The 144,179-nt window shown below is 43.0% G+C and overlaps 1 protein-coding gene across 6 annotated transcripts; it reads left to right on the forward strand.

Moving 5' to 3' along the window:
* Nucleotides 1–7,144: 7,144 nt before the first annotated feature.
* Nucleotides 7,145–102,664, forward strand: LARP4B (La ribonucleoprotein 4B). 6 transcript variants are annotated; one of them, XM_066233234.1, is made up of 19 exons: nt 7,145–7,415; nt 42,216–42,375; nt 50,689–50,823; nt 51,536–51,595; nt 64,248–64,398; nt 64,639–64,779; nt 75,938–76,016; nt 77,232–77,368; nt 79,111–79,214; nt 80,644–80,754; nt 81,787–81,840; nt 81,928–82,137; nt 85,516–85,622; nt 86,139–86,390; nt 90,622–90,667; nt 93,273–93,434; nt 97,418–97,542; nt 97,625–97,721; nt 99,187–102,664. In XM_066233234.1, exons 3-19 carry the CDS (start codon nt 50,743–50,745, stop codon nt 99,457–99,459), a joined length of 2,190 nt encoding a protein of 729 aa, XP_066089331.1. In that variant the 5' UTR covers nt 7,145–7,415; nt 42,216–42,375; nt 50,689–50,742; the 3' UTR covers nt 99,460–102,664. The 6 variants fall into 6 exon arrangements, 5 of the variants coding, with proteins under 5 accessions (XP_066089331.1, XP_066089330.1, XP_066089332.1 ...); XM_066233233.1 differs by lacking the exon at nt 42,216–42,375 and having other exon boundaries at nt 7,146–7,415; XM_066233235.1 differs by lacking the exons at nt 42,216–42,375; nt 86,139–86,390 and having other exon boundaries at nt 7,146–7,415.
* Nucleotides 102,665–144,179: the final 41,515 nt, after the last annotated feature.

The raw sequence follows: 144,179 nt of genomic DNA on the forward strand, positions 1-144,179 counted from the left end.
ATGCTTCCAGCTCCTCCCCCTTCTCTCTCTCTGTCTCTCTCTCCTCTCTCTCCCTCTCTGTCTCTCCTCTCTAAAAAAATGAATAAATAAAATAAAAAAATTTAAAAAAAGCTATCTGTCTTCCACTTTGCTATGTTAAGCAAGGTATAGCCAAAAAAAAAAAAAAAAAAAAAAAAAATTTCCACCGAGTGAAATGTGAAGTTTCCACAAAGGGACTTCCATTCTGCTGACTGAACATAGAAAACATTATGGTATAGTGGGTAATGTACCCAATCTGGAGTTCTAGTCCAGCTTTCTACTTATTAGCACAGGAATCTCAGGCAGATTGTTTTATATTTCAGTGGTTCACTTTCCTCATCTATAAAATGAAAATAGTGATAACTTATACTCCAGTGTCATTTACCCTTTTATTTATATTTCTTAGTATGAACTCATGCACTATTTTTTCAATATGTTCTAATATATTACTGTCATTATCCATTTTGATATTTTCACTTAATTTGACAAAGCCAGTTCCTTATTGTATTTCTATTTGGGTGGCTTTTGGGGGCCAGAGATCCTCCAGAGCTTAAAACTTTTTATGAATCCTCTCGCCTCTTCATAAAATCTCGACTCACTTTCAAATTCAAACATTTAAAGTGGCTCACAAGGCCCTTGGGGTTCTTGCCTGGCTTAACCCTCTGGGCTCCTGTGTCCACCCCTTCCTCATCAGCGTGGCTTTATGCTTGGCCATGTTCAAACACTGAGCAGATTGGTCTATTCCTACCTACCGGGAGGTTTGTTGGCAGCTCCTTCACTCCTGTCTCTCTGGCCTTGGCTTAGTTATCCTTCCTCTGACTCCTTCTCAAGTTGGCATCAGCCTCTGCCATGTGCTTGCTAGCCGGGTATTCTGTGCATACTCCATAGTCATCCATCCTTATTTCTCTTTGTCCCTCACTGTTCACCTGCCTTCTGGTCTGTGCTGCTGTGTGTGTTCCCAGCACTTATCACAGCCCCCTGAGGCAGAGTAAAGACTTGCTGAGTGTTTAATTCATGGGTAAATGAATAATTCTAGAACAGTGGTTCTCAACCTGTGGGTCGCGACCCCGGCGGGGGTCGAACAACCAAAACACAGGGTCGCCTAAAGCCATCGGAAAATACATAAAATTTCAAGGAACGGGAAGACTTCCACGTTCATTTTATAAGGCAAGCATCATCCTAATTCCAAAACCAGGTAAAGAAACTAAAAAGAAAGAAAAATCCAATATCCTTGATGAACATAGATGCTAAAATTCTCAACAACATTTTAGCAAATCAGATATAGCAATACATTTAAAAGATCATACATAATGATCAAGTGGGATTTATTCTGGGGAGGCAAGGCTGGTACAATATTAAAAAATCAACACATGTGATTCATCATATAAGCAAAATGTAGGATAAAAATCTCATGATCATATCAATAGATGCAGAAAAAGCATTTGATAAAATCCAGCACCCATTTATGATCAAAACTCTCAGCAGTGGGAACATAGAGTACATACCTCAACATAAAGAAGTCATATATGATAAACTGACAGCCAACATCAGAGTCAATGGGCAAAAATTAAAAGCAATTCCTTCAAGATAAGCAAAACACTTATTTCACCACTCTTATTCAACATAGTACTGGCAGTCCTAGCCACAGCAATCAGACAAGAAGAAACAAAAGGCATCTAAACTAGAAAAGAAGAAGTAAAACTGTCATTATTTGATGATGAAATGATACCACACAGAGAAAACACTAAAGCCTGACCAGTGGTGGCACAGTGGATAGAATGTCTACCTGGTATGCTAAGGTCCCAGATTTGGAACCCTGAGGTCACCAGTTTGAGTGTGGGCTCATCTGGCTCAAGCACAGGCTCACCAGCTTGAAAATGGGGTCACTGGCTTAAGTATGGAATAATGGACATGCTCCCATGGTCACTGGTTTGAGTCCAAAAGGATACTGAATTGAAGCCCAATGTTGCTGGCTTAGGCAAGGGGTCACTGGCTTGGCTGGAACCCCCCGCCTCCATTAAATCACATATGTGAAGAAATCAATGAACAACTAAAGTGACACAATTATGAGCTGATGCTTCTCATCTCTCTCCCTTCCTGTCTGTATCTCTCCATCTCTCTCTATATAAAAAAATTAAAAAAGAAACCTAAAATCTCAGCCAAAAAACTACTGAATCTGATAAGTAAATTTGGCAAAGTGGTAGGATATAAAATTAATAATTAAAAATCAGTGGCATTTCGGCCCTGGCTGGTTGGCTCAGCAGTAGAGCGTCGGCCTGGCATGCGGGGGACCCGGGTTCAATTCCCGGCCAGGGCACATAGTAGAAGCGCCCATTTGCTTCTCCACGCCCACCCCCTCCTTCCTCTCTGTCTCTCTCTTCCCCTCCCGCAGCCAAGGCTCCATTGGAGCAAAGATGGCCCGGGCGCTGGGGATGGCTCCTTGGCCTCTGCCCCAGGCGCTAGAGTGGCTCTGGTCACGGCAGAGCGACGCTCCGGAGGGGCAGAGCATCGCCCCTGGTAGGCGTGCCGGGTGGATCCCGGTCGGGCGCATGCGGGAGTCTGTCTCTCCCCGTTTCCAGCTTCAGAAAAATACAAAAAAAAAAAAAAAGAAAAAAAAAATCAGTGGCATTTCAATACACCAATAATTAACTGTGAGAAAGAGAAATAAAGAAATAATTCCATTTACTACTGCAACAAAAAGAAAGAACCTAGGAATAAATTTAATCAAGGTGGTAAAAGACTTGTACTTGAAAAATTATAAGACATTGAAAAAAGAAATCAAGGAAGATACAAACAAGTGGAAGTACATACTGTATTCATGGACAGGAAGAATTAACATCATTAAAATGTCCATACTACCCAAAGCAATCTATAGATTCAATGCAGGTCCAATTAAAATACCAATGGCATACTTCACAGATCTAGAAAAAATATTTCAAAAATTTATATGGAACCAAAAAAGAACCCAAATAGCCTCAGCAATCTTGAAAATGAAGAACAAAGTGAGAAGTCTCACACTTCCTGATATCAAGTTATACTACAAGGCCATTGTAATCAAAACAGTTTGGTACTGGCATAAGAACAGGCATACAGATCAATGGAACAGAACAGAGAACTCAGAAATAAACTCATGCCTTTATGGTCAATTAACATTTGACAAAGAAAGCAAGAGTATACAATGAAGTAAAGAGAGTATCTTTAATAAATGGCATTTGGGAAATTGTACAGGTACATGCCAAAAAATGAAACTAAACTACCAATTTATACCGTTCACAAAAATAAACTCAAATTGGGTAAAAGATTAAATGTAAGTTATGAACCATAAATATCCTATTAGAAAACATAGGCAGCAGAGTCTTAGACATCTCTGGAAGCAATGTATTTGCTGATATATCTCCACAGGCAAGTGAAATAAAGGAAAAAATAAACAAATGGGAGTATATCAACCTAAAAAGCTTGTGCATAGTAAAAGATGCCAATCACAAAATAAAAAGACAACCCCCTCAATGGGAGAACATATTTGCCAATACATCTGATAAGGTGTTAATAACCAAAATTTGTAAAGAACTTCTAAAATTCAACACAGGAAGGTAAACAATCCAATTAAAAAATGGGCAAAGGAACTGAATAGATACTTCTCCAGAGAGGACGTATAGATGGCCAATAGGCATATGAAAAAATGTTCAACATCACTAGTCATCAGAGAAATGCAAATTAAAACCACAATGAAATACCACCTCACACCTGTAAAAATGGCACTAATTAACAAAACAACAAACAACAAGTGCTGGCGAGGATGGAGAAAAGGGAACCCTCCTGCACTGCTGGTGGGAATGCAGACTGGTGCAGCCACTGTGGAAAACAGTATGGAGATTCCTCAAGAAATTAAAAATGGAACTGCCTTATGACTCAATTATCCCACTTTTAGAAATATATCTTAAGAATCCAAAAACACTAATTCAAAAAAAGATATGCACCTTCATATTCATTGCATTGGTTACAATAGCCAAGAACTGGAAACAGCCCAAGCGTCCATAAGAGGACAAGTGGATACATTGCCCATGGTACATTTACCCAATGGAATATTATGTAGCCATGGAAAAGAAAGGGAATCTTACCTTTTGTGATGGCATGGATGGACCTGGAGGACTACTGTGCTAAGTAAAATAAGCTAAGCAGAGAAAGACAAATACCATTTGATCTCACTTACATGTGGAATCCAAGGAACACAATAAACAGGAAAAAATCAGAAACACAAGCAGGATCATAGGGAACAGACAGACAGCTGTCAGAAGGAAGGGGAAAGGGAACGGGATCAGAGAAGGTGAAGGGATTAGCCAAATTATATATACATAACACATAGATCTAGAAAACGGTAGCAATAGCCAGAAGGAAAGGGGGTGGAGGTAAGGGAAGGGGAGTAAAGGGGATGAAATGGGGGTGGAAAGAAACTTTACGAGAGGAATGAGGGGCACAATGTGGTATGTAGAGAGTGTTAAATTGAGTAGGACACTCAAAACCATATCAAAACAGTAAATCAAGAATAAAAAATTTAAACTAAAAAAGAGGGAGAAGCAGAAGCAGAGGAAGGAACTTCTGGCAGAGGGAAAAGCACAGATGGACACTGAAGTACCAAAGTACTCAGGAATGAAAAGATGTCCCACACTCAGCTTCAGGAGCAACAGAATCTTAGAACCCAGGATCCTATTTTGTTCTGGTCTTTAACAGGACTCATCATACACTGTGATGACTGTCAGTTGATTTCCCTTCAGTAACTGGTAAGGTCCTATTGTGTAAATCCTGTGTGTTATTACCCTTCAGGGCACATACCCAGCGACTACTGCAGTGACTTTGAAATGCTTGTTAGTTGATTGTGATGAAAAGGTTAGGGGGGTCTGACCTTAGGGGCTGGAAAGGAGATGGATTAGACAGGCTGATGCAAGTAAGGCCTCCTAATTTATGGAAGACATGTGGACTTCACCCTATGGGGCAAACAACAGGATCTTGAGTCACTGGTGGATGGTGAGGAAGCTTTTTAAGGACATGTCTGTTGGCATGATGAGTAAGTAATGGGGTGAGAAGTCCGAGAAACAGAAACAAAGACTGGCCTCCATGCTATAAAAGCAATTTGAACCGCCCCCCCCAAAAAACCCCCCCCCAAAAAACAATTAGGACAGGAGCTAAACCATCCTAACAGGAAGAAGCGAAGGATTTTGAGGTAGCATAGGTAGCACTTGTAACTGCTTGACGTCGTTTGAGAAATTAATGTTAAAATAATTTTTAAAAGTTGAACTTAGGTCTGGGCCAGATAGCTTAGCTCGTTAGGACATTGTCACGCTAGGCAAAGGCGGCTGGTTTGATCCCCGTTCAGGGCACATACAGGTACAGATCGATGTTTCTGTCTCTCCCTTCCTCTCTCTAAAAATCAACAAATAAATTTTTAAAAAGTTGAACTTAACTTTTAAAGTAGAAACACCATAAAAATGTGTTTTATGCTATAACCGTACATCCCAAGGTAAGAATGAATGTTTCATTGGAAACACAGATTAAAAAAAAGTTATTGAGTAAAAACCAAACCAAACCAGTGTCAATTGTTCAGGAAGGATCACACGACATAAACTGAAAGTAAAAGCTGTCATTTCACTATAATGTATTCTCCTCTCATTTAGATTTTCAGTCTTTTTTGTAATTGATGAACTTGTCTGTATAGCAAAGTTTAAGTGAGCAACTTTAAAGAATTTCTGATCTTTCACAGGTAGAACACATCACTGGGCTGAAGGATGCTCTCACCAGCCAAGAGTAGAGGTTTTGGTCGGAGGTTTACAAGTGGATATAAGTGCCCTGGCCAGGTGGCTTAGTTGGTTAGAGCATCATCTTGATATATCCAAGTTGTGGATTCATTCCTGTCAGGGAACATACAAGAACCAACCAATGATTGCATAAATAAGGGGAATAATAAATCGTGGTTTCTCTTTCTTTCTCTCTCTCTCTAAAAATCAATCAATAAAAACAAACAAACAAACAAAAAAACACAAAAAAACAAGTTGACATAGGCATAAAGGAGGTATCCAAGAAGGATTTTGCAGCATATCCAACAGGAGGTTCTCTTGGAAAATGAGCTTTCAATGCTGTTTTTTTCCTAAAATATGTACACGATTGCAGTGTTAGAAAAAAATCTGTCTTACGTGATTATTATTCTTAAAGACAATGTTATAAGTATCATTATTTAACTTAAAAGTATCTTAGTGCTAGGATGTGACAACACATCACAAAGGAGGAAGCACCCCACACTGATGGTAATACTGTGACATTCCCAATAGATACATTTAAGTCCAGAATGCAGAATACATCAGGAGAAACAAAAAGCACGGGTGCACCATAAGCCTGGGCAGTGTGACTCAGAAGGCCTTTATAACAGGGGCTAAATCCTATAATTTGGTTTAATTCATATATTTATATATAGATATCTATACGGTCAATCAATCAGAGCAGGTATACAGGAAATCAGGCAGCAAGCTTAAGGGACTTTTACATGCTTTGCTTTTGTTCCTTCACATAAAATGGGTCAAAGGCGGGTGACATATTGTCGTTTTTAGGAAGATACCCGAATCTCAGTACTTTCCCTGAAATCTTTGAGAGACTAGCTGACCCGCCGAGAAGTGAGGAGAGACTGAAGGAAAGTGCGACCCGACAGGCTTCTCCTCGGCGTTTTCTAAAGGGACTCCCGGACTTCCAAGAAAGGTACCGACCGCCGCGGCAGGGGCAGAGGAGGATAGGTCTGCAGGACACAGTCCCGGAGTGTGGGGCACGCAGGTTGTGGTCTCGAGGAAAGCACCGCCCCTTCAGATCGCAGTGGGACCGCGAGGCAAAACCAGGAAGCGTGCACAGGGCGGAGCGACGTGCATGGGCGGGGCCTGGCTACGTGCGCGCCCGCGCCAAACACGGGAGCCGGGTGGGGGGGGAGAGCCTCGCGCGCGCGGAGAGGCCGGGTGATGGGGGCGGGCCGGACGCCTTGTGCGACCAATTGAGAGGCCGTATCTTCATGACGTAGAGCTCTCCGGATGCGATTGCCAGTCGGCGGGTCCGACGGGTGTGTGCGCGGGCGCGCGCGGGGGGCGGGATTTCCTCCTAGTCCCGGAAGCGGGAGCTGTGTGTTCTCATGCGAACGGGAAGGAGCGTTGGGGCGCCGGCGTCGCGAGGTTGAGATATTTTCGGGCCCGAAACGGGAAGAAGCTGCTGCCGCCCGCCGCCAGCCCGTGCCGTGCCGCCCTCCGCCGCTCGTCCGGGCCGGCCGCGCCCCTGCTCCCGCCCCTCCCTCACGGCCCGTCCGCGTGTGGCGCGGTCGACGGGCGCCGGGGCTGCGGCGGTCGGCGGCCGGGCGGCGGCGGCGCTGACAGGTGAGCGAGGCGGGCGGGCAGGTCCTAGGCCCCCTCCTCCTCCCTCCGCTCTTGGCTCCCCGCGCCCGGCCGGGACCTCGGACCCGCGCTGCGCCCGCTTGTTACGGGCCGCCATCTTCCTGGAGGACGCGGCCGGCAGGGCTGCGGGCAGGACCGGGCCGGACAGAGCTGGGCGGCGGCGGCGGCTTGCAGGGCCAGAGTACAGGCTGGGCCAGGGTCCGGGTAGAGTCCGGGCAGTACGGGGGTTTGGGTAAGGCAGGTTTCGGGTAGGACAAGGCCGCGGTCCGCTTAGGACAGGGCCGGGGTCCGGGTAGGGGTTGGGCCTGGGTCGCAACTCTAGGTCTAGGCAGGACCAGGGTCGTAGCTCGAGGTCCGGGCAAGGCCGGGGTCGTAGTCCGGGGGCCTGTTGGGGTCCTGACAGGATCAGGGTTTAGAGTCTGGGCAGGACAGAGCAGAATCAGGGCCCCGCTGCGGGTCCGGCCCGCACTGCGACGGCCTCGCCCTGCCCTCCGCCCCGGAGCCCGAGGCCGCCGGCCGGCCGGCTGGGCAGGGGAAAGGGTCATTCGGACCAGGAAGTGGGGATCCTGTTGCTCGGTGCGTGTTGGGGAAGCTCCCATTCTCTCGATACTCTTGAGCAAATGCAGATTCCAAAGGACTAGGAAAAAAAGTCAAATCTGAATATGTTCCGTGTTCGAATTAGGATCATGAGACAGTCGAGAAAGGGACAGGTCAGGAATCCCTTACCCACCTGGTTTTCGATCGTGTCCAATCAGAACGTAAACTTAATTAAGAGTTAAGACTTCAGTGTAACTTTGTATTTGGTTCTTTGTGCGCTTAATATTACTTTCCCCCTAATTTTCTGTTTTTGTGAAATGGCCTTTAATTTTGACTGACATAAAACTTGAGGAAATTATCTGTAACGTAGCTCTTATGCTTTTGAGAGCCCCTCCTTGGCTGCGTTGTACTCCATTTAATCTTAAGTCGAAGTTTGAAGTTTTGGATAACTGAGGGAACGGAAATACTTTTCTGGACTGTGCAGGAAAATTAGTTTTTAAGTGAGAGTTTTTAAAAAAAGATAATGCCAAATTGAAGACGAATACAGTATTGTTAAGTAAGCCTACTAAAGTTTTTTGTTATTTAGCTGGTCTCATAAGTGGTGTTAATTATGTAAAACGCATTTGAAATAACGTGCTAAGTTGTAGTTTGCAAAAACCAAGAGGAGGGGTGGGAGAAGAGTGATTTTCACTTCTCTGTGGTAGTCAGATACATAGTATGTGCAATGTGCAATTTCCATGCTTCCCCACCTGCCTGGCTCCCTCTAATTTACAGCCTGGGTAATTTACAGAAGTTGGGATGGTTGTGGCATTTTGCCTTTTGCCTATGTTCAATGTACTGAAAGGCAGTTTTATAATCAAGCTATAAGGAATCACTTTACCAAAGTTTGAAGTAAAATAGTTTCTGACAGGCATCAGATTAGTAAGTTTGTTATTCAACCATAAATTTGATTTGTGTGCTTCCCTTTGAAACTGGTTTTTCGTTAGAAATAAATACACTGTATTTTGAAAAGTTAGTGTGAGATGACTTATTTACATGAAATGTTGTTGTGGCTTTTTATTGATTATAAATTACCCTCTTTATACTTCATTTTCTTTATCTCTAAAAGCAGGATGGATAAAAATGTATATATGACTGTTGAAACAGGTTGATGTTGGGATTTTACTATTTAAGTTACTGAGATTCTTAAGAATTTTGAAAATGGTGCTCACCTTATTACTATTTCCAGTATTATTTCTGTGATTGTAAATTTTAATTTATTAGAGAAAATTACTATTTGCTTGTTCACATGTATCTGAAATCAGGTTCTGAAGACAGACTGTATATTTGGGGAAAGGACTCTAGCACTTATTTTAATGTGTTTTGTAGAAGAGGAGCTGAAATTAAATGACACCACATTCAGGGAAAAATTTGATTTTATTTAATATTCCTAGGAATTGAGGTTTGTTTGTGTGTTTATTTTTGAGATTTGGAGATTTTATTGAATATGACATACAAAATGATATGCAAAAATAAGGATAAATTTTGACATACATAGTTAAACTCTGGAAACAAATATTTTTCTTAGTCACTTGTTTTTATGAAGAAATATTCACATTATAAAATGCATTTCTAAAATATTTAAGTGTAAGTTGGGATCATCAAGTTGTTAACAGTAATAACAATAAACAAAACCTTCAAGTAACCCTACTATACATAGATTTGCAACAATATTTACAAGTTTTTGTAGTGATAGCCCTGTGGTTGATGTTACTAACCAAGAAGTGGCTGAGAAACTCCTTTCACTCTTATTTCAGTGCCATGCTGGTGATGTTCATACTTTTCGAATGATGACTAGGACTATGTAACCTAGGTCCAATTTTACAATTTTAGTAACATGTTACCTTTATGATGCTCCCTTGAGATTGCAAAAAAAAAACAACCTGGATATGTGAATCTATTTGCTGTTCTGATGTTAAAGGCACAAGTTTTTTTTGTTTGTTTTTTAGGTAGAGAGAGACATACAGACATAGACAGGAAGGGAGAGAGATGAGAAGCATCAACTTGTAGTTGAGTCACTTTTAGTTGACATTGATTGCTTCTCAAATTACCGGGATGGGGTGGGGGAGATAGGGGGACCTTGGAGCTCAAGCCAAGTTAAAGGCACAAGTTTGTTGTTGTTGGGTTTTTTTTGTTTTTTTTTTTCTGAAGCTGGAAACGGGGAGAGACAGTCAGACAGACTCCCGCATGCACCCGACCGGGATCCACCCGATCCCGGCACGCCCACCAGGGGCGAAGCTCTGCCCACCAGAGGGCGATGCTCTGCCGCGACCAGAGCCACTCTAGCGCCTGGGGCAGAGGCCAAGGAGCCATCCCCAGCGCCCGGGCCATCTTTGCTCCAATGGAGCCTCGGCTGCGGGAGGGGAAGAGAGAGACAGAGAGGAAGGACGGGGGAGGATGGAGAAGCAAATGGGCGCCTCTCCTATGTGCCCTGGCCGGGAATCGAACCCGGGCCCCCCGCACGCCAGGCCGACGCTCTACCGCTGAGCCAACCGGCCAGGGCCTGTTGTTGTTTTTTACAGGAACAGAGAGAGAGAGAGTGTCAGAGGTCAGAGACAGGGATAGACAGATGGAAACAGAGAGAGATGAGAAGCATCAATCATCAGTTTTTTTTTCGTTGCAAGACTTCAGTTGTTCATTGATTACTTTCTCATATGTGCCTTGACCGCGGGCCTTCAGCATACCGAGTAATCCCTTGCTGGAGCCAGCGACCTTAAGGTTCAAGCTGGTGAGCTTTGCTCAAACCAGATGAGCCCGCGCTCAAGCTGGTGACCTCGGGGTCTTGAACCTGGGTCCTCAGCATCCCAGTCCAAGGCTCTATCCACCACCTAGAGGCACAAGTTTTAAATATGCCTTCATTAACACATGCTTATACTCTTGTAGAGCTCTCATGTTTAAAACCATTCTTTTCAGATTGGTAAATGCAAGAAAATTTGAGAGTATATTCTAGTTATTCTTCCTGTAAGACTTTTGCTTAATGGAGAGAAAAAAAACAGCAGTGTTGTATTTATGGAATATACATTGTTTAAAAACCAGACACTGATGCAGGGGTTTTGTTTATGATCTTTTGTAAAACTTCATTCTTGTAAAGAGTTCTCCTTTTTCTATAAAAGCTTATTTTAGAGTCTACAGTGAATGAGGCACTGTCTTCTAAGAGGGTTAAACTCAGTAGACCTGATGTTAAGTTTATTTCAGTTTAAACTTTTTGCTCCTTATTGTTGCTCTGGCTGATGTCTTTGGAGTTACTCTACTTCTGGATTTATTGTGATTAGAAAATGAATTTTTTTATTGGCATGTGGAATCGTAAGGTAGAAAACCATTAGGTTCTCTTATTAAAAGAAAGATGATAATTCCAATATGGACATTTTTTCCCCGTAATATTCTAATGATTTATTTTTCCTTAATATAAATGTCTTTCTTAGGAACAGGGAAAAATGACTTAATTTATTTTTTCCCCTCACCCCCGCAAGTTTCTTATACCTTTAACCTTTTAATGTCTTTATAAACAGTTTTTTTTACAGAATTTATGGTGGCACTGTTGTGGCTCCTGTTTAATCTTGAAGGGTTACAGGAGAGTGATGTCACTAGCATCACTTGTGCCTCTGTCAGGGTCTGGTTCCTTCTTTGTATCAGCCCTACTTCCCTGCTAGTGAAATGTGGGCTACAGCATGCATTTGTGTAACATGGGGGAAGACGTTTGATATTTACTCGAATTTAAAAGCATATTACTTAATTTTTAGGGGAATTTGATAATTGTCAAGACATACAGTCTTCAGTAAAAATATTCTTTATGAAATCTGATATGGAAATGTTTTGGCTTAAAAACTGATAAATTTTGACTTTGCATGGTAAAGTGCTCTCTTTTATTTGCAAACAGCATGCTTTAGAACAGTGGTCCCCAACCCCCCGGGCCGTGAACCGGTACTGGCTCAGTGGGTCATTTGGTACCGGTCCGCAGAGAAAGAATAAATAACTTATATTATTTGTTTTATTTATATTTAAGTCTGAACGATGTTTTATTTTAAAAAAATGACCAGATTCCCTCTGTTAAATCCGTCTAAGACTTACTCTTGACGCTTGTCTTGGTCACGTGATACATTTATCCATCTCACCCTAAAGGCTGGTCTGTGAAAATATTTTCTGACATTAAACCAGTCCGTGGCCCAAAAAAGGTTGGGGACCACTGCTTTAGAAAGTATATCCTGATTGTTAGGACCATTTAAAAACTCTGCAGTGACTGTCCCCTGCCTAATTAAGAAGTGCCCAGACCTTTGAGCATAGCTGGACTCCCATGGGGCCTTTCATTGCTGCCTTCTCCTTGCTGGTAGGGCCACCTTTTTTTTTTTTTTTGTATTTTTCTGAAGCTGGAAAAGGAGAGAGGCAGTCAAACAGACTCCCACATGCGCCGACCAGGATCCACCTGGCACGCCCACCAGGGACGCTCTGCCCACCAGGGGGCGACGCTCTGCCCCTCCAGGGCGTCGCTCTGCTGCGACCAGAGCCACTCTAGCGCCTGGGGCAGAGGTCAAGGAGCCATCCCCAGCGCCGGGCCATCCTTGCTCCAATGGAGCCTCGGCTGCAGGAGGGGAAGAGAGAGACAGAGAGGAAGGAGGGGGGGGGGGTGGAGAAGCAAATGGGCGCTTCTCCCATGTACCCTGGCCGGGAATCGAACCCGGGTCCCCCGCATGCCAGGCCAACGCTCCACCGCTGAGCCAACCAGCCAGGGCCTGGTAGGGCCACCTTTGGCTGGCCTACACTGACCAGTGCTTCCTGCTCTCCTCCCCAAATCCTTAAAATCATGGTCTTGCCTTTGCTCTCTAGTTTCTTTGCCTGGAATTGAAAGTCGTTCTTTAACTCAACCTTGTAAAGGTATTTCAAGAGTCCCTCAGGAATTCTCACCTTCATTTCTAAGGTGGTGCTGAGTGCTTCCCTGTTTCCATAGTACCCTAGGAATGGCACCTAATTAATGAATGTAAGTTCCTTGTGGTTAAGACCTTCTATGTTTGTAATTAATCTCTGCTCAGCCCAAGGCCAGCTACATTATAGATGTTTAGTAAACTTTGTTCAACTAGAGGGATAAAGGCATATTTAAAGACACCTCCTACCTCATATTTAGAGAAATTATTTGCAGATCATACATTTGCATACTTTCATGAACACAAAGGTCTTCACAAGAAAAGGGTGCAATAGAAAGTACATAAAATTATATTTATAAAATGTTAACTGACTTGATAGCTGCATCTAGTGCAAACAGTACTGGTTCAGGTGGAGTCATTTTTGTGACTTAGATTAAACTTTTTAGTCTTTAATAATAATAAACATTTCTTACCTTTATTTTGCTTTAAGATTAAAACAAATTTTATTTACCAAAATCAAAGCAATTGATATATAGTGAAAATGTATTTTTAAGCTTCAGTAGAGTCTCTCCTTGAGAATCCCTTCTTTAGAGTCATTGCTGCAGGGCCTGATAGGAGGAGAGCCACTGAGAGAAAAGTAGTCATTCCTTACTTACTTGAGCAGATGTTTTTGATCAGTCAGACACTAGCAATACAAAGATGAATGGTACCAGAAATTTTTTCTAAGGCTGTGGTCTAGAAGAAATTTGGAAAGTTATAGTAACTGTTCTGTTTAGAGGAAGATAGACTGACATTTGGACTCTCAGAGCTTCTGTATGTAAAACTTTTTGATCCTTCTCAACTCCACATTTCCTTGAGCTGCTTGTTATGACAGGCAAATTTATTATAGCATATCTTATATCAGGCACCCCTCATCTCCCTTCCCTATTTTATTTTTCTTTGTAGCATTTATTACATTATGACATGACATGTAATTTCTGTATTATGTATTATCTGTCTTCTCATACTTGACTGTAAACTTATGGGTTGAAGGTTCTATTTTGTTTATTGATATGAATCCAGATCTTAGAACGGTACACAGTATGAACTAATTTATGAATAAACCCCAGGGTTTAATAATAAACAGAAGGGATATATTGACCACTTTTTGGGAGCTTTCCACTAAGGCAGGCGGATACAGGGGGTCCTTGGGTTATAGCACAGTTCAGTTCCTGTGACAGTGATGTTTCGTAAATTTTGGTATAAGTCGAAACACGCCTTAGCCTAAGTCACTTACCTATCGTAACACAGTTGTAAAATCATAATCTAGAGCAGGGGTAGTCAACTTTTTTATACCTACCGCTCACTTTTGTATCTTTGTTAGTAGTAAAATTTTCTAACTGCCCACCAGTTGCACAGCAATGGTGATTTGTAAAGTAAGAAAGTAACTTTATAAAATTTATAAAGTGGAGTTACAGCAAGTTAAAGCATATAATAATAATTACTTACCAAGTACTTTATGTCGGATTTTCGCTAAGTTTGGCAGAATAAATCTTTATAAAACAACTTACTATAGTTAAATCTATCTTATGTATACTTTGGTTGCTCCGCTACTGCCCACCATGAAAGCTGGAATGCCCACTAGTGGGCAGTAGGGACCAGGTTGACTACCACTGATCTAGGGCATAAAAACACAAACATGCTGTGTTACTGCGTATTCTTCCACCTTGTGCAGCCAAAGTAGGTGGCTCTCATAGTCTGTAAACGGCACTAATTGTGTAAGCTGAAACACATCTCAGTTTTTTAAAGTTTTTGTGGGAGTGCGTGTTGTAAACTTGAAAGTCCTATGTTGAGACTGTTGTAACTGAAGACCCCCTGTAGTCAATAGATGAGTAGGCTGTCCAGGGAGATCATCCAGTAGGCCTTAAGGGATTCAGAGGCTTCCTTCCCTAAGGAAGGGTGGGATGGGAAAGAGAGCATTCTAGGCATAGAGGATAAGTGTGCAAACACTCTGAGCTGAGGAGGGGAGGGGAAGAGCAATTGGAAGGAACTAATTTTCATGAGACCGAGTCAGGGAAAGGGCTGGATGAGGTAGCAACTATATCCTACTGGGTCTGGGAGGTCCTTACATAGATGAAAATTTTGCTCTATATTCCAAGGACAATTGGAGGGTTTTAAATCAGAATTGCCTTTTTAAAGTGGTCATTCTGCTTTATGAAGAGTGGCATGGAGGGGAAGGAATGGGCACACACAGATGGGTGTTACTTGGCCCCAAGGTAGAGAGCCCTCTTGTTTCCAGTGTCTATCACAGTGGAGAAGGCCAAGCCCTGCTCTAATTGAGGAATAGCTTGCTCCGAACCTCTTTCGTTTGTGTTACACATAATGTATGTTTAAAAAATATGCCTTAAATATGCTAGCGTTTGTCAGTTTTTTAAAGTATACTTGTTGTTTCAGCTTTTATTAAGGCAAACTAATTATTTACATTTCTTTCTTTTTTTATTTTTTTATTTTTATTTTTTTTTATTTTATAATTTTATTTTTTAAATGGGGTGACATCAATAAATCAGGATACATATATTCAAAGATAACCAGTCCAGGTTATCTTGTCTTTCAATTATGTTGCATACCCACCACCCAAAGTCAGATTGTCCTCTGTCACCTTCTATCTTGTTTTCTTTGTGCCCCTCCCGCCCCCTATCCCTGTCCCATTCCCCCCTCCCCCCCGTAACCACCACACTCTTATCAATGTCTCTTAGTTTCACTATTATGTCCCACCTACGTATGGAATAATACAGTTCCTGTTTTTTTCTGATTTACTTATTTCGCTTCGTATCATGTTATCAAGATCCCACCATTTTGCTGTAAATGTTCCGATGTCATCATTTCTTATGGCTGAGTAGTATTCCATAGTGTATATGTTAAGGCAAACTAATTAAAAGATTCCTTTTTTGGAAACGTCTTTGAAAAATGAGAACGTTCTGTTTTCAGGATTCAAAAAGCTTTATTGTCAGAGCTCAAGATACAGGGATAAAAACACAGTTACTAGTTTGATATAGATTTATAAGTTATGTCTTTCTCTCTGAACATGTTAAACATTCCCTTTTCAAATATTTTTTCTGAAAATATCAATTTCTTTAAAATCTGTTCTTTGAAAAGAACACTATTTTTCTTTCTTTTGTTGATTACATTATAGTATCTCTGTGTTTCATTGTTGAGATTTTACCATCTGTATAATTTTTGCCCCACCATATACACATAGTGTCCACACAAACTGTATATAGTACGGTAATCCATTGCTGCCTGGTTTATCACAACTTTGCGTAGTCAGAGATTACCAGGAACCTTAAAAGTAGACTAAAGTTACCTTTTAAAAATCTAGACATTTGGAAGTCAAAGCATTTTCTCTCTACTTGTGTTTTTAACAGATAAATAGAAAACATTTAAACAATGTACATGCTTATTGTGATTTAGTGTGGAAGCTTAATTTGAAAATCTTTTTGGATAAAACTTTTCTTGGCATTGTAAGGTTCATGTTCCTTTTTGATTAATATCTGACTCTTTAATGATACTTGCTATCAGATTAGAATCTATTTCTGGTTTCCCTTCAGTGGGTCACTTGGAGTACAGGCCATTGTACAAATGAGTAACTGATGAATCAGCAAGATATGCTTCTTCACACCTTAGAAATCTAGGGAGGGAAAGGGTAATCAGTGTGACCCAAGGACACAGTGAATGAGGCAGTTGACAGTAGTTGGTCTCTGAACCTGCAACTCCCCCCCTTTTTTGTGACAGAGGCAGAGAAAGGGACAGATAGGGGCAGACAGACCCGAAGGGAGAGAGATGAGAAGCATCAATTCATTGTGGCACCTTAGTTGTTCATTGATTGCTTTCTCATATGTGCCTTGACCAGGGGCTACAGCAGAGCTAGCGACCCCTTGCTCAAGCCAGCGACCTTGGGCTTCAAACCAGTGACCTTTGGGCTCAAGCCAGCGACCATAGGGTCATATCTACGATCACACACTCAAACTAGCGACCCTGCGCTCAAGGCGGATGAGCGCATGCTCAAGCCTGTGACCTCGGGTTTTGAACCTCAGTCCTCTGCATCCCAGTCAGCTGCTCTGTCCACTGCACCACCGCCTGCCTGTTCAGGCTCCCATTTCTTTTATACATTGGAAGGAGAAAATAGAGTTGCCAAGCAAAACTGTAGAGCATTCAGGCACATAGCATTTAAGACTGACTGGCAGAACTCCAGTCGTGTGAGATGCTTTCTGGCAGAGAGTGCTTTGAAATTCTAAATGACCATGAGTTCTAGTATTGAAGTCAAGCCCACAACACTCAAGTTCAAAATATTGAGAGTGTGTTTGATTGTCATTGTGCAGTTTTTTAAAATCTGTACTTCAGTAAAGTTTTTGTGACATCATATTACAGCTCAAGATAAAAAACAAAGGTCAGATGTTTTCCCAAAGTCATTATTTGTCCCAAATTGTTTGTATTATTAGATATTTTTATGAGCGAGCAAATAACAGCTAGATTATTAATTTCCATTTTATGATCTGCTGTTTGGAGGTGAGATTAGGGAAGTTTATTGATAATTTTTAAGAATATGTTTACCAAATGTTTGATAATAATGAACAATACATTCAATAAGCCTTAATGCAGTAGCATGGAATACTTTGTTTTTATTAGTGCCATTGTCATCTCTGGCATTATGGGACTGAGAGGGAAAGCTTTCATTCTTTTTGACTATCCATGTGGGTGTGAATGAAACACCACTTTGAAGTAACAGTCATTTTCTGAGACTGAGTTTTGGTTTATGTTATTTTATAACAGTTGATAATTAGTTTCTGAAAATAATGGTCAGAAAATAGTGTAATATTGCAGTTGCAGTCTTACAATTTTAGAGCTTTAAAAACTCAAACTGAAGCCTACAGAAGTAAAATTAATTAGAAATACAGCTAGTTAGTTGGTGGCAGAGTAAAGACTTTAAGTTCAGTTTTCTTTTGTGATTATGGAACTCACCTAAGGTTCTTATCCAGACCTACTGTTGACAGTGATATTCAAAAGAAAAATTGAAATTGGTGAAAATGTTAACTTGCTAAATGCTACAGATTTTAGGTCGGCATTTTAAGAAATTTTTTATTTACTGATTTTACCTAGAAGAGGGAGGGAGAAAGAGGGACAGGAACATCAGCCTTTTCCTGTATGTGCTGTGACTGGGGACCAAACCAGCAACCTCTGTGCTTTGGGATGATGCTCTAGCCAACCAAGCTATCTGACCAGGGCTGGGTCAGCATTTTTTTTTTTTAAGCAAATTCTTCTTTTTCTTTTTTTAATAACGAGAGACAGACAGATAGGCAGGAAGGAAGGGAAAGAGATAAGAATCATTAACTCACAGTTGCTTTAGTTCATTGATTGCTTCTCATATGTGTCTTGACTGGGGGTGGAGGGAGCTCCAGCAGAGCCAGCGACCTCTTGCTCAAGCCAATGACCTTTGGCTTCTTTCTCTGTTATTTATTCTTCATAGTACCTGTTTTGCTATTTGGGAAATGAGGGTCTGGAGATAACATAGTTTGCAAAATGAGAGGAGCAGAAAATGGGATCTGTCTAGCTTCTTGCTTCCAAGTCTACCACAGATTGTATCATTGGAAAAGTATAAGTGTCCTGTGTAGCACCTTAGGTCCAAGTAACTTGAGGTGAGGGCTAGCTAGCTATACAGCATAGCTAAGCATCAGATAAGCTGACTTTGACCAGAATTTTTTTGTTTGTTTTGTGTTTGGGGAATCGACAAAGAGAAAGATGAGGGAAGAGAAGCATCAACTTGTTCTACTTAGTTGTGCCAGTGATTGCTTCTTATATGTGCCCTGACAAGGGCTCAAACCAGTAACCTCGGTTGGAGCCAGTGCCCTCCCCTAACTGGTGACCTGGAGAGCTTGAACTGGTGATCTGGTGCCTTCAGGCTCAAGCCTCAACCCTTGTGCTCTGGGAGGATGCTCTATACACTGTGCCACCGGCCAGGGCTTGACTAGAAAGTTTTAATAGTAGTTTTTATAGTGATTATTAAGGTCAGAAGTATACCACACTATAGGGCTAAACAGTAATTCAACATTGTTGGAGCTGATTTTGATAGTTTACTTCGACCTGTTATGGTGATGGTATTAGGTCCATTGTCTGTTGAACTATAATCCTAATTGGCGTAGTAATTATGATCCAGTGACTTTTAAAGTAGGGATGTATTACGCTTTTATTTATTTTTTATTTTTTTGTATTTTTTTGTATTTTTTCGAAGCTGGAAACGGGGAGGCAGTCATACAGACTCCCGCATGCGCCCAACTGGGATCCACCCGGCATGCCCACCAAGGGGCGATGCTCTGCCCATCTTGGGGCATCGCTCTGCTGCAACCAGAGCCATTCTAGCGCCTGAGGCAGAGGCCACAGAGCCATCCTCAGCACCCGGGCAAACCTTGCTCCAGTGGAGCCTCGGCTGCGGTAGGGGAAGAGAGAGACAGAAAGGAAGGAGAGGGGGAGGGGTGGAGAAGCAGATGGACGCCTTTCCTGTGTGCCCTGGCCGGGAATCGAACCTGGGACTCCTGCACGCCAGGCTGACGCTCGACCACTGAGCCAACCGGCCAGGGCTGTATTACACTTTTAGGATATCAAACTGTTTTTCCAAAGTTATATATATATATTTTAATTCATTACTCTAGAACTTTTTATTATTATTATTATTACTTTTGTATTTTTCTGAAGTGAGAAGTGAGGGTGGGGGGGGGATGACAGACAGACTCCCGCATGCGCCTGACCGGGATCCACCAGGGGGCGATGCTCAGCCTCTCTGGGGCGTTGCTCCCTGTAGTCAGAGCCATTCTAGTGCCTGAGGTGGAGGCCATGGAGCCATCCTCAGCGCCCGGGCCAACTTTGCTCCAATGGAGCCTTGGCTGTGGGAGGGGAAGAGAGAGACAGAGAGGAAGGAGAGGGGGAGGGGTGGAGAAGCAGGTGGGCGTTTCTCCTGTGTGCCCTGACCAGGAATCGAACCTGGGACTTCCACACGCTGGGCTGATGCTCTACTGCTGAGCAAACCAGCCAGGGCTCACTCTAGAACTTTTTAAAGTAGTATCACTATTGTAAGGAGCACTTCATGTTAGGGTGTATTCATTATATTTTTTTTTTAGATGAGAGGAGGGGAGATAGTGAGGAAGACTCCTGCATGTGCCCCCCACTGGCATCCACCTGGCAACCCCCATCTTGGGCCAATGCTGGGATACTGAGCTATTTTTAGCACCTGGGGCTAATTTGCTCTGACCAGCCAAGCTATCTTCAGTGCCTGCGGCCATGCTTGAACCAGTCAAGCCACTGGCTGCGGGAGGGGAAGAGGGTGGAAAGGAGTGAGGGGTGGAAGCAGATGGTTGCTTCTCCTGTGCCCTGACTGGGAATTGAACCTGGGATGTCCATATGCAGGGCTGACATTTTATTCACTGAGCCACCGGCCAGGGCATTTTAATATTAATTCTTTTGTGCTGTCATCTTATAAAAGTGAAAACACTTCGTTCAGTCATCACCTCTATTATTTGAGAATGGAGTTGGATGCAGTGGCTTCCTGAGTGCAGTGTGGTATTTTATTGCTGCCCTGGTCTGGCCTTTGGCTCTCTAATAACAGTAATGACTGCATTTTTTTTTTCTTTTAAAGCATGTGCTCTGTGCTGTATGTGTCTTAAAAAGGCTCACAGCTGGTAAAATCGGAGGGCCCAGTGTTGCCACTTGGAGAATGGGGAGTTTGGGTTAACTTCCGCCTCTTGATTCTCAGCCTGTTGTTCATAGATGGAGGGAGGGAGTGTCCTTGGACTTCTGAATCTATGTTTAACATTTCTAGCATGTGTCTAGTGAAAAGACTCAAAGCTTTCAGCATATTGCAAAAGGATCTTTGACCTTTTTTATATAAATAACAGTTTTAGTGTGTTTGCCACTTAGGAACTTCTTCAGTGTAAGGATTACAGTAAAAAATTATATTTATCAAAATAACTTTGTATTTAACTCTTCTATGTGTTTCGATCTCAGGTGCATACTTAAGTATGTGTACACATGTATACACATATAAAATCTAGGGAATATCTAAAATAAGATGAAAATGAACTCAATGTAATTTTACCCTAACCTAAAAATACTACCTTTTCCCTCATTTTCATGTCTTTTGGGATATGTAGCAACAGAACCTTTCACTTGGATTCATCTTATATTTTGGAGCAGCAGAACTCATTTGACATGGCTGTGTTACTGGGTTTTATAGGATTTTCCACTCGGATCTGTGGAGAGGACAGGGAATAACATCTCAGCTGGCCTTGCTGTCAGTGTAAACTGAAAGGTAGAAGAGGAGTTTCCTGTATCAGGAAGGTTCTGTGGAAGAATTGGAGTTAGAGAAGACTTCAGGAGTTGGATTAATAATTCAGAGATAGATAATGGTTATTTGAACAGTTTAGACAGTACAGATGGGAGATATAAGCTTATTTGAGAAGAGGTTAGAACGGTATTTTCAGATTTCTGGTTTGGGCAGTTGGGTAGACAATATGCTGCCTTGAGGCTGAAAAGCAGTCATTAGTTTTTGCTGTGTGTGTGTGTGTGTGTGTGTGTGTGTGTTAGAGAGAGGGAGAGAGAGAGGAAGGGACATGGGGTGGGGAGGAGAGATGACAAGCATCAAGTCATAGTTGCTTCACTTTAGTTGTTTATTGATTGCTTTTCATATGTGCCCAGACTGGGGCAGGGGATGAGGGGACTCAAGCCAAGCCAGTGACCTTGGGCTTAAGCCAACTATCTTTGGACTCAAGCCAGCGACCTTGGGATCATGTCGTTGATCCCACGCTCAAGCCAAGGATCCTGTGCTGTAGCTGACAACCTTGGGGTTGCCAATGGGGGCCCTCAGCGCCCTGGGCCATCGCTTAATCTGCTGTGCCAGCACTGGTTCAGGCTGCTTGTTTTAAATGGGAAAAGGGGGATGAATTTGAGGAGTCTGTAGGTCAAAGAAATGTTCACCACAAATTTGCTTTGCACTGAAATTCAGCATTTGGTATTAACTGAAGCCATGAAAAGCCAAAAGTAGAAGAGCAGAATGGAGGCACAACAAAGAAGGTTGGAGCTTCAGGTGTGTGTGATGCTCTTCTAGAGAGACTGTTCATCTGTGGGCAGCAAAGTGCTGAGGCTGATAGGTTACTCTCTGTTTTGTCTCTTTATTTCCTTCTACCAGTTGAGTTGTACCTATGAAAGCCAGTTCCTCTTGTCCTGGAACTTGTTCAGGGTGGTTGTACTCATTAGTGCAGTTACACAATTAAATGAATATAAACTAATAAAAGTAGTGCAAAAGTAGTTATTCATAGGACAAGTAATTTGACAACTTTGCAGTGTCTTGATAACAAGATCACTTAAGAAAATTGCTATCAAATTCATTATATGTATAAGACAATTGAAAAATTAGGGAATGAGTACAGCCAGAGGCAACATGCAGAAGGAAAGATGGAAGACTACCAAGCTGCCCAAGAGATTGCTTTTGTTATTGATGAAGTGAGCAATATTATAAAAGAGGCCACAGAACGTGCATCCGGTAGCAATATTTGTCAGCACAGCAAAGTGAATCAGTGGTCACAAAAGGTGGTTATAAATGCAGTAGAACAAACTTTAGGCCAACTGGACAAGCTTGGGAAAACATTTAAATACACTGTGACCTGTATAATTGTGCAGGAGAGTGGAGCAGGATTACAACCTGCAAATTCTTGCTTCTGGGACAACTCTGCTAATGGGGAACAAGACCAGGTGCTGCATTAGCCGTGCCTGTGGACTGGCCATGTGACCTCATTCAGCCTGTCATCTTTCTTTTGTCTCAACATTTCTCTTTCACCTAGTTACCAGTTGTGAATTCAGTGAACACCTTTCTCATTTTCTTTCAATGTATTTTTTGTGGCACTCTCAAATGTAGAGGAAAAAAAACTAAATGACTGCACTGTTCTAGAACTAACTGTACCCCCTCAGAGGAATGTACCGGCACTTGTCTTACCCCTGAATAGTTCTTTTCAAAGATGCTAAAAACTCAAACATGTTAGCGTGAAACTTTATTCTCTGAAATGATTTAAATACACTAGTGTTCCATATTTTGTACTGTTGTTAGACTAAATAAATTATTCCAATTAGAAAAATTGGAGAGTAACCATTCTAGAAATATTGTGCCATTCAGATTATTCTTTAACTAAGTTGTATTTAAAGAACAAACAATGCCTGACTGGTGGTGGCACAGTGAATAGAGCGTCAACCTGGGATGTTGAGGTCCAGGTTCAAAATCCCAAGGTCGCCAGCTTGAGTGCAGGATCACCAGTTGAGTGTGAGGTTGCTGGCTCGACTGGAGCACCCTTCCCATCAGGACACATGAGAAGCAATCAATGAACAAAAGTGCTGCAACTTGAAGTTGATATACTTGTTTCTGTACTCTCCCATCTCTCTCTCTTCTGCTTTAAAAGAAAAAAAAAAGAACAAAGTGAAAATCTTATGTGAAAAAGAAATAACGTGAAATATTAGGCTGGCTCTATCTAAGAAAAAGGCACAAGTGAAGGAATGTATGCAGTTAAAGTGGGTAAGGATTCATGTGTCAGTTTATAGAATTGCCTATTGTAATTTATTTTACAGTTGCTTCCAATTATGTAGGGCAGAGGGGGAACATCAGGGTTGGGGGTGAGAGAGGAGGAGGAGAAAACTAGTCAGTTAGGAGTTAGCATCACTCAAGTTGCAGACCTGAGTTGAAGGAAGAAGATAGCACTTGCAGAGGCCTGTCTACCCCGTTGATCTAGCATCAAGGAGGCCATTGACCCACCTACAAAGGAACTATGTTGTCCTTGCAGAGACTGCAATCTGCCAGGAGGCCCCCCAGCCTCTTGGTTTTGTCCTTTCCTGTCCCTGCCTTCCTCACCTCCAGTCTCCTTCCCTGTTACTCTGTCTTTAGAGGTAGCAGAGGCTGGGCATAGTGACAGTGATGAAGAGTTAGATCAGGGGTCCCCAAACTACGGCCCTCGGGCCACATGCGGCCCCCTGAGGCCATTTATCCGGCCCCCGCCGCACTTCCCCGGAAGGGGCACCTCTTTCATTGGTGGTCAATGAGAGGAGCATAGTACTACTCAGTTTGTTGATTTAAATTTACTTGTTCTTTATTTTAAATATTGTATTTGTTCCCGTTTTGTTTTTTTACTTTAAAATAAGATATGTACAGTGTGCATAGAAATTTGTTCATAGTTTTTTTTTTTATAGTCCAGCCCTCCAGTGGTCTGAGGGACAGTGAACTGGCCCCCTGTGTAAAAAGTTTGGGGACCCCTGAGTTAGATGATACCCAACGAGAGAAGGAAATGGGATCCAGACTGTAGATGAAGGACCAGGGCTCCTTCAATTAACAACTGTTTTATTTTCCTCTCCAAACATTCTTTGATATGAAAAAAAAATCCATTTTTATGAAGTTTTTTCAGGTTGTCTTATGGATCCAGGCTGTATTTGGGTCTCTTGCCTTGACTTCTGGAGTCTGATTTTCAGAAGCTGTATGGGATTATAAATTGTTATGGAATGTTTCCCTTTCTCTAATGTGCTAAGAAATATGTGTTCTATTAGGAATACTAAATTTAAGAAAGGATTATGTACATTAATGTAGATCTTGAAACAGGCATATTTTATCATCACTCACAGAGCTGTTCAGTGGCTTTCAATTTTTAAGGAAGGTGGTTTGCGTGTTGATACAATATCTTAGGAGACCTGTAGGACTTTGGTCAGAACAGGAGGAAGACGGGTTGCGCGTTTCACAACTATCTGTTGCATCAGTCATTTACTCTGTTAGAACTCTTTAGACCCTTTGCAATTTTTTCATGACTTGCTAAATTTCAGTGTCCTTCATTTGGAGAAACATACATTTGAGATATTCTTCCTGTTTGAATGATATAGATCAGAAGTACCTTTTAAATTTAATATTCTTGAAAACTATTATATTTTAGTAGTCCTTTAAGAAATTGGTCTGTTACAGGATGAAGTGAAAATATCTATCAGTATCAGGTGTGCAGTTTTTTTGTTTTTCTTTTTATGCAGTCAGCTTACCGGTATATATAGCTCCTGGACTTCACAGTTTTGTGCCCTCTGCTTCTGGTTCTTGGGTACGTTCCTAGGTATAAGCATGTCCCACTCTCAGCAGCACAGGATTAAAGCAGCTCTAAGCTGATTTCCAGCTCTGACATTGTCATTCTTTAAAATGTTGAGGGTTTTATTTTGGTGGGTTTTTTTTTTTTTTTTGGTGTGTGTGTGTGTGTGTGTGTCAGAGACAGAGAGAGGGACAGACGGGAAGGGAGAGAGATGAGAAGTATCAATTCTTCATTGTGGCTCCTTAGTCTCCTTAGTTCATTGATTGCTTTCTCATATGTGCCTTGACCAGGGGGCTCCAGCCAAGCCAATGACCCCTTAGGTCAAGCCAGTGACCATGGGGTTTCAAACCTGGGGCCTCTGCATCCCAGTCCAATACTCTATCTACAGCGCCACTGCTTGGTCAGGCTAAAATGTTGAGTTCTAAGTTGGCTTACCACCACCCTCATCTTACTTTTTTTTTTTTTTTTTTGCATTTTCTTTTCTGAAGCTGGAAACAGGGAGAGACAGCCAGACAGACTCCCGCACGCGCCCGACCGGGATCCACCCGGCACCCCACCATGGGGTGACGCTCTGCCCACCAGGGGGCGATGCTCTGCCCATCCTGGGCGTCGCCATGTTGCGACCAGAGCCACTCCAGCGCCTGAGGCAGAGGCCACAGAGCCATCCCCAGCGCCCGGGCCATCCTTGCTCCAATGGAGCCTCAGCTGCGGGAGGGGAAGAGAGAGACAGAGACGAAGGCGCGGCGGAGGGGTGGAGAAGCAAATGAGCGCCTCTCCTATGTGCCCTGGCCGGGAATCGAACCCGGGTCCTCCGCACGCCAGGCCGACGCTCCACCGCTGAGCCAACCGGCCAGGGCCTCATCTTACTCTTTTACATATGGTGCTTTCAGTAGAAAAACTGTAGTAGGTGATAATGAATTGGAAAGGAGTAGAATATGATTGGCAGTCCTTGAAGAAAAGCAGGATTCTTAGAAAGGTGAGGTCAGTGAGACTTTCCTTTTTTTTTTTTTGGTATCCTTCTGAAGTTGGAAACGGGGAGGCAATCAGACAGACTCCCGCATACACCAGACCAGGATCCACCTGGCATGCCCACCAGGGGGCGATGCTCTGCCTATCTGGGGCGTCTCTCTGTTGCAACCAGAGCCATCCTAGCGCCCAGGCAAACTTTGCTCCAGTGGAGACTTGGCCGCCGGAGGGGAAGAGAGAGATAGAGAGGAAAGAGAGGGGGAGGGGTGGAGAAGCAGATGGGTGCTTCTGTGTGCCCTGGCTGGGAATTGAACCCAGGACTCCTGCACGCCAGGCCGACGCTCTACCACTGAACCAACCGCCCAGGGCCGAGACTTTCCATTGAAGAGTTGAACAGTGCTCCTTCCAGAGTTCATTTTTGAAGAGGACTTCTAGGTCTCTTAAGACTTTGGTGGTATTGATTCAGACTTTTCCTTGGTATGAGTATATATACATTTGGCTGTCATTGCATTTTTTAAGTTTTCAAATGTAAATGAGAGAAAGTGAAGGTACTGAACAAGGCAGTTCTGCTTTTTGTCCAGAAGGTGATATTACACTTGAAATATCAGCAGTAAGTTGTTTTTTTCTTCTCTGGACTCTATATACATTTTCTTTGCCATTGAGGTAGGTTAGTGGGTGTCTAAGAAAAGAGATGACATAAATAAGAGAGGCAGAGAGGTTCAGTGGAAAGTGCCTTTGCAGCAAATGAGAAGACTTAAGGGTGGGAGTGAGGGGACCAGAATAAGGCAAGAAAATGGGACTCTCAGGGCAGCATGCTTCTGGATCAGATGCCGTGAGTCTGGTATGGCAGGGTTGTCATTTTCAACATGGGAAATAATTCTTAATGAGCAGAAGGTTGCCAGACAAATTGAGGTCAGAATATATCTTACACAGGTTGGGCAGAGGACAGTTTTTCAACTGTGGAATTAAACATTTTTGTTTAAAATATTATGTTCTATTCATTTTAGGTTAAATTCAGTAGACATGCTGCATTGTATCCTGTGCAGTTTCCAGGTTTGGGCCTAGTACTTCCCAAGAGTGTTCAGGAAAGTTTGCAGTTTAGCTAAGCTTGCACCCTGTGTGCAAGCTTACATCTTTTGTGGAAAAGTATAGCTGCTTCAGGAGTTGCTTCTCTCTTGGAAAGTGGATGACTCCTATTAAGAGCAAGAAATTATACTTTGAGGGCAAAATGGCGGTCTGTAAGGATATGATTCCCTATATCAGCTTAGCTTGTAGTTTCACAACATAACCATTACAACCACAAGCAAAGTAAGATAAAATTTTTAATCTTCATATTGTTTTACATAACATTTTATGTATTTAGGCTTTTTTATAACCAAGTGGAGTGGTTGTTTGGATTTTGTCAGAGATTTAATGGATGAAATACTTTCCTTCTAGCAGAGGGTTAGTGAGATGATCTTAAACTCTTTGTTTTGTTTGTGATTTTAATAAGAATCTTAGCTAGAGTGATCTTTTCAAATAATTGTCCTCTAAGGTGAGATAATGTATCATAAACCAATTGTAAAGCTTGAAGCTGGAAGGGACATTTTTCATTTTTTGTGTGGAATTACTAGGTAAGTTCTGAATTAAAAGCAGTTAGGGGGAAAAATTTTAATTTTCGGTATACTTTACTTTTTTTTTTTGTATCTTTCTGAAGCCGGAAACGGGGAGAGACAGTCAGACTGACTCCCGCATGCGCCCGACCGGGATCCACCCGGCACGCCCACCAGGGGCGATGCTCCGCCCACCAGGGGGCGATGCTCTGCCCCTCCAGGGGGTCGCTCTGCCGGGAACAGAGCCACTCTAGCGCCTGGGGCAGAGGTCAAGGAGCCATCCCCAGCGCCCGGGCCATCCCTGCTCCAATGGAGTCTTGCTGCGGGAGGGGAAGAGAAAGACAGAGAGGAAGGAGAGGGGGAGGGGTGGAGAAGCAAATGGGCGCTTCTCCCATGTGCCCTGGCCGGGAATCCTACCCGGGTCCCCCGCACGCCAGGCCGACGCTCTACCGCTGAGCCAACCGGCCAGGGCCTGGTATATTTTTCTTGTAGATACTTTTCCAATCATATTTAGCTATTTGCATCTTGTATCTGATTTATGCCCTCCCTAGAAGTAGAACTAGATCAAGATATAAAAATAAATCTACTTTTTCCACTATCTTTTTCAATTAGAAGCACAGGTGAACATATATAAAAGACAATTTTAAAAATCTCGAAGTTTATTGGCAGCATCTGTTTAGGATTATTTCCATACCAGGTGCCAGTTAAACATGTAATTAAACAGCTACTCTACTGAGATTGGATTCCTTTCTTTAATTCATCAGGGTCTTGCCTGACCAGGTGGTAGCGCAGTGGATAGAGCGTCCGACTGGGATGCCGAGGACCCAGGTTTGAGACCCCGAGGTCGCCAGCTTGAGCGCAGGCTCATCTGGTTTGAGCAAGGATCACCAGCTTGGACTCAAGGTTGCTGGCTCGAGCAAGGGGTTACTTGGTCTGCTGTAGCCCCACGGTCAAGGCACATAGGAGAAAGTAATCAATGAACAACTAAGGTGTTGCAATGAAAAACTGATAATTGATGCTTCTCATCTCTCTCCGTTCCTGTCTGTCTGACACTATCTGTCCTTCTATCTGAGTCTCTCTGTCTCTGTAAAATAAATAAGTAAATAAAGGCAAAAAGTAAATTTAAAAAAATAATTCATCAGTGTCTTTGAGTAAAACACATTTACTGTGAGGAGACTCAGTGGAAAGAATGGACTGTCATAGAAAGATTGAATCTTAAAAGAGCGAGCTAGAATAACATCTCTTCTGGAAACAGACATTTTTGCTGTGTGAATACCCTTGCTATTCAAGCCTACAAATTCAGTTGAGTTTACAGGTGACTCCTGAACAACCCAGGTTTGAACTGCATGAGTCCTCAGAATTTTTCAGTAAGTACAGTTGGCCCTTTGTATCTGCAGGTTTAAACATCCTTGGATTGAAAATGGTGTTTTCATACTCCCAACTGCAGATGGAAAGTACTGATTTTGATTTGTGATTTAATTTGCAGATGTAGAGGGCTGACTGTAGAGTCAAGAGTTACACTCAGATTTAAGAGCAGGGGTCAGCGCCCCTAACCTTGTTGTTTCAGGGTCATCCTTATAATCTGTATAAGGTGCTATGGAAGATACAGCACCTAACATACAAACTATTCTGCTGTAAGACAGGAATATGCAATTTAAATGTCTACTGATGCCAACAGCCGTGAGATATACAGTATAATCCAGTCAGCAGCACAAGGCAAATGGACAAAGAACTGTTAAGTCCTGTTATGGTATTTTATTTTCTTATACCTCTCTCACAATGGGCATATTGAGTTTATTGAAGAAAGTTACTAACAGATGTCCATCCAGCTCCAAAATACTATGATTGTGCTTTAATGATTTTATATTACTTCTTTGATCCCCTCCTTTTTTCCTTTTGAGAGAGAGACAGGAAGGGAGAGAGATGAGAAGCATCAACTTGTGTTGCTTTTAGTTGTTCATTGATTGCTTCTTAAATGTGCCTTGATGGGGTGTGAGGGGTGGCTCAAGCCAAGCCAGAGACCCTTTGCTCAAGCCAGTGACCTTACGGCAGTGGTTCTCAAAGTGTTAGCCAGGGCGCACTGGTGTGCCCTAGAAGATTTCCAGGTGTGCCCTATGGTATTCCAGAGAAATATGTGCCTGTTGGGGACCAAAAAACCAACAGGGTTTTGGGAGTTTAGATTTTTGGGGGACAGGTGTGGGGAATTGGCTGTAAGCTGACAGTCTGCCCAACCCCCAACCTCTCTTGCCTGATTAGGTTGCAAAGGCTGTTAAGCTGTGGTGCTGGATTGCACTACTCTCCCCCCATGTTCCTGGGAAAGACTGGAGGCAAGTTTCTTCTATCCTTTGTTTGGTGTAAAGTTAAGATGATATGAATGGTAGGGGTTTTCTGCACTCAACACAATTAAGAGTAAAAAGAGAGGAATTCTTTAATGTATTGATGAGGAAATGAGAATTTGCCTTTTAAATAAATGCCTAAACATTGAAGAAATCGCTAGGACACATCAGGCTCACGTTTCTCATAAACACAAGAATGGAAAAACTTAACACACACACAAAAAAACCCAAAAAAACTTAACATATTCATGCCGGGACCTGCCAGATTTACTAAATCTTACTAAGAATGTATCTATATATATAAAAAGATAACTTTTTTGTCATTTTTTAATTTTTTAACCCCTCTTTTTTTTTTACATATTCTAAAAAGCATAACAAAAAATGTAACTTTTTAATGTCAGAATAAATTTAATTTTGTCATAGTTATTTCATTTAATTACCTTATAAGCACACTTGGACTTTATATTTTTTTCTTTAATATTTGACTTGATTATAACATTTCTCAGAAATTTGTATATAGTGCGCCTACAATTATTTGTAGGATTTTATTTATTTATTTATTTTATTCATTCATTTTTAGAGAGGAGAGAGAGGGGGAGAGAGAGAGACAGAGAGGAAGAGAGAGGAGAGAGAGACAGAGAGAGAAGGGGGGAGGAGCTGGAAGCATCACTTCCCATATGTGCCTTGACCAGGCAAGCCCAGGGTTTCGAACCGGTGACCTCAGCATTTCCAGGTCGACGCTTTATCCACTGTGCCACCACAGGTCAGGCTATTTGTAGGATTTTAAATGCGCCCCAACTTCAAAAAGTTTGAGAACCACTGCCTTAGAGTTTTAAACCTGGTACCCAGCATCCCAGGTTGACATTATCCACTGTGCCTCCACCGGTCAGGCAATATTTTGTTTTTTTTTCTAATGGGCTTATTTAGTTTCATAGGTCTGGAAGGTAAACTGCCTTTCCTACAAAGTTATATTCAGACATTGAAAGTAAAAGGTTTTGACTTTTCCAATGGACTCTCGGGGGGATCATACAGTACTTAGGGCAGTCTCTGAAGTTCCTAAGCCCATTTTCCATCTCTAGTCAAATTGTGTGTACTTAACTAGTTGACTAGATGCTTTTTTTGTATAATGATTCTAATAGTTATGCTGGGGTTCTTATTCTTAGCATACGTATCTGTGTAGTACGTTCTTATATTGTCTTCATTGCTCATTTTCTGTGCTGTAACTCAGAGGTCTATTTCTGATCTCTTCTGATCCAGAGACAAATAAATCATTTCCAAATTACCCTTTTGTATCAAGGAAAGGAATTTCATGCTTTTTAGGAGAATATTATCTTTTTGTTTTAGAAATGATAAAATTCTCAAACTATGATTCTGTCACTGATACTTGACAATCCACTGAAGTAGACCAGGCATATGCATGAAAGTAAGGCTCTAAATCTTTAATAATAATCTCTATTAGTATATAGTGTGACAGGGATATGTTCTGAGAAGTGGAGTGTTAGTGATTTTGTTGTATAAGCATAGAATAGGAGGTACAGCCTACTACAAACCTAGGTTAGATGGTATAGCTTATTACAGTGAATACTCTATATTGTCTATCAGTATACTGTATACTGGATTTGTGTATCTAAACATAGATAGACAAATGCAGTATATCTGTGTGACCCCGTGGAATTGCTGGGTCACATGGTAACTATATGCTAAACATTTTGAAACTTTGTACCATTGTTCATTTCCACCTGGAATGTAGGAAGGTTCAAGTTTCTCCATGTCCTTGCCAATACTTGTTAGTACTGTCTTTTGATTGTAGCTATCTCAGTGAGTGGGAAGTGGTATCTTGTGTCTTGTTTTGTGGGGTTTTTTAAATATTTTATTTATTGATTTTTAGAGAGAAGGGAGAGAGAGAGAGAGAGAAGGGGAGGAGCAGGAAGCATCAACTCCCATATGTGCCTTGACCAGGCAAGCCTAAGGTTTCGAACTGGCAACCTCAGTGTTCCAGGTTGATGCTTTATCCCACTGTACCACCACAGGTCAGGTGGTATCTTGTGTTTTGATTTACATTTCCCTAATGATGATGAGCATCTTTTCATGTGCTTATTAACCTTTTCCCTATCTTTTAGGAAATGTCAGTACAGATTCTGCCTTTTTGGGGGGGGGGCAGGGGACTGACAGGGACAGACAGTCGGGAGGGGAGAGAGATGAGAAGCATCAACTCATAGTTGCAGCACCTTAGTTGTTTATTCATTGCTTTCTCATATGTGCCTTGATGGAGGTGGGGTGGGGGGCTCCAGCCGAGCCAGTGACCCCTTGCTCAAGCCAGCGATCTTTGGGTTGAAGCCAGTGACCATGGGGTTATGTCTGTAAATCTCATGCTCAGGCCAACCACCCTGCGCTTGAGCCAGTGAACCTGCTGTCAAGCCAGCGACCTTGGAGTTTGAACCTGGGTTCTTAACATCCCAGGTCATCACTCTATCCACTGCACCAGCTCCTGGTCAGGCATAAGAATCTGCCTGTTTTTAACTTGTCTCTTATAGTGAGTTATAGGAATTCTATATTATAACTTTTTTTCTTTTTTTTTTTTTAGTGAGAGGCAGGAGACAGACTGTAGCATGTGCCCTGTTACCCACCCGGCAGCCCTTGTCTGGGGCTGATGTACAAATCAGCCGAGCTATCCTCAGTGCCCAGGGCTGATGCTCGAACCACTTGAGCTGCTGGCTGTGAGAGGGGGACAGAGAGAGAGTGGAGAGAGGAAGGGGAAGAGAAGCAGATAGTTGTTTCTCATGTGTGCCCTGACCTGGGATTGAACTCAGGACTTTACATGCTGGCCCGAAGCTCTATCCATGGAGCCAGCTGGCCAGGGCCTAAATAAATGTGTGTTTTTTTTTTTATCAGATACATAATTTGCAAGTATTTCCCCCCATTCTGTTGGTTATTTTGTCACTTTCTTGATGGTGTGCTTTGAAGCACAAAAGTAATAATTTTCACTTTTGCTGCTTGTGTTTTTGGTGTTCTAGAAGTCATTGTCTGATACAGGCTCACAAAGATTTACTCCAATGTTTTTTCCTGAGTTTTCTAGTTTCAGCTCTTACATTGAAGTGTTTGACTCACTTTTTTAAAAATTGTGCCTTTATTGCGCTTAACAGGTGTTGCCTTTTCTTACAAGTTGAAAGCAAGACCCTCAACCAGCAAAATGATTTTTTTTGGTTAAATTTAATGGGGCGACATTGATCAGTAAGAGTAGTACATAGGTTTCAGGTAAACATTTTTATAGCATTTGAACTGTTGATTGTGTTGTGTGCCCATCCCCCAGAGTCAAATCAGTTTTTGTCACCATATTGTCCCTCTTTACTCCCTTCCCCCACTCAGCCCCTCCCTGATAAACCCCACTCCCTGGTAACCACTTCACTTTTATGTATGCCCATGCGTCTCAGTTTTATATCCCACCTGTGTGTGAAATTATATAGTTCTTAGCTTTTTCTGATTTACTTATTTCACTTAGTATAATGTTCTCAAGGTCCATCCATGTTATAAATGGCACTGTCATCATTTCTTATGGCTGAATATTATTCCATTGTATATATGTACCACATCTTCTTTATCCAATCCCCTATCAAGGGACACGTTTCCATGTCTTGGCCACTGCAAATAATGCTGCTCTGAACATGGGGTACATATGTCTTTGCATACCAATGTTTTTGAATTTTGGAGGTAGATACCCAGTAGACGGATTGCTGGGTTATATGGTAGTTCTATTAAATTTTTTTTTTTTGAGGAACCACCATACTTTCTTCCATAATGGTTGTACCAGTTTACATTCCCATCAGCAGTGGATGAGGTTTTTTTTTTCCTCCACAGCCTCTCCAACACTTATTACCTGTCTTGTTGATAACAGCCAATTTAACAGGTGTCAGGAGGTAGTTTTGATTTGCATTTCTAGAATAGCTAGTGAAGATGAGGTTCTTTTCATATATCTGTTGGCTACTTGTATCTCTTCTTGGGAGAAGTGTCTGTTTAGGTCCTTTCCCCATTTTTTCCCCTTTTTCATTTTTTTATAACAGAGAGACAGGGACAGATAGGGACAGACAGGAAGAAGAGAGATGAGAAGCATTAATTCTTCACCGTGGCACCTTAGTTGTTCATTGATTGCTTTCTCATATGTGCCTTGACAGGGCGGGGGTGGGGGGTGGAGACGGCTACAGCAGAGCAAGTGACCCCTTGCTCAATCCAGTGACCATGGGGTCATATCTATGATCCCATCCTCAAGCCAGCGGCTTTGGGGTTTTGAACCTGGGTACTCTGTGTCCCAGTCCGACACTCTATCCACTGTGCCACCACCTGGTCAGGCTCCTCTCCCCATTTTTTAATTGGATTGTTTGCTTGTTTGTTGCTGAGTTTTGCAAGTTCTTTATGATTTTGGATGTTAACCCCTTATTGGAGGGGTTGTTTGTAAATATCATCTCCCTTTTGATTGGCTCTCCTTTGTTTTGTTGTTGGTTTCTTTTGCTGTACAGAAGCTTTTTAGTTTGGTATAGTCCCATTCACTTATTTTTGCCTTTACCTTCCTTGCCTTTGGTGTCAAATTTATAAAATATTCTCTGTGACCAAGGTCCATAAGTTTAGTATCTATGTTTCCTCTATGTACTTTATTGTTTCGTATCTTATATTTAGATCTTTGATTCATTTTGAATTAACTTTTATGTTCGGGGACAAACAGTCAAATTTCATTCTTCTACATGTGGCTTTCCAATTTTTCCAGTACCATTTATTGAAGAGGTTTTCTTTTCTCCATTGTGTGTTTTTGGCTCCTTTGTCGAAGATTATTTGTCGACAAATAAATGGTTTTATTTCTTTTTCTTTTAATCTACTTATTAAATTTTTTAGAGAGAAGGAAGAGATGGAGAGAAGTTGGGGGAGAGGAGAGGGAAGCAGTTGCTTCTCATATATGCCTTGACTGGGCAAGCCTGGGGTTTCAAACCGGCGACCTCAGTATTCCCAGTTGCTGCTTTATTCACTGCACCACCACAGGTCAGGCAGTAGTTTTATTTCTAGACTCCTCAATTCTGTTTCATTGGTCTGTATGTCTATTTTTCTGCCAATACCAGCTGTTTTGATTATTGTAGCTTTATAGTATATTTTGAAGTCAAGTAGCGTGATACCTCCGGCTTCGTTCCTTTTTCTCAGGATTGCTTTTGCCTTTGGGGTTTCTTAAGGTTCCATAAAAACCTGGTGATTTTTTGTTTTATTTCTTTAAAAAATTACATCAGGATTTTGATGGGGATTGCATTAAATTTGTATATTGCTTTGGGTAATATGGTCTTTAACTGTTGATTCTTCCAATTCATGAACATGTAATATTTTTTCATTTCATTGTGTCTTTCATTAGTGTTTTGTAGTTTTCAGTATATAGGTTCTTCACATCCTTTGTTTATTCCCAGGTATTTTATTTCTTTTGTTGCAATTGTAAAAGGAATTGTTATTTTTAAATTTTTCAAAGTTTAATCGTTGGCATAAAGGAAAGTAATAGACTTTTGTATATTGATTTTGTATCTTGTGACTTTATTGGTTTATTCTAATAGTTTTTTGGTGGAGTCTTTGGGGTTTTCTATATACAGGATCATGTCATCAGCAAAAAGTGTTACCTTTACTTCTTTCCCCATATGAATGCTTTTTATTTCTTTCTCTTGCCTGATTGCTCTGGTTAAAACTTACAGAACTATGTTGAATAAGAGTGGAGAGAGTGGGCAGCCTTGTCTTCTTCCTGATTTTAGAGGAAAAGACTTCAGTTTTTCACAATTTAGTAAATTATTGGCTTATGGTTTGTCATATGTGGCCTTTTTTATATTAAGGTACTTTTCTTCTATACCCATTTTATTAAGTGTTTTAAGTGTAAATGAATATTGTATCTTATTGAATGCCTTTTCTGCATCTGTTAATAGAATCATACGATTTTTGTCCTTTGATTTATTGATGTGTATTACGTTGGTCAATTTATTTATGTTGAACCACCCTTGTGCTCCTGGAATGAATCTCACTTGATTGTGATATATTTTTTTAATGTATCATTTTATTTGATTTGTTGGTATTTTGTTTAGGATTTTTGCATCTGTATTTATTAGATGTAGGTCTGTAGTTTGCTTTTTTGTGTGTGTCCTTTCCAAGTTTTGGTATCAGGGTTATGCTGGCATCATAAAATTTGTTAGGGAGTATTGCTCCTTCCTATGTTTTTTGGAAGACTTTGATAAGAATAGGCACCAAATCTTTAAATGTTTGTTAGAATTCACTAGTGTAGCCATCTGGTCCTGGACTTTTATTTATAGGGGAGTTTTTGATAGTCGTTTCTATTTCCGCCCTGCTTATGGGTCTATTTAGGTTTTTCCACTTCTTCGTGACTCAGTATAGGAAGATTGTATGATTCCAGGAACTTATCCATTTCTTCTAGATTGTTGAATTTGGTGGCATATAATCTTCCATAATATTGTAGTATGATCCTTTGTATATTACTGATGTCTGTGGTAATTTCTCCTCTTTCATTTTGGATTTTGTTTATATGTGTCATTTTCCTTTTTTCCTTAGTATAGCCTGAGGTCTGTCAATTTTATTGATCTTTTCAAAGAACCAGCTCTTTGTTATATTAATTTTTCTATAGTTTTTTATTCTCTATTTCATTTAGTTATGCTCTAATATTTATTATTTCCTTTCTTCTGCTGAGTTTGGGTTGCCTTTGTTCTTTTTCTAGTTCTTTCAGATGTAATTTAGGTTGTTTATCTGGAATCTCTTGTTTCTTGATATAAGCCTGTAATGATAGAAACTTCCCTTTTATTCTTGCTTTCAGTGCATCCCAGAAGTTTTGATATGTTGTGTTATTATTCTCGTTTGTGCACATCTTTTCATCTCTGCTTTTATTTCTTCTTTGACCTAGTCATTCATTAGAAATATGTTGTTTAATTTTCACACTTTTGTGGGTTTCTTGACTTGCTCTTTGCAATTGAATTCTAATTTCTAAGCCTTATGGTCAGAGAATATGCTTGGTATAATTTCAATCTTTTTTAATTTGTTGAGGTTAGTTTTGTGACCCAACGTACGGTCTGTGCTTGAGAATGTTCCATGCACACTGTGAAAAATGTATAATCTGATGTTCTGATATGAAATGTTTTGTAAATGTCTATCATGTCAACTTATTCTAGTGTGTCATTTAATGCTGTTATTTCTTGACTTCTTTAATTTTCTTTTTCTTGATTGATTTTCTGTTTGGATGATCTATTTAAAGCCATCAATGGTGTGTTGAATTCTCCACTATGATTGTATCTTTATCTGTTTCTATTTTTAGATCTGTTAGTAGATGTCATATATATATATTTTGGTGCTTCCTGATTTGGTGCATACATATTAAGAAATGTTGTGTCTTCTTGTTATAGTGACCTTTTTATCATTATGAAATATTCATCTTTGTCTCTTGTTACCTTTGTTTTCTTGAAGTTGACATTGGCAGATATTATTAGTATGGCTACACCTACTTTTCTTTGGGTATTATTTGCTTGGAGAATCATTTTCCAACCTTTCACTTTGAGTCTGCTTTTGTCCTGGCAGTTTGGACATGTCTCCTAAAGGCAGCATATGGTTGGAATTTTTATTATTATTATTATTATTATATTATTATTATTATTATTTAGTGAGAGGAGGAAGGCAGAGACAGACTCATGCATGCGCCCTGACCAGGATCTACCTGGCAAGCAAACTAGAGGGTGATGCTCTGCCCATCTGAGGCCCTTGTTCCATTGCAACTGGAGCCATTTTTTAGCACCTAAAGCGGAGGCCACAGAGCCATCTTCAGTGCCTGGGGGTCTTGCTCCAATCTAGCCATGGCTGCAGGAGGGGAGGAGAAAAGGGAGAGAAAGAGAGAAGTGAGAGGGGGTGGAGTAGCAGAGGGGGGTGAAGAACACACTTCTTCTGCGTGCCCTGACTGGGAATTGAATACAGGATATCCACACTCCAGGCTGATACTCTACTGCTGAGCTAACCGGCCAGGCCCTGCGTTTTGCTTTTTGGTCCAATCTGCTCTTTTTATTGGTGAGTTCAATCCATTTACTTTTAGGGTAATTATTGACGCAGGAGGATTTCTATAGCCATTTTGTATTTTGTTTTCTGGTAGTTTTGTGTCTCCTTTAGTTCTTTTCTTTTGTGTTTGTGTCAGTTTTTGTTTGTTGATATCCAATACTTTTTCCTCTTATTTTTTAAAGCTATGTGTTTCGATATTGGGTTTTTTTGTGGGTGGTTACCATTGGGTTATTAAAAGGAAATTTTTCATGTATACAGGAGTCCTTTGTCTAAAGAGTGCTTCTGCACTCCATCCTCCTTGTTTTTATTGTAACCATGTTGGAGCTTTTACTTGTAGTGTTATGTTGTTTTGTTTTTTGTATCCAGTCAAATAACCTCCTTGAGTATTTCCTGCGTTGGGGGTTTTCTGGTGATAAATTCCCTTAGCTTCTGTATGTCTAGAAAAGTTTTTATTTTGCCTTATTTATTTTTATTTTTTTACAGGTACAGAGAATCAGAGAAAGGGATAAACAGGGACAGACAGACAGGAACGGAGAGAGATGAGAAGCATCAATCATCAGTTTTTCGTTGCAAGACCTTAGTTCATTGATTGCTTTCTCATATGTGCCTTGACTGTGAGCCTTCAGCAGACCGAGTAACCCCTTGCTCAAGCCAGCGACCCTGGGTCCAAGCTGATGAGCTTTTTGCTTAAACCAGATGAGCCCGCGCTCAAGCTAGCAACCTCGGGGTCTCAAACCTGGGTCCTCTGCATCCCAGTCCAATGCTCCATCCACTGCGCCACCGCCTAGTCAGGCTTTTCTTAATATTTGAAGGATAACTGATAGATCTGGTATTCTTGACTGGTAATTCTTCTCTTTCAGTACTTTAAATGTTTGGCCCACTCTTTCTGGCTTATAGAGTTTCTGCTGAGAAGTCTTACGATAACCTAGTGGACCTTCTTTGATATGTTATGTTCTTTTTTCTCTGTCTTGATGTTACTCTCTTTTTGTCATTGATTTTTGACAGTCTTATTACAGTGTGCCTTGTAGAAGGTCTGTTAAGGTTGAGGTAATTCAGGGTTCTGTTTGCTTCTTGGATTCAAGGATCTAACTCTTTCATAGGATAGGGAAGTTCTCATCAATTATTTGTCTAAATAGGCTCTCGATTCCTTTTCCCCTCTCTTCTTCTGATATGCCTATTATTTTTATATTGCTTTTTCTGATGGAGTCAGACAATTCTTATAGAGCTCTCTCTTTCCTTAATTTGTGAATTTCACTATTCTTCCCTCTGTAGCATTTCTAGTTGCCTGTCTTCAATGTTACTAGTTCTTTCTCTCCTATCTGGCCTGTTGTTTTAGCTAAACTTGCTACTTCATTTTTCAGGTTATGTATTCAGTTCTTCATGACTGTTTGGTTCTTTTTTAATGTTTCATCGCCTTGGTGAAGTACTAGTTTTGTTCATTAATTTGTTTTTTGAGTTCATTAAATTGCCTATCAGTGTTTTCTTGCATCTCATTGAGTATTTTCAGAATTTCAATTTTGAATTCTATCGTTTAACTGCAAGGTTTCCATGTGATTGAGATTGCTTTCTGGAGATTTCTCATTTTCTTTCTGAACTATGTCTCTTTCCTGTGAAGCTATGGAATTCATTTTCCTCTGCCATTATTGTATTTGAGAGTGGTAATGTTAAGAAATCAAACAAAAAGCAACTAAAAATAGGACAAAATTTAAAATATTAAAAAGGAAAGATAAAAGCCACAAAAAGAACAAAGAATAATCAAAAACAAGCACCCACAAAAATTAAAAACTTTAAATATTAAAAGAAAACTTTCAGTTCTGAGGTTTTTCTGTTTTCTTCCAGTAGGTGGCATTGCACTACAAGTTTTAGCTCTGAAATTCCTGGGCTGACCATCACTGCGCTGTTACTGTCATGATGATGGAGGCGGGGCTGCAGTCAGGATGATGGGTGGGGTGTGTTCTGAGGGCTTTTATGGCTTTAGCAAAAGTAGGATTGGGCCTCCAGGTGCTCTTTCCCATGTCCCAACAGACCAGGGGACCAGACACAGCATCTCTATTCTTCAGGGGAAAGAGTGGTCTGTGGAACTAACTAGCTGTGGGGCATGTTTCTGCTACTCTATGCTTCATGATGGGAGGGAGGGATGTGGGAGGCAGTGGGTGAGAGGCACTTTGTGTTTTTTCTCTCTGTGGCAAGTGTCGGCTGCTGAAGACCATGAGAACACTGGCTGTAACCCTTTGTTCAGTCGTTGCTTTGGTTTAGTACCTTTCTAACTGCCCCTCAATCTCTCCACTCCTCCCTGCAGAAGAAGACCCTGTCACTCCAGGTTTCTCTTCTTTCCAGAGTCCTATCATGAGGGCATCTTCCTTTTTTTTTTCCCTCAACCCTTCCCACCTTTAATCAATTCCATGTGTGGATCGTTTTAGGCAAGCCTGTGAGCCCAGCTGGGTGGTTCTTTGGCTGCATTATGGCTGTTCAATTTGTTGAAATTTCAAGGAGATCAAAAGTGTCTCTCATGCCACCATTACTCTGACCATTTGACTCATTTTGAGTTAATTTTTATATAGAGAGTGAGAATAGGGGTATAGTTTCATTTCTTAGCATGAGGGTATCCAGTTGTCCTGGCATCATTTGTTCAAGAGAGCACTTTTTCCACATTGAATTGTCTCAGCACCCTTTTGAAAATAATTGACCATAATGGTAATGACCATTGAAATAATGACCATAATGATTCTCATTTCTGTTTGATCTGTATATCTATGCTATTATCACACTGTATTTGTTGTAGATTAGTGTTAAGTTCTGAAGTTAAGAAGTGTGATTTACAACTTTGTTCTTTTTAAGATTGTTTTGGCTATCCTTAGGTACCTTTCATTTCATGGGTTTTTGGGATCAGTCTCCATCAGTTTTGCGAAGAGGGCAGGTAGGATTTTGCTAGGAGTTGCATTGACTTCATAGATTGTTTTGGGGAGTGTTTTTATAGTAAGAGTAGCATGTTTTCCCATCAGTGAACTTGGATGTCTACCATTCATGAACAACAGATTTCTGTCCATCAGAACTACTGTCTTATGTCACTGATTCTCAGGCATTTGGATTTTAGGACCTCTCACACTTTTAAACATTGAAGATCCCTAGCTCTAAAAATTAAGGCTCAGAATATTTTTAAAAATATATTTTCCTTTAATAATAATAAACCCATTACATATAAATAACATTGCTTATGAAAAGATAACAATCATTTCTAAAACATAAAGTAATTTAATGGGGAGAGCAGCATTGTTTTATATTGTGGTAAATCTCCTTAACATCTGATTTATTAGAATCTCACCTGGATTCTCCTCTGCTTCTGCATCGGATCTTTTGTGATATATTATTTTGGTTGCAATATGAGAAAGAAATCTGGCTGCACACAAATGCGTAGTTGGGAAAGTGAGGAAAATTTTAAATGTCTTTTTGTATAACCTTGAATGTTGTTTGATATGGCACCAAAACTCCATGGCAGTTTTGTGAGGTGAGAATTAGTGAAATAAGCAAATGAAAATCTTTTTGACTTTGTGGGCCCATAGAAAAGACGTCTGAGACCCCTGACAGAGCCCAGGCCACATACTTTGAGACCCCCCCGTTTTAGAGAACAAGACTGAGCAGTGCAGTTTCAAAAGAAAATGGCATGATGACTTAATGACAGTTTTATTATCTGCGTTGAAAAACAACTGGGAAGGAACTTGGATGCTTTTCCTGCTAGGTCAGTGCTTGCTTTTCTCTAGGAAAGACACCCTTAGACCTAGAGTGTTAGGGTAGTGGTTTTCAACCGCTTGTCGATGACTTAGCGGTTGAAAACCACTGGGTGAGGGGGCTGCTTGATACATGGAATCAGCAAGCTGGATGGACTTTTATTAAGTATGTGTGATTATAAAAATAGTAGGTTACTGGGCTTGCTTGGTCAAGGCACATATGGGAGTTGATGCTTCCAGCTCCTCCCCCCTGTGTCTCTCTCTCTCTGTGTCTCTCTCTCCTCTCTAAAATGAATAAATAAAATAAAAATTAAAAAAAAAATTTACCTTATAAAAAAATAGTAGGTTATTTAAAAAATTGAGACTATAAGAATAAAACCAAGTAAAACTATTTTTGAGTTTTTACTTAGATATTGTTAATCATCTAATATATTTCCTTCTAGTTTCATTTGCTTTGTTTTTATTTACATTTATGTGAATTTTTAAAATATAATTGTGTTCATGTTGTCTGCCATTTTAATTTTTTTTTTTTAATTTTTATTTATTCATTTTAGAAAGGAGAGAGAGAGGGAGAGAAGAGAGAGACAGAGAGAGAGAAGGGAGAGGAGCAGGAAGCATCAACTCCCATATGTGCCTTGACCAGGCAAGCCCAGGGTTTCGAACCGGCGACCTCAGCATTTCCAGGTCGACGCTTTATCCACTGCGCCACCACAGGTCAGGCTTGTCTGCCATTTTATATCCTGCCTTCTTTTACTTCATGTAATTTTTGTGGATATTTAAATAATCTAATATATAATACATTAGTTTCCACTTTTTTGTAGTTTTTCTTTTTTATTATTATTATTATTTTATTTTTATAATTTTTTAAATTCATTTTTAGAGCATTTCCAGGTCGACTCTTTATCCACTGTGCCACTACAAGTCAGGCCTCTGTAATTTTTCTTTATTGTGTGCCAGAGCTGCCATGAACATTGTTCATAAAATGATTTATGTAGTTTTGTATTATTTCATTAGTACAGATTTTAAATAGAAGTAAATATATGAAGTTTTAGAAGTATATTTATACTGTGTCCTAGTTGGTGTTTTCTTTTTATTGTGGAAGATTTTAACAACAAAAGTAGAGAGCGTAGTACTGCAGTCCTCAGTGTACCCATCATATAGTTTCAGCTACTGTCAACATGCTGCATTCTTGTATTTGTGTTTTTTCTCTTTCCTAAAACTTACAATAAAATTGTTAATGTATTTTTAAAATTCCGGATATGTAATTTTATCCATAGTCTTTTAGTTTGTCTTTTATAGATAAGACTTTTTAAAACCAACAGCCACAACACCTTGATTGCACTCAACAAAATTAATAATCATTCCATAATATCCTTTATTACTAATCAACATGCAATTTTTCTAGTAAAAAAATGTCATCTTAACCTTAATTTATTTGATTTTGGATACAGACACAGTTCTCATATTGCATCTTCCATCTTTTCATGTCTTAACATTTGATACAGAAATGAGGTCATCAGTCTTGTAGCATGCCACATTTTGAATTTAGCTAATGTCTTTCTGTTGCTATTATTTAATATGTGTTGTCCCAAAATTTCCTTTAACTTGAGAGTCAGATCTTGAGGCTTGATTTTTTTTTTTTTGCAAGAATACTTCATAGATGGTGCTCTTTCACAGTACCAAGAATGTAGTACTTCATTCGACTTTTAGTGATAAGATTGAAAAGTAGCTTCAGTCAATGTCCATTTGATCCAACCATTGTAAAGTTCCCTGTCAGCTCCTCAGTTAATTTTAGCAACTTCAGTAATCACTGCTTTCATTACTTTTTTTAGTTGTTGCAACGTTATTTTTTTATTTATTTGTTTAGTCATTTATTTATTTTGAGAGAAAGAGAAACAGGAAGAGAAGGTAAGAAGCATCACCTTGTAATTACTTTCATTTTAATTGTACATTGATTGCTTCTCGTATGTGCCTTCACCAGGGCTGATCCCTAGTGTCCCCTTACTCAAGCCAGTGATGTTGGACTTTTCATGCCAGCAATCTTTGGGCTCAGGTTGGTCTGTGTGGATGAGCCCACACTCAGAGCCAGTGGCCTCCAGGTTTTAAACCAGTGACCTCAGTGTTCCAGATTGATGCTCTATCCACTGTGTCACCACTGGTCAGGGAGATGTTGCAATGTTTTGATTTTCTAATTCTGTCATTCACTCTTCAATTAATAATTGTGGTTCCTGTAGAGGGAACAACTTGCCTTGATCAGCTGTTTGGTTATGCTGAAATAGTAGTCCAGGAAAGGCAGGCTAATCGTTATTTCCATTTTAGTCATCTTCAGAAAAATGAGTTGGTGTCAAAACAGCCTCCAAAGGTGACCAGTATAATGGTGCTTTGAACTATCATGGAGGTTTATGTTTGTGTCTATTGATTCTTTCTGATCATCATACTGTCCACCTGTTACCATTGAGAACCCCTTTACTATATTGTTGCTCCTGTGATGTGACCACAGTATTCTTTGATAGCTTTCTTGCTTTTGTGGTAAGGTGACTCACATGTTCTATGTGTTCATCTCAAATTACACAACATTCTACAAAATTAACCAGAACTCTCGGGAAGCATAGTATAGATCAGGGGTCCCCAAACTTTTTACACAGGGGGCCAGTTCACTGTTCCTCAGACCGTTGGAGGGCCAGACTATAAAAAAAACTATGAACAAATCCCTATGCATACTGCACATATCTTATTTTAAAGTAAAAAAAAAAAAAAAAAGGAACAAATACGATATTTAAAATAAAGAACAAGTAAATTTAAATCAACAAACTGACCAGTATTTCAATGGGAACTATGGACCTGCTTTTGGCTAATGAGATGGTCAATGTGCTCCTCTCACTGACCACCAATGAAAGAGGTGCCCCTTCCGGAAGTGCGGTGGGGCCAGATAAACGGCCTCAGAGGGCCGCATGTGGTCCGCGGGCCGTAGTTTGGGGACCCCTGGTATAGATGAAAGATGAGGAAGACTGAAGAGCTGACACAATTTGGAGAAAACTAAACAACTGATAATGCAGAGTGGGAGCCTAAATTAGATCTTGGGAGTACAAAGAGGACCTTAGTAGAAAAACTAGCGAAAGTCAAAGAAGTGTATAGCTTAGTATAAAAAGTTACATATCCTGTTTTTAAAATAAACAGATTATATGTATTTTACTTAGTTTATTTGTTTTGTATCTTTTTCTTTTATGCTGAAAATACAGTGGTCCCTCATCTATTGCGGGGGTTAGGTTACAGAACCCCCTGTGATAGGCAAATATCTGTGAAGTAGCGACCTTGTATTTATTATATATATTTTAAGGCTTTATTTTGATTTATATTCTTTTAATGTTTTAATTAATATTTTAATAGATTTTATATATATTTTTTGGCTAGAAAATGCTTATTTTACTGCAAAAATAATTAAAATAATAAATATACACTGTATTTTTTGCTCCATAAGGCTCACCTGCCCAAAAAAAAGTGGAGGGGGAAATGCCTGTGCATCTTATGGAGTGAAAAATACGGTATTTTATGAAATATTTTAACACACCATCTGGTTCAGAATATTTTTTTTCTTATTTTGCTCCTTAAAACACTAGATGTGTCTTTAAGTCAGGTGCATCTTATGGAGCAAAAAATACGGTAAATACCTATATACTGCAAAATCCCGCTATATAGTGAAAAATCCATGATACAAAATTAGATATATACAATTTTAAAATCTGCAGTACAGTGAGACTGCAAAAAGTAAACCATGATATGGTGATGTGTATCTAAAATTAAAGTAATTTGACCCTGACTGGGTTGCTCAGTTGGTTAGAGTGTTGTCCCGTTGCTCCATGGTTCGGATTCAATCCCCCATCAGGGCACATAAAAAATCAACCAGTGAGCCTGACCTGTGGTGGCGCAGTGGGATAAAGCGTTGACCTGGAATGCTGAGTTCAGTTGTTCAAAACCCCAGGCTTGCCTGGTCAGGGCACATATGGAGTTGATGCTTCCTGCTCCTCCCCCCTTCTCTCTCTGTCTCTCTCTTTCTCTCTCTTTTTCTCTTTCTCTTTCTCCCCCTCTACCTCTCTCTCTCCTCTAAAAATGGAATAAAGTCTTTAAAAAAAAAGAATTAACCAATGAATGCATAAGTGGAACAGCAAATTGATCTCTCCCTCTTTCCCCTCTCCCATTCCTCTCTCTCTAAAAATAAATTTAAATTTTAAGTTAATGTCATTTGTGCTTTATGATAGTGTGTATAATATATATAAAATAGTTTAAAAATAAACCAACATTTACCCCAAAGAACAAGTCTGTTGAGTACTTTTTAAGATTTCTTGATAAATTTTCAGGCTCTCATATGTAAGTACCATCTTTTTTCTTTCAGCTATTTGTCTGATTTATGTTTTATTGAGATATAATTCACTTACCACTGAGTTCACCCTTTAAAATGTTCAATTCAATAGCTTTTAGTACATTCACAAAGTTTGCGCTGATCACCACTTATCTAATTCCAGTTTGATTTATTTTTTATTTTAAAAAATGAAAAAAAAACAAGTGTAATTTTTATTTAAAAAATATTAACTAATCCTTAAATATTTTGTTGCAGAAAGTTGAATCCATTATTTTAGAGCAGTCGTAGCAATTTATCAACAAGTAATCAGTTTTCACAAAGTTTCAATAATTGCAGCAATTTCTTCGAACTGCCTGTAGAAATCCTTAAACTCTGGAATTGTTACTCAAAAGACTTATTCTTTACTTGGCCTGAATGATCTGCCACTTCTAGCATCACTACAACATAGGGACACTTAAGTGATCACAGCCATATCCAGTGGCCTTTGCCTTAGCATCCCACAGCCACTCAGTAGACCCTTTATGGGCAAGTGTGCAGGGCTCACACACCGACTCATGTGGATGCTTCCTGGGCCACTCTGCAAAGTCTGTCTTAAAGTCATTTATAATAAATCTCTGAATAGTTACACCATCAACTTAGACAGTTAAATTTGAGATTGAGTTTTATTTTTAAGGATTGCTTTAAGTGTTTAAAAAGACCTTAATATTTAGTTATAAAACATATTACTGGTATATATGAAAAGAATTATTTATAAACAATTAAGAGAACTATACTCTCCCAAGTATTTAATAAGGGCTAAACCTTTTTCATTGTAGCTTTGACACAGATGAATCATGTACTACTAGGATGGAGCCCACCAAGCAGGAGGAGGGGAGGGCCCTTTACTTCATCTTTTCTTTTTCTTGTAAAGAGTGATGAAATCAAATCAGGGAAATGACCCTCTTGTTCATCTCATTAAGAGTGTATTGAAGCTGCCTCTGAACACTCAACTTTCCAAGCTCCTGGGTCTTAGCCCAGGTACTTTGTTTTTGTTGGAGGTTTTCCCTCTTGTATATTTCTCTTTACAATCTAGAGACCTGCTTCTTGGCCAAGCCAGGAAGCAATAGTTGATAGTATAAGTCTCAAAATAGTTTTGGTTTCTTGAACAACTAATGAAAAAGTCATTGTTACTTATTGGAAGGATTGTCAGTACTTGCATCATAATTGATGCAGTCCTTCGAATAGTAATAATCCTATTCTACATTCAGGCACTTGGTAATAGTTTAGTTTTAATTCTGTGTATGTATCTTTTTTGAGAGAATAGAGACACAGGAAGGGCAAGAAATGAGAAGCATCAACCCCTAGTTGTGTCACTTTAGTTGTTCACTGATTCCTTCTCATACGTTGCCTTGATTGTGGGATGGCTGGAGCTGAGCCAGTGACCCCTTGCTCAAGCCAGCGACCTTGTGCTCAAGCCAGTGACCTTGGACTTCAATCCAGCAACCTTCAAGCCAGTGCCCAAGCTGGTGACCCCATGCTCAAACTGTTGATCTCAGGATTTTGAAACTATTAATAGGACCTCAGTATCCCAGGTCAACTTTATCCATTGTGTCACCACCAGTCAGGCAGGAGTTGACTATTAATAACCCCCTCTGATGTAGGTGTTGGATTGTTTTAGAAACTTGTATGCATGTCAGGTCTAATTAAGAGCCATAGTGGTGTGATGTGATTACTTGTTTATGGACAGGATGTGCAGGTCAGATCAGAACCACTGTTTCTGTTGGACTGAGTTGCTGCCCTGGTTACCTTTATAACTTTGTATTAAAGAACATTCAGACATACCAAAATAGACTGACCTGTATCATGAATCCCATACCCTTCTCCAAAAGTAATGGTGAAACCCTGTGTCTCTGCCCCATGTACTACTTTGAGGAAAATTCTAGACATTGTATTTCCCCTGTAAATATTTTAACAGGCAACTCTAGAAGGCAGAGTCTCTTTTAATTAAACAATAATATCATTTATTAGAAAGTACAGTAATTCTTTAATACCATTAAATATTCCATCAGTTATTCCCTGATTTTTTTGTTCTGATCAAATAAAACCACATTTTGGCCAAATGTGTGTCTTGTCTCCTTTTGTGTGGAAGAAACCAGGTTGTGTATCCAGTAATTGCCCACTTTGTTTATGTTTGCTCTAAGTTTGTAACAAGTTCACATCCTGGTAGTGTTTGTTTTGCAAGACCACTTCCTGTGTGATACCTTGCTATTTCCATCAGGGAGTACATAATTTCTCACTGTGAAAATAGGTAGACAGTATATATAAATATAAAGGACTCTTGTTGATTTTTTTCCCTTTTGGTTATCATATCTTGGGTTCCACCAAACCTTTTTCTTTTTTTTGAGAATCTTAAAAAGCATAGAAGTTAATAGTGGTAAAAGCATCTACAGTACTATCTTTTTTCTTTTATAAGTGAGAGGAGGGGAAGCAGAGAGACAGACTCTCGCATGCTCCCCAACCAGAATCTACTGGACAACCTCCGGCTGGGGCTGATGCTGTGCCCATCTGGGGCTGCTGCTCCGTTGCTAGGCAACCAAGCTATTTTAGCGCCCATGGAGCCATCCTCAGTGCCTAGGGCCAACTTGCTCGCACCATTTGAGCCATGACTGCAGGTGAGAGAAAGAGACAGACAAAGGGGAGGGGTAGAGAAGCACTTCTACACTCTGGGCCAGTGCTCTACCACTGAGCCAACCAGCCAGGGCCCAGTACCATCTTCTGTGACTTGTCAGTCTAGATACCAATCTACATCTGTCTTTATACACCGGATTCGACAGTTTTGTGAAAATCGATGTCAGTTTATCTTTTCAAAGCTGTCGTACAGCATTTAAGGGATTTTTTTTTTTTTTTTTTTGCCTTTGCGGTTGATGATACATATGACAGTTGGATGAAACTACCTCTCATCATCATCAGATTATTTCACTAACAAGGGTTTTGGGCATTAATCATAAGCAGGTTATTGCAAATAAGGAGCATCACTATAGAAACAAAAAACTGTGGTTACCCAAGGAGACAAATATACATAGCTTTTAAATTTCTTTATCAAACATTCAGATACTGAGTGTTACAGAAGAGCCTAAAAAGACATATAGGTTAAATCAAAGTCTTTATCTTGTGAAGCATTGTAGCCTGAAGTCAGACCTAGATGTTCAGTAATACTTGTTCAGTAATACACTCATAATATGAAATTATGAAAACCGTCATCTCTTCTGAACCAGAGTTGCTCTGGAAGCCATGTGGGAAAATCAGAGGAGGTGGTTTGCATGAAATAGAGTGAGTGCTTTGTAGTAAAGGCCCCTTTGCAGTCCTGTGATTCAGATTTTTTTTTTTTTTTTTTTTTTTTGGTATTTTTCCGAAGCTGGAAACAGGGAGGCAGTCAGACAGACTCCCACATGCGCCCGACCGGGATCCACCTGGCATGCCCACTAGGGGGCGATGCTCTGCCCATCTGGGACGTTGCTCTGTTGCAACCAGAGCCATTCTAGTACCTGAGGCAGAGGCCACAGAGCCATCCTCAGGCCCGGGCAAACTCTGCTCCAGTGGAGCCTTGGCTGTGGGAGGGGGAGGGGTGGAGAAGCAGATGGGCGCTTCTCCTGTGTGCCCTGGCCGGAAATTGAACCCAGGACCCCTGCACGCCAGGCCAACGCTTTACCACTGAGCCAACTGGCCAGGATCTGAAGGGGTTACTTTTAACCAGTTGTTTAATTCTCCTGACAACTCGTCCTGGAACAAAAAAAAATTAATGGGACAGTTCAAAAACAGTACAAATATATTGAAGATTCATCAAATTCCAAGTTGGAGTTGTTTTTTTTGTTATTGTTTTTGTGTGACAGACAGAGAGAGGGATAGCCAGATAGGGACAGGCAGACAGGAAGGGAAAGAGATGAGAAGCATCAGTTCTTCATTGTGGCACCTTAGTTGTTCATTGATTAGTTTCTCATATGTGCCTTGACCAAGGGACTACAGCAGACTGAGTGAGCCTTGCTCAAAGCTGATGAGCCCCGTGCTCAAGCTGGCGACCTTGAGGTCTCAAACCTGGGTCCTCCACATCCCAGTCTGAGGCTCTATCCACTGCTCCACTGCCTGGTCAGGCTGTTTTTTCTTTGTTGACAGAGACAGATAGGGACAGACAGAAAGGGAGAGAGATGAGAAGCATCAATTCTTCATTGCGGCATCTTAGTTGTTCGTTGATTGCTTCTCATATGTCTCTTCACCAGGAGCAAGTGACCCCTTGCTCAAGCCAGCAACTTTGGGCTCAAGCCAGTGACCATGGGGTTGAGTTTTATTAATTTTGTAATTTTCTGTTTTAAAAATATTAATTCTGGGCCTGATTGGTTTTTTGTTTTTTTTTTGGGTTTTTTTTTTTATGTATTAGCACTTGGTTTCTAAATTTTAGAACATTATCATGGTCACCGAATTATTGTGAAGAAGAAACTTAATTAAAAAGCAAGGCATTTCTTGGGTAAATAAGGTATAAATTCTAGGTAGATTTCTCTAAACTACTTAAACTCCAGAAGGATAAACATATGACCTGGAGAACTTGAGGATCTTGGGACATTTTAGTAATTTTATTTTAAGAATAATGTATACCCTGATTTTCAAGTTACCAATTTATTGTCTTTGTCATTTTACAGCATCTTCCAGTTAACATTAAACTTCTCCAGGTGGAGCCACAAAGTAAACAGCTCATGACTTCTGATCAGGACACTAAGGTCGTGGCTGAACCGCAGGGCCAGCGAGTCCAAGAAGGGAAAAACAGTGATCATCTGGTGAGTGCATGCCCAAGGCCAGGACGGGCCTGTCATCTCCCTTTCTTCTGATAACAGTTTTTACAAGGACTTAATAAATAAACTATTAACACTAGTATATGTTATGACCTAAATATAGGTGTTTTATTCTGAATAAATTTATAGGTAGCTCTGTAGAATAAATTTAAGTAATAGAGAAAACAAATGGCAATTAATAGCTCTAGATACTTGAAGCTTTGGGTTTTAAATCACCAGGAAAACAGTGATTTTATAAATACTTTTTGTAACATCATAACATTGCAATGGTGTGTAGTTAAAGAATTAATTAATATAAATTTTTTATTTTGACTGCTTTTGTTTATTGTAATTTTATGTTGAGCAGTATTTAAAGTTTACAAACGGCTTTTGGAAAAGTAGGTTTTTTTCATTTTCCTCTTTGAAACTACAAGGACTTTTACTTATGGTGTTCAGTCAGAATTTCAGCATATTTTAAATATCAAGGCTTCTTCATTGCTCTGAATATATCACTGAATTCCTTTGTCATGTAAAAAAAAGTGCTTGTGTCAGTGGGTTTTATTTTACTCATTTATTGTGGTTTAAAATATACTGCTCACAAAAATTAGGGGATATTTCAAAATGAATATGAAGCAATAAAATACCCCTAATTTTTGTGAGCAGTGTATGTTTCTTTAACATTGTAGTGATGGTATGTCTGATGTTTTCAATTTTACAGATGAATGGTCCCATATCTCAAACCACTTCTCAGACAAACTCCATCCCAGCTTTGAGTCAGGTAATTTAGTCCTGAGATAAATCATAGTGGAGGCTCACAGATACTTCCTTACAACTATTATTTATTGTAAAATAATTTTTAAATGGTTATGTTTCCCAAAGGGGGTAGGGAGGACCCATCTGGGTATAGTAGATGTCAGTACTAAGTACTGTATGTTCTCTTCTGACTTCTGTGTGTGTTATATATATAGTGCTACAGTGCTTTGTGTATTAATTTGATGTCATATATCCATTACGATGTTTTGAATGGTTCACCAATCATCTATTCTATGTATGAGCTTAGCTTTACATATTGATGTCGTGTTTTTGTTTGTTTGTTTTTGGCAGAGACATAGAGGGACAGATAGGGACAGACAGACAGGAAGGGAGAGCTATGAGAAGCATCAATTCTTCATTGTGGCAATTTAGTTGTTCATTGGACTGTTTTCTCATGTGTGCTTTGATTGGGGGGGTTACAGCAGAGCAAGTGACCTCCTGTCTCAAGCCAGCGCCCATGGGGTCATGTCTATGAGCCCCGTGCTCACGCCAGTGACCTCGGGGTTTCGAACCTGGGTCCTCTGCGTCCCAGTCCAATGCTCTATCCACTGCACCACAGCCTGATCACGCCCCTATGATATTTTTTTAAAGCACGCCAAGTCATAGTAAGCATAGTAAGCTTTTACTATAAGAAAATTGGTTCTCATTTTAGCTGTAATTAATGATAGAGCATGGAAATGGAGAACTGTTGGTTTTTAAATTCTGCTTAGTACCATTTGTATCTATGTATGCCAGGTTCATTTGGAGCTATTCCAGATTTAGCTTGGTAGTTTGGTAAATGATCTTAAAAATCTTATATAAAATTAAAGAAGTGAATCTTTTTTCTTTTTTTTAAGTAAAAGTGAAATTTCAAAACTAGTCTCACAAAATTTTAGTAAACTGCTTCTCTTCCCCCAAATTATAAGCAGTTCTTGTAGAAATTAGAGGGGATTGGATTATTGATCTTCTTTTAATAAGGAAGATTTAAAAAATAGAAGACTTCTTTAAACTATTGTATTTCATAATGAATTATATTTTAAGTAATTTAAAATCCAAATATAAGACCTCTAGTAGTCTAAGGAAAATTACACAGAAATTATTGAGGTCTTTTTAAAATTTTTATTTTTTAAGCCCTGGCCGGTTGGCTCAGTGGTAGAGCGTCGGCCTAGCGTGCGGAGGACCCGGGTTCGATTCCCGGCCAGGGCACACAGGAGAAGCGCCCATTTGCTTCTCCACCCCTCCGCCGCGCCTTCCTCTCTGTCTCTCTCTTCCCCTCCCGCAGCCAAGGCTCCATTGGAGCAAAAATGGCCCGGGCGCTGGGGATGGCTCTGTGGCCTCTGCCTCAGGCGCTAGAGTGGCTCTGGTCACAACATGGCGACGCCCAGGATGGGCAGAGCATCGCCCCATGGTGGGCGTGCCGGGTGAATCCCAGTCGGGCGCATGCGGGAGTGTGTCTGACTGTCCCTGTTTCCAGCTTCAGAAAAATGCAAAAAAAAAACAAAATAAAATTTTTATTTATTTTTTAAAGAATAAATCGCCCTCCACCCTGTTGTTGATTTGCAGTCTAACATACTATTCAGATATCTTAAAAACCTTTTGTTGGACATAAAATTAGGTCTTAGATTCTGTTTTTTTGTTGATGAGAATTGTGATAAAACCTATCTAGAAAAGAATTTAGTATTTCATTTCTGTGGAGAAACAAATTGCAACTAATATTACCTACACATTCATTCTTTGTTATTTTTAAGAGTTAACCACCTGTAAGAGATTATCATGTGGCAAATTTTTGTCCAGCCCTGCTACTCAGTACCCCCTGGCATCTGTTGGGGGTTTTGTAAATTGGGGATCTACTGTTTACCAGTTTTTTGCAGGGTGGTGTACACTTTAGGTTTTCCACAGGATTATTAAATACTTGAGCTAGAAGGTACAGTGAGAGACCATCTTGGTTCACAACATGCATGTCCTTTAAAACTTTATTTATAACAAACTTAAACATCTTCACAGAGAATAAATCTTATTAAAGAGTATATCCATTTTTAAAGAGTTGTAATCAGTAGATACATATTTCATCTCATTTTTTCCCTTGCAATACGAGTTCATCTGTATATCCCCTTGAATTTGCCCTGTAGTGTTTTCTTTATGTTGATAAGCCATCATTTCTTAGCTCTTTGGTTTTGGGGAATATTTACATTGTTTACTTTTCCTGCTATTATCAATGGCATTGCTCTGACCATTTTTCTAACTGCTACTACTTACAACACACTAAGTGTATAGACATTTACTTGGTGTGTGGTTCTGTGTGTTGATTGATACTCAGTAGTCTGCGATTATGATTGGCAATGACTATGCTTAGCCATCTGATTTAAGAGCCAGTCTCTAAGGTTTATTTAATCTTTACCCCAAAGTTGGACACACTGTGAGTCATAGGAAAATCACCATAGTTATGGCCAAATAAATATCTGAGTAATATAGGAGATTTATATTTATCCAGTGGTACTATCAACCATATTTATCATACAGCTCTCTGCTCCTCCATCCTCTCAATTTTTTTTTCCCCCGAAGTTGGAAACAAGGAGGCAGTCAGACAGACTCCCGCATGCACCCGACCAGGATCCACCTGGCATGCCCACCAGAGGGCAATGCTCTGCCCATCTGGGCCGTCGCTCTGTTGCAACCAGAGCCATTCTAGTACCTGAGGCAGAGGCCACAGAGCCATCCTCAGCGCCCAGACCAACTTTGCTCCAATGGAGCCTTGGCTGCGGGAGGGGAAGAGAGAGACAGAGAGGAAGGGGAGGGGGAGGGGTAGAGAAGCAGATGGGTGTGTCTCCTGTGTGCCCTGGCCGGGAATCGAACCTGGGACTCCCGCACGCCAGGCCGGCGCTCTACCACTGAGCCAACTGGCCAGGGCCCTCCAAATTTTTTGAGTAGTAACTACAAACCTAGCTAATCAGTGAGCACCAATAAGTGATCCTAACTAGAGGAACTGAGAACTGGAGAGGCTTAAGTAATTTCCCCAAGATTACTCAATTAGAACATGGCAGAACCAGGGTTTGAACCCAGGCTTTCTGGCATCAGAGTCCAAATTCAAAATGATATACTTTCTTTGTCATCTGTTATTTCATTTAAAAGTAGAAACAAGTAGAAAATAATACCAAAAACAAAACCCAACTCTTGTTAGCCATTTGGCAACTATTTGCATCATTTATGAATGGTTGAAACTAATTTTGGAGAAAGGTGGATGATCTTAGATGGGGAATAGGAAGATCATTTTCATCTCATTATATTAAAGAGAATGGATAATAATGAGTCAAGATTGGAGCAAAGAAGCCAAATTAAAAAACTATTAAGTAGTGAAGGTGAGAAATGATGGTGGCTTAGACTAGGAATGGATTTTAAATTTATTTTGGAGGTTGATTCAACCACACTACTTTGTGGATTGGATGTTGTAGGTGTAAGGGTGAGGGAAGGATAAATCACTGCTGGTTGAGTAATTGGATGGATGGTGGTTTATTTTAAGATGAGAAAAACTGGAGAGTAAAGGTCTGTGGTGGAAACATTCACCTGGCAAAAATTCAAACAGTGAGGTGGGCAGGTGGGGCCTGTTGGACCTCGGTACAGAAATTAGAGCCTGAGATGTAAATTTGAAATAAACAACTAGATGTTTTAATATAGTTCTTATATAGAAAAAACAATTAAAACTGCTATTGTATATATATTTTGCTACTTTGTTTCATCCTTTCCTTCCCTTTACAAAGATACTTCAAAAAATGTTACCTATTTCTCTGACTAGATTATTTTACTTAGCATAAATGCTGTCCAGGTCCATCCATACTGTTGTGAAGGGTAAGATTTCCTCTTTTACTGACAAGTAGTATTCCATTGTGTAACAATAGCATGGCTTTTTTATCCACTCATGTACTAATGGGCACTTGGGCTGCTCCCAAATCTTGGCTATTGTAAACAATGCTACAGTAAACATAGGGGTGCGTGTATTCTTTTGAATTAGTGTTTTAGGTTTCTTGGGATAAATTCCTAGAAGTGAAATTGCTGGATAATAAGACAGTTGTATAAATGATGTGTTGTGGAATCATGCACCTGAAACCTGTATAATTTTGTTAATCAGTGTGACCCCAATTAATTCAATAAAAAGGGGAAAAAAAGTGTTATGTATTTGCATCTTTAAATAAAGCAAATCCAGACAATGTGCCACTCATTGTAAACATTTCAACCCATTTCTAATGGAAACTATTCCAATTTTGTGCCTTCCACTATTGTTCCTGAACACAGAGGTTACTTTTTGCAGAAAATTAGATATTAGTACCTATAAATTTTAAAGAGCAAATTTTTATTGTTTTCATTTGGGGACTATACACACTAACTTCTTTGGTTGCCATCATCCCACTATAGAAAAAGCAAAGGTCTGAAATTCCTCCTTCTGGCTGGGATAATAATCTCAGCTATTTCTTTTAATGAGTTTATGAGAGTAAGAGGAATAATATAAAAGTTTTGTTGCTGTTCTGAGTCTTAGGGTTCCATGTGTTGTTTGAGTTTTAGTGCGTGGAGTAGGAGGGTGTTATGCAGGGGCTGTGTAATTAGGATTTTGGATTTGAGTGGCGGGGACATGTGACTGCTGTGCAAGGTACTATTTTTGGTGTCTGGGAGTCAGCTTCTTGTCAGAAACCATAGAGTTAGTCTGAAGTGCACTTGTGTGGATTAGACAGCAACAGGCATTGTGATGTGAATGTTTGAACTTTTGAACATGGGTTGTTGCTTTAGCAAAGAATTATGTGGTGACAATGACGATGAAAAAACTGGCCTGTTACAAAAATCTGTGGAGGAGAAGAAACCAGAGAACAAGATAAGTAAAACTTTATCTGCATTATTTGATACGCTGGAAGGTGAGGAGCTGCACAATGTTGAGTGTGGAGCCAGCAGGGCAGCTGCTGCGACTGATATGTGGCCGAGGGTGTTTTTGAGGTCTGGGCACGAACGAGCTCGCAGACTGAGGCAGCCATTTAACTCCGTTTCCTCTTTAATATATAAACTCCTAGTTAGGTATGAAAATTTGGATGAGACTGACAAGAATTCAGGTACTACTGCTGTTGAGCAGGCCTGTAAGAATGTCTGTGAGACTGTGTTTGTGGATACTGACAGCACACAGGGTTTCTCTGCAGGACTTGGCTCTGAAGAAGACGAATGTTTTTCACATGTCCTAGGGCTTTCTGACCAGGACATGCAGGAAGGAACCCCTGTAAATAACTATCTGTGCCATCACTCTGTCACTTATAACTCTGCAATAGAGAAAGAAATTGCAGTAAATGTTCATATCAGTTGTGGTAATGAAAATAATGCTCTAGGTGTGTCTGGTAGGGAGATGGAGGGAGCAAACGCCATTTGTGTGGATCACAAACAATGCTGGGATTCAAGAGAGAGCAAGTTTTACAGTATCTGTGTTGTAGACCCTGGTGACCTGGATGGTAACAATGAGCCATGTGCGTGTGGATATGGAGCAGCTGCAGCAGACAAGAGCTGCTCAGCTGTCACTTCTGAGGGGGTTCACAGAGGGGCCTCGCCACCAGATAATGCTGCCCAAGGTCCAGGAGACTTAGAGGCATTGCAGAAAGAGCTGTCCCCACATGGCCTGCCAGGTCCAAGTGAAGTGCAGGAAGTTTTTAATGAGAAGACTAAGCCTAGTTCCAAACTTTTCGCTGACAGCGACCCATTTTGTAAAGTAAACACTGGTGACATGCAGGCTGAGTTGTTAAGGGCAGACACTTACATCGGGTTCCCTAAAGACTACACAGAAAGTGCATTATATAATGTTGGCACAATACATGAGTCAAATGCTAACATAGACACTGACTCACTAGAATGCATGTGTGCCATCCCTGAAGAAGAGAGCCATCACTCAGCACTAGTAAGTCTGATGAATGACTCATATGTTCATCTAATTAATGACACTTCCAGTGTTGACCAACATCATGAATCTGGGGTTGTAAAAGCTAGTGTAGATCAGAGTTTAAACTCTGAAAAGGAAGGAGAAAAGAACTTTCTAAAATCTCTAATAGTCAATGATAGTTCTAATTTAGATGTTAACAAATCAAACAGCTCAAAAAGATGTGTCATTTCAGTGAGCTTTGGAAATGAGTGTCTTCCTGTTAATGCTATATTCCAAGAAGCAGCCCCTAACAGACATGTTGATCCCAAACCTAAACACCTGGGGCCAGCAATGACAGAGGGGCAGTATCATGGTGATAGTAGCATGGGAATTGGAAGCACCCAGTTTGCGAGCAAAGAAGAATTGGCTTTGCAACCTGAAAATAGTTTCTTTTGTCAAGATAGGAATGAAATGAGCATTTTTGAAGATGAGGATCATGATAAGGTTTTTGAAAGAAGCTCTTTGAGTCAGGAAGATCTGTGTGCAAATACTGGGGCCAGCATAGCCCAGGCCCAGATCTGTGATTTAACCCATGCAATGCGGGCAACAACTATGGAGGGTTTATGTCAAAGAATAGACACCCTAAACCTTAATAGTTCACAGAAAGTGCCCCCAAATGGTGAGTCCCCTGATGGCCCCAGGTATGTTCACAGTAGCTTTACGTCCTCTGCATTTATTTTCACCTGCACTGAAGAAGAGGAAAGTGGAACAGGCCTGAATCATAAAACAGAAGATAAACTGTGTGTGAAGAGTTCAGGAAGTGGCCCTCACAGACCAGAAAATGTTGAAAAACAATCACTAAAGCCTAATCACAGAGAGACCAGTAAAATAGATGTAGAAAATGTCAAGTTAGACTCTAAAATAATCTCTCACTGGGAAAAAAGTAGACAAAAGTGCAAAGAAGTGCCTGCTCAGGATGTACTGCCATGTGTTAGTTCTAGTATTAAAAAAAACCCTGGTTTTGAAATAAATCAAATAGAAAAACATGATGAAACCTGCAGAGCGAATGACTGCAGACACAAAGATCTTCATCTTGTACCACCTGTGAGGTCAGGTGCACAGATGGCAGGAGCAGAGGAGACCAGCTCTTTTAACCATGGTAGAGATCCAGGACAGGGGCAGGTTTCTTGCACATCCAATGAAGTCTCTGATGCCTTAGGTACTGGTGCAATGGCAGGGCACAAACCAGAACTGATAGGGGAAGAGGTGGAAGAGAGACTTTACCAGGAGGAAGACAACAGTGACTCCAGCAGCAGCTGCTGCAGAGGTCCATGTGGGACAAGCAGATGTGTACACCACTTCGCACAGAGAAATGCCACAGACACAGTTAAAGGAACTATATTAAATGGTGAAGTGGGTTTTGTGGGAAGTTCAAGTGTGAATTTTGGAGAAATGGAGTTATGTGACACTCTTGGTGGCTATTGCTTAGTAAGTGTGGATCCTGCCCAAGTGGACAGACACATAGCTATTCCTCCTCATAATGTACCGCAGGCAGTTCCCATCATCCCAGATGACAGCAAAGAAATTATAGTACCAAGTAGTGAGGACCATGTTTTGTCACTCTCAGAAGATACTATAAATATATCTGAAAACCCCTCAAAAGGGAATTTGCAGAGCTTCTCAGAGGAATTGTACTCTCAGTCTTCTCATAAACTTTCCTATTACCCAGTGGGAGGGTTGGCAAGTCAGACGTTTTCTGAAAGCCTGGCAGATGGTTTTAGATATCCGGTGGGCTGTCTGTGGACTAACACTGTTGTGAAAGGTACACTAGAAAATGAACAGATACTTAGTAGGGACTTGCACAGTCAGCCACAGGACTTCGAGATCTCTCACTTTTGGATGGAAAAGCTCCCTTACCAGCTACCAGTAGCAGAAGACGGTGTTATTTGGGGATGGCAAAATAGAAGTGCACAGTTAGTAAGTATGTTTTATCAGTTTTTATTATTCTGTGATATACTACTAATCTTTCATTTTTATTGCTTTTTACTTAAAATTAACGAAGATTTATTCTAAACAATGGGCGGTTGTTTGAATCTTTATGTAAAGCTGTGAGTTAATGTAGCATCAGTTTAACCATTTCTAAATTGAAGATTATGAATTCAGTTCACTGTTTGGTGTGTGTTAGCTGGAGTTTGTGTCAACTCTTGTTAGCACTAAATTTAGCTGGTGATTGGGTGCAGTTTTGTGCAGACCATCTTCTGTTTGTGGACTTCACATGCATGTGCTTGTGAAGGCTGACCTTCTCAGTCCCATCCTTCATGATCACCAGCCCTTTGCTAGAACAGAATAAGCATGTGACCCACTAGATGTTTTAAGTTGTTTCTAAAAGTTTACACTTGCAGTGTGTACATGAATTAAATCTGTGCTTTCTGCTGCTTTGCATGGTAACTGTCTAAGGCAGGTAAAATTTGCTATTTTTAACTCACTCTGAAATCTTGTCTGTCTACTTTTTGTCAGAAGCATCTACAAAGCTTTTCAGACCACAGTGCTCAGGTCCTGCTCATTTTGTAGAACCTTTGCAGATGATTCTGTCGCAGGCAGCTAATTTGAACATCTTTCTTGAAATTCTGTAATAAATACAAACGTTCAATAAACAGGAAGTTAAGTCTTCGCTTAAAGCAGTCCTTTTGGACATATATTGTAATAGCAGAATCTCATTTATTTAAACAGTTTATTATTATTTATTTTTATTGCATTAAGCAAGAAAAATGACTGGTAATAGTAACAAGAAGCAGTCTAAAATGTTAATTCCTATTATATGGAAGTAAACAAGTAGAAATTAAATCCTCTAATTTAGGGAATTATCCATTAACCTCTTTTTCCTTTCCATGTCCACATTGGGAGTCTTACCAGAGTTACGTTCAAGTTAATACAGTCTGTTTCTTAAATAATTGTAGAGGCAAACACTGTAAAATTAGGTCTTTAAATCATTCACTTATAATCATTTCTATAAGTGCACAAGATTAAGAATTGGCAGCTAATTTCAGTGCTTGGTACATTAATGAAGAGTGCACACAAGTCCCATTGCTCCCCTGGTCTTCCACCTTTTAGGTGAGATACATGTGTACTCTTCTTAATTAGTTTTTCTGCTATGAGATGCACCAAGCAGTATTCTTACTTGACATACTACATTTAAGGATAGTGCTTTGCTTTTCAGAACTCCAGTTTTCACAGTGCTTGTATTGATATTTTAATAATAATCTTAAATATGGCAGCTGTTACTTCATTTTATAAATCAAGAACCAGAGGTATAGATATGACTCAACAGCCAGTGAATTGCTCTGAATTATTAAGTTTACTTAGTGGCAAATCTAGGAAGTTTGAGCTAACTTGAAATAAGAAATGTGCAAGTGTTTCTTTCCCCCTATTATCTTGCCTATTTAACAATCTCTACCTGCCTTCCCCTTCCTCTGATATTAGTTTCTGTGGTTTCTTCTCGGTATCTTGCCAGTGCAACATTCTGTCTCATGTTGAGAAAACATAAATTTATGAATTGCTAGGTTATTTTTTTTTTTGATAGAACATTGTGTTTGGGAGGTAGAAGAGTTTGTTTAGAGCATCCGAATTTGGGGTTGCTGTACTCTTCAAAGTGTAATATTAGCAATTTATATAAAATTGTTTTAAAATATTGTTTTTAAGGTCACCTCACTTCTGGTTCTAGTGATCTTTGCTTAGCCATGATTTTTAGTGGAAAAATAGGACTTAGGTGGTTGAGCAGGTGAAACATGATTTGTTGATAATCGTTTGGAATTCCATATTATTATAAGAGAATAAATAACATTTCAAAGAAATAAGTTTAGTAAGTTGTTTGCCATATGAATTACAAGAAGTTAATGAACTCTTGATAAATGTGGGGTTTTTTTTGCTAATATTAGAGCACTGTTTTCTGATTACCATCATTTTTGTGGGAGACAAGATATTTAACCTGTCTCTGCCTTGGTTTTCTTATTTGTGAAATGGAGGCAATGATTACTACACCCAATAAGGGTGTCATGATTAAATATAGGTAAGTATAGTACATACAATATCCTGGCACCTAGCAGACTCTCCAGTGTTGATTGTCATGTCATTAGGTCTTAACTATAAGTCTCCCCCATTTCATCCTTTGTCACATCTCAGAATATCTTTTTTTTTTTTTTTGTAACAGAGATAGAAGGATAGATAGGGACAGACAGGAAGGGAGAGAGATGAGAAGCATCAATTATTTGTTGCAGCACCTTAGTTGTTCATTGATTGCTTTCTCATATGTGCTTTGACCAGGGGGCTACAGCAGACCGAGTAACCCCTTTGCTCAAGCCAGCGACCTTAGGCTGAAGCTGGTGAGCTTTGCTCAAACCAGATGAGCCCGTGCTTAAGCTGGCAACCTCGGGGTTTCGAACCTGGGTCCTTCCGCGTCCCAGTCCTATGCTCTGTTCACTGCACCACCACCTGGTCAGGCCAGAATATCTTGAATACTGGTTAATTGCTTAAAATTTTGTAGTCCCTAAGAGTTGGTTTGGATTTGAGTATTTAGTTCTTACAAAGTAGTTAATTACATAAGGGTATGTGGTTCTATTTGGTTGTGACATAAAACCTTGCACAGGTTGTCAAATAGACAAGGTTTTTTAAGATTGTTAATTATAATTTTCTGTTATTATTTTATTAAACATTCATTCCTTTAGCAGATTCTTAAATACTTCTGTATTGAATTCAGAACTGCTAGGTATTAGCAATGCATTGGTGAACCAAGTAGATGTCCAACTGTTCGTGGACTTACGGGAAGGACTAGGCATGTTCTAGTAGTACGAACACCGGCTTGCTATAGGAAGACTGTCAGGGTGTTATTCACCTCTAGTACAAAGTATGATCTCTACTAGTGAACTTTAGAATATATAATTGTAATGTAGTACAGTCAACTGTAAAAGGTGCTAAAAAATGGAAAAGACTGATGTTGGTTGGTGTGAGGAGTTGGGAGTCAGTTCCCTGGGCAGGATAGCGCTAATGTGGGCAAGGCTGGTGTGTGTTGTTGCATGGTGGGAAAAGACCAGATATAATTAGAAATAGTGGTTTATGCAAGTGTTAGAAAAGGAATGAGAAGAGACATGAGGTTTTTTTGTTTTGTTTTTTTAAAGGTTGATATAAAGGTATGAATGCTGAGGAAGGTAGTAGTAGTGTCTTAGATACTGAGTACTTTTTGTGTTGCTTTTTGCTCCCAAGGGTGTGTGTGCTTTGTTCTGTCCTATAGCTTAGTGCTGTGCCTGGCACTTACTGAGCATTTGGGGAGTATTTATTGGGACACAGTATGAGAAAAAAGATACATTGTGCAGAAGCAGAGGCCAAAATAAACACTGGAAGTGTAGGTGCCATGTAAAAAGGGAGATTGTTGAAGACTCAGTGCTTCTTTAATATAGCATTCTTGAAAGAGAAGGGGAACCCTGTTCTTTTCCCTTTCACAAATACCTAAAAAATAAAAAGCACTCACTGAGGCATTGGGTTTTGTGGCCTTGATATTTATTGTCTTTGCCTCCTGTCTTGCCTCCTATGAATAGTAGGTACTGTAGTTTTAAAATTGCATCAGCCTCTACAGCCAATTTCAGAATTAGTTGTTTTTCACTGCAAGCTTTAATCACCCCAGCCAGAGTGAATGTATTTTGTCTTTTTAAGATTGTTAATTTACATGTGGATTCTTTGATGGCTTATTCTGACCCTCTGCACATTAGGAGACAGCATTGGTAATACGTGCACCTCTCTGGGGCTGTGCAGTAAGCTGCACCCATCTCAGAACTTCTTCCTGGCACTGCTCCAGGGCTCTTAGGACCAAGACCCTGGTCCCTTCCTTCAGAAGCTCTGATCCCTATACCGTGGGGCCAAGGCTCTGGTACCTGGGAAAAGGTGAATAATTTATCTGGGTTTGCCGACAGTTGTGGCAATAGTTTGTGGAGCAGCTGCCCTTGGGACATTAACTTTTCTTTAGACTTATGGAGCTGCTGAAGTTTAGTGAGCAGAAGAAAAAATTAGGTGGTTGTAGGTTTAATAAGGTACACTGGTAAAGGCCTCCCAGACCCCTAAAGAAAGTGAAAATGGGAGCCATGTCAGTCAGTACCTGAGAGAATGTTCTGGACAAATGGAGCAGAAGTGTCTGGTGTTTCTGGACAGCAGGAGGCGGGTGAGCCTGGAAATGAGCAAGGTCCCAGAGGTACCCCACCAAGCACCCCTCTGACAGACCTATCAGGGACCTTTGTTCTTGGAGAAACTTTTGTACATCCTTTGCTTCTGTGAGTATTTGAGCTTTACTTACAAATTTTATTCATCTGTGTTCTGTTCAGATTTGCAATTCTGCAAAGTGTGTTAGGTAGGGCAGTATTTCTAAACTTCTGGTCTGCAACCAGTGCTGGTCTGCCAGAAATTTCATGCCGTTCTGTGAAAGAGTTAACCACTCTGATGAACAACACTGGTCCAATGCAGAGAGGATAATTAGATCAGTAGTTACATGTCTAGAGAGCTTTGCACTCAGTAGGAACTTAGACTCTCATGACAAATTGAGTTCTGAATGCATAGACTTTTACTACTGTTTCCCCTGATTTTATACCCAAAGTATGTGGTGATAGACTCAGCCTTTTTAGCATAAATTCTCTTGCATAGATTTGTTCTAACTTTGAATAAGTACAATTACATTTGGTTGGAATTTGGATACAAATGTATTTATCAATGTTTTTCTTAGGTACCAACAGCCAAGGTTTCAGAGCTAAACCCCAATGCAAAAGTATGGGGGACGCCTGTGTTACCTTTGGAGGCAGGTAGTGCAGCAGACGGTGGTGTGAGCGCAGCCTGGGAGGACACGCCTGGCCAGCCCCCCAGCTACGGCCAGGAGGGTGAGTGGTGAGCCCAGTGCTATGAGGAGCAGCTTTGCTCCCAGGCTTGGTCTTTGTTTTCCTTTAAGACATTGTTAATTAAAAATTTGTGTCCTAATTTCTGACACTATTTAAGAACCATGAGATCTTTCACCATCAACTTATAAAAACTGAAGTAACTGCAAATACTACCTTTTGTTTTGTTTTAAGAGAAAGTTACTCTTCTAACCCTACCTTTTGTGGTAAAATTTCTAATTACAGAATTGGATACCAATGGTGATGGTGACAAAAATCATGAGAATGCAGCACTGTCAGAATTACAAGAGTCGGACCAAGCAGCCATGAACACTTTGGCTCTGGATCATTCAGAATATGAATCTCGGCCTGAAAACAGTGAAACAGGTAAAGGTGCTTTATGAGTTCATTTTCACATAGAGTAAGGGTTTTTTATATTGCTTTTTAAATACAGTTTCTTAAATTTTCCTTACACAATGTGCCTGTCGATACTTCCTTTGATTCTACTTTAAACTTCTATGTGGACAGAAATGAGGTGTTCTGGTTGGAGAGCACTTCCAGCAATGCGAGTTCCATTGAACTGAGAGAAGTAAAAGATATACCATGGGGCAAAGTGTGAGAGCACACACAGGAAACTTTAATGTGGAATTGAGAGTCAGGCCCAAAAGAAGTTGGTTCTTTTTAAAGGGGTATTTAAAGCTATTTTCAGAAAAAGAAAAGAACAAGGAGGAGAAAGGAATTCTCTTTTGGGGGCCTGGATGTGGGTGAATATAAAAACACCTATAGGTTATGGGACACTGAAGTTCATCTCCAAGTTTGTTTTCTGATGTAATCGAAAACCCCCACAGACCTAAGAGGTAGTCTGCACTCTCACTGAGTGCAGTGCTCAGTTGACTGGAGCACTTGAGTTGAAGGAATGACCCCTAAGTTGCTGAGCAAAGCTGATGCAAGTGAAGTGTGCTCAGTCTCAGGTGCGTCTTTCTAGAGATAAACTTGAGTTAGACAAAGTACATGAAGGAGAAAGCACACCCTTCTTTTCAGTGTTATGTTCTTACTGCCAATTTTATATTACATATGAGAAGTACACAATAAGCACCATGTAAAAAGGTTTAGCATCACTTACTTATTTTTCCCCTTAAAGCAGAGGTCGGGAACCTTTTTGGCTGAGAGAGCCATGAACGCTACATATTTTAAAATGTAATTCCGTGAGAGCCATACAACAACCCGTGGATGTTACGCATTATCCAATAAAAATTTGGTGTTGTCCTGGAGTACAGCTGTGATTGGCTCCAGCCACCCACAACCATGAACATGAGTGGTAGGAAATGAATGGATTGTAATATATGAGAATGTTTTATATTTTTAACGTTATTATTTTTTATTAAAGATTTGTCTGCGAGCCAGATGCAGCCATCAAAAGAGCCACATCTGGCTCGCGAGCCATAGGTTCCCGACCCCTGCCTTAAAGGGTAATATCCATGAAGACCTTGTCTGCACTGTTGCTAATTTGGCAAGCACTTGTTTAATGCTTTCATTGACCTCTGTAATCTCCCATGACCCTCCTTGTACCCTTATTACCCTCCTTATTCTTTCTTATCACCAAACGATCATTTCTTTTTGTATTTTTCCAAATTGAGAAGAGGGAGGCAGACAGACAGCCTCCCGCATGTGCCCAGCTGGGATCCACGCAGTGTGTCCACCAGGGGATGATGCTCAGCCCCTCTGGGGCATTGCTCCACTGCAATTAGAGCCATTCTAGTGCCTGAGGTGGAAGCCATGGAGCCATCCTCAGCGCCTGGGCCAATTTTGCTCCAGTGGAGCCCTGGCTGTGGGAGGGGAAGAAAGAGACAGAGAGAAAGGAGGGGGAAAGGGTAGAGAAGCAGATGGGTGCTTCTGTGTGCCCTGGTCGGTAATCGAACTCGGGACTTCCACACGCCGGGCCAACACTTTACCACTGAGCCAACCGGCCAGGGCCTAAACCCTGCATCCCCAAACTACAGCCCGGGGGCCGCATGCAGCCCCCAGAGGCCATTTATCTGGCCCCCTGCTGCACTTCCGGAAGGGGCATTTCTTTCATTGGTGGTCAGTGAGAGGAGCACTGCATGTGGCGACCCTCCAACGGTCTGAGGGACAGTGAACTGGCCCCCTGTGTAAAAAGTTTGGGGACCCCTGGTCTAAACGATCATTTCATTACTTATTTCATAGTTGCTTAGCAAATCCTTCAAACTTGTTTAAATAAGTATAATGTGCTTATTCATGAGCCAGGTGGGTAGGTGTAGCTGAACAAAATTACATAGCAATATGCAATGGTCTTGCTTTAAGTTTGTGATCACAAAATTCTAGTGTGCCCTTTGCATGGCCTACAATGACCTAGGGAAGTCACTCTCCTGGACAACTGTTTCATAATTTCTATTCTCTGCTGACTCAATGCTTTTTTTTTTTTTTTTTTCTTTTCATTTTTCTGAAGCTGGAAACAGGGAGAGACAGTCAGACAGACTCCTGCATGCGCCCAACCGGGATCCACCCGGCACGCCCACCAGGGGCAACGCTCTGCCCACCAGGGGGCGATGCTCTGCCCCTCTGGGGCGTCACAATGTTGTGACCAGAGCCACTCTAGCGCCTGGGGCAGAGGCCAAGGAGCCATCCCCAGCGCCCGGGCCATCTTTGCTCCAATGGAGCCTTGGCTGCGGGAGGGGAAGAGAGATACAGAGAGGAAAGCGCGGCAGAGGGGTGGAGAAGCAAATGAGCGCCTCTCCTGTGTGCCCTGGCCGGAAATCGAACCTGGGTCCTCCGCACGCTAGGCCGACGCTCTACTGCTGAGCCAACCGGCCAGGGCCTTTTTTTTTTTTTTTTAAAGCAAGGGAGATTGTGGAAAGAGACAGGCTGTCAGACAGGAAGGAAAGAGATGAGAAGCATCAACTCATAGTTGTATCACTTTAGTTGTTCATTGCTTCTCATACATGCCTTGACCCAAGGAGGCTCCAGTAGAGTCAGTGACTCCTTACTCAAGCCAGCAACCTTGGGCTTCAAACCAACAACCTTTTGGGCTCAAGCTGGTGAACATGGGATCATGGCATGATCCCATGCACAAGCTGGTAACCTTGGGGCTTCGAACCTGGGTCATCAGCATCCCAAGTTGACATTGTCTACCATACCACCACCGATCAGGCCCAGCAACTTTCTTATTCTTCGTTATTTTCATGTGTAAAACCTCTTGAAGCATAATTGATGTACAGTAAAGACCACATATTTAAAGTGTATCCCAGCTTTTTTTTTTTAAAGTGAGAGGAGGGGAGTTAGAGACTTCCACATGCACCCCAGCCAGGATCCACCTAGCAGCCCCCACCTGGGGCCCATGCTCAAATCAATCAAGCTATCCTCAGCAGCTGAGGCCGATGCTCAGACCAGTCAAGCCACTAGCTGTGAGAAAGGAAGAGGGAGGGGGAAATGGAGGGGAAGAGAAGGAGATGGTTGCTGCTCATGTGTGTCCTGACCAGGGAATGAACCCAGGACATCCGCATCGCTGGCTGATGCTCTGTCCATGGAGCTAATCGGCCAGGACCACTGCGTTTCTATTTCTAATTTGTATTTTCCTAATGACCAGTGGTGTCAAGTATTTTTTTATATGCATGTCTTTTTTTCTAAGATTTTATTTATTGATTTTACAGAGAGCAGAGGGTGTGGGGACAAGATGTAGTTACTTCGCTGTAGCTTTTTATTGGTTGCTTATCATATGTGCCTTGACCAGGCAAGCCCAGGGTTTTGAACAAGCAACCTCAGTGTTCCGGGTTGGCACTCGATGCCACTGAGCCACCACAGGCCAGGTTGCATATCTGTTGTTGAAGGGTGTGTTCAAGTCTTTTGCCCATTTTCTTTTTTATTTTTTTTTAAGATTTTATTTATTCATTTTTAGAGAGGGGGAAGAGAGATAGAGGGAGAAGGGGGAAAGAGAGCAGGAAGCATCAACTCCCATATGTGCCTTGACCAGGCAAGCCCTGGTGACCTCAGCATTCCAGGTCAATGCTTTATCCACTGCGCCACCACAGGTCAGGACTTTGGCCCATTTTCTTATTGGATTGCTTTATTACTGTTTTTTGAGAGTTCTTTGTATATTTTGGGCACAGGTCCTTATCAAATGTGTGATTTGCAAATACATTCTTTCAGTCTGGCTTGTCTGTTTTCCTAATCATTTCAGCTTTTGAAAAGCAGTTTACAATTTCTTAAGGTAGTTCAGTTTATCAGTTTTTTAATGTTATGGTCTTGTGCTTTTGGTCTTGTACTTATAGAAGATCTTTGCTTAATGCTAGTCACAAAGGTTTTTCTCCTAGAAGTTATATGGTTCTAAGTTTTACATTTTTTGGCCCGTGGACAATTTCAAGTTAATTTTTGTATATGTTGTGAAGTATAGAGCAAAGTTCTTTTTTCCCCCTTCACATGTGAAAATGCACCATTTTCTGGAAAGGCTGTCCTTCACTACTTCAATGCCTTTGTACCATTGTAGAACTGTCTGTCCATTGTGGGTTTATCTCTTGGCTGACTCTTCTGTTCCAGTGATCTGCTAGTCTGTTTTGACAGCAGTGCCATACTGTTTTGATTACTGTAAGTAATTCTTAAAAACAAGTAGTGTTATTAGTTTTCTCAATTTGTTCTTTTTCAGAGTTACAATTTTTTAGTATAGTCCAATTTTCTAGTTCCTTTCCATTTTTATACAAATTAGAATAACCTGGTTATTGTCTATAAAATGCTGAGATTTTTATTAGGATTGCACTGAATTTGTAGATCAGTTGGAGAAGATTGACATCTTAACACAGTACTCATGAGCAAGGTGTATGTTTGCACTTGTTTACATCTTTGATTTCTCTCAGCTGTGCTTTGATTTGTTTGTTTTGTTTCAGTTTTGGGTTTTGTTTGTCTATGATTTTAATTTGTGTTTACAAAGATTCAAGTATCCTACTGAATATATCTCCCCCCACCCCCTTATTCCCCTCAGCCCCTTCCCCATGTCCCCTACCCCCAATGTCCCCCCTTCCCTCCAGGATTTGCTGTCCTGTTCTCTATAATGCTGTGTTATGTGTATAATTTCATTAATCTCTTTCCCTTCTCTGATCCCATCTTCTCTCTACTTTCCCTGTGGTCCCTTTGATCCCGCCTCTGCCTCTGTTCTATTGCTCAGTTCACATTGGTCATTGGATTTCTCAAATGAGTGAGGTCATATGATATTTTTCTTTCTCTGCCTGGCTTATCTCACTTAACATAATAGTTTCCAGGTCCATCCATGTTGTTGCAAAAGGTAAGATTTCCTTCTTCCTCACAGCCATGTACTATTCCATTGTATATATGTACCACAGCTTTTTAATCCACTCGTCCACTGACGGACACTCTGTTTTGGTTTTTTTTTTTGGGGGGGGGGAGCATCAACTTCTTTCACTTAGTTGTGCAATTGATTGATTGTCATATGTGCCCTGACCAGGGATTGAGCCAGTGACCTTGGGATTGGTGACCCTAGGCCAGGAGTCCCCAAACTACGGTCCGCGGGCCACATGCGGCCGGCCCCCTGAGGCCATTTATCCGGCCCCGCCGCACTTCTGGAAGGGTACCTCTTTCATTGGTGGTCAGTGAGAGGAGCACAGTTCCCATTGAAATATTGGTCAGTTTGTTGATTTAAATTTACTTGTTCTTTATTTTAAATATTGTATTTGTTCCTGTTTTGTTTTTTTACTTTAAAATAAGATATGTGCAGTGTGCATAGGAATTTGTTCATAGTTTTTTTTATAGTCCGGCCCTCCAACGGTCTGAGGGACAGTGAACTGGCCCCCTGTGTAAAAAGTTTGGGGACTCCTGCCCTAGGCTCTAACCAGTGACCTCTATATTCACTGTGCCACCAGCCAGGACACTTGGCTGTGTGGTTTTTTGTTTTGTTTTCAGTGTACTGGTCTTTCACATCTGTTCAGTTTATCCTTATGTATTTCATATTTTTGGTACTATTATCAGTTATTTTTTAAAATTTAACTTGACCCTGGCTGGTTGGCTCAGTGGTAAAGTATCAGCCCAAAGTGTGGAAGTCCCGGGTTCAATTCCAGTTAGAGCACACAGTACAAGTGACCATCTGCTTCTCCCCTCCCCCCTTCTCTCTCTCTCTCTCTCTCTCTCTCTCTCTTTTCCTCCTGCAGCCATGGCTTGATTGGTTTGAGCTGTTGGCCCCAGGCTCTGAGGATCGCTCCATGGCTTCTGCCTCAGGCACTAAAATAGTTCAGTTGCCTAGCAATGGAGCAGCAGCCCTAGATGGGCAGAGCATTGCCTGGCTTGCTTGGTGGATCCCAGTCAGGGTGCATGCGGGTAGTCTGTCTCTCTGTCTCCCTGCCTCTCACTCAATTAAAAAAAATTAACTTAAAAATGTTTTCAGTAGCCTTACCTGTGGTGGCGCAGTGGATAAAGTGTCGACCTGGAAATACTGAGGTCGCCGGTTCGAAACCCTGGGCTTGCCTGGTCAAGGCACATATGGGAGTTGATGCTTCCAGCTCCTCCCCCCTCCCCCCCCCCCCGTCTCTCTCTCTCTCTCTCTCCTCTCTCTCTCCTCTCTAAAAATAAATAAATAAATAAATAATAAACAATCGTTTAGAAAAAAATGTTTTCAGTAGATAGAAATATAATTTAATTTTATAAATTGATATTATACCTTGTAAACCTGCTAAGCTCACTTCTTAGTTTTAGGAATTTTTTGTAGATTCCATTGGATTTTCTACATAGACATGAATTTTTCTGTGAATAAATTTAGTTTTATTACTTAGCCACTCCTAGTACCTTTTATTCCTGTATCTTGCCTAATTATACTAGATAGATCTTCCATTGCAAAGGTGAACAGATGTGGTGACTGCAAACATTGACTGATTTTAGGGGCAAAACAGTCTTTCTATTGAGTAGTATAATGCTAAGTTATGTTTACATGTATGTCCTTCCTCAGGTTGATGAGATACTTTCTGTTAGATTTGCTGGGAATTTTTATGAGGAATAATGCTTGTCTTGCTTTTTCTCCCATCTGTAGCAATGATTTTGTGTGTGTGTGTGTGTGTGTGTGTGTGTGTTTTATTTAGTGTGTTAAGGTGATATTTTATTGATTTCCAAACATTTAACTAAACTAACATTCCTAGGATAAGCCTCACTAGATCATGATGTAATATAATAAATATACTTGCTATATTGTTGGATTAGATTGGTCAAAATTTTGCTTAGAAATTTTACATCTGTGTTTATGAGTAATATTGGTCTATAGTTTTTGATATTTTTTTCTGTTCAATATTTGGCTGTTTATTATTTCTTTCCTAAATTAAGAAATGAAGTCGTGTGGGCCTAGAGTTTTGTTGGTGAGAAAGTTTTTAGTTACATTTTATAGATACATACACATATATAAACATACACTCATATATATGTGCGGTTTCTCAGATTATCTGTTTCTTGAGGGAGTTTTGGTTACTTATGTCTTCCAAAAATTTGGGCCAGTTCATTTAATTGTCAAAGTTACTATGTAGAGGCCCTGGCCAGTTGGCTCAGCGGTAGAGCGTCAGCCTGGCATGCAGGAGTCCCGGGTTCGATTCCCAGCCAGGGCACACAGGAGAAGCGCCCATCTGCTTCTCCACCCCTCCCCCTCTCCTTCCTCTCTCTCTCTCTCTCTTCCCCTCCCGCAGCTAAGGCTCCATTGGAGCAAAGATGGCCCGGGCGCTGGGGATGGCTCTGTGGCCTCTGCCTCAGGCGCTAGAATGGCTCTGGATGCAACAGAGCGATGCCCCAGAGGGGCAGAGCATCACCCCCTGGTGGGCATGCCGAGTGGATCCCGGTCGGGTGCATGCGGGAGTCTGTCTGACTGCCTCCCCGTTTCTAGCTTCGGAAAAATGGAAGAAAAAAAAAAAGTTACTATGTAGAGTTGCTCATATTATCTATCCTATTTATCCTTTTAATCTGTAGAATCTGTGACATCATTCATTTCTGTTATCAGTAATTTGTATTCTCCCCCCCTCCCCCAATCAGACTGGGTGGAAGCTTGTCAATTTTATTGATTTTCTCAAAAAAAAACAACAATATTTGGTTTCACTGATTTTCCTCAATTATTTTTTTCATTGTTTCATTGGGTTGTTTTTTTGTTTGTTTGTTTTCCATTTTTTTGAAGTTGGAAACAGGGAGAGACAGTCAGACAGACTCCCGCATACGCCCAACCGGGATCCACCCAGCACGCCCACCAGGGGCGACGCTCCGCTGACCAGAGGCCGATGCTCTGCCCATCCTGGGCGTCGCCATGTTGCGACCAGAGCCACTCTAGCACCTGAGGCAGAGGCCACAGAGCCATCCCCAGTGCCCGGGCCATCTTTGCTCCAATGGAGCCTTGGCTGCGGGAGGGGAAGAGAGAGACAGAGAGGAAAGCGCGGCGGAGGGGTGGAGAAGCAAATGGGCGCTTCTCCTGTGTGCCCTGGTTGGGAATCGAACCCGGGTCCTCCGCACGCTAGGCCGACGCTCTACCGCTGAGCCAACCGGTCAGGGCTCATTGGGTTTTTTCCCATAATCTTTAACAGACTTTCTTCTGGTTACTTTGTTTGTTGTTTGTTCTTTTTTCTAATGTCCTTTGAGATGATGGCTAAGCTCACTGATATGGGGCCATTTCTTCTTTTCTAATAGAGCTATTTAGTTCTATACATTTCCTCCTAAGGATTGCTTTAGCACTGTCTCACATATTGTGATATCTTTCTTTTAAAATTCAGTTCCAAATTTAATTTCCTTCCTAAATTATTATTACTATTTTGTTATTTAGAAGTATTTTATTTGGTTCCTAAATATTTTGGGATTTTCCAGGGAACTGTCTTTTACTGATTTCTAATTTAATCTCATTGTCAGAGGACATACTTGGTATGACTAGAATCTCTTTGAATTTTGGCCCAAAATATAGGCGGTCTTACTAAATGTTTATTTTGCACTAAAGACGAATGTGTATTTTGCTGTTATGGGGGTGTTTTGTAAATATTAGGTCTAGTTAGGCAATCATGTTGTACAAATCCATATTTCTGGTTTCTGCCTAGTTCTATCAATTATTTAGAGGTATTCTATCAGTTTTTGGATTTGTCTCTCCTTTTAGTTCTCTCATTTTTTGCTTCATGTATTTTAGAACTCTGTTTTAGGATTTCTATGACCTCTTGATTTGACTCCTCTGTCATTATGAAATGACCTTCTTTATCCCTGGTAATTTTCTTTTGTGTGTGTGTGTGTGTGAGAGAGAGAGAGAGAGAGAGAGAGAGAGAGAAAGAGAGAGGGACAGACAGGAAGGGTGAGAGATGAGAAGCATCAATTATTTGTCGCGGCACCTTAGTTGTTCATTGATTGCTTTCTCATATGTGCCTTGACCAGGGGGCTACAGCAGACTGAGTAACCCCTTGCTAAAACCAGATGAGCCCACACTCAAGACAGCAACCTGAGGTTTTGAACCCAGGTCCTTTGCATCCCAGTCCAACACTATCCACTGCACCATTGCCTGGTCAAGCATCCCTGGTAATTTTCTTTGCTCTGAATTTACTGTCTAATAATCCTTCAGCTTCATTTTGATAGTGTTAGCATGGTATTGGTTATTTATATTTAATAAAGTACATTTTTTATAGCCTGACCTGATGGTGGTGCAGTGGATAAAGCATTGGACTGGGATGCGAAGGACCTGGGTTCGAAACCCTGAGGTTGCCAGCTTGAGGGAGGGCTCATCCAGCTTGAGCACAGGGTTGCTGGCTTGAGCCCCAAGGTCGCTGGCTTGAGCAAGAGGTCACTTGCTCTGCTGTAGCGCCCCCCCCATCAAGGCACATATGAGAAAGCAATCAATGAACAACTAAGGAACTGCAACAAAGATCCTCAATGAAGAATTGATTATTTTCATCTCTCCCTTACTGTCTTGTCCCTATCTGTTCCTCTCTGTCACAAAAAAGTACATTTTTTATAGATAGCAATTGAGTCTTGCTTTTTATATCATTTATTTATTTACAAAAAGTCAAGTTTTCTGATTTCTGCCTTTTATTAAGTGTTTAGAACATTTAATATTTACTATGGTAATTGATATGGTTAAGTTTGAATCTCTTGTCTTACTATTTGTTTCAGAACAGTTTTAGACTTACAGAAAAATTAAGAAGGTTGAGTATAGAGAGTTCCCATAGACCCAGGCTTCCAGTTGTTGTTGTTGTTCTCCTTCTCCTTCTCTCTTCTTCTTTCTTCTTCTTGCAGGGAGGCAGACAGACAGACTCCCAATGTGTCCCAGAGATCCTACTGGGCAGTGCTCTGCCCATCTGGGGCTGCTGCTCCGTTGCTCAGCACCCGAGGTATTTTAGCTCCTGAGGCAAGGCCATGGAGCCATCCTCAAACCATTTGAGCCATGGCTACGCGAGGGGTAGAGAGAGAGAGAGAGAGAAGAGAGGGTGGGGGCATGGAGAAACAGATGGTCACTTCTCCTGTGTGCCCTGATCAGGAATCTAACCCAGGGCTTCCACATTCAGGGCTGATGCTCCATAGCTAAGCCAACTGGCCAGGACATCCTTTTATTCTTAGCATCTTACATTATTAGTATTAATACATTTGCCACAATTAGTGCATCAGTATTGGTACATTTTACCTATTCCAGAGTATCACGTTACATGTAGTTGTCATGTCTTCTTAGGCTTCTCTTGGCTATAACAGTTTCTTAGACTTGCCTGTTTTTTAAGACCTTAATAGCCTTGAGGAAGATTGGTCAGTTACTTTGTATGGTACTCTTCTAATATTTCTATTGGAATTTGTTTGATGGTTGTTGTGTTTGTTTGTTTTTTGTGATCATACCAGTGTTATGGGTTTGGGGGCTGGAAGGCCAAGGAGGCCAAGTGCCACTTTTATCCCATCATGTTAAGGGTACATTGTATCAGCATGATTTTCACTGTGGTTTTGACTATGACCACCTACCTGAAGTACGTTTATTAGGTTTCTCAGCTGTAAAGTTTCCTCTTAATGATCTGTTACTTAGTGTTCTCAGTAGCAACCCTGAGACTCCATAATTTCTTACTTGTGACTGATTCTCTGGAACTTTAAAGATTGTTTATAAGGCTATCATGTAGAAACTGTATAGTCCTTATGGCCTGGTGATTATTATCCCCGTCCTTGACATTTTTGGCCTGTATTTATCTTTTCCTTATTTTGATTCTTTCCTTTATATTTTATTATTGCTTTATTTAGTATCTGTGTTCTTGTAGGCTACCTAAAAGTACTTTTTAGAATTGAGACAAAGCATTAAACTTGTACGTATTATGTGATATAGAGCACCAGCTGAACTTTGCTAATAAATCTTACACTATTTTTCAAAACTGTTTTTGTTTAGGGGAGAGGGAATTTTTTTGTTTGCCTCTGGTTTCCTTTTTTAATAGGCAGAATAGTATTTTTTTATGTTTTCTATACAAGATAAATTAATATATATATTGAAAACATTAGTATTCTTGTACTGTATCTTCTGCTTGGTAAATTTTAAGCCATTTTTCCTGGTTTGATCATTACTTTTATGTAGGAGGAAATGAGTCTCAACCAGAAAGCCAGGAGGACCCCCGAGAAGTACTTAAAAAAACGTTGGAATTCTGCTTATCCAGGTAAGGACAGTAGTGGTTTTTCTAGTACCTAATACCTATGGTGTTGTACATTGGTTATTATATACAGATATGGCACTTCACATAGAGTATATTGCTGTTACTAAGTCTGTGTACGTCTATTAATAGGACATCGAGAAGAGTAAGTATAACGTTTGACAGTTTGGCAAACTGAATGTCCTCAGGCCAGAGTTCCCACAGTTGTCCACAAATTCATCTTGGCGACTGTTATCTGGGTTACTTTTTGAAATTTGGATTCCTGGGTTCCACCTTTTGCCCATGGAATCTAATCAGACTCTGAAGGTGGGGCCTTAGATGGTCTCACAGATGTATTTTTTAGCATACTAAAGTTGGAGAGCAAATTTCCTATACTCATTCTCAAAATATGCCAAACATTGTAATAGTTGGGTTTTTTTTATATAGCACTTAGTTTTAGGTGTTTTTTTCCTAATAATTTCCACTGAATAATACCTTTTCTGTTGAAAAGTAGAGTAGAATCTTTAAAGTTCAAATGGAAGAACTGAATAGACACGAAGATGGGATTGAGCTAATGTAAATTTTTTCAGTAAGAAGAGAACAGATTGGCATGTGTAAAATTTTCTATGAATATTGATGATTTTTTAGGTTTGTCTTTGGGCCTGCCTTAATAATTAAAAGTGTTTATCATAGGCCAGAATACCAGGAAGTAATTCATCTTCACACAGATTACTGGTTATCTGTGACTTAACCCGGTGACCCTGTAGGTCATGTTATCATCAGGTTTCCTTCTTTTTAATGCTGGTTGATAGAAAGTGCTGGGAAGCCGGGTGGATCTGCTGCTTCTCTGGCAAGTGTTCCAGACTGAATAGCAAGCATTTGGGCACCAACCTTTCCTGGTCTTTCCAAATTTTTATTTTCTTGTTCTTCAGCTGGATTTCCTTTAAAAAATTGCATTTGTGTTTTTAATAAGCTACTTAAACACTCTTTACAACAGATAAACTATATATACTTTGTAAAGATTTACTTGCTCATTAGTTTTGATTGTATAACGTGCAGTGTATTTTTCCTTTTGATCTCTCCCTCCCTACATGTCTTTGAAAAAAATGACCCAAGGCAAATAGTAGGTAGAGTTGGAACTCAGTTCCAACTAACTCTGGAGTGACATCATGCCACACTCGTACCCTTGCAAGGCTTATCTTAAAGAAGTGTTAATTAAGAGAGATTGTCTTTTTTCTGCAGGGAGAACCTTGCTAGTGACATGTACCTTATATCGCAGATGGACAGTGATCAGTACGTGCCAATCACCACGGTGGCTAATCTGGACCACATCAAGAAGCTCAGCACCGACCTGGATTTGATTGTTGAAGTGCTGAGATGTAAGTAAACGACAGTCTAGGCTGCACTGTACCTGGTCTTGACAGGATTGTTCTCACTAGTGTGACCGTTAGATCCATAGCCTTTCAGTGCTAAGGTCCTTCATGGCAAGTGGTGTCTTCCCTGCCATGTAGGCCTTTCTGACCAGCCCCGTGTCTTGTGAAGTGCCTGTGGCACTGGGGGTTGATGGGCTCCATAACAGATCATAGGTCCCGGAAGTGGAAAAGGCCAGTGGAGAGGTGAAAGAAGCTGTGATATGAGTGAAAAGTAAAATAAATACTGGTATTAAGGGTAAAGTAAATGTTTTAATTTGCATATTAAAGTAGTTTCTTTCAAATAGACCTTCCTGCTGAAGTTTTGGTGAAATTGTGTTTTTCCCTAAAAAGGTTTTGTGAATGAGGTTTCTTGGACATTTGGCAACATCAAAGAAAGGCTTAAATGGGTATATCAGAGACCCACAGTAATTCAGGAAATGTGGATAAAGAGTTACCTGCCATGTCACAAGTATAGTTTGCTGTTGCTGGTTTGCTTTGCAGATTGAGTCTTCTACAACCTAGCCATTTTAGTTATTTTTAAAAAACTACTTTACTGAGGTATAATTAACATGTAGTGAACTGTGTGTGTTTAAAGTGTACAACTGAATCAGTTTGGACATATGTATACATCAGTGAAACTTTATCGTGGTCAAGATTACAAACACATCCACTCCTGCCCAAAATGGTTTTGGTGGAAATTAGTTTCATATTAAATATGCAATATGTTTGATTTTTTAAAGACAGAATTATTTTTAAAATTCACTTTTTATAATATGGTTTACAGTTACCAGGTAAATAATTTCTATAATCTCCCTCCTTAGTACTGCTCTAATGAACAGCTCCAACTAGGAATTCTTCACAGAGAACAGTGTGATATATGTACCCGTACCCCACTCAAATATTCCTAAATGATGAGACATCACCACGCCCAACTTACCCCATTTTTCTTAAGTTACTGCCATAACTTTCCACCTGACTCTTATAAGAAGTATTTACATATTCCTATTCTCCCTGAGTTACTTGCACTGCAGTCAGTGAAGCTTTTTTCTTACTAGAAAAAGATGAACATCTTACTTACAAGTACAGTTGGATTTAACTGTTCACAAATGAATGTTTTCCTCTACTTTCTGCTCTTAGGCAAATATAAGATCATTAAATTATTGAAATGGATAATGAAGAAGATGCAAACAAAACCCATGAAGTTTGAATTCTGAAAACTATACCACTGTTTCTTGAGACAGTATTGTGCTATCCAGTGTTGCCTTTTTTTTTTTGAAAGTTCAGTTAGAACAGAAACCTATTTTATATATCAGTTGAGTTCCACCTGTCTCACTTATAAGGCCCAGCCACTTTCTTAATCTAAAAACACTTCTTATGAATTCAAAATGAAAAGTTGTAATAAGACAAAGTTATTTTATTTGGGGACTTATAGAAAGGAAAACTCATGAATGCTGAATTGTAATTGTTATTGAGCTGTTTGTTTGATAGTGTTACATTTATTATAGCTCTTATAGGACTTCAAATTCTCTTGTTTTATAGTTTTGAGAACTGGAACATGCAAGATTAGCTTAAAGCCTTTTGCTAGTTTACAGTTATACAGGTTTCTTTAATGTGTTTCATCTCTTTGGAGTATCTGTATTATATCATAATACAATGTAAATGATTGGTTTGTTTTAATGTTTTGTTTTACCATTTGTTTCTCTTTATAGCTTTACCTTTAGTCCAAGTGGATGAGAAGGGTGAAAAAGTGAGGCCAAATCAGAATCGTTGCATAGTAATTTTACGTGAAATCTCTGAATCCACCCCTGTAGAAGTAAGTCACTTCTGCTCAGAAGGCTACTTGGGGCAGGGGGTGTATGCATGTGTGCTGCCTTGTTTACTTCTGTTTTTTGGAGATTATATTTTTAAAAATTTTATATGTATAGTAATCCTTTCTTCCCAGGATTTACACACGGGTAGTTACAATGTGATTCATATGTGACAGTGGTTCTGAAACATTTTGGGCTCAGGACTCCACACTACACTTTAAAACATAGTTAATTTCAATATTTAGAAATGAAAAGAAATGGTTTAAATATTTATTCATTTTAAAATAATAAACCCACAAGTTAAGATAAAGAACGTAACTTTTCAAAACAAATATTTTCACAGTAGGGACACTGCAAAGAGTGTAGTGAACACCAGAGTAGCTTGTGCTTCATTCAAACTGACGGGCCTGCGGCAGTGTAGATGCTGCGATGGTAAAAAGGCAAAGAGATCTTTAAGTGGAGTTTAGAGATCATAATTTGAGAACTTCTAACTTAGGCAATAATTTTAGGGAACCACAATATTAGAGTCATGAAAAGTAACTTACTGTTAAATAATTGCTATAAAATCTGTGACTTGTCCAGATGTTTAAACTGAGTTGCATTGTGTAGTAAAACAGATGGTTTTGCCTTGAGAGAATGGAGAAGTCTTCACACAGTGCATGTAAAAAAAAAATATTTATTTTGTTGATTGGTTGATTTTTCTCATAGGTCACATTTTTCTATTCTTTTTGCATGAACTTTGAATAAATGCCAAGCATTGGGTGCTGAATGCTATTTATTCCTTCCTCTGAATATTATTGAGCTTTGTTCTGAGGTTCAGACTTGGTGACAGTTTGGTTTTTAGGGGTGTTTGTTAGGTGAGAGCAAAGCTGATTTCCCTGTGCTGACAGAAGGCCCCAAGGTTGAGCCGGCTGGCCTGGGTTGCGCTCTGCTTGCCCCCCTAGCACTGCAGCCTGGAAAGTCCACACATGAGCCGGGTTCTGAGCTCACCTGTGCTGCACAGCCTGAGGTCTACTATCTGAAAACTACATGTTATTTCATGTCTTTTGTCTTTTGTTTTTAACTGTTTCATGTGGGAGGATAAATCTGGCTAATCTTGGCCAGAAGCAAAAGTCCAGCTGGTTTTTAAATTTCTTAAATGACTCCCTACTTTCCCAGCCGCCTGGTAAAATGAAATATTTTCATGTTAATTTACCTTAATATCTTGGAAGTAGAAAAAACTGTCAGTAGTTGTAGACTTACTTTCCTGTGGCAGTGGGACCCTAATTCTAGAAACCACACTGAACTCCTGAGCCCTTCTGAAGGCGAGATTTATTGGATATCAGTATGTTAGGCTCTAAGGATCTGTCTTTAAGAGCATACATCATTTTTATTTGGTGAGAACAAAAGATGGCATGATTGAGAATTAACTTCTAACTTTTCTTTTTACTGTAGGAAGTAGAAGCACTATTTAAAGGAGATAATTTACCAAAATTTATAAACTGTGAATTTGCCTATAATGATAATTGGTTTATTACATTTGAAACAGAAGCTGATGCACAACAGGTAAGCTTCCCCAAGACGTACAGTGTTTTTACCAATGCTTAACAGTTAGTACATATGCATAGTGAGACTAAATTTGGGTGTTGGTTTGACTTTTACATCATGGGGTTAAATTTGAATACAAAGTGCAGAGGAAATCAAGTTGTGGAAACTTAAATAGGTGTTTGTGGACACAGTTTTTGTAGCAATATGAGAAGCATATCACATACAGTCTAAGGACATGTAAGACAAATGGCCAAGAACAATTAGTTCTGTTCTTGTATCCAGACAGAGAAAGGTTTTAATATTTGACAAGTATTTTGGGAAATTAAACCTGACCTTATCTTTTATTTTGCACCTGACCTTATCTTTTATTTTGCATCACATGTGTTACAAGAGACCTAAAAGGACACCAAGGCTGTGGAGGAGACACAGAAGTTAGGATTGTCTCCCTGCCCATAAAGGAAGAATTTCCTCAGGGGTTTCCAGTAGACTGTATTGTAAAGGAAGTCTGCAGAGTGTTCAGTGTTAAATGGTGTGAATACAGGGGGTTCAGAGAGAGAAATGAGTATTTGAAAGGTGGGCTTTAATTGGATAGGGATGGACACTCACTGGCACTAGGAGAAGCACTAGCAGGTGGGATAGCCTTCATTGTTAGTGGGATTTGGAAAAGAGTAAGAACTTTTGACTATTGCAATCCTAATCTTTTCCTTTCCCAAACTGTAATCCCAGTTGCAAGGAATTATTACTAGGAACTCGGCCCCTGCTTTCCCTATATCAGGATTCTTAGCCTCTGGTCTCTGGAAGACTTTCATTGTATCTATTAATACTTTAAAAATGTATATAGATGTTGTATATGAGAATTTCGGGTACAGATTTTATAGCTCTTATCAGGTTTTTTTTTTTTTTTTTAAGAAATCTGTGGCCCAACAAATTTTAAGAATCACAGTTCTGGTCTTGTCCACTATATTTTAACTGTATAATTCCTATTTGAGCTATCAGTTCATCTTATTTAAAAGATTGACGCAATGGTATTTTGGATGATTTTATCCTCAGGCTTACAAATATCTGCGAGAAGAAGTCAAAACTTTTCAAGGAAAACCAATTAAGGTAAACGAGACCACTGGTTATATTTTATTTGTAAATCAGTACTGTGTTCTGAAGTATTCTAATAGACACTCATTATATTTTACACAGGCACGGATAAAAGCAAAGGCAATAGCTATAAATACATTTTTGCCAAAGAATGGATTTAGGCCTCTGGACATGAGCCTTTACACACAGCACCGCTATACGGCATCGTTTTACTTACCTCCCATCTATAGCCCCCAGCAACAGTTCCCTCTGTACAGCCTGATTGCCCCGCAGACATGGTCAGCAACACACAGCTATCTCGATCCACCTTTGGTGAGTGAGTCCCGTCTTGTCGCTTATGTAACAGAAAATTTTGTTGTAGACACTGCACTGGATGCTTTGAAGCAGGGGTAGTCAACCTTTTTATATGTACTGCCCACTTTTGTACCTCTGTTAGTAGTAAAATTTTCTAACGCCCAGCAGTTCCACAGTAATGATGATTTATAAAGTAGGGAAGTAACTTTACTTTATAAAATTTATAGAGCAGAGTTACAGCAAGTTAAAGTATATAATAATTATTACTTATCAGGTACTTTATGTTGGATTTTTGCTAAGTTTGGCAGAATAAATATTTATAAAACAACTTACTATAGTTAAATCTATCTTTTTATTTATACTTTGGTTGCTCCGCTACCGCCCACCATGAAAGCTGGAACGCCCACTAGTGGGCGGTAGCGGACCAGGTTGACTACCACTGCTTTGAAGGATAAAAGTTTTTGATAAGCGAACCAGGTATGTCTGCAATTTGCTCTGGAAAAACATACCTTTTGGTTCTGTGGTAGTTTTTAATTTAATCAGGAGATAAATAGGAGCCACATACGTTAAAAAACCTTCAAACACTGTCATTTCAATCCTGTCCAGTTTACCTGCCCTCCTGTCTAGAATTTCCTTTCCTGAATGGTAAGGAACTGTACCCCTAGTAAAACAAAGTGCGATGCAAGCTCTGGACTGATGGCAGCCAGGAAGCTGTAAGCATGGGGTGGGGCTGGAGGTAGGGGATGTCTTTAAGAAGAATATCGTTCTCTAGTAAGCTTCTAATATTTGAGGGCAAGTAAAAGACATGCCATCTTATAAGTTTTATTTCACATACCAGCCCTATATTTGGTTGGCATGATTAATTTGACATATTTTGGCCTCCGTTAGAGCCTATGGTTGCAGTCCATAGATTTCTTCGCCTCTGCTGGTACATATATTAGAAAGGTTAGGTGGCAGGCCCTAGGCATGAGTTTGATGCAGTAGATGTGTCAGAGCTAATCCATGGCAGAAAAAGAAGTGGTCATTTGGCTCCTGCCTGGGAGGTAGGTTAAGTTGATTGGATAGGACAGTGGCCAGCAAACTCATTAGTCAACAGAGCCAAACATCAACAGTACAACGATTGAAATTTCTTTTGAGAGTCAAATTTTTTAAACTTACACTATATAAGTCGGTACATTCCTTCTCGAGGTAGCGTCCACACGTGGTATTTTGTGGAAGAGCCACACTCAAGGGGCCAAAGAGCCGCATGTGGCTTGTGAACCACATTTTGCCAACCAGGGGGATTGGAGGTTTGCATTGGGTTTCCAGCAGGTTTAGTGGGAACCATAGTGATGGAAGGGTAGAATGTGTGGAAGGTTGTGCTCAGAAAGCAGGAATCAAGTTCAGAATTTTGAGGCTATGGCTGTGGGCCACATGAGGGAAAGTTGGGGGGTCCATCAACTGTGTGGCTATGAGGGACATGAGCTGGGCCTCACCATGTGGGGGTGTCATCTGAGGCTTTTGTTACCACTGATGGGTATAAGAAGGGTGGTGATTGAAGAGGGTGAGCCTGAGACAAGGAGCGTTGACTCAGCTGGAGGGTGGGTGCCTGTTACCCACTAGAATGTAAAGATGTATGTCCATGAAAGAAGAGCAGGCTGGAAAAGGTAGATGAGTCAAACAGGTGATTATTGCAAAAATGGGACACAGAATTCTGTGAAACTTATAATTAGGGGTTTACCAAGTATTGTGTCATTAAGTGAAGCGTATCAGAAGGGCTGGAAGGGAAGGAGGCTGCATGAGTGGCATGTGCAGAGGCGCCTGGGGTGGTGGGGTGGTGAGTGTTTCTGAGCTAAGGCATGGCTGAGGTGGGGACTGGGTAGATGAGGTTGGTAAGCTCTATCTGTACAGGTTATTGAATGTATCTTAAGGTGTGTGGACTGCATCTGTGGCATGTGAGGACAGATGGGGAGAGAAACGAGTCGGGAGAAGTAAGTCCTCATTGGCAGAGCTCCTCAAGTCTAGAACCATTCAGTGAAAGACAGTAGCAGACAAGTGCTAACATGCAACATTGTGTCTGTCTCGAGTAAATCCTAATGGTATGAAAATGTACTACTTTTTTGAAGTAGTTACTGCATTTGTAGCCAAATTGTTAGTATCACTTGTTAGTAAAAGGAAAGAGAGTTCTTACTCTCTTGTGTTGAATAATTTCTCCAAAGGAGGCCACTGCCATGCTTGTGCTGTTTAGTTCTTGGTTAGGTTGCTTTTCCAATTTCTCTAATCACACATATCCCTGTCCAGGCCATTTGGGACTGTCCCCTGTCTGGAGTCTGAGGCTCTTTGCTTGCTCTAAAATGACTGCATTTTGAGCAGAAGTGAAGAGGGTCCTATTCATTCTCAGCAAGTTATGTTAAATAATTGTGTTAGCAACAAATTTATTTTTAAACTGTTGAGCAAAATTTCCTCAACTCTCCGAGTTCCTCATGTAAAAGTGCATACATGAAATGGTTCATTTTGATGGGTCTTCCCATGAACAACAGTCATCTAAGTCTAGTTCTGGAGTGATTGATATATTTCTAAGTAGTCTGACTCTTTTAGATTGTGGAATTTCTTATTAATACATTGGGGATTCTAACAAGGTTTCAGGTACATCTATCTCCCCCAGCATTTTGAGAAATTCCATTAAGTCATTGGGAATAAGGAGGAATTGCTGACTTGTTACCATTCTGGGATAGTGCTATACAGTCCAATAGGCTGAATGCTTGGATTCTTCAGACAAGCATGGTGGGGGTCTTGCAGGCACTTTCTTCTTGTCAGTTTCCCTGTGTGGGAATCAGCTTCTTCAAGGTCTTAGCCCCAGCCTGACTTTTCCCCTTTAGCAATAATCTTACACAGTGTTCTTCCTAAACCCACGAATATGTTAAATATAAAATGGAACATAGCCTCTTTGACAGACACATCAAGAAATGACTTGGTGCCCTGGCCAGTGGCTCAGCGGTAGAGCGTCAGCCCAATGTGTGGAAATCCCAGGTTCAATTCATGGCCAGTGCACACAGGAGAAGCGCCCATCTGCTTCTCCACCCTTCCCCTCTCCTTCCTCTCTGTCTCTCTCTTCCCCTCCCGCAACCAAGGCTCCATGGGAACAAAGTTGTCCGGGGCACTGATGATGGCTCCATGGCCTCTGCCTCAGGCACTAGAATGACTCCAGTGGCAATGGAGGAGCAATGCCCCAGATTAGCAGAGCATCGCCTCCTGGTGGGCATGCCTGGTGGATCCCGGTCAAGTGCATGCGGGAGTCTGTCTGCCTCCATGCTTCTAACTTCAGGAAAATACAAAAAAAAAGTGACTTGGGGTAGTGTTAACCAACTTGAAGTCAGGTTATGGCTTGTTGACTTGTTTGTTTTTAATGAATTCTAGGTAACTCCATTTCCAAATACTGGATTTATAAATGGTTTTACGTCTCCAACCTTCAAACCCACAGCATCTCCTCTGTCTTCACTGAGACAGTACCCTCCGAGAAGCAGGCAAGTTCCCTGAGTGACAAAATGCTGTTTTATCACGGTTTGTAGTAAGAGGTCACTGCCACATTGTATGCTTTAAAAGCAAAGCAAAACAAAATGTGTTAAATGTTGCTTGTTCTCATCATGTGCATGAGTCCCATTTACTAAGTAAAGAGCTTTTCCTGACCATCACTGATGATAGAGTTGACCACTAGTAATGTTCACCTGAGGTAAAACTACTTGAAGCATAGAATTGCCCAAAGTGCTACTGGGATGCCTACACACGGGGCTATTCTCAAAGTCTTCTGGGGCAGCTTGCAGCTGTGCGTGCCTGCTTTTCATTTGAACATTGATACTGCAGTTACAGATTCACACTGTCAGCACTATCAAACATATCATGCATTAACTGTTCTTACCATTTTTTAAAATTTTTTTCTAAATAGAGAGCACATTTTACCTTAGACATTCTTGTGTGAGCATGCTCATTTTGTCATGCTGTGATCATTCATAACTGAGCCTTTACAAACATTTCATTTGCAGGAATCCTAGTAAATCCCATCTGCGCCACGCCATTCCTAGTACAGAGAGAGGACCTGGGCTATTAGAAAGCCCATCGATATTTAACTTGACTGCGGATCGATTAATTAACGGTGTGCGGAGCCCACAAACAAGGCAGACAGGCCAACCTAGAACCCGCATACAGAACCCTCCAGCTTATGCCAAGAGAGATGCTGGGACCGGGCGGGTGGAGCAGAGCAGTCTTGAATCCTCTCCTGGCTTAGGTAGAGGCAGGTGAGTTACTCAGAACTGTTGTTGGTTGGGTACTATGTACTTATAAACTATTAATATTTTCAAATCCCATTAATTGAGATTTTTCAAAAAAAATCATTTTCATATACATCACAGAAAATCAATTGAAGGTTGTAACCATCAAGGACTTTATATATAGTTACTCAGAGGTGTTACTTTAGAGCAGAGACTTAACTGGTTTCATCTTTGTTTAATATAGACTATGGATGGAATGGAACCATGTTAGGTCACAGTCATTATATGTGGAGATACTTGAGCAGGATAGATACCAGACTCTAGCAGAGGTTCCCAAACTTTTTACACAGGGAGCCAGTTCACTGACCCTCAGACCATTAGAGGGCCGCCACATACAGTGCTCCTCTCACTGACCACCAATGAAAGAGGTGCCCCTTCTGGAAGTGCGGCGGGGGCCGGATAAATGACCTCAGGGGGCTGCATGTGGCCCGCGGGCCGTAGTTTGGGGATGCCTGCTCTACAGTCTGTGAGCCTCTGGTGTCCTCCCGTTTCTGCCTGTACAGAGGGCCTGCGTCTTCTGTTCCCAGCCTTCCTCCTATTCCAGCCAGCAGGGTCACAGAAGACAGATAATGAGTTGTGCAGCCAGGCAAACAGGAGTTTAAATTCCATTGGTACTAAATTTATTTATAACTGATCTTAGCCAAAAGGCCAGTGATACTAAACTTACTTACAAACAAAAGCTGTTAGCCTGTTGGTCACATTTAGGGTGAATTTTCATCCCTGGGTGTTCAGTCTAGTAACGTTGGTCCCGCAATGTCTGTGGTCATTACCTGGGTCGTCACCACATCTTAACAGGTTTCCAGGTCTCTTTTCACCCTTTCCTTTGATGTAGCTTGCTGCTGCTTGCTGTCTTGCCTTCTGCCACTTATACCCCACTAGAGAGGTGAGATTAAAAAGGTGGAAGTGAGTCCAGATGTGTGTTCAGTCCCTGCTCTCCTGCCTGTGGTTGACAGATTGAAGTTGGTTTTGTCCAGTTCGTTCATTCAACCTGGTTGTCAGGAAGGAGATCCCCTCTGACAGATAACTAACCTGCCTAAGCTTTTTTTTTTTTTTTTTTTAAACTAGGTGAACATATTTCTAAGTGTTTCATGCAGTGTGTACAGCATAGTGTGTGACATGCCGATACTCCAGTAATGTTGGGTTTTTGCCACCAGGAAGACAGGTGTCCAGGTCCTCCCCTCACTTCTCTGTCTCCCTCTAGCTCTTCCTGTTGGGAAAAGCTCCACAAGAAGTGTCCTGGCAATGGAAAGACAGGGCCTGAGGAACACCTGTCCAGTGTCTCATGGGTAACGGGTCTACATGAAGCTGAGAAGTATCACTGGTTGACCAGTGCTGCCCACCTCTGGCCAAATGAATACATATAAACTTCCCACAGCACTTGAACTTCCCAACTACAGTTTGCCCAACAAACGGAGACTCCCACATACAAATAGTCTGTACCCTGAGGCCTGAGACCACCATTCGCAAAACATCAGGAGAGAAGACTCGAGCTGACACGCAGCAGTGTCATGGTGCACAAGGAAAAGCCAGACGGGAAGTCCTTGTTGATACTGATAGATGGTACCTTTCCTCTTCCTCACATTTCCTTTATCTCCAAACAAGACATCAGGTGCTCAAGACTCTTCAGCTGGAGGCTGATCCTGTAGGACCTGAGCCACAGTGTCTGTGACCCCCACCAGCACTTACCTTTTTCTAGTTTATGTTTTCCATTAACTGTCCATTGGGCATAAGGAGCAGTATGAGGAATCCCATTGAACCACACATAGTTTTCCAACTTCCTCTGTAGCAGCAGCCTACAGAGCAGTCACCTAATCAGGAGGAACCCCAGGTTGAGCAAATGCCATCTCAGTTATGTCACCTGGTAAGAGCATTGCTCTGGGACCAAAACATCCAAACCCCCAGAATTCAAAGTGCTGGTAGAATATTGGGTATTCTCTGTGGTGCCTGGACCTATGTGATGTCATGGCCCGAGCTCTGGGTATGTGCAAAGCATATGCTGCATCTCCTGAGTTAGAATCATCCTTTGAGGGTGCTGCTGGCCCCTAGCCTTGAAGCTGTGTCTTCAGTTAGCTAGTCTGCTTCCCAGGGTGAGGCACACACCATTTTTGCTACTGTGGGATGGGCCTCTGCAGAAGTGCTGCCTCCAGGATAGGACAGGGCTGACACCACTAAGGTGGAGATAAACGGGCTAACCTTGGCACTGGGGGCCCAAGTGTGACTGCTGTTCACCTGAGGTGACCAGGAAGAGCCTGGCTGGTTGCTGCCTCTTTTTCTCCTGTCTGGGGTCTCTCGTAAAGTGGATGACTTCCAACACAGATGCCTTCCCACTGTTCCTTCCATAAGACTCCCATGGTCTTCTGTCAACATACTTCGAGTGCTGGTCTTTGTGGGTCTCTTATCCAGCCATATTCTTAGCTCCCCTGCTCAAGAACCAGTGCATATCTGTACTTTCAACCATTTCAGCATCCACAGTGGATAAAAAAATATGTTGCTTGGAGTTCACTCCTCTGGAATGATTGCCCTGTGCACCCTAGCTTTCAGAGGTGCTCCTGGTTAGGGTGAGTTCTGAGGCAGTCTGACACTTCACAGCCATCAGTAATCCAGGTCTGAGAGAGAGAGAGAGAGAGAGAGACACACACACACACACACACACACACACACCCTCTCCTTGTGCTGAAAGGGACTCTCCACAAGGCTGTCGGTGTAGATCAAGAGCAACAGGGTGGTGCACAGGACTGGAGCCCTAGCTCTGATGTGTTGCTTCTGCTGCTGGTGGGTGCTGATGTTTATACCCATCATGTGGCTTAGTGTCCTGTTCATGATTGATGGCTTAGGTCTGTGGTCACTGATGTCTGCAGACAGGCATTTAGGCTCTACTAGAAGCCAGTAACTACTGGAATTGATTCTGCAGCAGGGTGTGTGGCTTTGCTCCAAAGTCCTAGAGGTTTACCCTGTACTGCTGCTTCTGGAAGGGCAAATCAGAGGCTCCACGCATGTCCTAATGGACACAGTTGAGGGCTCTAAGCTCATTGTTCTAATTAGGCTGTTTGGGGCAAGGCTGCTTGTAGATATTCTGTAAAATAAAGGAGTTAGTCAAGACTATTTCTAAACTCCTTTGCAGCTTATATAATAAAAGGCCCCCAGGTAGTTTTTGCATTTATGTGAAATTACAAAGGTTTAAGTAAATAGAAATAAAATTATAAACTGTAACAATGTGAACTGTTAGGCCACGTAGTGCATCAAGGACAGTGAAAGTGTCTTAGTATCCTCAAGGCCTGCTGTGGTCACTGCTTAAACGCTGCAGTGCGTGACCCAGCTCTGCTGCCTGTGCAGTCTGGGTCTGAGTTGTAGGCTTCCGGAATGCTGTGTATGCAGCCAACAGCTGGGTAGAGACAGTGCTTGAGGTTTAGAAATGCTTGTGTGTTTAGTGGTGAAGGGTAGGCCACTGACTAGGCAGTCTGAGGACGGCAACAAGAGCAGACCAGGATGTTGGATTTTGACAATCCAAGACATTTCGTCAACATTCTTTAACAATTCACCTGTGTAATTCACTGTCAGATTTTACACATCCTGTCATTCCGACTTAGGGAGGTTCAAGTATTGATATCATAGTAGTAATCTAAATAGGCACTAGGGATATTCATTCTCTCAGTATTTTTATTTACTATGTCTAGACATCTGTTTTAGTCCTTTTGTTTATGCTTATACTTCTTTTGGGGGGGGAGGCGGAGGGGCAGGGAGAGAGAGAGACGGAAACATCGAGCTGCTCCTGTATGTGCCCTTACCTGGGGAATCAAACCAGCAACCTCTGCACAATGGAGTGATGTTACAACCAACCTAATTATGTGTCCAGGGCTTAATATTATTTTTTTAGAGACAGAGAGAGAAGGGAGTGAGAGGGGAGGGTTAAGGGAAGCATTCATTTGTTCCACTCAGCTATACATTCATTGGTTGCTTCCCATTTGTGCCCTGACTGGGGACTGATCCCACAACCTTGTTTTGGGATGATGCTTTTAACCAACTGAGCTAACTGGCCAGGCCAGTTTTATTTATACTTTTTGAGGTTGGATTTAAAATAAAAAGTCATTGTAAAAGATTGCAGAGTCATAAGGTTGAATATGTGTGCTCTTATAATGTGTCCAATGAAAAACGTTCCAAGTGAGGGGGAAAATTAACAAGTCTTTTGCTTTCCTTCTAGGAAAAATTCTTTTGGTTACCGGAAGAAAAGGGAGGAGAAGTTTACAGTGAGTACATCAAGCTTGTGTCATTTTTGCAAGACATTTAAATCTATATATTTTATATTAAGCAAACAGGTATAATTATAATTAAATGAATAAAGGTTAAGACATAATAAGGAGCATTTCAAAAGAGGGTTTCTTTTAGTGTAATATCCATTAAGTGATGGCTGATATTTTTGATGCTCTGATGGGGAGAAGGTGCTGGCTAGTTTTCTAGTTACTAGATGGTACACACGTGTGCATGTGTTGTGCAGTAGTTACAGCCAGGAATATACTATGCACTCAGTCAATCTACAGGCGTCCACATGAGTCCTTGCTGTGTGGGTAACCATGTAGTATAATTTAAAATAACTGGACTTACTGGGTTTGGCAAGCAGAATAAGCTTCTCTCATGTAGGAGATACTTCATCGGTCTTTTTCCTTCAAAACATTGTGCCCACTGTGCAGAAAGTATTGTTGCCTTTACGTGGGCACATGAGGTACGGTCCTGTCTTCTTGTATGATGACAGTTTAGCTTGTGCATAGTGGTATTCTGAGCTTTCATGAGCACTGACAGCAGTGTATTTCCACACAAAATGGTGAACATCCTGGCAGTACACGGGAAGATGGGAAGGGAGGGAGGATGTTTCCTGGACTTGAAAGTGTAGAATTAACTCTACATTTGGAAGACTAGCAAAGCTGAGAACATACCCTGAGCCATCAGAGTGTGTGCTTTCCCATTACAGAAGATCTATTTTCTTTGGACCTTGGAAAGTACAAATTAGTCATAACACCCATAATTCTACATTATTGGCTGGTGTAGTCTAGTTTTTGGTGAACTCTTTGGCAAGGCAATTTATATTGCCTGATTCCAGTTGGAATGAACAATTCTTACAACATTTGGACTAACAAGGCTACCATCTGAATCTCTTCAGAGCCCCATTATCTTACATTGAGTGCTCATTACATCACCCAAAAATGTGAATTTTTCTCTCATTGCCATCTGTTTCATTTTGTTTCATATTCCTGATTGATTTGTTAACACCTAGGAACCACTTAGAAGCCCAGGCACAGGCACGTGACACAGTTATACTTATTCAAGAGTGCACCTGGTGTTGGAGTGTGGGACATTCTGATGACTTCAGAAACCTAGAAACATAACAGTGTGCATTGGCCTAACCAAGCCTATAGGACTGGGGCAGCATTTGTACCTAATCTGAAGGTTCTGTCATTTTGTAACTCCTTTGTCTGGGCAGTTGCTTGCCTCTTTTTTCCTTAAAAATCAAGATTTAGTAAATTTTTTCAAAGTCTTTCTGCTTTGAAATGCTTATCTTCTAAAAATATGCAGATGTTTAAAACTTCTGAAAATTGCTTTGAGATCATGGTGTCTATGCATAACTTGCGGGGTTGCTGAGTTAAAGAAACTGCCACAGCTGCAGTAAGTGTGAGCTTTGCTGCAAGGACTCGTGACTAAGCAGAGTGAGTCTTGACTCCTGGTCTGCCCCGTAGTGGAGAGAAGGGCTATGGCAGGCTGCCTAGAGGAGGCGTGAGATTGCTGCCACCTCGGGTCCATGTCACCCTTAACCTACTCTCACTTGAGTTCTAACAGATTTTTCTCTAGATTCTACTTCTGGAAGGAATAATCTTCCTGTTGGTATAAGTTTCTGGGAAGTATCAGCCCTTCCAAGTTAAGTGAGCCCCATGAGAGCATTGCATCCATTCAAAGTGGCTAACATTCAACAAAAATATCACCTAAATAGAAACTCATTTCCCCTTTCTTCTGTTCCTTGGCTCTTTCAGCCAAGGACCTGGATACCTACAAAACTACTAGCTTATTAAAAGGACAAGTTGTTTATAGTTTTTCAGTAGAGTTATATCAGTCTTTCTCCTGAGATCTTGGGCTTAGGATTTACACTTGTATATTTCTCTACTGAGTTTACTTTCTTGAAGTCTGGGAATATGATAATCTCTTATCTAACACTGTGTTTTTACATAGTTATTTAAAAAGATAACGTGTTTCTGTAAGTTAATTTTCAGATAACTGAAGCCCCCTCCCATTTAGTTAAGCTGTTTTTGTTTGTCCAGTGGAAATATGAAAGATATAGAGAGTTGCAAGAATGGCCTTTTTTTGCTTTGTTTTCTTTTACTATCTCCCTTATGGCTCAGATAATGCACTATTCTGTAATAACACAAAACTTGTCTGGAGATGAGTAGGTTAATGTTTAGACTCAGGCTACTCTGATTTTTGACAGCGGGGTTCAGTTCTACAGAGTGTCTTCCTTGTGTGTAGCTATCACCTTGCTGCTTACCTTTGTCCTGCCTGGTCTGTGTTGGCCGACTGTACCAGGAACCAGAGAGTCTTTGTCAGAGAAGCAGCTCCGCACAGCATGTGCAGTCATGCTCAGCAGCGTTGAGGGCTCAGCTTTATAGCTCTGCTCTTGATCGTGGAAGTTACCTACTAAGTGATCTTTGATTAAGTGATGAACTGCTGTTGTGGTCAGATTATCTATTTGTGTTTTTCAGACATGTGGAAATTAGAAGATTAGAGACTGGATGATTGATGTACTCTTCTGCTGTGTTTCTTAGAACTGTACTGTATACGCTGTGCGACTTTGATATTGTTCTCTTTCAGAGGAGTCAGACCCAATCTCCAACGCCACCAAAACCTCCATCCCCAAGCTTTGAATTGGGACTGTCTAACTTTCCCCCGCTGCCTGGGGCAGCAGGCCACTTGAAGACTGAGGACTTGTTTGAAAACAGGCTATCTAGCTTGCTACTAGGATCAAAAGAAAGGGTAAGATATATATCATGAGCCTAATGGTTGCTAACGTTTACTGAGAACTGATTTCCTGCCAGGCACTGGGCTGAGCTCTGTACACACACAGTTTTTTCTCACAGGCAGAGGAGGTTCAGAGAGGGTAAATGATTTTGGACAGGCCACACAGATTTTGAGTGATAGGGTCAGAGTTGAACCCAGGACTAAAACCTCTTAGTTCTCAGTCTGCCAAGGTCAAAGGAAGTAACCTGTGCTGTGGTGTACAGTATAGATACTTTCTCTCACCCAGAAACTCAGATTACATTTTTGTTGTTGCTATTCAAGGCCTGACTTTATTTTATGAGTCAGCAGAATGAAACAGAAAAACCTGAATTATACCACAAGTAATGTAATTCTTAGTAAAACTACATGAATAACAAGAAGTCCAAAATAACTTTAACACTACTGGCTTTTGGTGAGCTTGGTAGGTTCCAGACTAGTTGATTATCACTCTTCTGTTTGATTACATCCCAGGAATCGGCTCACTCGCTGGGGTCGTCAAACTTTTTATAAAAACCGCCCATTTTTGCAGTGCTGGTCAACCTGGTCCCTACCGTGCAACCAAACAGCACCGCGATTGGCCCATCATGAAAGCTGGAACGCCCACTAGTGGGCGGTAGGGACCAGGTCTACCAGCACTGCAGAAGTGGGCGGTTTTTATAAAAAGTTTGACAACCCCTGTATGGGGTCTGCTGTAGTCGGCCAGGCACAGAGAGAATGGTGCTGCTGCCAGGAGTAATCCCGTATGTGTTTTTCCAATGAAAATCCACTCTTTATCACTCCTCGATGTCAGGAATCAGAACCCCCTGGCTTCTGGATTGGGGAAGGCTGCATCCAGACTGTCTACTCTCAGGGTCACGATGAAGCCCCTTAGTCACCAAGCCAGGGCTTACATGGCACTTATAGGCAGTTTTTAGTCCTTTTCATGCTGGTATGTGGTTACTGCTTCTGTTTTAGCTTTTGAGATTAAAATACTTTCATGTATTAAACTTGGCACATCTTATGCATTATTCTAAACTTTTATACTATTTTTTTATACTATTTTTTTTAATTTTTTTTATTTATTTATTTTTATTTATTCATTTTTTTTTAGAGAGGAGAGGGAGAGAGAGAGAGAGAGAGAGAGAGAGGAGAGACAGAGAGAGAGAAGGGGGGAGGAGCTGGCAGCATCAACTCCCATATGTGCCTTGACCAGGCAAGCCCAGGGTTTCGAACCGGCGACCTCAGCATTTCCAGGTCGACGCTTTATCCACTGCGCCACCACAGGTCAGGCCTATTCTAAACTTTTAAACAGCAATTTCTGAGGTCTGAGTGCCTCATAGAACAAAGTACATTTTAAAGATAAATTCTAGTTTTCAGACTGACTTTACCACCTCCCCCCCTCCAGGAGTGTGCAGAGCAAGCTGGCCCCCACCCATTTCAAAAATATCAACTACTATTTCTTACATTTTTCAAAATATATATTTTATTTATTGATTTTACAGAGAAAGAAGAGAGGATAGGGGGAGTGAGAAATGTCAACACATAGTTGCTTCACTTTAGTTGTTCATTGATTGCTTGTTGTATGTGCCTTGACTGGGCAAGCCCAGTGTTTCCGAGATCAGACAAGATCGGGCGCATTCAGGGTGGTATGGCCATAGACAAGCCCAGTGTAAAATTTCTTTGAAAGAAAGAATTGCTGCCTTTAAATTTTATTTTATTTTTTTACAGAGAGAGAGAGTCAGAGAGAGGGATAGATAGGGACAGACAGACAAGAACGGAGAGAGATGAGAAGCATCAATCATCAGTTTTTCGTTGTGGCACTTTAGTTGTTCATTGATTGCTTTCTCATCATATGTGCCTTGACGTGGGGCTACAGCAGACCAAGTAACCCCTTGCTCAAGCCAGCGACCTTGGGTCCAAGCTGGTGAGCTTTTTTTTTAACTCAAACCAGATGAGCCTGCGCTCAAGCTGGTGACCTGGAGTCTTGAACCTGGGTCCTCCGCATCCCAGTCCGACGCTGTATCCACTGGTCAGGCAGAATTGCTGCTTTTAAAAAGTCAGAGTCTGATTCCATGGCCAGGTGAGAGTCTGCCTCCCTGCTTCTTGGGAGAGCACTTGCAATAGCTTTTTCTGTCTCCGTGACACTTGAGTTTCAGAGCTGGCAGGAGGAGACCTCGCAGCTGTGCCAGGGCTCTGGAGAAGGCCTCAGAGATATGAGGTGCTGGTCACATCCTGTCTCCTCACATTCCAGTGTGTCAGGATCGAACAGATCCTAAGTGACTGTGCTTTTACAAAAGGGAAGCATTTTGCCTTACCATATTTTCACCAGCCTTGAGCAAGAGTCATAAGAGATGATGGTTCTTGGGGAGGATGCATGTCTCTGGTCACCCCTGCTGGGGGCAGGGGTATATAGATGGTGCTGTTTCATTTATCTCCCTCAGTACTTCTTCATTCAGTTTAATTCTGAACCTTTGTCTTCTTTGAAAAGTAAAATTTTAAGAGAATGTTATCTTTCTGTATTTAATCTCACCTCCAATTACACAGTGTGTCCATAAAGTCATGGTGCACTTTTGACCGGTCACAGGAAAGCAACAAAAGACGATAGAAATGTGAAATCTGCACCAAAAAAAGGACAACTCTCCCAGTTTCATACCTATTCAGTGCAGTTCCATGTGGGCTCACACAGATTTTTTAGGGCTCCTTAGGTAGCTATTCCATATAGCCTCTACAGACTCATCACTGACTGATGGCTACCAGCACGGGGTTTCTCCACCAAACTGCCAGTTTTCTTCAACTGCTCATTTCACTGAGTAATGTTATTTCTATGTGGTGGCACTTCGTTATAAACACGTCGATATTCATGTTGCACTTTAGTCACAGATTCGAATTTAGCGAGCCACAGAACACACTGAACTTTCCTCTGTACCGTCCACATCTCAACTGGCATGGCCATGGGCTGCTCCGCTGTATACACGGTGTTACGTCATCATCTGCACATGCGCACATGCTGCCACATCACCCTACAGAAACTGGGAGGGTTTTCCTTTAATTTGGTGCAGATTTCACATTTCTATCGTCCTTTGTTGCTTTCCTGTGACTGGTCAAAAGTGCACCATGACTTTATAGACACACTATATTTATTTGTTGTCCTGCCTTTCATGTTACTTGCACATCATGAAGAAGACTGTGTCTATGAGCTGTCATTCTGCATGGGGTGGGGGTGTCAGCAGCTGGAGTAAGAACATCTGGTGCCAGGTCTTTGCCTCCTGATTGTGGATGAGTAACTTAAAAGTTCTAAATTCAATTTCTTCCCCTTTTAAATTGGGGGAGTTGATACATCACTCTGGGGTTGTTTATGAATTCAGGTGAGACATCTGTCAGCACCTACCATTGACCTCAAGACACTGCAGATTACATTGGTATGGGGGTGTTGGTGCTTTTGTTTTTAGTTGGTTTCATTGAATTGTGCTAGAAATTCCACATTTAACAGATGTCCGTATTTGTTATGTACCAGGCTGTGCTAAGCATGGGGGTGTCGCAGATGAATAGTGTTTTTGATATTTGTTCATTTGGGAAACAAGTTTGCAGATAGTATGGTAGAAGCACAGAAGAGGGCCCAAGACTATGAATGAGTTGCTGGGAGGACAGACTTGAGCTCTTTTTCCCTACTCAATACAACAGCACCCACTCGGTGCCCCAGGAGGAGGTCAGGCAACCATTTGAGTTGGTTAACCCCTGTTGGTGTGTTGTAGAGCAGTGATTTTCAACCACTGGTCCACAGACCAATGCAGGTTCGCCAGAAATTTCCTGCCAGTCCACGAAACGGTTAACCACCCTGATGTTGTATGAAGATTATAGAGTCTGACTGGCATGAAGTTTCTGGTGGACCGGAAGTTGAAAACCACTGTTGTGAATTCTTATGAGAGATGTGACCCATGCTTCTCTGCCCAACTGTAAACTCTGACTCCAATGGTTTTCAGAGCCTCAGTGCAGATGCAGGCACAAGCACTCTTCCCACAGTGACCCCCAGAGAGCCACCAGGGCCGGCCCCCTGCACCCTGTCCATGGCCCACGAACGCGCTTCTTCCCCAGCTCACCTACTTGAGTAAGTACCATCCTGCTGCCTCCTCCTTCCCCATTGGTATTACTGTCTTGGGGGACTCATGTATTGAGTGGTCTTTTCACAGGGACCCCAAGATGGAGAAGCCAAGGGAAGCCTCAAGTGCAGAAAGACTGACTTCCACAACCGCCAGTAAATCCGTGCAGGTGAACGGCACCACCACGGTAGGTGCCAGGGGCACAGAGCGGGAAGAAGGCAGCTCTTCCTCCTCAGAAGGGCTTGTTGTCAGCAGTCTGGTTTGATGGGCTTTCACTGCTGTGTGCAGTGTGCTTTCTATGAGGACACCTTGGATACGTGCTCAGGATTTCAGCTCACTGCTTATTTCTTGTTACCACTGCCATGGGCTCTACTTCACTGTCAGCTGAGTAAGGTTGTCCTTTTGAGTAGTCACAAGACTCCAGCTCCTGCAGGATACATGCTCATCTTAGCCCAGCTGTTTATCACAGGCACTGAGAAAAAAGGGGGGGGGGCACCATGCCCTGCCCACCCCTTGTTCTCTTCCCTCAAGGCGAATCCTGCCTATTCTGATTGGTGTTGTCCTCAATTTGATCTTGGGTGAGCTTTTGTTTAGATTGAGAAGTTAAACCATTACTGTTTACTAGGTTGACTCTTTAAAGAAGAAAATTGTTAGGTTAAAATTTTTTTTCTTTTTTTTTTCCTTTTTTTTTTTTTTTGGTACTTTTCTGAAGCTGGAAACGGGGATGCAGTTAGACAGACTCCGGCATGCGCCCAACCGGGATCCACCTGGCACGCCCACCAGGGGGCGATGCTCTGCCCATTTGGGGTGTTGCTCTGTTGCAACCAGAGCCATTCTAGCTCCTGAGGCAGAGGCCATAGAGCCATCCCCAGCGCCTGGGCCATCTTTGCTCCAATGGAGCCTTGGCTGTGGGAGGGGAAGAGACAGACAGAGAGGAAGGAGAGGGGGAGGAGTGGAGAAGCAGATGGGCGCTTCTCCTGTGTGCCCTGGCCGGGAATTGAACCCAGGACTCCTGCACGCCAGGCCAACGCTCTACCACTGAGCCAACTGGCCAGGGCAATTTATAAAGGTCAAGTGATTTTAACTGTTCTCTTATCACTTAGCCTTAGTGCTTCCATTTACCTAAAAACCTTGCTAACGTTTTTTCAAATTTTTTAACTGTCTTCCTTTATTGAACCAACCCATAGCACCAGCCCAGCCCTCTGTAGTTAGAGTGTAAAAATTTTTGAAGATGATTTTGGAGTCAGTTGTAAGCTGGGCTGCACTGTGCAACACGGCAGTATGTCTAGAGGCCACGAGGGCAAAGGAAGCTGGTGCTGCTCCTGTCTTCTTGGGCACTTGGGATGTTTAGGCACCTCTTGGGCCTCATGGGGTTCGGGAATGCTCCAAGCTGGAAGTTCAGTCAGAACTTTGCATATCCAGTGCCTTTCCTAGTTTCACCCATTTTTACAAGGTATTTCTAGTTTTTAGGAGAAAAAGTTGTGCTGCAGGGGGAACTACATTGTTGAAATTATGGAGTCTTTAAAGTAAAAATACTTTTGAATTTGGAAATTTGATGATAGCTGTAAACATTTTTTACCTAAGAGAACAATATTTGCTCCCCTGGAGATGTCGTGTTGTGCATGTAACCCCAGAGCTGTGTTTTTCCCCAGGAACTACGAAAACCCAGCTATGCCGAGATCTGCCAGAGGACGAGTAGAGAGCCTTCGTCCTCCCCGTTGCCGCCCCCAAAAGAACAAAAGCCAAACACTGTTGGTTGTGGGAAGGAAGAAAAGAAGTTTGTGGAGAGAGAGCCCCCTGCCCTCAAATCCAACCCAGGACCACCCAGGGACCAGAGGAGGCCACCGGGCCGTCGGCCCTCACCACCGGCTGCAGGGAAGCGTCCACACAGAGAACAGAGCACCCCTCCCAGGTCCCCTCAGTGAGCGCCGAGGTCAGGGAGGGCTGTGAGGAGCTGAGGTCGCCACAACTAAGCACTGTCCCACTCGGTACCGAGAATGAGCTGCTGGTTAGGAGCTCGCAGTGTTGATGAGGCCTGTGAGATGCCTGCAAGTTACTTTTCTTCTATGAGTCGGATTTTCCCCCTCTTGGAAAAAATCTATTTTTCAGGATTTAATTAATATAAACCTTATTTTAGGTTGGTGCTTAACTGGAGGTGATGCATAAGTCTGATTTTTTTCAGGATAGAAAATGCATTTATCCTAACAAATTGATATTTTTTATTAAGCCTCCATGTGGCTATGAATGCAAGCTATAAATAGTGAGTTTTTCTAAATTAAGTGGAAATGTGCTACTTCATTTTTTAAAATAACTGGTTAGCAAGTGCATATCTCTAAGGATGTCAGACCGACAGGCAGAGCTGTGGAAAGTGGGTTGAGGGCACAAGGTGATGGTGTAGGTACAGCCTGGAGGAGCGATGGGTCAGATGGTACCACACGCTGGCCTGGGCCGTGTACTCATTCAGAATCCTTACAAGTGATCCTGGCTTTTTGTAAAAAGTACAGTCCGTTTTTGATCTGCTTGGGAAAAGGAACCTGCAGAAAGCCCCAAGAGCCTACAACTTTGAGTTTTGATGCACTGCAAGCGAGTAACCAGCTCCTCACTCCAGTCTCAGTGGCTGTTATGTAAGATAAATTCAAAGCACATTGTGAATAGAACTTAAATGAAAACATAAACTTTGTTGCCCACTGATGTTACCAAGACATTGTACCCTGGTGTTTTGCTCCCATGAGCTGGCGGGCCGATAGGCTCCGAGTCTCCCTCACGTTAGCTGGCTTCCGTGGGCGCCTTCCTGTACCTCTGCTTTGGCACATGGACTGAATGTTACTTAATCGTGGGAGAATGTGTTTGTGGTGCCCTGTGGTGGTTGAGAATAAGAATTCCCACTCTTTTTACCTCCAAGATGAGGGTCTCACTGATTCCCTTCTGGAAGTGCTGCACTCTGAACCCGCATGCACTAAAACTAGCAGTTTATAATAAAGTTAAATATAAATTATTTTCTTTTAAAATGCCTAAATTTTTTTCTTTAATTATTCTAAGCAGCAGACATTGAAATAAGTATTTCCTGCTAAATGTAACCATACGACTTTATTCCACAAAATGTTATTTAACAAGACTGAGGGTTTTTTTTTTAAAAAAAAAAAGTTATTTCCATCCAATATTTAAAGACTTGAATTTTATTTAAACTTGAAAATGACTTTGCCTTAACTTTTGTATAAGACAGCATAGAGTTCCTGGAGACTGGCCCCTGGGTGGCGTGAGTGTACTGCAGTTACTCAGTGATGGGGGTCTACTGGCGCTGGTTTTCCTGAGTAAATGTGCCGGAGCACGAGACTAGCCGTCGCGTTTGTAATATACCTTGAAGATCTTACACAGTTGATCTTTTTTCAGATTGTTGAAAAATCCTGTAAATGCAAATAGTCGATACTGTATTAAATATGTGCACTTGGGAGTGTGTGCTTTGCTTGTACAGTTGTAAATAATCAGAACATATTAAAAAGGTACCCTAAAGAGAAAAATCTGATAAAAATTATTGATATATTATAAATGTTGCTATTGAGCTGGATGTAGATAAACTAAATGTTGTGGTTTGCGTATTATTTTAATTTGTTGAGGTTTTCTTTTTCCCTCTTTAACTGGTGTGTTGAGCTGATCCTGCCTCTGCTACTGCAAGGGGAGAGTGGACAGTCTCGTGAAAGCCTCTGGATGTGTCCATGCTCTTCCTAAAAGTGTGTAAATATCTGCTGATCATAGCTGGTGTGAGGGTTTTTGAAGTGTAATGTAGAAAGCAGAAACTGGCAGTATCTTCAAGGAAAGTGAAAAATAATCTACTACTGAAAATCACACAGTGCCCAGCATGATTTACCTGCCGGAGGAAGGCACCCCTCAGAGCAGCCAGCATCATTTATACACCTGCAGGTGCACCCCAGTGCTAATATTTTGCAGATGCCTGTAAAAGGAACATGGGGAGTATTTCTTTGCAGTTGTCAGATAGCTGATGAAAAAATCAGAAATAAGTGACTTCTTACTCCCAAACGAATGAGTCCCATATAGAGAGTTGGAAAGGCAAGTTCCAAGCCTAGGATTTCCTTGTTTTGTGGCCTTTGCTAGAGGAGGGAGCCACAGTCACCCCCAAATCACGTAACGAATATGCCTTTCTCTGAGGCGGGGCCTGCTGGATCCTGCTAGAGCTGGTGAGAGTGCAGCGCTCGGCAGCTGCGTGCAGGATGGAAGTGGTCCCTGTGACCGAGGCAGGCCAGTCGCTGGGCGTGGCAAGGTGTGCGCTGCGGAGGCTGCTCCCACAGCCAGTCTGTGGCATCCAGAGTTGAGACATTGCTCTGATGGGTTTTTATAGCATCCTTTTTAATTAAGCAAAGGTGATAGCCAGATAGCTTTATAATGTCCAAAAAACAACCTTTCTGCTACTACTCTTGAGGATGTCCACTCCGAAAAGAATGGGACTTGGCACAACAGGAAGCTGTGATGCAGTTGGCAGCTGTCACACACAGCTAGTAGTATAGGGCTTTTGTACATTTTTAAAAATATAACTTTTTCCCCTGCAGTATTTTGAGGTGTAGAATCAGAAATAGAGCAATCACAAATGACATTTTAACTTGTACAATTGTGTGATGATCCTTTGGAAATAAAAGAATCTGGCCCCATTTATCCAGACGTGAATTTCCAGTATTGTAGTTGCTTCTTAAAGAGTTAGTGTCATGATGTTTCTAATCAGGCCCTCCTGTAGTCTTACCACCAGCTGTCACTAGCTGTAGTCAGGAGCACTGCAGGTAACGTTTCTCATGAGGTCAGCAGGTGAGGAGGGTGTGAGCTGTCGGTAGAGGTTACATAGAAAGCAGCAGACAATCGAAGACAGGAGAGCCAACAGCTGCCAGTTCACAAAACAGGTGTAATGTGAAAGCTTTCTTGAGGGTTTTTGTTTTTGTTCTCTTCTTTTAATTAAGACTGGAATCAAGCTTACGTGTAACTATTGGTAATTTAAGTTTCCTTTTGTGTCATTCAGTGTAAAACTGTCTAATTTGAAAAAAAATGTAGGTTATGAAAAATAAAGATTTAGGCACTGTTCAATTTTTCTTCTGATTTTTTAAAATTAAAATATTCTTTAAGAACGTACCTTTTTAAAATAATTTTTTGTGTATTCCCATTGGTATCCATGAGAATGAAATACGAGTTTCTCCTACTTATATTTGGATTATAATGGCTTCTTAGCAAACGTGTGAAGCAAACATGCTTCTTATCTGCGGTATGAGGGTTCTCCCTGGTCAACTTAATTTAAGGTATTCAGAGCAAGCATTAAAATTAAGTATTCATGGGGAACTGTTCATTAGACCCAATATTTACCACAAAAGTAAATATCCTTGTGTCAGGATCTTTTGTTTCTTGTGTTCAAGGGCCATGTCTCATGAAATGTTACCAATAATGTCACTCAGAGTTGATGTTGGGGTCATGTGTTTTTCAGATACGTGAGCCTCAAGCAAAGTAATTAATTGATCTATCCTTGAACAATCGTGATGCCACCACTAGTGAAAAGCTGAAGATGGATGAAGCTGCATAGTACATTTATTAATTTAGTGGATCAGATAGATGGTTCTATTAGATGTTAATTGACCAGTTTTCTTTTATGAGTTGCCTGTTCATGTCCTTTTTCATTTTTCTACTAAGTTATCTTTTTCTTGATGACTTGGTATTCTTGGTATTCTTTATCTGTTCTGGCTAGTCTTCATCTGTTATATGTGTTACAGATATTTTCTCAATCTCTACCAGTTGTCTTTATTTAAAGTATTATTTTAGTTTTTAATTATGTAAAATTTATCAGTCTTCTTTAGGTTTGAGTGTCTTAGTTTTATGAAGTCTCCCTACTCCAGAGTTATATATAAGGTCTACCGGAAAGTTCTGTCCGTTTTTGGAATAAAACAAAATACAAATTTTTCTTACCGTCAATAAACTTTATTAAATAATATATTTCCATACCAATCCTATCTTCCGAATATGGTGTGAAATGGTTTGCTGAGCTGAATTAAGCCTTTCTGCGATCTCCAATGTTGTCAGAAAAGGATCTTGCTCCAACATGGTCTTAACATCGTCATCGATCAAAGATGGTCGCCCAGAACGTGGCTTATCAGAAAGGTCGAAATCACCTGTTTTGAATTTTTCAAACCATCTTCTGCATGTCCTACCAGAAACTATATCTTCACCAAACACTTTCAATAAATTTCTACATGCTTCTGTAGCATTTCCTTGTTGAAATTCGTATCAAATACAGTGGCGTAAATGAACTTTATCAGTAGCCATGGGTACACTATCGCTTCACACATAAGACTAACATGAATCGACTTTGTTTTAGTTAATTTGCTACGTCAGTATGTGTACATTAAGTGATAAAAATAGATGCACACATGCGCCAAAATAAACGTGCTTACGTGTGGAAACTTGTGATAGAAACGGACAGAACTTTACGGTAGACCTTATATATATGTGTCTAGTCCATCTGGAGTTCGTTGATCTGTATGTGTGTGTATGGTCTGAGGTAAGAACCCAACTTTGCTTTTCTATCATGTGAAAAGTTTCTTTTTCCTGTATCACCAGTTCCTTATTTCTGCACTGATGTGTAATGCCACTCTTGTTACAGAGTTCCCACATTATGCACGCATCTTTATTGGGCTCTCATTCTATACTGTCTACACTTCTGTTTTCTTGCTGACTTCATAGAATCATCCTGTGTTCCTAAGAATTTCCTTTGTAGAATTCATCACAATGATAACTAAATGTATACTCTGTGAAGGTGGGAATTAAGCCCAACTGGATCACAATTGTATTCCCTATTCTTTGTACACTGTGACGTAGTAGATGCTCAATAAATATTTGTCAAATTAATGAAATATTTATTGAGTATATATTCTCCACATGCAGCATTGGACTAAGAAATTTGGGAAGAAATAGGGTGATGTATTGCTATTTCCACATAAGCACCCCAAAACTTAGTGGCTTAGAATGAATCAGACATGGGGATTTGGCTGGTGGAGGCTTGGCTGGGCTGCACTTGCTTACAGATGTGTGCATCAGCAGGGCCATTGGGGGGGTGGGTAACAACTCATCACCTTGTGTGTTTCATCTTTGGGCCAGCAGGCAGACATGTCCTCTTGTCTGTGTCTATACCTTACAGGGCTGTCTCCTGCAAGTCCATAGGTCTACACTTAATTGAAATGTGTTTGAATCCACAGCACCTGCAATCTAGGACCATCTAGGAATCAGCAACAGTAAATTATGTCACTGAAGAGGAAGTTTAGGATGTCCCCAGGAACCTCTGCCCTTTCTGTCACTGTCCTGCTACCTCAGGGAGCAGGGTGCTGCAGGGTCTGTGTTAATATCCAGGGGAGGAAAGGGAGTTTGGAGTTTCTGGTGGCATTTAGGAATTGTGTTAAACCAGCAGATTTCACATCTCACTGGCCAGACCAGTGACCACTTTCAGACCATTTAGGTCGGAGTAGGGCCAGGAAGAGCAGGGCCCCAGACAGATTGGGACTCTGTTAGGAAAGGGGAGGCGACCAGCAGCTTGGCCACTGTGGATGCTGGGGATTGAGCCCAGGCAGCCCCTTGTGCTCCAGGCTTTATATCTGACTGCCCACATGACGTGGCCACTGAATTTAGTCAGTATCTCAGGCTTACCACACTCAAGGTAGATCCTTTGTTTCCTACATAAAACGCCATCTCAGCTGGTATCACTACCCACCCAGTTATTTGACTCCAACAGCTGAACCATCCCTAATTCCCCATTTTTTCCTCCCCTTTTTTATCAGTGCTCCTGCCACCTCTACCTTCATAAGACGCCCTGAGTCTCCCATCGCCATACTTAGCCATGGTCACCTTTTCCAAGCCTCTTTGTCTTCTGACACACCCAGCCCCCTTCACACCAGCTGGAGGAATCATGCCGTTTCCTGGCTTAAATTCTGCAATTTTTCCCACAATGCAGAATGAATTCCAAACACAGCTGCCCAATTTCATTACTACCGCTGGCTGTGCCTTTCTCCATGCACTCTGCCTCCGGCTGCCCGTCTTCACACCCAGCTGCTCCCTTGGTGTTTCTTCAGCTTGGAACCTGTGTCCCTCGTTTTGCTTGATGACTCTTCCTGTCACAAGTTCTAGTTCACATGTTGGCCCTTCGCGGAGCCTGTCCCTGAGCCCATCCTGAGTCACCTCTATCTTATTCCCATCTTCATAGGTATTTGCTTTTGGCCCAAATTTCCTGTCTCCCCAGTGTCTGGAGAGGCCACTGTAGGCGTCTCATGAATCCATTCATGTGTTGAGTCAGGAGTCTGGTGACAAGACCTGCATTGTCCAAACCACTGGCACCTGCAGGCATAAGGCTATCAGAGTTTCATCTGGCCCAGAACTTTTCCTTTGATTGTCAGCACACTGTCATTGTGTGGACATCTAAAAGGCAACATGGCGCCCTGGCCGGTTGGCTCAGTGGTAGAGCGTCGGCCTGGCGTGCAGAAGTCCCGGGTTCGATTCCCGGCCAGGGCACACAGGAGAAGCGCCCATCTGCTTCTCCACCCCTCCCCCTCTCCTTCCTCTCTGTCTCTCTTCCCCTCCCTCAGCGAGGCTCCATTGGAGCAAAAATGGCCTGGGCACTGGGGATGGCTCCTTGGCCTCTGCTCCAGGCGCTAGAGTGGCTCTGGTCGCAACAGAGCGACACCCCAGAGGGGCAGAGCATCGCCCCCTGGTGGGCAGAGTGTTGCTCCCTAGTGGGCGTGCCGGGTGGATCCCGGTCGGGTGCATGCGGGAGTCTGTCTGACTGTCTATCCCCGTTTCCAGCTTCAGAAAAATACAAAAATACAAAAAAAATAAAATTAAAAAATAATAAAAGGCAACATGGCTGCATTTCTGACTCTTCCTTAACAATCTGCTCCCTTCAGGTGGTGACAGCCCCATCAGTCCATTCCTTGGGCCCCAAACCTGGGACTCACCCTGGACTGCTTTCTCTCCCATTCCACATCAGGAGGTCTCTTTACCCAAAGCTATTATCAGTGTCCTCCAGGACACGGACCTGCCTCCTCGGGATCAACGCAGTAACCACAGCTTTTATGCTTGCCCCTCCTGTCCTTTCTCACATAGCACCATAGTGAGCCTGGGAGACCTGACCAGTCCTCAGACTCAGTGGGCCCTGTGCCCCTTGAACTGGCCTCTGGTTATCTGTGGGGTAACAGAGGCTCACTTGTGTTCAGCCTCCTTGATCACCCTGATTAACTTCTATCTACCATTCTTACTGATCTGCTTTCCTCCAAGTCCCTGTCACCCTCTAATACAGGCATTCGCCAGGTTGTGAACAAGATAGGTTTAAAAATGTTTTAAGTATTTATATGCATAGAAGGGTAAAAATAAATACCATGTTAAGACAAACATCTAAGTTGCATGTAATAAGTAAATGTGTTCTAACTTACATATTGGGTTGGGGAATAAGTTTGTAGCGTTTTTACCGAAGACTTTTATTTAAACAAAAAACTAATTATATCAATAAGTTAATCAATTATATATTCGCCGTTGCTGTTTACAACCTCTTCCCACCTCACGACCAATTTGTTGATGCCGTTCCGCCAAAAATCGCCTGGTCTGGTGTCAAAGAAGTTGTTGAGCCAGTTTTTAAGGACCTCTGTTATCGAGGGTAATGCCCTTCATATGGTTTGACAGGGAGCGGAAAAGATGGGAATCGGTCGGTGCAAGGTCCGGAGAATACCGCGGATGCTGAAGGACCTCCCATTCGAGCTCTTGAAGTGTGGCTTTGACGACTTGTGCAACATGGGGCCTGGCGTTGTCGTGAAGGAGTATGGTTTGACCATGTCGATCAGGTCTTTTCAGTCGAATAGCCTCATTCACGCAGTGTAGCTGGGCAATGTAGAGCTCCTTGTTGACTGTGGCATTCTTTTCGAGCATTTCCCAGTTCTTCATCGAATTCAGAAGGCCTTCCGCTGCGGCACGTGTCATCGACATCAAAGTCGCCATTTTTGAACTTTGCAAACCATTTCCGTGCTGTAGACTCGCCTATGACACCTTCTCCATACACGTCGCAAATGTCCCGGGCTGCTTCGGCAGCTTTTTGACCTTGATGAAAAGCAAAGAACAGCAGGTGTCGAAAATGTTGATTTTTGCCTCCTGGGTATTCCATTTCTAAGCCTCAAAACTAATAAAAAATTAACTCAAAAATACAATTAACATAGTTTTGTAGAGCAGAAAGAGTTTTAGCGAATGAATACTTACCCTTTGCCAAACAGCAAACAAATCGTTGTAAAATAAAAGAAAATATAAAAACGCTACGAACTTATTCCCCAACCCAATACAAATTCAACTTAAGAACAAACCTACAGCCTGACCAGGCGGTGGCACAGCGGATAGAGCATTGGACTGGGATGCGGAAGACCCAGGTTCAAGACCCCGAGGACGCCAGCTTGAGCGAGGGCTCATCTGGTTTGAGCAAAAGCTCACCAGCTTGAGCCCAAGGTCGCTGGCTTAAGCAAGGGGTTACTCGATCTGCTGAAGGCCCGTGGTCAAGGCACATATGAGAAAGCAATCAGTGAACAATTAAGGTGTTGCAATGCGCAACGAAAAACTAATGATTGATGCTTCTCATCTCTCTGTTCCTGTCTGTCTGTCCCTGTCTATCCCTCTCTCTGACTCACTCTCTGTGGAAAAAAAAAAAAAAAAAGAACAAACCTATAGGACCTATCTCGTTCGTAACTGGGGACTGCCTGTAGAATGTTTCTGTGTCTTGTTACTCTTTGCTGGCTTCCCCTCGAATGCACACTTCATTAGGGCACAGAGTGGATTTGGGCTCCAGGGGGGGCATATATTTTGTTTAGTGCTGTTTCTCCAGGGCCTGGAAATGTTTTAAAAGTCCTTAAAAATATTTTTTGAATAAATGTCTAATGAAGCAATTTATGTTTTAAGAAGGCCATTTTTGCTGCCCTGTGGGAAGTGGAATGGATGGAGAAGTCGGGAGTAGAGATGTGTGGCCAGACGTCCAGGGTCACTCGGAGCCTCTGGTGACAGATGTCTGGGGAGGGAATTCGTCAAAGGTGAATTCAGTTTGTCAATGTAAGAAATGTCCAAACCTGTAGAGAATTTTTATGAGTTTGAGCCAAAATGACCATAATTGTCAGGAAGCAAAATGTAAATAGAGAAAATGCTGCAGAGACGGGCAGTTTTGTAGTTCCCTTTTCGCACTTGGAATCAAGAGAAGACGTAAGGAAGGTGCGTGAAATTCACTCCCTGGTGGTAGATTAAGAAGGTGGGAGGAAGCAAAGCAAGGAAATCTCTACTATTGGATAAAAAGCAAAACAAAGAGACGTTCTTTTAGACTGCTGGGTACAGGATAGCTAATAACATTTACAGCACTTAGAGATGGTATACGGTCAGCAAGATAAAAATGAGGGGTTCTGTGCTCTTGTACCCTGGTGCTGAGAGGGATCAGAAAAGAAAATTACTCTGACATTTCAAAGGGATGTTATCTTAGATGTAGAAGACAATGGATGGCTTGATTTGGGGTGGCAGACAATACAACATACAGATGATGTAGAATTGTGCACCTGAAACCTGTAGAATATTATTAACCAATATCACCCCAATCAAATTCAATTAACAGTGGACAGAGCTCCAGTAATGCCAGTTGTTGAGGCAGGTCCACACTGAGTTCGGCAGATGGTAGGGGAACTATGGAGCCAGAAGCTGTCTGGCCGTTCCCGTTTACTGGATTCTCATGATGGCAGGTAGCAAACAGGTAGGGGAAACCACTTCTCGAGACAGCAGGCCAGCAGCCACAAAGCTGTGGCTTGCAGTGGTGGGCAAGTGATCTATCTGCCAACCCCCCTGGAGGGAAAGTACCTATTGCCTTGTATAGGCTACAGGCACATGCTTTTCTGCCAGGGGCTAAGCGAGCAAGCCTAACCCAGCTGTTTTCTCTACAGCTCCCTAAGGCCAAAATTGACCTTTTGTTAAGGTAAGCCACAGGTCTGTGACATGAGGACCCGCTCCTACCATCCTATGTGGTTACTTTTGGTCACTGAGCTCACCCGGTCTGCCAGGTGTATTGCACAGCCCCTTTTTCATTCACAAGTTCCTGCTTTTAGCACCTTGGTGAGCAGATGGTGAAGCATTACTGAATGAGGAAGACAGGATGAAATGAGTTGGGGAGAAGGGAGATCAAGAGTTCTGTTTTTGGTATTTTACTTTTGTGAGGCCCCTGAAATCATGGAGTGGAATATGGTGACCAACTGACAAGTAGTACCTTAGCGGGGAGCTCTGAGCAAGGAGTGCGGATGGAGGGCAGATCCGGAGAAGGGCCCACCAGCCAGGCCTGGAGGGAAGCAGGAGGGGCAGCATGGCTCCTGAGGCCCTGAGCGGCTCAGGAAGCACACGGCCCTCAGATTTGGCAGCCCTGAGTGTCAGGGTGCCCTTGACAAGACCAGTTCTCAGTATGTCCAATATTTCCTTCAAGAAAAGTCGGCGAGGTTGGAAAGGAGTGGATTCACAGGTCCCCAGCCACAGCTCAGTCTTCTGAAGTCTGGCACCAGCCCCTGGTGTGTCGAGTCCTGATGTTTCAGCCTGAGAGGTGGGGGTTCCCTTCCTTGCCACCTCACTGCCCAGGAGAACTGTTCTGATCTCTTTCCTTTTAAATTCAGACCTGACAGCCAGTGTCCTTGGGGAAGATTGAATAGCTACTGAGGATAGTCCAGCTGGACACATCACTCAATGGGGTGGTGGCTTTTTTTCCTCTCACAGTTCCTGCAGCTTTCCAAGTCCTGGGCAACATCTGCTGCTGCGGTGACTCAAGTAGCCACAGGGCAGGACATGGTCTGTGCTGCAGCTCACATTGTCAGTTACACAAGCAGCAACTACAAAGCTGGGTGCCCCTGCAGCCGGGCTTCTGGGGGTGGGCGCGGTCTGTAGGCACTCCCCTGGCAGGATCCGGTGTCATCAGGGATTTCTTGAGGGCCGCTCTGCTTTCCTCAAAACTCATTCCTTTGCAGGCAGACGGTTCTACAAGCTTCTTGTATTTGATTTGCCTCAGTATCGCCACTGTAAATAATAATGCCCCAGCACTCTTAGTCTCTCTTCCCGCTCCAGCGAAAATCCCAATATATATATAAAATCTCAGTTGGCTAATATAGAGAGGTCAGTGGGCTTATTTGGAAATAACCTGAGGTCCCATGGCCTCCTGCCTCTCTGAGGGCTTGGGGCAAACACCGCATGGTTGACTAGATCATGAAGCTACTAAAGCTCAATTGTGCGTCATCAGCCTCCTGGCTCTCACTCCTCCCTCCTTTTTCTCAGCTGCTTATCTAGACTGATTACAGCCACAACTTTCCCCTTTCAGCTCAGATATGTCCACGTGCTCAAATCCTATGTACTTTCTAACTATCTGTTAATTTGAGTAGTTTTTTCTTAAACCATCTTAAATGGCCATTTTTGGAAGTAAAAAATGGTCAAATATCAGTAATTTTATATGGGTCAGTAATGCCGGTGGCCAAGGCCAGGCAGGTCCACATTGGATTCAGGCAGACAGCAGAGAAACTGCAGAGTCAGAAAACGTTGGGCCATTCCCATTTAATAGATTCTCACGACAGACAAGCACACAGGCAGGGAAAACCGCTTTTCACAGCAGCAGGTGAGCAAACAGCAAAATAGCCCCTCACAGTGGCGGGCAGGTAATCCGCCATCCGCCAACCACCCTCAGCACCCATAGCCTTACCTAAACTATACACACGTGGTGCTGCCACGTGCTCACACACTCATCAAGCAAAGTGCTTGCAGCCGGTAAACCAGCGAGCAAGCCTAACATGGCCATTTCCCCAACATTCCACCCCTTTAGGGTTGCTCGCTTCACAGTCTATGCAACCGGTATCCTCTGCTATGGTCCCTGGTGGAGGAGTGAGGTACATCACAGAAACAAACAGACTACAGCAACAGCACAAGTTATACAATAATTATAATCATTACAAAGGTGCTGCAATGCTGGTGGCCAAGACCAGGCAGGTTCATATTGGATTCGGGCAGATGGTAGAAAAACTGCAGAGCCAGAAAGGGCTGAGCCATTTCGTTTAATAAAGTCTCACAACGGTCAACAAGCACACAGGCAGGGGAAACTGCCTGTCAAACAGCAAAACTGTCCCTCACGGTGGTGGGCAGGCAATCCACCACCTGCAATCCACGTGGAGCGCAAGCTTACCTGCCCACAGCCTTACCCAGACTACACACACGTGGCACTGCCACGTGCTCACACACTCATCAAGCACAGTGCTTGCAGCTGGTAACCCAGTGAGCAAGCCTAACACAGTTGCCCCACAGGCACCTAATATCAGGGAGACCTGCTCTTGAGGCCCAGCTTCTGTGCGCTTGGGCCCATGGCTGGGTCCTGGCAGGTCTTGAATTCATTATCCTGGAGTCCCCTGGCCACTGGGGGTGTCATTATTGAGTCTCCTGACCCTTTTCAGAGGTCTTCTGAATTTCTGTCAGCAATGCTTTGTAGCTCTCGTGCAGTTTCTGCACCTCTTTTGTTAAATTTGTCCCTAAATATTTCACATTTTGGTGCTATTTTCAATGGCCTTTTTCAATTTCTTATTGTTTATTGCTAACATATAGGAATACAGTCAGTTGGCTTTTGTATCCTGAACTCATTTTCCTTCAGCATCGTGGCTGGTTCGAACTGCAGCCCCACCACTCACCGTGGCCCATTGCTGATTCACAGCCAGGACAAGTCCAACCTCACTGAGTCTGTGAACTTGCCTTTAAACTGAACATAAGCCAGGTAGCCCGGCCCATTTTACAGCATCAAGTAAGCCCACGGAAAATGGCAAAACTCCACTCTTAACTTGGCAAAGCAGCCTGGAGTTTAGGCCTTTGATGCAGCTCCTTCAACAATAAACATGAAAAAATCCACAAAGGGGTTTTAAAGTTTTAAAAGTTAATGTTTAAATATTGCAAACATACCTCTGTTTTTCATACTTATCATGCCAGTGGGTGGGGCCATGAACTGAAGCTGCGGCCACAGCCACCTTCTCAGGAGCCTCCGCTGCCCTGCGGCCCCTCCCGAGGCCCACGAGTGTTCCCACTGTCTCAGTAATGTTGAGTGTGTAGCACTGGCTGTCCCTGCCTGAGGTTTTCTTTTTTTTTTTTTTTTTTTGCATTTTTCTGAAGCTGGAAACAGGGAGAGACAGTCAGACAGACTCCCGCATGCGCCCGACCGGGATCCACCCGGCACACCCACCAGGGGCGACGCTCTGCCCATCCTGGGCGTCGCCATGTTGCGACCCTCCTGGGTGTCGCCATGTTGCGACCAGAGCCACTCTAGCGCCTGGGGCAGAGGCCACAGAGCCATCCCCAGCGCCCGGGCCATCTTTGCTCCAATGGAGCCTTGGCTGCGGGAGGGGAAGAGAGAGACAGAGAGGAAAGCGCGGCGGAGGGGTGGAGAAGCAAATGGGCGCTTCTCCTATGTGCCCTGGTTGGGAATCGAACCCGGGTCCTCCGCACGCTAGGCTGACGCTCTACCGCTGAGCCAACCGGCCAGGGCCCCTGCCTGAGGTTTTCACCCTGTGCTCTTCAACTTCAGCCTCATGAGAAACACTTGGAGCTTTTGTGGGAGCGCAGGTTCCTAGGCCTCGCCTGGTTCTGACGCTGAGAACTGGGCTCTGGTGAGGACAGGTGTTCGGGTTTGTCATGTTGCACGGTGTTGTTGATGGCAGGTGTGAGTCACCCAAGTCTGTCCAAGACCTGTGTGTGCCTGCACACACCCGGGCACACATACACACACACACGCATGGGTGCACAGGATTCTGACCCTCACCCCACCCTCAAGCAGCATTGCCTAACTCAGAGCAGCTCCGTGTTGGCAGAAGCACTGGGATAACCAGGACACTGGGCCACCCAGGAACCCAATGTACTGAGCCCCGGCAGCTGGGGAGGCCCCTGCAGAGGCCCTGGCCTGGGCTGCGTCCCCGTGTCTGCACCTCCGCTGACAGCCCCGTGTGCTCAGCGTCCCCTTCCCTCCACAAAGGCTCGCACAGCGCGTCCCGGCCTGGGCTGCGTCCCCGTGTCTGCACCTCCGCTGACAGAGCTCCATGTGCTCAGCGTTCCCTTCCCTCCACAAAGGCTCGCACAGCGCGTCCTGGCCGGGGCTGCGTCCCTGTGTCTGCACCTCCGCTGACAGCCCCGTGTGCTCAGCGTCCCCTTCCCTCCACAAAGGCTCGCACAGCGCGTCCCGGCCTGGGCTGCGTCCCCGTGTCTGCACCTCCGCTGACAGAGCTCCATGTGCTCAGCGTTCCCTTCCCTCCACAAAGGCTCGCACAGCGCGTCCTGGCCGGGGCTGCGTCCCTGTGTCTGCACCTCCGCTGACAGCCCCGTGTGCTCAGCGTCCCCTTCCCTCCACAAAGGCTGCACAGCGCGTCCCGGCCTGGGCTGCGTCCCCGTGTCTGCACCTCCGCTGACAGAGCTCCTTGTGCTCAGCGTCCCCTTCCCTCCACAAAGGCTCGCACAGCGCGTCCTGGCCTTCTTACAGCTGGTCCCTGGGCCAGCTCCCAGGGTCTTCAAGCTCCCTGACTGGCTGGATAGAACTGCCAACGAGAAAAACAGCTCCTCAGAGACTGGTGGACCAAGGGCTAATGGCCTCCCTGACAGGAATAGTCCTAAACCTGGCCAGAAGTGCGTCTTGTGAGACCTGGAGTCCTAGTTCCCAGGTTCCACCAGCGCTGTGTCCCCTGACGGAGGATGCAGATGCCATTGCCAGCAGGTAAGGGGACATCGTTGGGCAAACAGTACATCTGTGGCCTTGGTGACTTGCACCCTTGCCCTCCCACAGCAGTTATAGAGCACTCCCTGGCGATGGCCTGGGCTCAGGGACAAGAGGCGCAGGGTGGTGTGATCCCGGGAGCCCTGGGGATGAGGAAGCTGGCGGAGGTCCAGTCCAGGACCCGCGGAAGTGGGTGTAGGGATTGGTGAGGAGAGAATTAAAGAGGAAAGTAAAGGTTGCTGGCACCATATTTGAGGTAGCCATGTAACTGTCCATGTCAGGGTGTCCCTCCGAGACTATGGTTTCCAAAGAGGTGGAACTAAAGTGTTCTTTTCTTCTAAGTGAGATATAATTGATATTAACATTGATATTTGTATGTATTGTGAAATAGTCAACACAGTGAATCTAGCTAACTTCCATCACCTCACATAGTTAGCACATTTCTTGTGTGTGATGATTAACATTTACTCTCTTAGCAACTTTCAAATACAGCAGACAGTTTGTTGTTTTGTTATAACACTGATGAGGGATAAATATCGAATCCCTGTGGGGCCACTGTCTGTGTGGAGTCTGCATGGTCTCCCCATGTCTGCGTGGGTTTTCCCCGGGGACCCTGATTTCCTTCCACATCCAAGAGATGTGCACATGGAGTTGTGGGACAGCTGTGTTAGGCTTGCTCGCTGGTTTACTGGCTCTAAGCCCTTTGCCTGATTGGTGCGTGAACACGTGGCAGCGCCATGTGTGTGTATAGCCTATATAAGGCTACGGGTGCTTGTGCTCAGGAGGACTGCAGATAGCGGATTGCCTGCCGGCCCCTGTGAAGGGCCATTTTGCTGTTTGTTTGCCTGAGAGGTGGTTTCCCCTGCCTGTGTGCTCATTTGCCGTTATGAGACTTCTTTAAATGGAATGTCCCAATGCTTTCCAGCTCTGCAGTTTCTCTACCGTCTTCCCAAATCCAATGTGAACCTGCCTGGCCTGGGCCACCAGCATTACAGGGGTTAATGTTGTGTCTACATTGTCCCCACCTGAGTGTGGGTATGGGAGTCTGTGGCCCTGTGATGGAGGGTGTAATGCCAGGCAGGTCGAGGCCAGGCAGGGTCTCACTGAATTCAGTAAGTTCTAGCACCTTCCTGCTCCACCCCCCATGAATGTGAATCATCCTTGTGTCCAGTGTATCCGTGCTGTATACATTCCCTGCCCCTTAGTCACGTAAGTAGCCATCTCAGTCATGAAATCTGTCACAGTGGTAGTGTTCAAGTCACCCTGATTTCACTTAGTAATGATCCTCAAGCACAAGAAAGGTGGTCTTAGCAATTCACATATGCATGTAGAGGAAAAAATATTTATGGAGTTCATTACTAGTGCAGTTTCAGGCGCCCACGGGGGTCTTGGAATGTGTATAAGGGGGCATTACTGGATCGTACTGTTAACTATAGTCACCATGTTGTACATTAATTGCATCTCCAGGACTTATTTTGATCGCCTTCATTCATTTTGCCCACCTCACTCCCTGCTTCTGACAATCACCAATCTGTTCTCTGTGCCTATGAGTTTAGTTGTTTTGTTTTTTAATTTATTTTAATTTGTTGTGTTTACATAAATTCAAGTGTCCCACCAAGTATATCTCCACCCCCATGTGCCCCTCAATATCCCCCTTATCCCCCTCCCCGCTTCCCTCCAGGATTTGCTTTTCTGCTCTCTGTAATGCTGTGTTTATATATATATATATATAAACACAGCATTACAGAGAGCATTCCCTTCTCTGATCCCATCCTCTCATCCCCTTTCCCTCTGTCCCTTTTCCTTCTGGTCCCTTTGATCCCACCTCTGCCTCTATTCCGTTACTCGGTTCACATTGTTCATTGGATTCCTCAAAAGAGTGAGGTCATATGATATTTTTCTTTCTCTGCCTGGCTTATTTCACATAGCATAATAGTTTCCAGGTTATGCAGGTCCATCCATGTTGTTGCAGAAGATATGATTTCCTTCTTATTCATGGCTGCATAGTATTCCATTGTGTATATGTGCCACAACTTTTTAATCCACTCATCCACTGACGGACACCTGGGCTGTTTCCAGATCTTGGCTATTGTAAACAATGTAGCCATAAACATGGGGGTGCATTTCTTCTTTTGAATCAGTGATTCAGTATTCTTAGGATATATTCCTAAAAGTGGGATGGCTGGGTCAAAAGGCAGTTCCATTTTTAATTTTTTGAGGAATCTCCATACTGTTTTCCACAGTGGCTGCACCAGTCTGCATTCCCACCAGCAGTGCAGGAGGGTTCCCTTTTCTCCACATCCTCGTCAGCACTTATTCTGTGTAGTTTTGTTGATGAGCGCCATTCTGACTGGTGTGAGATGATATCTCATTGTGGTTTTAATTTGCATTTCTCTAATGATTAGTGATGTTGAGCATTTTTTCATATGCCTATTGCCCATCTGTATGTCCTCTTTGGAGAAGTGTCTATTCATTTGTTCTAATCCATTTTTGATTGGATTGCTTACCTTCCTGGTGTTGAGTTTTACAAGTTCTTTATAAATTTTGGTTATTAATCCCTTATCAGATGTATTGTTGAATATGTTCTCCCATTGTGTGATTTGTCTTTATATGTTGTTCATATTGTCTTTAGCTGTGCAAAAGCTTTTAAGTTTGATATAGTCCCATTTGTTAATCTTGTCCTTTATTTCACTTGCCCATGGAGATAAATCAACAAATATGATATATTTCTGTGAGAGATGTTGGAGAGCTTACTGCCTATGTTTTCTTCTAAGATGTTTATAGCTTCACGACTTACATTTAAGTCTTTTATCCATTTTGAGTTTATTTTTGTGAATGGTATAAGTTGCTGGTCTAGTTTCATTTTTTTTCAGGTAGCTGTCCAATTTTTCCAACACCATTTGTTAAAGAGATTGTCTTTACTCCATTGTATGCTCTTACCTCCTTTGTCAAATATCAATTGTCCATAAAGGTATGGATTTATTTCTAGGTTCTCTGTTATATTCCATTGATCTATATGCCTGTTCTTATGCCAGTGCCAAGCTGTTTTGAGTACAATTGCCTTGTAGTATAACTTGATATCCGGAAGTGTGATACCACCCACTTCATTCTTCTTTTTCAAGATTGCTGAGACTATTTGTGTTCTTTTTTGGTTCCACATAAATTTTTGGAATATGTGTTCTATATCTTTGAAGTATGTCATTGGAATTTTAATAGAAATTCCATTGAATTTATAATTTGCTTTGGGTAATATAAACATTTTAATGATGTTTATTCTTCCTATCCATGAACACAATATGTGCTTCCACTTGTCTGTATCTTCCTTGATTTTTTTTTATCAATGTTATATAATTTTTCGAGTACAAGTCTTTAACCCCCTTGGTTAAATTTACTCCTAGGTACTTCATTCTTTTTTTGTTGCAATAGTGAAGGGGATTGTTTCCTTATTTTCTCTTTCAGACAGTTCATTGTCCGTGAATAAAAATGCCTCTGATTTCTGAATTAATTTTATATCCTGTCACCTTGCTGAATTCATTTATCAGGTCCAGTAGGTTTTTTTTTACTGAGACTTTAGGGTTTTTTATATACAGTATTATATCATCAGCAAATAATGATAGTTTTACTTCTTCTTTTCCAATTTGGATGCTTTATTTATTTATTTATTTATTTATTTATTTATTACAGAGACAGAGAGTAAGTCAGAGAGAGGGATAGACAGGGACAGACAGACAGGAACGGAGAGAGATGAGAAGCATCAATCATCAGTTTTTCATTGCGCGTTGCAACACCTTAGCTGTTCATTGATTGCTCCCTCATATGTGCCTTGACCGTGGGCCTTCAGCAGACCGAGGAACCCCTTGCTGGAGCCAGCGACCTTGGGTTCAAGCTGGTGGGCTTTTCCTCAAACCAGATGAGCCCGCGCTCAAGCTGGCGACCTCAGGGTCTCGAACCCGGTTCCTCTGCATCCCAGTCCGACGCTCCATCCACTGCGCCACCGCCTGGTCAGGCACTTTTTATTTCTTTTTCTTGTCTGATTGTTGTAGCTACAACTTCCAGAACCATGTTGAATAAAAGTGGTGAAAGGGGGCACCCCTGCCTGATCTTAAGGTGATTTCTTTTAATTTTTGCCCATTGAGTATGATGTTGGCTGTGGGTTTGTCACAGATGGCCTTTATCATGGTGAGGTTTGTTCCCTGTATTCCCACTTTGCTGAGAGTTTTGATCATAAATGGGTGCTGGATTTTATCAAATGCTTTTTCTGCATCTATTGAAATTATCATGTGATTTTTCTCCTTCCTTTTGGTTATATGATGAATCACATTGATTTTAGAATATTGTACCAACCTTGCCTCCTCAGAATAATTCCCACTTGATCATGATGTATGATTTTTTCATGTATTGCTGGATCCGGTTTGCTAATATTTTGTTGAGAATTTTAGCATCTAAATTCATCAGGGATATTGGCCTATAGTTTCCTTTCTTTGTAGTATCTTTGCCTGGTTTTGGAATAAGGATTATGCTCGCCTCATAAAAGGAGCTTGGAAGTCTTCCCTCATCTTGAATTTTTTGAAATAGCTTGAGAAAGATAGGAGTTAGTTTTTCCTTGAATATTTGGTAGAATTTGCCTGTGAAGCCATCTGGCCCAGGGCTTTTGTTTGTTGGGAGTGTTTTGATTACTGTTTCAATCACATTTGTTGTAATCGGTCTGTTTAGGTTTTCTGATTCTTCCAGATTGATTTTTAAAAGATTATCTGTTTCAAGGAATTTTTCCATTTCATCTAGGTTGTCTAATTTTTTGGCATACAGTTCTTCATAGTATCAATATTTTCTTACAATATTTTGTATTTCTGCTGTGTCAGTTGTTACTTCACTCTCATTTCTAATTTATTTATTTGAGTCCTCTCGGTATTTTTTTTTTTTTTTTTGGTGAGTCTGGTTAAAGGTTCATCAGTTTTGTTTACATTTTCAAAGAACCAGCTCTTGGTTTCATTGATCTTCTGTATTGTTTTTCTAGCCTCTGTGTCATTTATTTCCACTCTGATCTTTATTATTTTCTTCCTTCTACCTCCTCTTGGCTTTACTTGCTGTTCTCTTTTTAGTTCTTTTAGATGCAGGATTAAGTTATTTATTTGAGCTTTTTCTTGCTTCTTAAGGTGTGCCTGTAATGCTATCAACTTCTCTCAGGATTGCTTTTGCTGTGTCCCATAAATTTTGAATTGTTGTATGTTCATTTTCATTTGTTTCAAGAAAATTTTTTATTTCTTCCTTGATCTCATTGTTAAACCATTTCTTATTTAATAACATGCTATTTAGTTTCCAAGTGTTTGAATGTTTTTTTAATTTTTCTTTTGTAGTTGATTTCTAGTTTCATGCCATTGTGGTTAAAGAAGATACTTGATATGATTTCAATCTTCTTAAATTTATTGAGACTCATTTTGTGTCCTAACATGTGGTCTGTCCTAGAGAATGTACCATGAGCACTTGAAAAGAATGTATATTCTGCTGTTTTATGGTGAAAGATTCTGAAGACATCTGTTAAATCCAGTTGATCTAGTGCAGGGTTCCCCAAACTTTTTATACAGGGGGCCAATTCACTGTCCCTCAGACCGTTGGAGGGCTGGACTATAAAAAAAAAATGAACAAATCCCTATGCACAGTGCACATATCTTATTTTAAAGTAAAAAAAAAAACAGGAAGCAATACAATATTTAAAATAAAGAACAAGTAAATTTAAATCAACAAACTGACCAGTATTTCAATGGGAACTATGGACCTGCTTTTGGCTAATGAGATGGTCAATGTCCGGTGCCATATTTGTCACTGCTAGCCATAACAAGTGATATGACGCACTTCTGGAGCCATGATGCGTGGATCCTGCGTCACCGGAAGTAGTACTGTATGTGAGCGATGTTGCGCTTTGCGGTGCTGCCACATACAGTATTCCACTGACCACCAGTGAAAGAGATGCCCCTTCCGGAAGTGCGGCGGAGGCTGGATAAATGGCCTCAGGGAGCCACATGCAGCCCGCAGCCCGTAGTTTGGGTACCCTTGATCTAGTGTATCCTTTAAGGTTGCTATTTCTTTGTTAATTTTCTTTCTTGAGGATCTATCCATTGATGTTAGTGGGTTATTGAAATTTCCTGCTATTATAGTATCGTTGTTGATCTTGCCCTTATGTCCATCAAAATCTGCTTTATATATTTATGTGCTCCTATATTAGGCACATAGATATTTATAATGGTTATATCTTCCTGTTGGATTGCTTCCTTTATCATTATGTAGTGACCTTCTTTATCGTTTACTATAGCCTTTGTTTTAAAGTCTATTTTGTCAGATATAAGTATTGCTACCCCAGCTTTTTTTTTCATTTCCATTTGCATGAAATATTTTTTTTCATCCCTTTACTTTCAGTCTATGTGTATCTTTTGTTTTGAGGTGGGTTTCTTGCAGACAGCATATGTACGGGTCCTGTTTTCTTATCCACGCAGCTACCCTATGTCATTTGATTTGAGCATGTCATCCATTTACATTTAAGGTTATTATTGATATGTAGTTTTCTATTGGCATTTTATTCTTTAAATCTACATTTCTCTTTTACTAGATTTTTTTTCTCTTTGTTCTGTTTACAACAGGCCCCTTAACATTTCTTGCAATATTGGTTTGGTTGTAATGAATACCTTGAGTTTTGTTTTGTTTTGTTTTTTGTCTGGGGAGCTTTTTATTTTTTCTTCAATTTTAAAAGATAGCCTTGTTGGATAAAGAAGTCTTGGTTGTAGGTTCTTGTTTTGCATTACTTAGAATATTTCTTGCCATTCCCTTCTGGCCTCAGGCGTTTCAGTTGAAAAGTTGGATGTCATCTTTATGGGGGCTCCTTTATAAGTGATTGACTCCTTTTCTTTTGCAGCTTTTAGTATTCTTTCTTTATCTCTTAGCTTTGGTATTTTAATTATGATATGTCTTGGTATAGGTCTCTTTGGGTTCCTCTTTAATGGGATTCTCTGTGCTTCTTGAACTTGTGTGACTTTTTCCTGCATCAATTTAGGAAAGTTTTCAGCTATGATTTCTTCATCCAGGTTCTCTATCCCTTGTTCTTTCTCTTCTCCTTCAGGAACCCCTATGATATGGATTTTGTTTCTCTTCATGTTGTCACAGAGCTTTCTTAGAATTTCCTCAGACCTTTGATCCTGTTTTCTTTTTGCTGATCTGCTTCCGTGCTTTCACTTATCTTGTCTTCTAAATCGCTGATTTGATCCTCTGCTTTATCCAGCCTGCTTTTAATTCCTTCTAATGTAGTCTTCATTTTTGATACTGTGTTTGTCATTTCTATCTGATTCTTTTTTATGATTTCAATGTCCTTTTTGATGCTTACTATCTCTTTGTTTAGGTGCTCATTATGTCCACCTATTGTTGCTCTAATATCCTTGAGCATCGTAACAATCAGTATTCTAAACTCTGCATCTAGTATTGTGGCCATTTCCATCTCATTCAGTTCTTTTTCTGGGGTTTTCACTTGTTGATTCCTTTGAATTGCATTTCTTGTCTTCTTATTTTGTCTCTGTATAGACTGCTCCTTTGGATGTGTTGTTTCTGTAGCTAGCTGAGTGTAAGGTTGGTGTTGTCTGCTTCCAGCTTTCAGTTGTGTTGTTTCTAGATCTTCTTGGGTTGGCCTCAGCTGTAATTTGTAATCCACTGTGGGCTACTTGTCTGCTCCTATTGCTCTTTTTTCTATTTGTGTCAGTGTTTTCTATGTCTTAGCTGGGTCAGGTGTGAGGAGCCTTTCCTTAAGATACCTCTCTAACTAGTGTTGTTAGGTCCTGAGCTGATGCTCTCCATATCTGGCCACTGGATGTACCAGCCTCGAACCTCCCTGGCCGAAACCTGGTACAGACTAGTGGGGGTCACTGCTTATGACTGGCCCTTAGCAACCTTCTTGGAGCTATAGGTGATCCAGAATTTGTGGCCGCCTCTGCTGGGCCCTGATGCCACTGTAAATATTAGCTGCACTCCTAGGCTGGCTTTTATCTATTCTTGGCCAGTGTGTGTGGCCTCTCTATTCCCGAGGTGTGGTCAGTCTGCCAGCCCACCACTTCTGTAGCCTCATCAGGCACTCAGGCACTCAGGCACTGACACTGCTAGGTACGCGGGCTCATGAGCTGCAGCTCGGGCTGCCCAGTGGGCTTGGGGAACTCCTTGCCTTGCCTGGCTCCACCCCCTGCAGGCGTGCAGACTGCCTCTCCAGTCTATGAGCATGCAGGACATCTCGCTCCACTGGTTCCACCCTTTGTGGGCACGGGAGCGTGGGTGGTTCTTTGGTCTCCAACCCTTGCCAACACCATGCTGGCCAGCAGGCTCTGACCCCCGCCGCTGCCCCACAGACTACCCCGCTGGGTTCCGCCCTCCGCTGCCATGCAGGCCAAGCACCATGGCCGCTGCTGCAGCTGGGCCCTCCTGGCCTTTGGAGGGTACTCAGCAGTTTGTGGGGGGGTGTATGCCAGACCTCAGCACTCAAATCCTGTGTCCCTGATGCGATCCCTGCTTCTAAGCATCTCTTTGCACTGACTAGATCAGGAGAGCCTCTGGTGGGTGGGGTAATTTCTTCCCTTTGCTGGCTTGGTTCTCCCAGGAAAAATGGCCACTTTAGGTTTGGGGAGTGATGCAGTACAAAGGTTAGGGTGGCTGTCCCCCACCATCTCTCCTGTGCCCCCGAGACTACACTCTCCTCTGGTAACTCCAGTCCTCTTGGCACTCCATGCTCTCGGAGCCCCAAGTAAGTGGTTGTGAATGAGGTTCTCTGTGTGGTCCCTTTAAGATGGAGCCTGAGTCTGAGAGTTCTGTCTCCCTCTCTCAAACAGTAACCTGGCTCTTCTTCTAGCTAAATACTGTCTGTATGCCTCCTCTTGTCTCTGGGGCTCCAGGCTGGGGTTCTGGTCTGGTCCTGGGGCTTAGGACCCACAACTCTCTGGGCAACCCACCATACCTTGAGAGACCCTCTGGGCCACCTCTTGCCTCTGGGACAGGGGCAGCCTCTTTCCACATCTCCGCTCCTCCTACCAGTCTTGGTGTGGCTTCTTCAGTGATGCTTGGTTACAGATTCCTCTTAGTTTAGTCCAAAGTTGGTCCTTCAAGATGATTGTTCCTAAGTTAAGTTGTAATCCACCTTGGTTCTGAGAGGTAAGAGTTGTAACGTCCGCCTGCTCCATCACCATTTTCCCAGTTCTCTGTTTTTGTTTTTTATTAATTTATTTTTAATTTTTTTAAAAAAAGTTTTCTTGAGGAGGAGTTTTTTTTTTTTTTTTAAATAAGAGGATGAGAGATTTATAAACAGACTTCCACATGTGCCCTGACCGAAATCCACCTGGTGATCCCCTTCTGGGGCCAATGCTCTGCTCATCTGGGGCCTTGCTCACAACCGAGCTATTTTTAGTGCCTCAGGTGGAGGCTCCATGGAGCCATCCTTACTGCCTGGGACCAACACACTCAAATTAATCAAGCCATGGCTTCAGGAAGGGAAGAGAGAGAGAGAGAGAGAGAGAGAGAGAGAGAGAGAGAGAAAGAGAGAGAGAGGAGGTAAAGGAGGAGGTGTGGAAAAGCATATGGTTGCTTCTCCTGTGTGCTCTGACTAGTAATTGAACCAAGACTTCCACATGCTGGCCCAATGCTTTATTGCTAAACCAACCAGCCAAGGCAACTTTGATCCATTTTGAGTTAGTTTTTGTAAATGGTGTCAGATAGTGGTCCCATTTCATTCTTGTACACTTGGTTCTCTAGTTTCCCAATACCATTTATTGAATGTTCTTTCCCTATTGGATATTCTTGGCTCTGGGCTCTTTGTTCTGTTGAACTGTGTGTCTGTTTTATACCAATACCATACTGTTTTGATTACTATAGTTTTGTATTAAAGTTTTCATTTAAAAAAAATCTTTTTAAGATTTTATTTATTAATTTTAGAGAGAGAGGAGAGAGAGAAGGGGTGGGAAAGAGCGGGAAGCATCAACTCATAGTAGTTGCTTCTCGTATGTGCCTTGATTGGGCAAGTCTTGGGTTTCAAACCAGCAACCTCAGCATTCCATGTTAACTCTTTATCCACGGTGCCACCACAGATTAGGCTGTAATAAGATTTTTAATTAAGAAGTGATGCCTATAGCTTAGTTCTTCTTCTTCAATATTGCTTTAGCTATTTGGGGTCTTTGTGGTACCATACAATTTCTTTTTTCAGAGACCGAGGGAGAGTCAGAGAGAGGGATAGACAGGGACAGACAGACAGGAACGGAGAGAGATGAGAAGCATCAATCATTAGTTTTTTGTTGCGACACTTCAGCTCATCGATTGCTTTTTCATATGTGCCTTGACCGTGGGGCTACAGCAGACCGAGTGACCCCTTGCTCAAGCCAGCGACCTTGGGTCCAAGCTGGTGAGCTTTGTTCAAACCAGATGAGACCGCGCTCAAGCTGGTGACCTTGGGGTCTTGAACCTGGGTCCTCCGCATCCCAGTCTGATGCTCTATCCACTATGCCACCGCCTGGTCAGGCAGTACCATACAATTTTTAAAATTTTTTTCCATTGATTTGGAAAAAAATTTTCCAAATTGATTGGAAGAAAGAGGAAGAGAAAGACAGAAAGAGAGAGAGAGAGAGAGAGAAGAAAGGAGGATGGGAGGAAAAGGATGGGAGAGAGAGGAGAGAGAGGCCTCAATTTATTGTTCCATTTAGTTGGATACTCATTGATTACTTCTCATCCGTGCCCTGGTTGAGTGTCAAATCTGTGACCTTTGGCAAGCTGTGTTGATGCTTTATCCACTGAGCCACTCGGCCAGAGCCACCACACACATTTTAAGATTATTTGTTCTATTTCTGTGAAAAATTTCATTGGAATTTTGATAGGGATTGCACTGAATCTGTAGGTTGCTTTGGGTAGTATGTACATTTAAACAGTATTCAAAAGAGATGCCAGGGTGAGCAGGCAGCCTTAATTTAGTCTCTGCAAAGGGGAAGGGGAGCATTAGTTGGAAGAGAAGTCCCATAAAAGAAGGGCCAGCAGGACTCACTACCTTTGCAATGGTTTACCTGCCTCTATACCTCCTGGACCTAAACAGTTCATAACTATAGACTCAAGTTGACATTCATCCCTGGCACATGGACTAATCAATATTTGCTTTTGTGCTGGCCTGGATGAAGGAAGGCACCACATTTTTCCTCCCAGCCTTGGTCCACCATGTCCTTACCTCTATAACAGCAGCACCTGCTGGACCCAGCCAAGCAGGTCAGTCTTCCCCTCCTAAGAGTTTGTCTCTAGTCCTCACCCTAGTTCTGTCACCAGAGGGCGGCAGAGAGACTCCAAAGGATGCGGTGTACTGTTCCTAAGGAGACAAAATCAAATCTCAGCTCTGTCTTTAAGGGACCCAGGGCTGTCCCAGGGGCTGGTTGGCAGCTCCCTGTCTTGTTGCGAGGCTAACTTTTGGGATGTACGTGGTTTCTAACCAGGACTGGTCTGGCTATTCCAGGTTCTGAGGTAGCCTCAAGGGAGCAGCTGTGTCAGCGCTGGGTCTGGAGACATCACGGAGGGCCAGGCATGTAGGCATTCAGACTCTTCCTGTCTCCTTAGCTTGCCAAGCCTGTAGAGCTGGCCTGGAAATGTTGATGACATGTTTTTGTTTAAACCTTTTCCTCTACATTTTCCTTTTCTAAAACAAATGCTTCGAGTAGGGTGTTAGACTCCGCCGGGCCTCCTCCTCCTGTTGTGCCCCACGAAGTGGACTTGGGGTCTTCCTCCCCAGGCTCCATGGCTCAGTCCGTGGGTCCTCAACCCTCAGGTGCAGTGAGACAAGGAAGCCGTGAGCTGGTTCTGGGCCTGCGGCATGGGGAAGTGGATGGAGCCACGTGTGGGGATAGATGCAGCCTCAGGACGGATGGTCAAGGGCACATGAAGATGCCCAGAGCAGCGGGACATTAGATGCAGCCTCAGGACGGATGGTCAAGGGCACATGAAGACCGCCCAGAGCAGCGGGACATTAGATGCAGCCTCAGGACGGATGGTCAAGGGCACATGAAGACCGCCCAGAGCAGCGGGACATGCCAGCTGGGTTAGCAGAGCCACTCCCCGCCTCGCCCCCGTTACTCTCTCCCTGGTACCTGCTCTCGGAAACCCAGGTTGGCATCCATGTTTGGCAGTGCGCACACCCACAATTCAGCAACTGAGATGCGAAGACCAAGACTTCCCACCGCAGTCTGCCTCTATATTTCGTTCTCCCTTTGTTAAGATTTCAAAGCCCACACAAAAATTCAAATGCTTAGGTCTGAGGAGGCAGGCAGGGGAGACAGGGGAAGGGGGCTGTGCGTCTTTCTCAGCTGGGTTACCCACTCCAGTGTTGTGGTTCCTGGATCAGGCCCAGCAGAGGGCAGGACAGCAGGTGCAGGCTTGTTTTATTGGGAAGGAAGGAGGGAAGTTCAGCATCACCAGGCTCATCCTGACAGCACATGGTAGCTTTTGCGTCTGAGGCGTGTCAGAGACCTGGACACTGTGGCCTACCTACTGTGAAAGCTCACTCAGAAATGACGTTCATAATAAGGAAGGAGAGAGGGGCAGTGAGAGAAATGACCACACTTCTTCCACCTCAATATGGACATGCTGTGTCTGGGCTAAAAGCTAGGCCTGGGGTCGGGGCTATGAAAACTGTTGTAAATTTTGCTCTCGAGAGCCTATGGAAACACTCTTCCAATGGGCTCCAATGGACACTTTTGATGGCAGAAATGATGGCCCAGATAGGCACTGCAGTGATGAGAGCAAACTCATGCCTCACCCTGCAGCAGCTTCCTCGTGGATTGCTATAATTGGAAGAAAGCAGAAGCTGACAGGAAACACGCTGCCATTGGAATGACAGGTGTGCACATTCTGTCCAGTTTCATCTGGCACGCTGTGTGCTCAGAGCATCAGGTGCGTTTCTTGGAGGACTGCTTTCAAACATAGGCATTACCTTTTCCCTATTTATTGGGCTATGAATTCCTCTAATGTTTTATCAATTACTCTCGAGGGGGGTGTACTTATTAAAGCTAATCAGCTGAGTAAATAATATAGATCCAGGACAAAGGGTATCAGCAATGAAATAATAAGAAATAAAACCGCCTTGGTGCCCTGTTACAATTAGATTGTTCTTAATTTTTCACGAATGAGCTCTGGGGAAAGAAAACAACACCCTCTTCTGTAAGTCAAACAATTGCAATTAGAAAGATTCAGAATTGATTTCCAAAAGACTCAAAGAAACACATCGTATACAATGTTGCCCAGTGCATGGAGTGAAGAAGTTGCTGCCAGAGCCCAAATGCCAGTGATTTCTATACCCTCCCTTCCCAGCCCTGCAGCAGTGACTGACAAATGAAATGCAGAAACAGGTTCCCCTGATTCCGGAAGCTGCAGTGCTCAGTCAGGAACACAGGGTATAGGAAAGAGGCAGAGTGCAAAGCTCACATGGACCTGGGAGGAGGTAAGGGCTGGATTCTCCCTCATTGCAGAAGCCGTGGCGGGCAGATGCAGGAGATTCTGACACTGTGCCTGCTTCTGGCTTCCCTGTGCTCCTGCCCTTTTCTCTGCTATGTGGGCTGCAGGAATGAGTGACTAATGGGGGCGACGCTGAGCCGCGGGAGTCTGCACGGAGCTGGGATGATTCAGCTCCTTCCGTTTGCAGTTGACCCAGGAGGCGGTTTGCTGCTGGGTGCAGCATCCTTGGTGTGACACATACCTGTGTACACAGAGCTCTACTTGGGTGCCTGGTGATGGAGGGAGGTATCATGGGCTGGCTCTCAAGGGGTGGTGAGGGCAGCATGGCCCCCTCCTCACTTGCTCTGGGGAATCTTTGCCAGTCCATAGTGTTCTGTGTTAAAGGGGGGCGGGCCCCACTGGCCTGGGTCGGGCATCAACAATACTGTGAGTCTAGTCTGAGAATTAGGGATGGGCTAACCCAGCATGGAGCCTGCTGCATCCCCTGTGGAGAATATTAAAAGCAGTGGATTGTGGATTTGTGCAGGGGATGGGCAGGGAGAGCCACAGAGTATGTAAGCTGCCCACCCCAGCTCGCTTCCTGAGCAAATGCCCCCACCAACACTGCCCTCTTGCCACCCAGGCTGTGTGGCAGGGACTGGATTTTGGGAGACTTTGGATCCCCAAAGTCTCGACCAGCATTGTCCAGGAGAAATACAATGCAAGGCACTGGTATTTCAAATTTCCTAGTAGCCACATTTTAAAAAAAGTAAAATGAAACAGGCTACACTAATTGGTATTTTATTTACCCACTACATTCAAAATACTGCCACTTCAACAGGTAATAAAGATAAAAATTATCAATGCAATCTGTTACTTTTTTTTCACACTCACCTTAGAGAACCAGTGTGTTCACACCCAGTCTTTCCTTTTCTCAAGAGCCTGCAGGCTAGGTCCGGGGGCCAGGAGGCCAGGGGCCACCTCTGCCAGTCCCCACCTCTCAGGCTATACCAAAGTGTCAGTGTTTGATTATGCATCACCTGAGGCAGAGAGACTGTGACAGAGAGACAGAAGCAGAGAGAGACAAACAGACAGAGTTGTGCAGACTATTCATGCAGACCCGGGGTTGCCCTGTGCACCCCCGGGGGTCCGTTGCAGGCCACAGGGTCTGACCCACTCTCTGAGGGACAGGCACGGGGCCCATTGTGTGGGCTCCTTTCTTTCCTGTCTGCCTCCTGGGAAGTAGAACTTCTGCATATTTATTTCAACAGCGGAATTTCTGATTCACCAGCACTGAGCCCTCAGCAAGGCTCTAAAAATGGCATTTCTGGGCACTGACTCAATGGTTAGGAGGCATTTAGTAGGTTCATTCCTACCATGGAGGAAAGAATGAGTCATCTTCTTGAGCTGGGGATTGGAAAGGTCCTTTGATTGAACTTGGAGTCTGATGCCACATCTGGGCTGCTGTCGACTCAGGGGCCCTGTGAGAGGAGATCCCACCCCAGACCTGACCCAAGTGTAGCAGAGTGCCCTGAGTCCCAGGTCCTGCTCACCTTTCCTCAGGCAGCAGTGGACTGCCCACTAGCCAGGCGGCTGCGAAGCCTGCCTGCCCCTCTGTGCGGGCAGCCTCTCCACCGATGCTGCAGAGAGGGTACTCTGCCTTCAACCAAACGGTTGGGACAAAACCCGGACTCCTAAAATGACTCACTTGTATCGAGAGCCCATGGAAGGCATGATGTGGCTGGGGCTTCCCTTCCACGAAGAGCGGAGTGATATAGTGGATCAGGGAGGTTGGTCCTGGAACAGCCAGTCAAAGAGGGGCAGGGAGGGAGACAGCAGACAGCAAGGAGTCTTGTCCAGCACTGGCCAGTGGAGGGGAGTCCCGAGTTTCCCTGGGAGAGGCTATGGGGTATTAACCACAACTCCATGCAGGGGCACTCCCTGCAGCCTCAGGCCTGATCTCGGGGGACTAGAGGGAGGTGCTGGCCCAGGAACAACCCAGGCAGCCACAGACGTCCACTCGGTGCCATTCGGCCACCTCAACTGTCTCAGGTCAGACCAGCGTCCTCTCCCCATCTGGGTCACAAGAAGGGGTGCGCACAGCAATGGTCTGAGAACACACAGCGGTGGCACTGCTCCGGGGGTGCCGGGGCCGGTAACTGTGAGAATACGGAAAAGAGCCAAATGTGAAGAAACAGTGGATGGCAGAAAGAATATGTGATTGGAACCATGTGAGTGCCAGACATCTGCACCTGGGTGCTGGGTGGCCGGGTTCCATGGGGCACACAGCACCTAGCCCGACGCCCATCCTCCACAGCAAGAAAAAACTCCCTGACTTCTGCCCTCCCGGCAGCCCTGGAAGATGGACTGAGGGGCTCTGAGTGCATCCCTGGCTGCCTGCCAGGCCTGCAAAGCCACTGCTGATGGCTGAGATGGGTCAGACCACACCTAACTCATCAATAATCCAGGGACTGAGCTGTCTCTCCCGGGCCGGCCTGCTGTGAGCCTCACTCAGGAACTCAGGCGGGCTTGGCTGGGCCTGCGAGCTTTGATTTCTCAGAGAAGAGGGTGAACCTTTCTAAACCTTTTTGGTTGCAGGACTCCTAGAAGAGTCTTGTGGCTTGTGCCTGGGATTGAAAGCTGCTGTCCTAGAATTAAGTTGAAGGCAGAAAGCTGAGCCCAGACCAGGCCTTCTTATTGATGGCATATTGAAATCCCCTGGGGAGCTTGCTGAAATGCAAGTTCCCAGGCCGCTTCCGGAAGACCTAGCTCTGCAGATGAGCAACAGCCCAGGGAACCTGGAGCTAGGACCACAGACCATCCTCTGAGAACAAAGTACAAATGGCACCTTTAAACCAAATGAGTTACATTAGGGACAAGCCAAATATCAAAGACAGGGTTCATGTTCAGAAGTTATGGCTCCTGGTCAGAGCTGGAAGGATGTGCCCTGTGCCCCAGCCATGCTGTGGGAGTGGCTTCGCAGGTAGACTTTGTCCCCAAACCCACCACCAGCAATGCACCTGTGGCATCACCTCACTTTCCACAGACTGTCGGGGACCGAGAACAGGTTTCCTTCCCAGGGCTGGAGCCCTAGCACCCACTGGCCTACGCAGACAGGAAAGGCTGCTGGCGGGAGGGTCTCACAGAGCTGTGGCGGCACTAGCTGCCTGGCCAAGCTTGCTGCTGGCCCTGTTCCCTACACCAGGGGCCAGCCAGAGCCTTACCCACGTTCGCTATGTTGAAGGGGCTCAAGAAATCGGCTGACCTAATGAGTAAACAGATGCACAGATGAGACTAAGACTCGGGAGTTGCCAAGATGATAAATTCCTAGAGAAAAAGGAAAATGAATGTTTAATATCTGTAGTACCCCAAAGGGCATATGTGTTCTGTGGAATCTAGTGTCACACCCAGGCCCTGTTGGCCAGTGCAGATACTAGGGAAATTGAGTTAGAGGGCAATTTAAAAATTAGGATCTCACTGCTGATGCTATCTAATGGAAAGCTGCCTGGCCACAGGCCAGCGATGGACAGAGGGCCTTGGAATTGCAAAAGGATCTAGAGATTCAGAAAGTACAGCAAAGGGTTTCTTTACTGTGCTTTTCCACATGTCCTGCCATAATCTCTTTCTTGACAAATCATCTAACTGAACCTGTCGGGAGAGTGTTTTTATTACGATTTTGAAATTGAAGTCAATTGGAGAGTGATATTTGCACAGTTATTTAAAAAAATTTTCCATTGATTTGATAGAGGAAGGGAAGGGGGGTAGGAGGGTGAGAGAAGCATCAACTCGATGATCCACTTAGCTGTTCTATTTAGCCGCGCACTCATTGGTTGTTTCTCATATGTGCCCTGACTGGGGATGGAACCTGCAACCTTGGTGTGCCAGGGTGACGCTCAATCCACTGAGCCACCTGGCCAGGGCTGCACAGGTATTTTAAAGTCAGGCCACTTATTGGAGAACAAATGCTTTCCAACAAGATGAGAGAGACCACAGGCACTGGAACTGTGCGGATGGTGGAGCTCCGTGGTGTGACCAGGCCAGGGCAGGCGGGGCCTGCAGGCTTTCCGAGTGACCACGAGATACTTTATTCCTCCTGGGTGAAGCTCATGACCTGATTTCTATTAGTTCTTTTATAAATTAAAATGAAAAGGTACAACAGACTAAATACTGTGTGTGAATCGTGTTTCTTATTGTTAACTTTAAACACACAGAGAGTCGTTTCTGCCCATGGACTGGCCCCAGGGACGTGGGAAAGCGATGCAGTGACGAGATGTTGGCTGGGAATGTGACAGTCATCCATTCTTGGTCCACTCCTGCCGTCCTCCCAACCTGTGTTGTAAACTTAAATTTGAGGCAAACATTTCAAAGAGAATTTCCATGTCAATAAACTCCACCCAAACTTCCTATGGAGCCAGAAATAGGATGGGTTCTTGGGGTCTGCCTCAGGGCCCCAAACCATTCCGAGGGAATAACAGTCATCTTCAACAGTTGTGCAGAATTTCTAGCCTCCTCACTGTTCACAACTGTTCGTGGAGGCTGGAGGACACAAAGTCAGCATTGGGTCTTCAGTGCTGATCCATGCAGAATGACACACTATGCAGTGTCCACATCACCTGGAACTTGACTTGTGAGAAGTGCAGACCCTCAGGCCCCACTTCCCTGGGACCACCATGACCAGGTAAGAAAGAAATCTTCAGTGTGGCAGATGCTCAAGTGACTGACAAGCTCAGTGATGGCGAAGTAGTGCTGGTTGGTGGGGCTGGTTCTTCTCCCCTCCTCTCCTCCCTGCCCACACAATTTGAGCAGCCTGGTCTCTGCCTTCTATTTTTGGTAAGAGTCCACATCTTGTAACAGCTCTCTTGGAGCACTGCCCTTGCCTCTGCACCAGGGGTGAGTTCTTAGTATTTTCTCTTCCATTTCTTGGGGACAGCTCCATTCTTTTTGTTCTCTCCATCCTCAGTACTTGGGAATTTCAAACGCTAATGCCACGGGGCAGTGGTCGGCAAACTGCGGCTCACGGGCCACGTGTGACTCTTTGACCCCTTGAGTGCAGGCACAAAGGCCAGCTTAGGAGTACCCTAATTAAGTTAATAACAATGTACCTACCTATATAGTTTAAGTTTAAAAAATTTGGCTCTCAAAAGAAATTTCAATTGTTGTACTGTTGATATTTGGCTCTACTGACTAACGAGTTCGCCAACCACTGCCATAGGGCAATTCCTGTTGTACTTTCAACAAATGAATAATTTGGCCCTGGAGGAAAAAATCAATCTTCTTAAATTAAGGGCTGGCAGATGGAGTTTTGTCCCTGGAAGAAACCCACCCAAATCACAGCCAGACGGAAGCCAGGGGTGCTCCCACCTCTGTGGCCACATGTAGAGGGAAGGAAGGGCCTGAGTGAAGCTCATGACAAGGTCTCTGGCCTCTTGTGTGAATTACCCTTTTCTCCTGAAAGTGCTCTGGAGACTCCCTGAGCTTTCCAACCTGGACGCCACCAGTCAGCTTAGCGGCAGATGTGCATCTCGGCCCCCAGGGACAGGACCAGCCTCTCTGTGTCTCAGCCTCCTATGATGAAAGCACTTTTCTGAGAGAACTGAGACAGGAGAGGGAGCTTAGATCTCTACAGCTGCCATGCCTGCCATCTGGAAGCCCCTCATGGCCCCAAACCCAACACTAGTGCCCGGATGTGGGCAGTGTCGTGGCCAGGGTGGACTCACTCCAGGGTGAGGTTACTCACCAAAAGGGAGATTATCTAGATGGCCTATCCTACCCAGGCCCCTGAAAAGGGACCAGCTCTTTCTGTGGTCACAGAGTCCTGGAGTGTGAAGGGTTGTGAGGGCCAACTTGTCACTATAAGGTCGGTGGGAAATGGGGGAAGGTCATGTGAGAAACCAGATCCGGGAACTTGGCTAGAACCACCCACACCCATGTGCACCAAAAGAAACTTCCCAGGATTCCTTTGGAAAAGAGCGACCGTCTGTCAGCCAGTGAAATTTCAGCACGTCATATTAGCTCGACCACCCTAGATGACCCTTTAAATATGCCCCATGCGGTTTTATCTATGTGACTTCCCTGGCCTCTGTCCCCGGGACCAGGGAACATCATCCAGGAAACATTGTACTAAATAAAGCTTTTATTATTCCACACTTTGTGGCTACATCCTTCCTTCTTCCTCCGCAGAGAAAAATACCTTAAACTTACATTTGGTGCCAAAACCCAGGAGGAGTTGAAACCCGCTGGGGCCACTCCTCTCCCCTTCCCTTCTGAGGAAGAACCAGGATCTCCGACTTTTCACCCACTTCGGCGCACAGTGCAGTAAGTCCCCTGTCTCCAGCCTCCCCTCAGTTCTTTCCGCTGAGACTCCCTGTCCAAAACCACAGCTGTGTCAGGGACCTTCTTTTCCATTCCAAGTGCGTGTGCCCGTGGAGACGTCCCAGGGACATCCGCTTTACTTAACCGTCCGGTGGCCAGAGCTTGAGTTGCGGGATGCCAATTCTCATCTCTGACCCCTCTGAGGACTGAGGGCGGCCATAGAGGCACAGGCTTCTGGAGCACCTTCCCTCCCTAAAGAAGAAAAGCCTGTTCTTCTTCTCCGCTGTGGCCAGGCCAGGCCACAGAACCCACTGGATAATCAAACCAGGTAACCTCCTGAAGGGACTTTCAATTTTAACATCCTCACCAATTTAACTATTGCCAAAAACACTGGGAACTGGTTGAGATCCCTTACATTCAGGGCTTCTAGTATTTGCACTCCCGTCCTAATCTCTGTGCCATCTGTTACATGGCACAGGCCCTTTTTGGCCAGAGAAACCTCAACTAAACCCTCCACTCCTGATCTTTCCTCCTTCACCCGACCCCCAACTCTCTCCCTCTCCTGCTGACCCCTGGGGGCGCCCCTCTCTCGGGACCCCTCTCTGGTCCCTCTGCGGACATCTTCTGCTAGAGTCTCTTCCCTCCAAGAGCCCCCTGCCCCCCCTTCATAGGATCCTGTTTCTCACTCACCTGCAAATACCAGTCTCTCTTTCTCCTCCCCTGCTGGCCAGGGTCCCCTCCCTTCTCCACTGTGTTCTTAAGTCCCTCCTCTGTCAGGCCATTCTCCACCTACCATTGACCCTCACACCGGTTTGCAGGGCTCCTGACCCCACGGCCCAACCCCGATCTTTTTGCGGAAGGCCTGCCCTCTGGCTCCAGCGTTTCTGGCTGGATCTGGGTGCTGGGCTCCCCAGGAGCCCCCCTCCTCTTATTCTCAACCCCTAAGCCCATATCTGAGACCTGTGAACATGGTATTTAAAGTTTTTAATGGTCATGACTAGTAGAAAAAGGCCGAGGCTGCTCACCAGGCCCACATGCAGCAGAAGGTAACGCTCCAAACCCAGGCTCTTATTGCAGCCCTGAGGCTGGCAGAGCAACAGAAGCAAGGCACAGGAGGCGCCTGACCCAAGTCTGGGCCTCAAGGAGGAATCCTACCAGGAGCTTGCTTTAAATGTTGCAAGCAGGGTCACCGGTCCCAGTAGGGCCCCTGCTCACAGCTGCCCACTGAGCCCTGCCCTGACTGCAAGCAGACTGGTCACTGGCAGAGCAATTGCTCCTTTTGGGCAACAGGCTTTTTCTCAGCGCCTCTACAGAGGACAAGCCACCCAAATGGGAGGCCAGGCCAGCCAGGCGGGCCCACAGCTCAAACTCCTAGACCTCATGGACGACTGACATGGCCTGGACTCGAAGACCCACATCACCTTCACCAAACCCAGGGCAATGCTGCAGGAACAGGTAAGTCCATCTCATTTCTTGTGGACACGGGGGCTACCATCTCTGTTTTGCCATCACACTCTGGACCTCTAGTTCTCTCACAGGTCTCAGTTATGGGAGTGGATGGAACCCCTTCCTTTTCCCTTCAAACACCACTCCTGATATGTAGTTTTGCCTCAAGCTTGCCCCCAATGCAGGACCGCTAGCAGTCAGAACCACTGGGCCCTACCCATCTCTGACTCACCAAAAGTCTGGACCCTACAAATCTTCCTATTACTTCTCTCTTTTTTAAAAAAAATCCTTACAGGACTGCATCCACGAAGTTTCTCAAGTCACAGTCAAACAGATGTTCCTCCTGACCTTCCGATCTCCCCTCCCCATCATGCCCCTAACCAGCAGAAAGTAGCCAGACGAATAGCAGTGCCCCTATTTAACACAAAAAGTCAGAATGTAAGGTCGGTGGGCATTGGGGGACGGTCACATGAGAAACCAGACCTGGGAACTTGGCTAGAACCACCCACACCCATGTGCACCAAAAGAAACTTCCCAAGGTCCTTTTGAAAAGAGCGACCGTCTGTCAGCCAATGAAATTTCAGCACGTCATATTAGCTCGACCACCCTAGAGACCCTTTAAATATCCCCCTCGTGGATCACCTCATGCGACTTCTCTGGTCTCTGTCCCCAGGACCAGGGAACATCATCTGGGAAACGCTCGGTACTAAATAAAGCTTTTATTATTCCACAACTTCCTGGCTAAGCCCTCCCTTCTTCATAGTGATTCTTACAATCACTATGGGTGGGTGATCAATACACTTATCCAAGTGAGGCAGAAAAGTTAGGACAGGGAGCAAAGGCCTTGTTCTCTACCCCTCACCTTTTCTGTCTTGGCTGGAACATCAAAGTCCTGACCTTCACTGACCACCTATTTCCCAGCCTCCCCCTGCCCAGTTTCCTGTAAATGAGAGGACCACACACACACACAAAAATAATAAAAATAATAAAATAGGCCTGACCTGTGGTGGCACAGTGGATAAAGCATCGACCTGGAATGCTGAGGTCACCGGTTCGAAACCCTGGGCTTTCCTGGTCAAGGCACATATGGGAGTTGATGCTTCCAGCTTCTCCCCCCTTCTCTCTCTCTGTCTCTCTCTCCTCTCTAAAAAAAAAAATGAGCCCTGGCCGGTTGGCTCAGCGGTAGAGCATCGGCCTAGCGTGCGGAGGACCCGGGTTCGATTCCCTGTCAGGGCACACAGGAGAAGCGCCCATTTGCTTCTCCACCCCTCCGCCGCGCTTTCCCTCTCTGTCTCTCTCTTCCCCTCCCGCAGCCAAGGCTCCATTGGAGCAAAGATGGCCCGGGAGCTGGGGATGGCTCTGTGGCCTCTGCCCCAGGTGCTAGAGGGCTCTGGTCGCAACATGGCGACGCCCAGGATGGGCAGAGCATCGCCCCCTGGTGGGCAGAGCGTCGCCCCTGGTGGGCGTGCTGGGTGGATCCCAGTCTGGCGCATGCAGAAGTCTGTTTGACTGTCTCTCTCTGTTTCCAGCTTCAGAAAAATGAAAAAAAAAAAAAAAGAATAAATAATAAAAAAATAATAATAATAATAAAGTAAATAAATAAATAAAATAAAAAAGAAAAGAGAGAGAGAGAAAGCAATTGCTCTCTGGAGAGGAGGGACAAGGATCAGCCGTGTTGGCGGTCACTCCACCAGTGTCAGAAGCTGAGGACCACTCTATCCCACCCACCCTGCCCGTGTACTTCATAAAAACCTTTCACTCAGACCCCATCATCTCGTTCTCTGAGGTCACCCTCTCTCATTTCTCGAGTGTATACTATTACTTTAATAAATTTACTGTGCTTTGCTGAATCTTCTGTCATGCTCTTGTTTTTTTATTTTTTATTTTTGTATTTTTCTGAAGCTGGAAACGGGGAGAGACAGTCAGACAGACTCCCACATGCGCCCGACCAGGATCCACCCGGCACGCCTACCAGGGGACGAAGCTCTGCCCACCAGGGGGCGATGCTCTGCCCCTCCGGGGCGTCGCTCTGTCGTGACCAGAGCCACTCTAGCGCCTGGAGCAGAGGCCAAGGAGCCATCCCCAGCGCCCGGGCCATCCTTGCTCCAATGGAGCCTCGCTGCGGGAGGGGAAGAGAGAGACAGAGAGGAAGGAGAGGGGGAGGGGTGGAAAAGCAGATGGGCACTTCTCCTGTGTGCCCTGGCCGGGAATTGAACCCGGGACTCCTGCATGCCAGGCCGACGCTCTACCACTGAGCCAACCGGCCAGGGCCCAACGCTCTTGTTTCATAACAAGAACCTGGATCAGTTGAGGCCTCCGCTGGCCTCCCTGGTGCTGCCTGACAGCACAAGCAGGCCCCTCTTCTCGGAAACATGGACTTCCAGCCCTGGGACAAGTCGCTAAAGGCCATCCTGCACCATTGCTCACTCTCACCAGCTCCTTCACTGGTGAGCCGCTCAGACAGAGGCCACGCCAATACGGCCTCTCCCTGAGCGTGGCCTCATCTCCACCTCCTGGCTCCCACCCTGTCCTCTTCCTGAGCGCGGCCTCATCTCCACCTCCTGGCTCCCACCCTGTCTCAGTTCTCTCATCTACTCTCTCCCGCACTTGAACTCTCCCTGTTTATCCCTCCTTCTTCTTTTTTTCCTCTTTTTAAATTTAAGTGTAGTTGGTATATCATATTAGTTATATTATTATAGTTTCAGGTGGTCAATACAGAGGTTCCTCAGGTTACAACATAGTTCTGTTCCTACAACAATGATGTAACCAGAATTTTGGTGTAAATCAAAACACACCTCAGCCTAAGTCCCTTACCTATCCCAACAGTTATAAAATTATAATCTAGAACATAAAAACACAACTAAACCACAGAAAAAGGACATAAATATACTGTATGGTAGTAACAGAAAAAAATGACAAAAAGTGAGTGTAAAATAAATGTCTTGCCTTTATTCCTGTGGTTGGCGTGCACCCTGGAAGGGGCATTGCAAGGTGGGAGAGAGTGACCTATTGGGAGGAAGAAACTTGAGAGGCAGGAGAACCTGCAGAAGGTGCTGGAGATACTGGGTCAGGTGAATCAGGATTGCCTAAGGAACATGCAGGAGACACTGGAGATGGTTCTACCTGTACTACAGGTGTTTCGTCTCGAGAAGCAGCTGATGTAGAGGGTACAGGAGCTGTCAGGCCTCTCTACTCTCTTAAAGAATTATTCCGGGCTAGTCTGGAAGGCTGATGACTTCTTCTCTTCCAAAAGCTGCCTGTAGCATTGCAAGGCATCCATAACAGCTCTGTAGACCTTACTGAATCTGCCATTTCTGGGGTCCTCAACCTGCAATTTTGCAAATCCATCCTCTACCATAGAAAACCTGCCAAATCCTTGGTAGTAAATCTCTTGGGTTCTGAGGTTTCTATCTCTTCCTCTTCAATCAGCTGCTTCTCCAGCACTCCTTTTTTTTTTTTTAAAATTTTTTAATTTATTCATTTTTAGAGAGAGAGGAGAGAGAGAAGGGGGAGGAGCAGGAAGCATCAACTCCCATATGTGCCTTGACCAGGCAAGCCCGGTGTTTTGAACCGGCGACCTCAGCATTCCAGGTCAACACTTTATCCACTGCACCACCACAGGTCAGGCCATCCAGCACTCCTTTTTCTGATCTCTTTACAATGTCTAATTTCACTTCCATTGTGATAGCTTTCCTCTTCTTTGAAGCACTACCATCTGAAGACTCTGACTTTCACTTAGGAGCCATGATAAGGGCTAAAAAGTCACCAAAACAAAACAACACAAGCAGAACACTTGCACTTTTAACAATCCAAAATGGCGAAGGTAAGCGTACTGGAGGACACCAACTCCCTCACTCATACGCCGCATTACTGCTATTCTTCCACCACGCACAACCTAACTAGTTCACTCATTGCAGTCCATAAGTACGATGCTAACAGCGTAAGCTGAAACACCATCTCATTTTTTTAAAGTTTTTATGGGAGTGAGCGTTGTAAAATGGAAAGCTCCTATGTTGAGATTGCATAACCCGAGGATCCCTCTATAGTGATTTGACATTTTTATATCTTACAGTGTTATCACCTTGCTAATTCTACTGTAAACTTATCACAATATTATTGACTATATTCCCCTTCCCCTTTGCACCCATCCCCTACACCACCTGTCTGATAACCATTCCTTTGGTCTCTGTTTCTATGAGTCTTTTCTGTTTTGTTTTGTTTAGATTTTCATATAAGTGAAACCATACAGTATTTGTCTTTTTTGTGTCTGACTTATTTCACTTAGAATACCTTCTAGGTCCATCCATGTTGTTGCAAATGGCAAGATTTTTTCCTTTTTTTTTTTTTTTTCCTGAAGTTGGAAACGGGGAGGCAGTCAGACAGACTCCCGCATGCACCCAACCAGGATCCACCCAGCACGCCCACCAGGGGGCGATGCTCTGCCCATCTGGGGCGTCGCTCTGTTGCAACCAGAGCCATTCTAGCGCCTGAGGCAGATGCCACAGAGCCATCCTCAGCGCCCGGGCCAACTTTGCTCCAGTGGAGCCTTGGCTGCGGGAGGAGAAGAGAGAGAGAGAGAGGAAGGAGAGGGGGAGGCGTGGAGAAGCAGAAGGGCGCTTTTCCTGTGTGCCCTGGCCGGGAATCAAACCTGGGACTCCTGCATGCCAGGCCGACGCTCCACCACTGAGCCAACCGGCCAGGGCCAATTTTTTCCTTTTCATTATAAATATTATTTATGGCTGAATAATATTCTTGGGGACAGGGGACCACCAGGTTGCCTAAAGAGGGCTGAACTGGCCCAGGTTAGAAATAGAGCAGGTCGAAACTCCGTGCTGACCAGCTTCCCTGTGCTCTGTGTGAGATGCCCTGGGCCGATGCCTGGACATGGTCTGACCTGGAGGAAGCGTGCAGGTGGTCATCTCCTCCTGCAGCCGTGCCTGGGTCCATCCCCTCCTCACTACACCACTTCAAACCCTATTTCCCCACGGCAGTCAGAGAGATTGTTTTCTTCAGAACAGGAATCAACTACATCACCCCATAACACTTAGACCAAATCCTAACTTCTCAGTATATCTGAAGGTTCTCAACCTGGTCCCTGGGTCCTTGGACCCTATCCCAGTTTTTCTCTCACCATGGTCCTCCCCCCACCATCCTCCCAGCACAGCCCTGGCCCCAGCTTACCCAATAGCTCCTCCCCCAGTTCAAACATCACCCCTAAAAATGTCCCTGCCCCAACATTACTCTCTGTCCCCTGTGCCCCTCCCACTTACGGTGTCTGTGTGTGTGCCAGGGCTCTGTCAGGCGCTTCTGAGTCCCCAGGCACTCTGCAATAGTGGTCTCGTGAATGTATGGATAACAAATATTACATTTCAGTTACTGCGGCGGTAACCGGACACTGGATTCTGAATGACTTTCCCCTGCATCATAAGAACCCCCGGGTCTTATCTGCCACCAAAAGGCACGCCTCTCTCACCCCACATTTGTGCAGTGAGGGGTAGCTCAGTGCAGAAATTTACTTGTGTTTCTTTAAGTTGAATCTTGCCAGATTCAGTCTCTTCAATTTATGAGGAGCTTTTCAGAGATTATGTCAACCTCAGCCATCTGACGCCACCTCAGTTTCTGCCCTGAAGGGTTCCAGGAGCTGTTCCCTGTCCCCAGCTCAGACACAGTTACCTGAGTGCACCTGGCGCAGGGCCCAGGGCCGCCCAGGTAACTGCAGCCTTTAATCAACAGTCAGCCTGCCAACTAGCCTCTGTCCTCTCTGTCCTGGGGAGTGGATATAGACAGAGTGTGCATCCCTCAGGTAATTTTAAATTTCCTAATAACCACATTAAGGGACTAAAAAATAAACAGGTAAAATGAACTCTAATCAAATATTTTATTTAAACACTACATTCGTATTATTTATGGAATCAACATAAAATTATTAATGAGACAGTTCATATCATTTTCATTCAAAGTCCTGGGGGGTCTTGTGTTTTGTGCTGACAGCTATCTTCCTTGAGATCACGTATTCCACCTGCTCCAGGGCCTTTGCATGTCTGGCCCACTGCTGCAGTCTCAGCCATGACTCTCCAGCCCTGACCGTGCCCTGCGCCTGGTCCCAGGGTCTGTTTTCCCAGCTACTCCCCTTTCCCATCCCCACTTCTGCCATCACATCTCGTGTGTCACCCAGCAGCTCTCGCTCTACCTACCTATGTGTGTGGACAGGTGCCAGGTGAGGACTGCCCCGAGAGGTGTCCCTGAAGAAGGTCTGTGGGGACTGGGCCTGGCAGGCACTGGGAAGCTGAGTGACAGTGGCTTTGTTGGCCTTCCTGTGAGCAGCCCAGCCCAGGCCAGGAGCTACTGATGACCTGGCACCTGCCAGAACATCGGGCGGGGGTCCGTAGAGGGGCCGGGAGCTCCTGTACCAGGTGCCCAGGGAGCTGTGGGAGGAGCTAGAGGCCCGGCAGTATCTTCCCCTCCACTCTTTCCTTTTGCAGCTGATGGGCCTGTGAATATACCAGCCAGTTGCCAGTGTCTGTTTAAAATGCACAGGCACATTGCAAATAATGTCTTCCACACTGAGTAAAACTTTGGTTTTCAAATCCATTAAAATTATCGTAAGAAATGCCAACAGTTTGTATTTCTCCCAGCAGTGTACAGGATTCCAATTTCTCCACATGCTGTTCACATAGATGATAATACGGTATTATGCACTTCAAATTTGTTAAGAGTGTTCTTACCTTGATAAAAAAAATTTTTAATTAAAAAGAGGCCTTGGCCGGTTGACTCAGTGGTAGAGCATCAGCCCGGCACATGGAAGTCCCGGGTTTGATTCCTGGCCAGGAAACACAGGAGAAGTGCCCATCTGCTTCTCCACCCTTCCCCCTTTCCTTTCTCTCTGTCTCTCTCTTCCCCTCCTGCAGCCAAGGATCTATTGGAGCAAAGTTGGCCAGGCACTGAGGATGGCTCCATGGCCTCTGCCCCAGGCGCTAGAGTGGCTCTGGTCGCGACAGAGCAATGACCCAGATGAGCAGAACATTGCCCCCTAGTGGGCATGCTGGGTGGATCCCGGTTGGGCATATGTGGGAGTCTGTCTGTCTGCTTCCCTGCTTCTCACTTCAGAAAAATACAAATAATATAATAATAATAATAATAATAATAATAATAATAAAGAAATGCCCACATTATAGGAAAAGGAAGAAAGATACAAAAATCTTAGATCAAATTTCAAGTTTTAACTTTTAAATGATTGTAAAGAGGTTCTAAATTCTTTCTGTCCTCTCTTGGGGCACTTTCTCACTGCTAAATGGGTTTTGAGAGTTGAAAATAGTCTGCGGCCACACCACCCTGAACGCACCCATTGTCGTCTGATCTCGGAAGCTAAGCAGGGTCGTGCCTGGTTAGTACTTGGAAGGGAGAGTTGAAAATACATCGTTAGGAAGTCTTAGAAATGAATTATGTGTGGCCATTTCAAGGATAAAATCCTGATGTAGAGAGGATATATTTCTAAAGCAAGTTTCACAGTAAGATTTTTTGAAAAGATTTCATTTGGAAGTTTTATGCAAAATCAGTATTCTTGTTATCACGACTATATAATCAATAAAGAAAATGACAGCTCTGTATCATGTCCCCAAAGTCCCTGTTTGCCCAAGTCTCCCCAGGTCATCTCACGAATAACACCGTTGTCCTCATGTGAGCTCAGGGGGCAGTACTGTGCCAGCCCAGCCTCCTTGTCACCAAGCTCAGCACCTGCCCCTCAGTCTATTTAATTGGCCTTTTCATCCCTTCTGTGGTGAATATGCTTTTTTAAAAATTAAAATTTCAACTTCCATTTTCTAAATCTTAAAAGCAGAACTAAGCAGGTCTGTGCAGTTGGGGGATCTTTAGAGCCTGTTGGATCAGCTCCTCTCTCCCCTCTCTGTCCTTCTCAGTGGCCGGGACACCTGTGACCCTGTGAAAACCCCTAGCAGGGTGGTGATTTGCTCTGCCTCTCACATGCATAGGCCTGCTGGTGTGAAACAGCACTCCCGCTTCCTGCCTGGGGGGGTTAGGGGGGGCGGCCACCACACCTTCCCTTTCACAGCAGAGCAAGGTTTATTTCTTTAATGTTATGGTGAGCTTTTGAGGGGCAAGCATATCCCTTCTAGAAGGTTCTGACTGTCTGGGTGGTCACTCTAAATATTGCTGGGGTGGGGGTGGGGGTCAGTGAGGGAACAGCAGCACCAGAATTACTCAGGTCAGAGTTTGTTCACTGTCTCTCTGCACATACATACACAGTGTGAAATTTAAAATATGTAAGCACAAAAAGAAAACAAATTAAAGTGGAAGTGAACTTCTGGATGTAAAAATTGGAAAAATGCTAAAGGTCAGCTGTGCCCTATAAGCCACCAAGGTAGTTTCACTGTAGACTCTACCAAATGGTTAGCTGCAGTTTCTATAGCTATCAATGCAAACAGAGAGGTTTCACCAGTATTGACATTGTACAGAAAGCAATTTTCCCTTTACAATATTTTTGGAGAGATTACTGTTTAAACTTGTAGTGAGAAGAGGTTCTGGGGTGGTTCCAAGTACTCAGGGCAAGCAGCTGCCTTGACTCCTTTTTTGGAAGGAGGCAGAGGATAAATATAGGAAGCATGGGAC

Source organism: Saccopteryx bilineata, chromosome 5 (assembly GCF_036850765.1).
Source record: "Saccopteryx bilineata isolate mSacBil1 chromosome 5, mSacBil1_pri_phased_curated, whole genome shotgun sequence".
Lineage (NCBI taxonomy): Eukaryota > Metazoa > Chordata > Mammalia > Chiroptera > Emballonuridae > Saccopteryx > Saccopteryx bilineata.

Bases quoted from the DNA above. Each gene is read 5' to 3' on its own strand.
- LARP4B (XM_066233231.1), top strand. From the start codon at position 56,351: ATGTTTGAACTTTTGAACATGGGTTGTTGCTTTAGCAAAGAATTATGT. The intron at 79,215-80,643 runs GTAAGTCACTTC...TTTTTACTGTAG, and splicing joins CTGAATCCACCCCTGTAGAA to GAAGTAGAAGCACTATTTAA. The intron at 86,391-90,621 runs GTGAGTTACTCA...CTTTCCTTCTAG, and splicing joins CCTGGCTTAGGTAGAGGCAG to GAAAAATTCTTTTGGTTACC.